This window comes from Salvelinus alpinus, chromosome 32 (assembly GCF_045679555.1).
Source record: "Salvelinus alpinus chromosome 32, SLU_Salpinus.1, whole genome shotgun sequence".
NCBI classification, from domain to species: Eukaryota; Metazoa; Chordata; class Actinopteri; order Salmoniformes; family Salmonidae; genus Salvelinus; species Salvelinus alpinus.
The window spans coordinates 25,255,353-25,372,753 of record NC_092117.1 but is presented as its reverse complement, the minus strand read 5'-3'; the positions used below and the strand labels follow the sequence as shown (position 1 = coordinate 25,372,753).

At 43.2% G+C, this 117,401-nt stretch overlaps 1 protein-coding gene and 1 pseudogene across 9 annotated transcripts; one reads left to right on the top strand and one right to left on the bottom strand.

Annotated features, from left to right (window-relative positions):
• The first annotated feature begins 16,514 nt into the window (after positions 1-16,514).
• Positions 16,515-41,969, top strand: LOC139562577 (atlastin-2-like; annotated as a pseudogene).
• Positions 41,970-45,205: 3,236 nt separating this feature from the next.
• Positions 45,206-107,564, bottom strand: slc29a1a (solute carrier family 29 member 1a). Of its 9 annotated transcripts, XM_071380364.1 has the most exons (14): positions 107,425-107,562; positions 78,041-78,086; positions 55,006-55,086; positions 54,795-54,876; positions 53,353-53,534; positions 51,944-52,083; positions 51,310-51,444; positions 51,060-51,157; positions 50,500-50,584; positions 50,195-50,310; positions 49,975-50,083; positions 49,654-49,739; positions 46,651-46,850; positions 45,206-46,383 (listed from the first exon to the last, which is right to left on the bottom strand). In XM_071380364.1, exons 3-14 carry the CDS (start codon positions 55,032-55,034, stop codon positions 46,272-46,274), a joined length of 1,374 nt encoding a protein of 457 aa, XP_071236465.1. In that variant the 5' UTR covers positions 55,035-55,086; positions 78,041-78,086; positions 107,425-107,562; the 3' UTR covers positions 45,206-46,271. The 9 variants fall into 9 exon arrangements, with proteins under 9 accessions (XP_071236465.1, XP_071236463.1, XP_071236469.1 ...); XM_071380362.1 differs by lacking the exon at positions 78,041-78,086 and having other exon boundaries at positions 107,425-107,564; XM_071380368.1 differs by lacking the exon at positions 78,041-78,086 and having other exon boundaries at positions 50,195-50,280; positions 107,425-107,564.
• Positions 107,565-117,401: the final 9,837 nt, after the last annotated feature.

Sequence of the window (117,401 nt, the reverse complement as noted above, 5' to 3'; positions counted from 1 at the left end):
GATCTATGTAAACAAGTGCCCTTGAGCCCAGAGATACCCAGAGAGATCCTTGTCTCTTCAAAGATGCGATTCCCACTAACCACTCCATTATGATTCTAGCCTCACATGCCAGGCTTGACAGCTCTCCTGTAAACTGACAGCTACCTCTGATTCTCTGTACATGAAAGCCACATATATGACATTTTATAACTGCAGAAGAACATGTCGCACACAGGGGAAAAGTCCTTCAGGAGAACCAAAATGTCACATTTAATCCTGGAATGGAAGGGGGATCTCCTGGCTCAGTAGTCCTGGCAATTGGATGTGTGTGTTTATGCATGCGTAGGCCTATGTGTGTGTTTATCACGTGTGTGTGTGTGTGTGTGTTGATCCAGTGCAACCTGCCTGGATATCCGACCGCAGTCTTTTTCTCAGGTCCAGTAAATCTCTTAAGGCTATGTGAGGGGTTATTTGAGGACAGCTGTGAATCCCACCTCGAGCCATCCGGCGGACTGTCACACCTCGCCAGTCCAGCATCGCTGACCAGTGAGCCCTGGCCATGACCTTGTCACATGGGTCTTACAGTGTGTGCATCAATAGAGACTGTGTATGAGGAGTACTCTAAAGTAATGTGTTTATACAGCTTTAAGGACACATTATATTTATTTGACAGGGCTGTGTTCAATACGAAAAAACGGTGTGAAACGTAACGGTGCTTTTCTGAACGAACAGTTGAACGACCAGTGAGGGGTTGGGTTGTGGGTTGGGGAACGCTGTCAGCATGGCCGCTAACCTTGAAATACTTTCACTCATTGCTTCAAGCCACACCCCTCCACATACACCAAACGGAGCAAATGTACCTCAAAGTCTGTTCAAGAAAGTTGAAGAACGTTTTGGGGAAACGCACCCCAGGTGTGTTGTAATCCTCTGCTACCCCACCAGGATATGATTAAAACATAATTACAGCAAGATATTTTGGTCTTTGACCGAAGGTCTCATACATCATTTATAATGTACGCATTAGTTATTTTGGGGGAGCTATAGCTAGCTATTTATTTTATGTCTGTGTAATTGCAAGCACTTCGTTAGGCATCAGTAAAAAGAATACCCCTATGAGGTAAACGTATTACCCTTTATGAAAATGAGCTCTTGAGAAATCCATTACAATACACAATATTATTATATTAACTTCCTAACACTCAGCCCAACTCTAAACAAACTCCTTTATAAACTCAGCAAAAAAAGCAACGTCCCTGTCTTTCAAAGATAGTTCGTAAAAATCCAAATAACTTCACAGATCTTCAATGTAAAGGGTTTAAAGACTGTTTCCCCATGCTTGTTCAATGAATCATAAACAATGAATGAATATGCACCTGTGGAATGGTCGTTAAGACACTAACAGGTTACAGACGGTAGGCAATTAAGGTCACAGTTATGAAAACTTAGGACACTAAAAAGGCCTTTCTATTGACTCTGAAAAACCACAAAAGAAAGATGCCCAGGGTCCCTGCTCATCTGCATGAACGTGCCTTAGGCATGCTGCAAGGAGGCATGAGGACTGCAGATGTGGCCAGGGCAATAAATTGCCATGTCCGTACTGTGAGACGCCTAAGACAGCACTACAGGGAGACAGGACGGACAGCTGATCATCCTCGCAGTGGCAGACCACGTGTAACAACACCTGCACAGGATTGGTACATCCGAACATCACACCTGCGGTACAGGTACAGGATGGCAACAACAACTGCCCGAGTTACACCAGGAACACACAATCCCTCCATCAGCGCTCAGACTGTCTGCAATAGGCTGAGAGCGGCTGGACTGATGACTTGTAAGCCTGTTGTAAGGCAGACATCACTGGCAACAACGTTGCCTATGGGCACAACCCCACCATTGCTAAACCAGACAGGACTGACAAAAAGTGCTCTTCACTGACGAGTCGCGGTTTTGCCTCACCAGAGGTGATGGTCGGATTCACGTTTATCGTCGAATGAGCGTGTACTCTGGAGCGGGATCGATTTGGAGGTGGAGGGTCCGTCATGGTCTGGGGCAGTGTCATCGGACTGAGTTTGTTGCCATTGCAGGCAATCTCAACGCTGTGCGTTACAGGGAAGACATCCCCCTCCCTCATGTGGTACCCGTCCTGCAGGCTCATCCTGACATGATCCTCTAGCATAACAATGCCACCAGCCGTACTGCTCATTCTGTGCGTGATTTCCTGCAAGACAGGAATGTCAGTGTTCTGCCATGGCCAGCGAAGAGCCCGGATCTCAATCCCATTGAGCACGTCTGGGACCTGTAGGATCGGAGGATGAGGGCTAGGGCCATTTGCAGGTGCCTTGGTGGAAGAGTGGGGTAACATCTCACAGCCAGAACTGGCAAATCTGGTGCAGTCCATGAGGAGGAGATGTACTGCAGTACTGCGATACTGACTGTTACTTTTGATTTGGACCCCCCCCTCCCCCCTTTGTTGAGGGACACATTATTCAATTTCTGTAAGTCACATGTCTGTGAAACTTGTTCAGTTGTTCATACAGATATTTACACATGTTAAGTTTGCTGGGAAAAAACGCAGTTGACAGTGACAGGACGTTTCTTTTTTTGATGAGTTTATAACTCCCATGAACCCTGGGGAAAGAGCCAAGTTCAAACCCTTCCAATTCAAACACACTAACTGAGAAATTAGGCTACGAAAGCAAGTTTGTGGAAGTCTGACTAGCTGAAATTAGTCAAATAGAGGCTTATCTTGTCCTTGTTCTTTTAATTGTGTCAGTGTTGAAGGATTACAATGCGTATGTCTCATATTTTGAAACTAGTCAGTTTGCTGCCAAAAAACATAGCTATTTATTACATTATGGACCTCCACATCTAGCACTTACTGTATGGTGACTGATCATCACATTTATCATGCTCTTCTATGTCAGCTCTCCTATTCAGAATGAATTTACTGTGGAGGTTTGTCCTTGGCCTTGTTTTATTCGAGCATGAACACAAACAGTAGCCATCGTTGATGCGATGCCGTAACTTTGTCGACTTTCAAACAACTGAAACAAAAGTTGGTGAAGACCTGAGCAATCTAGACTAGTCTGAAGCCTCCATACCTCGAGGGCCCTACTCCAGTTTTATTGTGTTTGTTCTGTTCCACAAGGAGACCATTACTTCAATCAACATCACTATACGTTTACTGCTCTTATCCAAATAGTGATAGTAGGCAGCAGATGATATCATGTCAGGTAAATAACAGAATGTTATTGCACCTCTCAACTGAAGATGTTCATTGCTTTTTAAAGTGCATCAATGATCCCTAAGTACGAACCATAACGGCTAGACAAAGATAAACCAACACAGAATCCATTCAGCTCCATGGGCAATACTGTATATACACATTTTGCAGTAGCTTGTGTGATTTCCTTAGTCACTCTATGGTGGATCTACAGATGCTGAAGGGGTCTCAAGTTCCCACCTCATCCTCTCTGACCTCCTTTTCTCCTCAAATTGTCTAGAGAGCAGTGTAGTTATGTAAATAGATCTAGCAGTTTCTCTCAAGTGCAATGTGGGTAGTGGCAAGCCTGCTCTCCTCTGAGGAATACAAAAGGGTTTTTCTCTCCCCCTCACCTCTGCTACTGCTGCTAGAATCAATAGGCCAAGTACAAAATATGGGTATAATTAGAGACAACTTCTCTGGGTTTATAACCAGCAGGAACACCATACTGCAGCCTACAGTCCTGTCATTTTATTTCCCTCTTCTGGCTTTAAAAATGCTCTGCTAAGCTTGAGGCATTATTCAACCAAACTGAGACCTCCTTTCTGTGTGGCCTATTTTGAACGACCCGGTCTCTTCTGCAACTTCTCATTTGAGAAACACCTCCACGTCTAATATTTATGAATGCGAGAAAGGCGTTTGGAAACTTGCATAACTAGTTTCTATCTTAGCCACAGAAAGCTAGAAGCTGTGTAGCGTCTACATTATTTCATTTTTTTAGGAGAATCTACTATTGACATAAACATGAATATATTAGAAATTAGGTATCTAAAATTAAAGTTAATGAAATGAAAACAAATAAAGGACTACTGTGGAAGAGGATTTCTGGCAATGGGCTAAAAGAGGCTTGGCTCCTGAGTCATATATTAAGTAATAGAATCATATAATTGATACAGACTGCACTCCCATGCAGTTCTAGACTCCCATGCAGTTCTTGCTGTTGAATTGGTGAAGGTGATAATTTTTTGTGTTTCTTGGTATTTGGTATTTGGTATTTTATTTGGAACCTCATTAGCTGTTGCAAAAGCAGCAGCTACTCTTCCTGGGGTCCGCACAAAACATGAAACATGACATAATACAGAACATTAATAGACAAGAACAGAACTACGTCAACAAATTAAACATATCAATAAATATACAAACTATGTAGGTCAAATAGGGGAGAGGAGTTATTTTTTTGATTTTATTTCAGCAGGTAGGCTAGTTGAGAACAAGTTATCTTTTACAACTGCGACCTGGCCAAGATAAAGCAAAGCAGTGCGACACAAAAACAACACAGAGTTACACATGGAATAAACAAACATACAGTCAATAATACAATAGAAAAGGTCTATATACAATGTGTGCAAATGAAGTAGGACAAGGGAGGTAAGGCAATAAATAGGCCATCGTGGCGAAATAGTTACAATATAGCAATTAAACACTGGAGTGATAGATGTGCAGAAGATGAGTGTGCAAGTAGAAATACTGGGGTGCAAAGGAGCAAAATAAATAAAATAAACAACAGTATGGGGATGAGGTAGTTGGATGGGCTATTTAAAGATAAGCTATGTACATGTGCAGTGATCTGTGAGCTGCTCTGACAGCTGGTGCTTAAAGTTAGTGAGGGAGATATGAGTCTCCAGCTTTAGTGATTTTTGCAGTTAGTTCCAGTCATTGGCAGCAGAGAACTGGAAGGAAAGGCGGCCAAAGGAAGAATTGGCTTTGGGGGTGACCAGTGAAATATACCTGCTGGAGCGCGTGCTACGGGTGGGTACTGCTATGGTGACCAGGCGGTGCTTTACCTAGCAAAGACTTATAGATGATGTGGAGCCAGTGGGATTGGCGACGAATATGAAGCGAGGGCCAGACAACAAGAGCATACAGGTCGCAGTGGTGGGTAGTATATGGGGCTTTGGTAACAAAACGGATGGCACTGTGATAGACTGCATCCAATTTGCTAAGTACAGTGTTGGAGGCTATTTTGTAAATGACATTGCCGAAGTCAAGCATCGGTAGGATGGTCAGTTTTACGAGGGTATGTTTGGCAGCATGAGTGAAGGAGGCTTTGTTGCGAAATAGGAAGCCGATTCTAGATTTAATTTTGGATTGGAGATGCTTAATGTGAGTCTGGAAGGAGAGTTTACAGTCTAACCAGACACCTAGGTATTTGTAGTTGTACACATATTCTAAGTCAGAACCGTCCAGAGCAGTGATGCTGGACAGGCGGGCAGGTGTGGGCAGCGATCGGTTGAAGAGCATGCATTTAGTTTTACTTGCATTTAAGAGCAGTTGGAGGCCACGGAAGGAGAGTTGTATGGCATTAAAGCTCGTCTGGAGGTTAGTTAACAGAGTTTCCAAAGAAGGTCCAGAAGTATACAGAATGGTGTCGTCTGCGTAGAGGTGGATCAGAGAATCACCAGCAGCAAGAGCGACATCATTGATGTATACAGAGAAAAGAGTCGGCCCGAGGATTGAACTATGTGGCACCCCCATAGAGACTGCCAGAGGTCCGGTGATCTGTTTGTTAACTTGGCTTTCGAAGACCTTAGAAAGGCAGGGTAGGATAGATATAGGTCTGTAGCAGTCTGGGTCTAGAGTGTCTCCCCCTTAGAAGAGGGGGATGACCGCGGCAGATTTCCAGTCTTTGGGGAATGCCGTGAGGTGATGCTTTATCTGTTTTTTGAAACCAGGTTTCCTGTTCATTTGAGCAATATGAGATGGAATGGTGTTCCATGCAATAATGGCTCTATATAATACTGTACGCTTTCTACAGTTTGTTCTGGATTTGGGGACTGTAAAAAGACCCCTGGTGGCATGTCTGGTGGGGTAAGTGTGTGTTACAGAGCTGTGTGTAAGTTGACTATGCAAAGAATTTGGGATTTTCAACACATTAATGTATCTCATATAAAGAAGAAGTTAAAAAAAAAGAGGTCAGTCTCCCCTCAACTCTTAGCCAAGATAGACTGGCATGCATAGTATTTATATCAGCCCTCTGATTACAATGAAGAGCAAGACGTGCCGCTCTGTTCTGGGCCAGCTGCAGCTTAACTAGGTCTTTCCTTGCAGCACTCGACCACACGCCAGGACAATAATCAAGATAAGACAAAACTAGAGCCTGCAGGACTTGCTTTTTGGAGTGTGATGTCAAAAAAGCAGAACATCTCTTTATTAAGACAGACCTCTGCCCATCTTTACAACCATTGAATCTATATGTTTTGACCATAACAGTTTACAATCAAAGGTAACACCAAATAATTTGTGCCAAATACAATACATTTCAAAAAAGACTGCAACTCTTTGTTAAGGGTTTCAGTGACTTCAATTAGCTGTGGTTGCTGATGCGTATATGGTTAAATCATCAGCATACACGGACACACGGGCTTTGTTTAATGCCTGAGGCAGGTCATTGGAAAAATTAGAAAAGAGTAAGGGCCTAGAGAGCTGTGCTGCGGTACACCACACTTTACATGTTTGACCTTAGAGAAGCTTCCACTAAATAAAATCCTTTGAGTTCTATTAGATAGATAGCTCTGAATCCACGATATGGCGGAGGTTGAAAGCCATAACAGATACAGTACCAGTCAAAAGTTTGGACACCTACTCATTACAGGGTTTTCTTTAATTTTACTATTTTCTACATTGTAGAATAATAGTGAAGACATCAAAACCATGAAATAACACATATGGAATCATGTCGTAACCAAAAAAGTTAATGCGTTTGAGGCAATCATTTAGGGGTGGTATACAGAAGATATCCCTATTTGGTAAAAGACCACGTCAATATTATGGCAAGAGCAGCTAAAATAAGCAAAGAGAAATGACAGTCCTTCATTAATTTAAGACATGAAGGTCAGTCAAAACAGAAAATGTCAAGAACTTTGAAAGTTTCTTGAAGTGCAGTCGCAAAAACCATCAAACGCTATGATGAAACTGGCTCTCATGAGGACCGCCACAGGAAAGGAAGACCCAGAGTTACCTCAGCTGCAGAGGATACGTTCATTAAAGTTACCAGCCTCAGAATTTGCAACCCAAATAAATGCTTCACAGAGTTCAAGAAACAGACATCTCAACATCAACTGCTCAGAGGAGAATCAGACCTTCATGGTCGAATTGCTGCAAATAAACCACTAGTAAAGGACACCAATAATAATAAGAGACTTGCATGGGCCAAGACAAATGAGCAATGGACATTAGACCTCTGTAAATCTGTCCTTTGGTCTGATGAGTCCAAATTAGAGATTTTTGGTTCCAACCACCGTGTCTTTGTGAGACGCAGAATAGGTGAACAGATGATCTCTGCATGTGTGGTTCCCACCGTGATGCATTGGAAGAGGAGGTGCGATGGTGTGGGGGTGCTTTGCTGGTGACACTGTCATTGATATATTTAAAATTCAAGGCACACTTAACCAGCATGGCTACAACAGCATTCTGCAGCGATACGCAATTACATCTGGTTTACGTTTAGTGGGACTATCATTTGTTTTTCAAAAGGACAATGACCCAACACACCTCCAGGCTGTGTAGGGGGTATTTGACCAAGAATGAGTGATGGAGTGGTGTATCAGATGATCTGGCCTCCACAATCACCCGACCTCAACCTAATTCAGATGGTTTGAGATGAGTTGGGCCGCAGAGTGAAGGAAAAGCAGCCAACAAGAGCTCAGCATATGTGGGAATTCCTTCAAAACGGTTGGAAAAGCATTCCAGGTGAAGCTGGTTGAGAGAATGCCAAGAGTGTGCAAAGCTGTCATCAAGGCAAAGGATGGCTACTTTGAAGAATCTAAAATATATTTTGATACATTTAACACTTTTTTGGTTACTACATGATTCCATATGTGTTATTTCATAGTTTTGATGTCTTCACTATTATTCTACAATGTAGACACCAGTCCGGTGCCACCTGTGCCGGATCCACGCATCAGGCCTACAGTGCGTCTCCCCAGTCCGGTACGTCCTGTGCCCGCTCCCCGTACTCTCCCCGAAGTGCATGTCACCAGTCCGGTACCACCTCCACACACTAGGCCTCCAGTGCGCCTCCCCAGTCCGTTACGTCCTGTGCCTGCTCCTCGCACTTGCCCTGAAGTGCGTGTAACCAGTCCGGTGCCACCTGTACCGGCTCCACGTACTAGGCCTCCAGTGCGCATTCACAGTCCAGAGCTTCCGGCGACGGTTCACAGTCCAGAGCTTCCGGCGACGGTTCCCAGTCCAGAGCTTCCGGCGACGGTTCCCAGTCCAGAGCTTCCAGAAACGTTTCACAGTCCGGAACCTCCTGCGACGGTCCACGGTTCAGAACCTCCCGCAACGGTCCACAGTCCGGAACCTCCCACGACGGTCCACGGTCCGGAACCTCCAGCGACGGTCAGCGGTCCGGAGCTTCCAGGCACGGCGTCCAGTCCTACTCTATGTCCGGAGCCTTCTTCGGCGCCGGTGCCCAGTCCAGGCACAGGGTCCAGTCCCGCTCCAAGGCCGGAGCCTTCCTCTGCGCCGGTGCCCAGTCCAGGCACGGCGTCCAGTCCCGCTCCAAGGCCAGATCCTTCCTCTGCGTTGGGGCCCAGTCCGGGCATGGCGTCCAGTCCAGCTCCAAGGCCGGAGCCTTCCTCTGCGCCGATGCCCAGTCCAGGCACGGCGGCCAACTCAGCTCCATGGCCAGAGCCTTCCTCGGCGCCAGTGCCCAGTCCGGGTGCGGCGGCCAACTCAGCTCCATGGCCGGAGCCTTCCTCGGCGCTAGTGCCCAGTCCAGGCGCGGCGTCCAACCCGGCTCCATGGCCGGATCCGTGGTCTGGGTGAGGGAAAAACTTGCACCGGAGCCGCCACCGACACTAGTCACCCACCCTCCCCATTTGGTTTCAGGTTTTGCGGCCGGAGTTCGCACCTTTGGGGGGGGGGGGGGGGGTGTACTGTCACGCCCTGACCATAGAGAGCCCTCGGTTCTCTATGGTGTTTAGGTCAGAGCGTGACTGGGGGGGTTATCTAGTTTATAGATTTCTAGGTTGGTGGTTTGTGTGGTTCCCAATTAGAGGCAGCTGGTAATCATTGCCTCTAATTGGGGATCATATTTAGGTAGGCTTTTTCCCCACCTGCATTTGTGGGATATTGTTTTGTGTTTGTGCACCACGTAGTCACGTTTAGCTGTTCGTTTATTGATATATTTTCTTTTGTTTAAGTTTCTCTTTGAATTAAATATGTGGAACTCAACATCCGCTGCGCCTTGGTCCCGTTCTTACGACAGCCGTGACAGGCCCTGAAGCCAGGATATTCATATAATTGGTACCATTGGAAAGAAAACACTTTGAAGTTTGTGGAAATGTTAAAATAATGTAGGAGAATATAACACAATAGATATGGTAGGAGAAAATCCAAAGAATAACCAACCTGATTTATTTTTGAGAGACCATCCTCTTAGAATGGCAAGTATAAAGTCATACTGAGAATTAGCTCCCTGGATGCAATTCCTATGGCTTCGGGGTGTCAGCAGTCTATGTTCAAGGTTTCAGGCTTGTAACTTCGAAAACGAATAAGAAATATCAGTTTTAGTACAGGGACACAATCTTGGAAATTCGTGTTTGCGTGCGCCATGAAGACAGGACGCACCTGCTAAAATCAGTTTCCTATTGAACATACTTCTTTCTGTAAGACATATTATAGTTTGATTACATTTTAGGGTATCTGAGGAGTAAATAGAAACGTATTTTGACTTGTTGAATCAAAGTTTAGGGGTAGATTTTCGGATTCCTTTCTCTGCATGTTGAACGAGTGGATTACTCAAATCGATGACGCCAACAAAACAGACTTTTTGGGATAAAAAAACGATTTTATCTAACAAAACGACACTACATGTTATAGCTGGGACCCTTTGGATGACAAATCAGAGGAACATTTTCAAAAAGTAAGTGAATATTTAATCACCATTTGTGAATTTATGAAACCTGTGCAGATGGAAAAATATTTTGATGTGGGGCGCCGTCCTCAAACAATCGCATGGCATGTTTTTGCAGTAATAGCTACTGTAAATCGGACAGTGCAGTTAGATTAACAATAATTTAAGCTTTCAACCGATATAAGACACTTTTATATGTACCTAAATGTTTAATATCCACCATTTTTATGATTATTTATTTGAATTGCGCACCCTCCAGTTTCACCAGAAGTTGTCCTGCTAGCGGGACGCCTAGGCTTAAGTTAAAGATATGACAGATAGGAGTCAGCTACTATCCTCAGTAGCTTTCAATCTAAGTTGTCAATGCCAGGAGGTTTGTCATTATTGATCGATAACAGTCATTTTTCCACCTCTCCCATACTAACTTCAAAAAATTCTAACTTGTAATGCTTTTCTTTCATTCTTTGTTTTTTTATGGATTAATATGATGGTTCACTGTTCATTGTTGGCATTTCCTGCCTAAGTTTGCCCACTTTGCCAATGAAGTCATTATAAAAAGTAATTGGCAACATCAAATGATTTTGTGATGAATAAGCCATCTGATTCGATGAAAGATGGAGTTGAATTTGTCTTTCTGGCCATAATTTAATTTAAAATACTCAAGTTTTTTTCCATCATTCTTTATATCATCAATCTTGGCTTTATAATACAGTTTCTTCTTCCTTTTGTTAAGTTTAGTGTTGTGTCTGTGGTATCCTTAATGTGATGACATGCTATTTTATCAAATCGATTACCTAACGTTTAATTGATTACGTGATTGAATTAAATCATGCAACAATTAACTCATTAATAACCTGGGGCACCACGGAGAAGTTTATTTAAGGAGTTCCATCTTCCGAATTAACTCTTAGAGATCTAAAGATCTCTTACATTTCAGTCATCAATCAGTCATTAATTATTCTTTACCTTCTATCAGTCTCATCTGAATGTCGTAAAATTCTTGGTCATCTGCACGAACCCTAGTTTCCATAATGAATCAGCAATATACAAATTGGCTTAATTATTTATTTACTAACTAACTAATCACAGAAATACATTGGTTACTAACACAATGCATTGATAAGTCCCTAGTGGGCTAAGCCGATATGACGACTTGGTAGACAAAAGGAAAGGGGGTGGGGACTGAGAAAGAGCGGGAAAAACTAAATGGATTCACTACACACAGTCTATAGTTATATTCATTGAAATGCTAATCCTTTGTACATGAACGGCCGCTCATTTGAGAATAATTGCAATTTATATAATTACGCCCAATTGTCGTTGTTGTCTTCTCTGTTGGAATCCTCGATCGTCCTGTAGAGTTCATCAGAGTCTCTGGTTAACTTTACCAGAAGTCACAATGTCTTTCGTGGTTGTAAGTGGTTAGAAGGATACTTCAGAGTACCATTCAGATATGTTGTCATAGATAGATGCTTCGGCGGTTGGCGGTATTCTCGTTCTAGATTTACGTCATTTCTAGCTACAGACTAGTAATTATAAATCTAAGATTTGCTCTTCTGTAGTGATCGATAGTCTCAGATTTTAATAATTTGCAACCTTAGCTCGAGACGTCCGGCTTACCGTGGGTCTCTTTGGCATGAAATGTACATTTCGTCACGGCTGGTTTTATACATTTCAGTAGAAAAGGGCGGTCCATGACGCCAACGTAATGTCTATGCTCTCGTGGGCGTGGTTACTGACTTGGTTAACTTTATATGAAAATCCATACTCTCATTAAGAAGGATAATATCACATATCTTTTCACAAATAGTTTCATGTTTAATCACATATGTTTCACAATATTTAGATGTAAACCTGACAGCTGGAAAATGTACACTTTAAGAGATACCGTTATGTATGTTTCCTGTCCTTCATGAGATCACCAAATGAAACACACTCATCGTAACTGTCCCTTAAGTGTCCACGGACCATTCCCACATTCTCAAAAGTGGAAATATTGTTTAATTCTCCCATGTTGGGGATTTAGGAGTTTGGCCAAGTCTAGTTCTTTGTTCTCTCTCTCTCAATACTGCATGCCCAAAGGGGGAGAGTGTTCCTTCCAGGAATTTACGACCTGTCGTTAAGTCATAAAACTGTGGAGAGTGAGAGGGGGGGGGGGCGCCTATGATACCCCCAGGGCACGTCATGACATTAGTCACATAATTGCTCAATATGCAGTAGATCAGCCAGTCAGATGTGTAGCCAGACGTATTAGCCACTCATTTTGCCCCATCTCTTTCAACCATACAGTTGTTCAATTCCGCATCAATCCATGGAGCCTTAATAGTTCTAACAGTCAGTTTCTTAACAGGTGCATGTTTATCAATAATTGGAAGAAGCAATTTCATAAATTCATCAAGTGCATTATCTGGATGCTCCTTATTAATCACATCACACCATCAAATATTGTAACATCATCCACATAAGAGTCACAGCAAAATATACACTATTTTAGACCCAGTTTTTGGAACTGTGGCTTTCCTGGATATAGCCACTATATTGTGATCACTTCATCCAATGGGTACGGATACAGATTTAGAACAAAGTTCTACAGTATTAGTAAAAATGTGATGAATACATGTGGATGATCTTGTTCCTGTAGTGTTTGTAAACACCCTGGTAGGTTGATTAATAACCTGAACCAGATTACAGGCACTGGTTACAGTGAGAAGCTTTCTCTTGAGTGGACAGCTTGATGAAAACCAGTCAATATTCAGGTTCCCAAGAAAGTAGACCTCTCTGTTTACTTCACATACACTATCAATCATTTCACACATATTATTTAGATTCTGACTGCTTGCACTTGGTGGCCTATAGCAACACCCCAAAGAAAAGGCTTTCGATGTGCCAAGTGAATCTGCAACCACAACACTTCAATAACACTTGACATAAGATCTTCTCTAAGCATTACAGGGATATGGCTCTGAATATATATAGCAACACCTCCCCCTTAAGCATTTCTGTCTCTTCTATAGATGTTATCATTGTACTGATACTGCTGTATCATCAAATTAATTATCTGAGTCTCAGAAATGGCAAATATATGAACGTTATCTGATGTTAGCAAGTTATTGATTTCATGAACCTTATTTCTAAGGCTACATATATTAACATGGGCCATTTTCAGCCCCTTCCTGGGTAGCTTATCAGAGATAGACATGATATGGAAAAGAGCAAACAAAGCAAGAGAAAAAAATATACATTCAGCAGTCCATTAATCAATTTGTGTGTGTGTGTGCTGCAGGGTTGAAGCTTTGAACCCATTGGCTTGGCTCTTTCATCCCTTCCAGGCTTCTGGGAGAGAGGGTGGACAATGAGCCTGTCATAGCGGATGTAAGCAATGTCCCCACGCGCTCTGGCAGCTTTCATGGCTGGGATAAGATCTTTCCTCTTCCGGCACACAGTTTCAGGATAGTCCTTGTTGAGGAAGATATACGTTCCTCTCAAGTTCTTGGCTCATTCCAGAACAGCTACCTTGTCCTTCAACCTCAAGAACGTGACCACTATCGGCCTGGGCCTGTCACCTGGGCTTATCATTGGTTTTCCAGTCCTGTGGGCATGCTCCACCTCAATCTTCCTGTGATCCATCTTCAATTTCTCCGAGATCATTTCACTCACTTTGTACTCAGATTCCATCCAGGTCTCATGTGGAGATTCTGCAATTGCATCCACAACCATGTTGTTCCGCCTTGATTGTCCCTCGAGTCTGATTTCTCCGTCATTGTTATCATGGATTCACACACAGATCTGATGTCCTCTCTCAATGACTTACAGATTGCTGTAATCTTGCCATTCTCCTGTTTGAACTCATCGAGCTGACCCGGGAGAACTGCAAACTGTTCTTCAGGTCCTGGACCTCTCTGGTCAGGTCGTCCATTCTTTTATTAGTTGAATTGAGCAGTATTCGGACAAAACACGAAGCTACTGTATATTCTTGTTGTTGTAACAACTGATTGTAGAACTATTTTTGTTTGTTTAAAAGATCCTTCATCTGTGATAGTGAGACACCACTGTCCTCAATGGTGCTACCGCCGGCTTTGGTCTTTGTTATGGGCAGGGCAGGTCACAGGGAAGATTGAGAAAACCCTGCTAGCTTGATAGGCAGCTAGCTAGCAGCTAGGCTAGCTCCTACACCAAATAGTTCCTCAGACCCGGCCTTGGTCGGCGGGATCACTGGACCGAGAGTAGCAGGGGGAAGATTCCCGGTGTCTGTGAAGCCCGTCATTTGGTGCAACGCAGACCCAGTAGCGAGCGTTTCCACTACAAAGTAATGTTAGGATATATCAGTTATCCTATAAGAGCTTTTGTGCAGAACACACTACTGTGTTTCAGGTACCAAGCTTATGATCATGTTGCAGCAGTATGTAGGAGGGAGATTCCTAGATGTGAGAAGTGTGCAGAAGGGCATTGGACAAAGAAATGTGTAGTGTCGGTGAAAGAAGTAGTATGTGTTAACTATAAGGGTGCCCTTGTTGCTGGGGATCAGAAGTGTCCGGTGCGAGAGAGGCAGGTTGAGGTTAACAGCGTCAGAGTTGTACAGAAGATGTCGTATACTGAGGCAGTGAAGAAAGTAGAGGAAGATGGGTCGAGGGTGAGGTATCCTAAGTGGCTCCCGGTGAGTAGTAGACCTTTGCCAGTACGAATGAAATGCGATTCAGTAAAGTTGGCTTTTTAGAGTACATTGCCATGGTTATAAACTGTACTGCAGAAATTAAACATTCATCACAAAAATAGATGTTATGGTGGCAGCTGCAGAGAAGTACTTGGGTTTACAAGATTTTACTGCAGAGGAGTTACAGGGTGTGTTGAATGGTAGTGTCCCGTCCTCCCTGGCTGTCGGTCAAAGTAGTGTAACGGGGTGGTGTTTTTTTAATGAATGTAGAGTAGGCAGGGTCATTTTCATCATTTTCCCCCTTTTCCCTTTTTTGCATCACAGTGTAATGGATTTACACTCCAGTCCAATTGGTGGCGGTAATGCATATTTTTGGTAGAAGAAGAAGGAGGAGGAGGAGGCTCGTGGGAAAATGGCAGAAGTGGATGCTGAGTTCGAATCAAGCAGCGGGTCAAGCAAATTTGGTGAAGATGAATGTTCTGAATGGACAGTAGTATTGAAAACTGGAACAAAAAGGAAATTGTCTAAAATTGGAGTGGAGTGTGTGACTGATATTTTGATTCGTTATATTTCTGAAGAACAGAGGAAGATTGTAGTGGGCCTCAAAAGAATCCGCACAACAGAAGTTTTATGTTTTGAACTTCGGAGTAGGGCAACCGTCAAAGGAGTCATCTCAGGGGTGACGACGGATGTTCAGGTTGAATACATGAAGAGAATTCCTGCCATGGTTGGTGCCCAGTTTCTGACCTGCTGGGTGAATGAAGAAAAAGAAGAAAGTCTGTCGGTCTTGTTGTTTTTTGATGAAGAGCAAATACCTACGCATGTGAAGCTTGGTTATGTAAGATACGTCATAAGAGTTTTCGTCCCCAAACCACTGCAGTGTAAGAATTGTAAAAGGATTTCGCCATGTTTCAAGTGTGTGCAGACGAACAGAGTATACTGAAGAACGATGTGTAGAATGACAACAGTGTAGCAATTCTGGTGGGGATCATGATTCTGAGCTCCTGGAGTGCCCTGTAAGGGTGAAGGAGATTAAAGTGGCAAAGTTAGAGCGGTCTAGCAAATCTCCTATGCGGAGGCGAATAAAATAATTGAGAAAACAAGTGATGGTAGTGGATACACCACAGCCTGTAGTAAATGTTTGCTTCCAGACAAAAGATACCCTGTGTGGATTTTGTTGTGTTCATTGCCACAGTGATAAACTGTACAGCACAAGTCTCAAAGAAGTCTAAGAAACTGGACATTATTGTGGCTGCGGCAGAAAAGTTTTTGTGGACTTAAGGATTTTACATCTGAAGACTTGCAAGAGGTATTGGCGCCGGAAGACCCACCCTCCCAGGTTCCCCTTGTGCCTGTGTAGGAATCAGATCGGTTGTATTTTTTACTGGAAAAGTTGTTAGAATTATTTATGTATTTCTTTGGTAATTTGTTGGGTAGTTTGTTCAGTTTTGCTGGGAATCCTGTTTCCATCCCGCCTAGTAGGTATGGAAACAGGAGGCACATTAAATTATGTGATCGACAATATACCATAGAAGAAGAAGAAGAAAAATAAGAGTTATTTAGGCCTCTTGAGTAGGATTTTAAAGGGTAAATAGTGGAATGGGGTGGTATTTTTTTATATATATTTTTAATATTCTTAGATAGGGCAAATTTTTCCTTTCCCCCAATTTTATAGTACCTTATCACAAAAATGTAATGTAGGCAGGCCGTGAACGGCCAAACACTCCAGTCAGTACAGTAGGTGGCGGTGTATTGGATGCGATCCAACAACACAATCCCAAAGAAGAAGAAGTGTTCTTTGACGCAACTACGTGGGATTATTTTAAACAGGACAAGATGGCGGGGGTTAGCGGGCTGAGGAAACGGAATCATTTCGAACAAAACCGCAAAAGACACGTCTTTGACGAAGGTAATTTTTAATTAAAGGAGAATATGTGGAACTGGATAGTAATATTGAGACTGACTCTGACATGTACCTCGTTCGGCGTTGTTTCTACTGAGTGCCGTAACCTACAGTAGCCAAGATAGTAACGTATGTTTTTACTTTTACAGGGACCCAGCCAGTGAAGGATTTAACGTTTTTGTGTAGTTAATTTAGCTGGCTAATATGCGCCCGCCAGCCCTTATTCTCACCTGGCCGGGTCTGTCATTTTCGGACCGCGAGTGTTGCCGGCTGTTGAGTTGCGTCTATCCCATGGTCCGTTCAATTCTGAATGCTGATTGGTTAAAACCGCATTCCAGCCGGTGTCTCTTCCACAAGTTACCATCGGCTAAATCTATGACATTAAAATGCCTATACTCTGTTCCATCTGACTAAACAATCCACTGTCTCATAAACCCAGCCAGGCAATTTATAAACTTGATCTCTACTATAAAAACCATCTAGACATTATCTCGCATTTCTTTTAGACTAACATTTGGTTTTCAACAGATTGCTTTCGGTCTCCAACATTTGCAACATTGTTTCAATATTCAAATTGGAGTTCCAGCTGTCCCATAGTAATGAACGAGTTGGGATGAGAGACAGGTCGGCAGTTTTTCTCAGCTAGTCGAAATCATGAATCAGCATAATTTTTATGGACATATACAAATAACTATCAATAGAAAACAACAGGTAAAACGAACCGAAGTGCAGCTAGTTTGAAGTCTTTCCAGCTTCAGTTTGAATTGATTGTGTTAGCTGTGTTGTTTGGCTAGCTCCTCTGAACAAGTGTCCTGACGAGAGAGCACATTTTCTATGCCAGGTGAAATCGCGCATCATTAGCTCATTGTTATGGATGTGTGCAAATAAATGTCACTAGAAAACAGTTTCTGCAAATGCGGCTACTTCAATGTTATTCTGGCACAGTTTGACGTGACTGTACGTTAGCCATAGTTGGCTAGGTAGCAAGCAAGGGATAAGAACGTTGCCAGTCAGTATGGTATTCATACTATTTCATCCTAAAGAGCGCGTCCTCGCGCTAGCTTGTGACTACGTTTTACAGGAACGCGCTCACCGGTCAAGCACACACCAATGTAATGAAACAGCATGGAGCAGGTCTCGAACCCTCGACCTTCTAGCCCGAGGTCCGGCGCGCTATCGACTGTGCAGCAAAAGCATGCTCCAGCTGCAGAGTCGATTTCTGCGCTTATAAACCCAGGGTCGTTACAATATAGTCCCGATACAAATCTGGGGTTGCTACCCAAGCCGGCTGGTTGTTCGGTTGCCATATACGCGATCCAGTTTTTGTTCTGCATCTATGGACGTGAACTAGTCGTAAATAACGTTTTCAATTAAAATATGAAAATCATTATTTAAATATGTTGGTGACCCAGTTGTATAAAAGTGATAATGCCCTGGAAGCTGGTGCTTTGAGGATATATTGGCACAGTTTCCGTTGTGCCTAAGAACAACCCTTAGCCGTGGTATATTGGCCATATACCAGACCCCCTCGTACCTTATTGCTTAAATAACACAGTATATTGGCACTGTAGAATTCAATAGCTTTAGTTCATTCTTACATGCTTTGTTTGAGTTGCTTTTTAAAGCAAAGGTCGAATTGAACATTTGGGGAAGAGGTCAAGGTGTAGGGTAGTTCTGTGTGATTGGGACAGGTGCCTCAATAGACTGAGTGATTGTGGAGCGGATGTCGTCAACCTTCTTTTCAAAGTGGTTTACAAAGTTGTCCGCAGGGGAGGATTAAGGACGGAGGAGAAGGTGGAAACAGTTTCCTAGGGTTAGAGGAAGAAGCTTGACATTTATTGATAGAATTGGCTTTAGGAGAAGAGAAGGTAGAGAGGAGGGCGTGAAAGGATGATGGGTCCTCTGGAAGTTTAGTCACTCAGCCATGGCGCAGAAGGGCAGGGCCAAGCCGGCCAGGAGGAAAGGGGACAGGAGGAGTCATAGGATGCGGAAAGGGAGGAGAGTCTGGTCGAGGCAGAATCAGGAGACAGGAAGGAGAAGGATTTAGCAGACTTAGCGGCGGTGCATGTTTGAACTCTCATTTTTGGATTTAGACAACCAGGAACTCCTTATTATTTTAACGTTAGCTAGGAACTACAACTTTCTGGCTTTTCCTTGAAACCAATATTCCACTCTTGGAATAGCGTTTTTGTCTTCTTGCAGATTAACTGAAACCCTCCAAACCCAGTTAGACAACTAGGCCTAATGTTATCTGGCGACCAAAGTAGGCTTAATATATCGAGAGAGAAAACGCTTTGCTCCTGTGGTTTTGCATGCCCATTCTGTATCCTTGCATCAGACTCATGCAAGGAACGAACAACACCAGATGCTTTTTCTCTCCCTCTGTCAGGTCATGTGCAACAGCCATCATCAACTCTATTGTAATGTGATATAGGCTAGCTATGTGTAGCCTTCCATTTCCTCAACTGGCCTAGTCTTAGTTTCACATGGGGAAATTCCCTTGCACCTCTACCCAACACCCCTAGCTAACATCTCTCTTACTGAACAACAGTTGCAATCTGGTACAATTATTTGTGTAACAATGTTGTTTTTGGAATGTTAATGTATACAGAAATCAGTCAACAGGAAAATGGAAGGTGTTATTTTTGACATCACTTTAGTAATGGGGGTCTTTCAAATCCTTTAGCCTTGTGACATGACTCTTGTATCAGTGCAAAATAAAGCTGGGTTTGTTTGTGTGGCAATAGTTAACACTGAGTGGTGCTGCACTTTGTCCTTGGTGTGCAGATCCCTTGTTGCAGTTTAACATTTGCCCTGCTTGACTCCGGTCCAGAGAGGGAGTTGTCTCTTGGAGTTGGCACCAGTCCGCAGTGTCACGACGAAGGAGAGGAGGGACAGAGTAAAGTGAGCTGTTTCAGATGTAGATCTAGACTGGCTCCATACACGGCCTGCCAGAGACCCAGATCAGGGCTGTTTCAGATGCAACAGGAGAGAACTGTGGCAAGATAAGGAATGATAAATAAGCCTGCCAATTTTAGATCTGTCTCTGTTTTCTCCAAAGATGAGGGGATTGAACTTCGCAGCCCAGTCCCTGCAGAATAGTGTCTCGGTCTCTCTCCTATGGCAGCACTTCCACTTAATTTTTCTGACTACTGCTTCGTATTCCCTGCTTTGCTGGACACTTGTATAGAGGGGCCTATGTGTGGGTTATGGTCCATTTTACACTGGACTGATGTTTGACGTTTAGTACAGTTGTCTATGTGAGGAAAGTTGGGAGCAGTCTGGCCACGAGTTACAGTAGATTACCTTTTTACCCGATGAACACAGGGACTCTTCCATTTCCTGTTCTGACCTGCGATCATGCTAATATGCGCGTGTTGCAGCTAATCATTATTTGGACTGGTGTAAACTTCACGTCTGCCCATGTGGGGGAGATTCTGAGGTGTCAGGAGCTGGGGGTATTTAAATTCAGCTTTAGTGTCACTGCGGCTAAAAAGGAACTCTAGCATTGATGTCTGTGACATGGATGTCCGTCTAGCTGTAGAATAAATTCATAACCTGTCTTGTTGTGATTTTGTTTACTTTTTTAACTTATTTTTTGGTAGTGTTTATCTAGCAGTCTCAAACCCACAGTGAATTATGTCTGTTGGCAGACCAGACAGTCATTATACCAGAATCAGCAGGATGCCTCTCCAGTGTAAGCTCTGCTCCGGAGAATGCTGTCCTGTTCTCTCATACCTTCTGTTCGGCAACCCCTCTCCTGGCATCAGCCATAGAGCCCAGTCAGCCCACTGCTGTTTGCCATCGGCAGAGAACAGCCTTGCGGCAAGCCCTCAAACCTGCCTTAGACCAAATCCTCACTCTTGAGTTTTGGTACGAAGTGTTTGTTCTTTGATATGTTAAAGTCACATGTCTTGTAGGACTGTCAGCTCAGGAGGAAAATGTCATTATGGGGAGAAAAGGTTTTTCCTTGGAATCTTGCTTGGTATTGTGAACCATACCTCTCCAAGGGTCTCCTTGACACAACTGTTTTTGGTTGGTAGCAGTTGTAAAATGTTTGTTTGCATGAGCACTAGCAGTCCCAAATACTTGTCATTTATACATTTATACATTTATACAAATACTTGTCATTGTTCCCAGGGTGTGTCTAGTGTGATGGGGAGGGACATCTGATGTAGAGGACATTTCCCACACCTGGAGGGGAACGCCTACCTTTAGACATCCTTTCATGGAAAGATTAAAAGGCCAAACAAAGCTTTTTGAAATGCTTTCACTTTTGCTTATTTTGATGTTGAGCTCCTTGATGTCATAGCCCAATAAATCATTGTATTTGTCACATGCTTGGTAAACAACAGGTGTGGACTAACAGTGAAATACTTACAGGCTTGGACATAGAAAATAGGCTACTGCACAGTGTAGATGCTATAGACATTGACCCACATGACCCATTTGTAGGCCTAGTACTTTATCTCATAATACCACGTGCTCATTCCCCCTTTCTCAGATATGTTTCCTAATACCCAAGTGTGTGCACTGTAGGCCTGTGGCAATGTACTGGTGTCATGCTAGAGGTTGACACAGGAGTGAAATTTCGTAACTGTCCTGTACCATTTTTTTCACGTACAGTTATATAACCCCGGAACTTTCCGGTCCCATCCCGATAAATATCACTCCCGTCCCATGTTCATTTTTAATGCTCAGAAATCAGAAATAACTTCCTCCATTAACTACTGGCCTGTCTGTCCCGGCTCTGTGGCCGCATAGCGTTAGCAGACACCAATATTGTTCTCAGGGCAAGCCTGGTTGTAGCTGGATTCACCTAGTCAGTCTGTCATGGAAAGAGCAGGTGTTCCTAATGTTTTGTACACTCAGTGTATAGTTGGCTCTTTTATATATATACAGTGGGGAGAACAAGTATTTGATACACTGCCGATTTTGCAGGTTTTCCTACTTACAAAGCATGTAGAGGTCTGTAATTTTTATCATAGGTACACTTCAACTGTGAGAGACGGAATCTAAAACAAAAATCTAGAAAATCACATTGTATGATTTTTAAGTAATTAATTTGCATTTTATTGCAAGACATAAGTATTTGATCACCTTCCAACCAGTAAGAATTCCGGCTCTCACAGACCTGTTAGTTTTTTTTTAATAAGCCCTCCTGTTCTCCACTCATTACCTGTATTAACTGCACCTGTTTGAACTCGTTACCTGTATAAAAGACACCTGTCCACACACTCAATCAAACAGACTCCAACCTCTCCACAATGGCCAAGACCAGAGAGCTGTGTAAGGACATCAGGGATAAAATTGTAGACCTGCACAAGGCTGGGATGGGCTACAGGACAATAAGCAAGCAGCTTGGTGAGAAGGCAACAACTGTTGGCGCAATTATTAGAAAATGGAAGAAGTTCAAGATGACGGTCAATCATCCTCGGTCTGGGGCTCCATGCAAGATCTCACCTCGTGGGGCATCAATGATCATGAGGAAGGTGAGGGATCAGCCCAGAACTACACGGCAGGACCTGGTCAATGACCTGAAGAGAGCTGGGACCACAGTCTCAAAGAAAACCATTAGTAACACACTATGCCGTCATGGATTAAAATACTGCAGCGCACGCAAGGTCCCCCTGCTCAAGCCAGGGCATGTCCAGGCCCGTCTGAAGTTTGCCAATGACCATCTGAATGATCCAGAGGAAGAATGGGAGAAGGTCATGTGGTCTGATGAGACAAAAATTGAGCTTTTTGGTCTAAACTCCACTCGACGTGTTTGGAGGAAGAAGAAGGATGAGTACAACCCCAAGAACACCATCCCAACCGTGAAGCATGGAGGTGGAAACATCATTCTTTGGGGATGCTTTTCTGCAAAGGGGACAGGACGACTGCACCGTATTGAGGGGAGGATGGATGGGGCCATGTATCGCGAGATCTTGGCCAACAACCTCCTTCCCTCAGTAAGAGCATTGAAGATGGGTCGTGGCTGGGTCTTCCAGCATGACAACGACCCGAAACACACAGCCAGGGAAACTAAGGAGTGGCTCCGTAAGAAGCATCTCAAGGTCCTGGAGTGGCCTAGCCAGTCTCCAGACCTGAACCCAATAGAAAATCTTTGGAGTGCGCTGAAAGTCCGTATTGCCCAGCGACAGCCCCGAAACCTGAAGGATCTGGAGAAGGTCTGTATGGAGGAGTGGGACAAAATCCCTGCTGCAGTGTGTGCAAACCTGGTAAAGAACTCCAGGAAACGTATGATCTCTGTAATTGCAAACAAAGGTTTCTGTACCAAATATTAAGTTCTGCTTTTCTGATGTATCAAATACTTATGTCATGCAATAAAATGCAAATTAAATACTTAAAAATCATACAATGTGATTTTCTGGATTTTCGTTTTAGATTCCGTCTCTCACAGTTGAAGTGTACCTATGATAAATATTACAGACCTCTACATGCTTTGTAAGTAGGAAAACCTGCAAAATCGGCAGTGTATCAAATACTTGTTCTCCCCACTGTATATATATATTATTAAATGCGCCACACAATACATACTATTCCTCTCCTGTCCCAAACTTGACTAAGAACTTCACACCTATTCCTGCTGGAATCCTGAAGGACTTGCAAGACCCACTGGAGTCCTGTTCCCTTGTCAACCTCTGCAGCAGGCAACAAAAACCATGGCCAGGAACTGTCATGGAATGGCCTATAATATGTACAATGCCTGATGGAAGTTGATGCTGGAATCCTCCAAGATTATGAGAATATTGGCAACATTTTTTGAAGAGGACCCTGACTACACTTCTCTGTATTGTCCTTGTGATGTGTAAAGTTTGAATTGCACCATGTGCACTCTCTCCCTGCTCTTAACGGTATGGCACCGTGTGTCCTATTCTCTCCCCCAGGTGCGGGTGGTGTGGAAGATGTTCCTCTGTCCCTGCCAGATCGGAAGCCTCCTCCCAGGATGGCGCCTCGGGCAGAGGCGGATAGCGAGACAGACGAGGAGTGGGAACAGGCCCAAGAGCTGACTGCTGCCGATCAGAGTCCTGTCAAGGAGCAGCCTGTAGAAGAGGTGGTGGTGGAGGAGAAGGCTCGGCCCATCCAGATTGTCCTGGCTCACGAAGACGACCACAAATTTGAGCTGGACACGGCGGCTCTGGAGAAGCTCTTACTGCAGGAGGATGTCAGAGACCTTAATGTGGTGGTGGTGTCAGTGGCTGGGGCCTTCCGTAAGGGCAAGTCCTTCCTGCTGGATTTCATGCTCCGATACATGCTCAACCAGGTGAGAACAGGTGCACACTCACATATACAGTGCCTTCAGAAAGTATTCAAACCGCTTGACTTTTTCAACATTTTGTTGTTACAGCCTGAATTTAAAATGTGTTAAATAGAAGAAAAAAACATTTTACAAATGTGTAAAAAAAAAAAAATGAAGCTGTATTGTCTTCAGTCAATAAGTATTCAACCCCTTTATGGCCAGCCTAAATAAGTTCAGGAGTAAACAATGTGCTAAATAAGTTGCATGCAATAATAGTGTTTAATCTGACTCTGTACCCCACACACACAATTATCTCTAAGGTCCCTCAATCGAGCAGTGAATTTCAAAAACGGATTCAAGCACAAAGACAAGGGAGGTTTTCCAATGCCTTGCAAAGAAGGGCACCTATTGGTAGATGGGTTAAAAAAAGCCCTTTGAGCATGGTGAAGTTATTAATTACACTTTAGATGGTGTATCAATACACCCAGTCATTACAAAGATACAGGCGTTGTTTCTAACTCAGTTGCCGGAAAGGAAGAAAGCTCAGGGATTTCACCATGAGGCCAATGGTGACTTTAAAACAGCTACAGAGTTTAATACCTGTGATGGGGCAAATCCAACACATCACTGAGTACCACTGTTCATATTTTCAATAATGGTGGTGGCTGCATCATGTTATGGGTATGCTTGTCATCGGCAAGGACTAGGGAGTTTAAAAAATAAATAAAAATACAAATAATAAACTACAGGCAATTGTAGAGGAAAACCTGGTTGTCTACTTTCCAACATACAATGGGAGACAAATTCACCTTTCAGCAGGGCAATAACCTAAAACGCAAGGACAAATCTACACTGTTGTTGCATACCAAGATGACATTGAATGTTCCAGAGTGGCCTAGTTACAGTTTAGACTGATGATCTATGGCAAGACTTGAAAATTGCTGTCTAACAATGATTAACAACCAAACAACAACCATGATTAACAACCCAGAGACTCCCAGCTGTAATCGCTGCCAAAGGTGATTAACATGTATTGACTCGGGGTTGAATGCTTATCTAATCAAGATATGCGTTTTATTTTTCATAAGTGTATGACATTTTACTTTACTTTGACAGAATATTTTGTGTAGATCATTCCAAAAAATTTTTTTAAAAGAATTTAATCAATTGTAATCCTTTCTGGAGGCACTGAACCTACAGTACAGACAATTCACTACAAAATACTGATACTTCTCTGAATCATTCATTGGGCAGATCAGGTTGAATGAAGGTTTTGCTGCGCTAAAATGAAGAACCAATTGAACTGTCTGTTAGCTGGAGAAACTGTGTGGTTAAAAGCACTTTCTGGCAGCATCAACAATCTATCATGTTATTAACACACCCCTGGGTGTAGGGTTAATTATAAGGTGTTGAGTAACGCTGCTAACCTTTTCAGGGTAAATCTCTGGGTTGTCGGTTTAATACCAACCTTTGTAAAGCAGTTTGGAGATCCTGAATAAACCCCGTATTAGTCTTTTTTCCCAGATTAATTAGCCACCTACTGACCTGATTGCGTTACCTGGCTGATTTTACATAAAGTCCTCCATCTAGGGGTTGATAAAACGTCTCGAAACGGGAAGTCTGCTAATGGCTCTAAATGGATGTTAGTAGTAGTTCTTTCCTTTGGGATTAATTTAGTAGTGTGAAATTCCTTCAGGACATTTTATTTTTAGCCAAATGCATTTTCCATTCTTAGTCTGCTAGATAATTAGCGTTGTCTTCAGGTCATTTCACATACTGTAGTTCAAAAGCAATTTGTCTCATTAGCATTCCTTTTGCTGAAATATGAATTTCTCTGCCAGTTTCTGGGACAAGAGCTTCCCAAGGGAAGGGCATACATTACCAAGGCCGCATCACTGCATTCCAGTGCAACTTTCTAATCAGCTTCCAGGGGTTATGTTAATGTGTCCACTGTCAAGGATTTGGCTTGAACCATGTGTCGAAAGAGCAAGATTGTTTTTTTGTTTTTACTTTGAGAAATATTTATGTAGCTGTAGACCTAGATTTGGAAATGTCTGGTGTTTTCTCGGCACTGAATAAACATGGATGCATAATCAATATTTCTATTGATGACTTGAATCTGAGTGAGAGAGTGAGGAAGAGGACAGTCAGTCATGCCTTCCATCAGGACAGCCAAGTAGCAGCCAGCAATTGCAGGGCCAGTATCACTTTACAGACCACAAAGTGTTATTATAGGTCTGGAAGCTTGGGAAAGCTTTATCTTAAATAGTTATAGCTGCCTCAAACTCATTCTCACTGTGTAGTCTGCTGCTAGTTTCCCTGCCTGCCTGGGTCTGTTGTTCCTCTCAAGGTCTGTCACTAGTGCTGAGCAATGAACTGAAACTTCTGTTTTTTTTAAGCAACCAATTGACCAATGTCTGTTCAATTATTTGAATTCCATTGTGTTTTCCTGTGAGCTCAATGCGCACATCACACAGTTTCTCTAAAGATAAATCTGATCCAGCCTGAACTGTGCGATGTAGTAAGGAGTTGTAGTTTCCAACAGGCCAATATTCTACATAGTTTAGCACACAAAACGTGGTAATTAACTACAATGACCATAATCCATTGCACATATCCTTGTCCGGTCTTTTACTTGGTATCTCTACCTGAGAATGCATGATCGAAGTGATTTTATAGTTGGTATTCTTTGAAGAACTACAAAATAGTGATTTTTGTTAGACAAAATAGGCAGCAGCACTATAGAGCTGAGATGATGACTTGGAATTAAGTAATAAAGTCATCAAATAAAACATGTAATACACACACCTGAAATATTTTATTAAAGTTGTGAAATAAATGATGGTTAATAAGTAGAGGTCGACCGATTTATGATTTTTCGACACCGATTATTGGAGGACCAAAAAAAGCCGATACCGATTAATCGGCCGATTTATATATATATATATATATATATATATATATATATATATATATATATATATATATATATATATATATATATATATATATATATATATATATATATATATATATATATTTTTTTTTTTAAATTTTATTTGTAATAATTACAACTACTGAATGAACGCTTATTTTAACTTAATATAATACATCAATAGAATTTCTCTCTATACCATTTGTATTTCATATACCTTTGACTATTGCATGTTTTTATAGGCACTTTAGTATTGCCAGTGTAACAGTATAGCTTCCGTCCCTCTCCTCGCCCCTACCTGGGCTCGAACCAGGAACACATCGACAACAGCCACCCTCGAAGCATCGTTACCCATCGCTCCACAAAATCCGAGGCCCTTGCAGAGCAAGGGGAACAACTACTCCAAGTCTCAGAGCGAGTGACGTTTGAAACGCTATTAGCGCGCACCCTGCTAACTAGCTAGCCATTTCACATCGGTTACACCAGCCTAATCACGGGAGTTGATAGGCTTGAAGTCATAAACAGCTCAATGCTTGAAGCACAGCGAAAAACTGCTGGCAAAACGCACGAAAGTGCTGTTTGAATGAATGCTTACGAGCCTGCTGCTGCCTACCATCGCTCAGTCAGACTGCTCTATCAAATATCAAATCATAGACTTAATTATAACATAATAACAGACAGAAATACGAGCCTTTGGTCATTAATATGGTCGAATCCGGAAACTAATTTCGAAAACAAAACGTTTATTATGTCAGTGAAATACGGAACCGTTCCGTATTTTATCTAACGGATGGCATCCCTAAGTCTAAATATTGCTGTTACATTGTACAACCTTCAATGTTATCTGCCAGAATTTTACGTAATTATGACATTAGTTCGCAACGAGCCAGGCGGCCAAAACTGTTGCATATACCCTGACTCTGCGTGCAATGAACGCAAGAGAAGTGACACAATTTCACCTGGTTAATATTGCCTGCTAACCTGGATTTCTTTTAGCTGAATATGCAGGTTTTAAAATATATACTTCTGTGTATTGATTTTAAGAAAGGCATTGATGTTTATGGTTAGGCATTTTTTGCAAATGCGCTTTTGTTAAATCATCCCCCGTTTGGTGAAGTTGGCTGTCTTTGTTAGGAAGAAATAGTCTTCACACAGTTTGCAACGAGCCAGGCGGCCAAAACTGCTGCATATACCCTGACTCTGTTGCAAGAGAAGTGACACAATTTCCCTAGTTAAAATAAATTAATGTTAGCAGGCAATATTAACTAAATATGCAGGTTTCAAAACATATACTTGTGTATTGATTTTAAGAAAGGCATTGATGTTTATGTTTAGGTACACGTTGGAGCAACGACAGTCCTTTTTCGCGAATGCGCACCGCATCGATTATATGCAACGCAGGACACGCTAGATAAACTAGTAATATCATCATCCGTGTAGTTAACTAGTGATTATGATTGATTGATTGTTTTTTATAATGTAAGTTTAATGCTAGCTAGCAACTTACCATGGCTTCTTACTGCATTTGCGTAACAGGCAGGCTCCTCGTGGAGTGCAATGAGAGGCAGGTGGTTAGAGCATTGGACTAGTTAACTGTAAGGTTGCAAGATTGAATCCCCGAGCTGACAAGGTAAAAATCTGTCGTTCTGCCCCTGAATAAGGCAGTTAACCCACCATTCCTAGGCCGTCATTGAAAATAAGATTGTTTTCTTAACTGACTTGCCTAGTTAAATAAAGGTGTAAAAAAAAAATGGCACACTGAATGATCTGAGGACAGATGCATAGGAGAAGTAAAAACTTGAGGTCACAGTGGGGTCAGAGGAGCAGTGATTGCCAGTGTTGTTCTGAGACAACAATGCACTCCATCGCATCTAGGGTCAGGTATTCACGATTGCTCCGATTGTGTTGCCTACGTTTTTTTCACAGCAACAACTCCAGTCCCGAAAAAACAGAAGGAACTGCAGAGATTGTTGAGTATCCCCCCCCCCATGTTAGTCTCCAGCGGGTTATACCCTTTAGATATCTTTGTATTCACGTCCCAGGCAGGTGCTATTTTGGGGTCTTGGTCTGGCCAACCTAATTTTCTTCCTGGTGTCTGCACTGTACATCTATGATCACTCTTTTACGGCCTAGAATTTGAACATTCCATTCCAGTCACATTTCCTGCTGGATAGAGAAGTCTGCTCTTCTGTGTGTGTGTGGCAGTTTGACTGACTGGACTGTTTGTTTAATGTCCTCAGAGGGAGGAGACAGAACTAAAGCTTGTTATCTGAAGTCTGCCTTGTTTAATAGCGCTGTTGTATCCTTGTTTAATAGCGCCGTAGTATCCTTGGTAACCTAGTGGTTAGAGCGTTGGGCCAGTACCCGAAAGGTTGCTAGATCAAATCCCCGAGCTGACATGGTAAAAATCTGTCATTCTGCCCCTGAACAAGGCAGTTAACCCACTGTTCTTAGGCCGTCATTGTAAATAAGAATTTGTTCTTAACTGGCTTGCCTAGTTAAATATAAAATAAATTGTTTAATAGCGCCGTGGAATCCTTGTTTAATAGCACTTGAGTATTATCCCTGTATTAACACTGCTGCAGGATGTGTATTTTAATAGCTGTGTGATATCTATCACCACCAGGCATGGTTAGGTTAAACTACTCTTCACCTTCTGCTTCGGAAATGCTGCCAGTAGACAGAGCCAGGTTCACTTGTTAAGTAATACCTTTTAGGCATGAAATATAGCATACCATTTTGTTTAATTAGTTACTTTGGGAGTCTAATCTCATTGGCTTACTCCTTCAGCAACCTTGCATTTATTCTCAGTTCATGAATAAGGAAGTAATTAAGACCAGCCCCGTAGGCCACGCTCTCCCTGTAATTAAGACCAGCCCCGTAGGCCACGCTCTTCCTGTAATTAAGACCAGCCCCGTAGGCCACGCTCTTCCTGTAATTAAGACCAGCCCCGTAGGCCACGCTCTCCCTGCAATTAAGACCAGCCCCGTAGGCCAAGCTCTTCCTGTAATTAAGACCAGCCCCGTAGGCCACGCTCTCCCTGTAATTAAGACCAGCCCCGTAGGCCACGCTCTCCCTGTAATTAAGACCAGCCCCGTAGGCCACGCTCTCCCTGTAATTAAGACCAGCCCCGTAGGCCAAGCTCTTCCTGTAATTAAGACCAGCCCTGTAATGAAGTAGTAGAGTAACGCACGCACACTTCTAACGTACTTGTTTTCACAACAGCAGCTCATATCCTATTAACGGTGTTTTTCAGACTTAAGTTTTTTTGTCTTTTTTACTGCCTACACTGAACTGAGTCTGACATGATGTTGCGTTTGGCATAGACTGTGTAAAATGACCCTGATCTCAGGACACCAGTGGTTTGAATGTGATACCACAGTGACCTCCAGTGGTAGTAAGTTGCAAATGCATGTAAGAAATAGCAGTATGCCTATTTCTTCCTTTGATTACTGTTGGGCTTTTTCCACATTGCCCATATGAAACATACACTTGCCTACAGGAATCAATAACTTGTTTCCTATACTGACCGCTCACTCCCTCTCTGTCTTGGTACCCCCCTCTCCTGTCACAGCAGGAGGAGCAGTCAGACTCGTGGGTTGGGGCTGATGATGAGCCGCTGACAGGGTTCAGCTGGAGAGGAGGCTGTGAGAGGGAGACCACAGGGATGCAGGTCTGGAGTCAGGTGTTTGTGGTCAACAAGCCGGATGGGAGCAAGGTGAGCCCTACTCTGTGACACACACTGTTATTAACATTGAGAGGAACGCCACTGGCACAGTCATGTTTTGTGTATGATCTTATGTCCATCCCTGCCGCTCATACTGGCTGTACTGTCTTCAAGTGGATTTCCATCATGTTAATGACCTAAAGGTGACCTGTAATATCCTAACCCTTGACAGGTTGCTGTTCTGCTAGTGGATACACAAGGAGCCTTCGACAGCCAGTCTACCATAAAGGACTGTGCAACGGTTTTTGCCTTGAGCACCATGACCAGCTCTGTACAGGTGAGTCTATGATGGACCTGACTGAGTTCTCACTGTTTGATTACATACCCATAAAGGTGCACACATTGTGCCAGTTGAGTTAATGGTGTGTTGTGGATGGAAAGGGCTGGTTGATGTCAAGAACTGGCCTACGTACAAAGGATATTTCATTGTCTAATTCTTTTCAGGTGTATAACTTGTCCCAGAATATTCAGGAGGATGATCTTCAGCATCTCCAGGTATACACACCATTCCTCCCCATTTTAATGAATACGTTAGACATTTGTTGGTGTGTTTGAAAACAATATTAAGGCTAACATCGTCTTTTCTCCATCTGTTTAGCTCTTCACAGAATACGGACGGCTTGCTTTGGAGGAAGTCTATCTAAAACCCTTCCAGGTGTGTTACTGTTTCTTCAATATATTCAACATGCAAAGTTTGGATGTGCACATTTGTCCTCCCTGAGCACATTCTCTCAGTAACCCTGTCTGTGTTGTGTTCCAGTCTCTCATGTTCCTCATCAGAGACTGGAGCTATCCATATGAGCACAACTATGGACTGGAGGGAGGTAAACGCTTTCTAGAAAAGAGACTGCAGGTAGGTCTGGAGAAGAGAATGGGGACCATGATGGATCATTTAGATCGGGCTCCTCCACATTAGTATCTAGTCCAGTGTGGCTTTTTCGGAGAGGAATTTCCACTACAGTTTTGAACTAAATTATCTCAGCAGAATTGTAATATGAATTTTGTTCAGTGTCTCTGTGAACGGAAGGACGCTCGCATTAGTGGAGGCTGCTGAGAGGAAGGCGGCTTATAATAATGGCTGTAACGGAGCGAATAGAATGGAATCAAACCATGTGTTTGACGTATTTGATACCATTCCACCTATTCCTCTCCAACTGTTACCAAGAGCCCGTCCTCCCCAATTAAGGTGCCACCAACCTCCTGTGGCGTGCAGTATCACTTTTAGTGGACAATCTGTAAGGCTACTTTCTAAATGTGATACATTAGTTACTGTCAAATTGTAATCAGAAACGTAACTTTTGGATTTAACAAATCTGATTACGGTTACTTTTGGATTATATTCCCTTTTTAAAGGACAAAACCACTGATTTGTATAATTTACAGTGTTACACAACACTAACATGTGAGAACAATTTTTTGGGGTGAACAAATGTTTCATTTTGTCGTTTTAACAAGGTTGGTGGCAACGTGAAAATCGTTGTGGAAATCTGTTGCAGCTCAAGTCGACTACAAAACCCGCAATGCTCTCTATGGGCTAGCTAGATAGCAAACGTAGCTACACACAAGCTAATATCCGTATGTGAAGTAGCTAGTTAGTGCAGTTTGTTTAGGTGATTTTACAGCTATCAGTTAAGGAGTCTCCAATCTCACCATGTTCAACCTGCAGATCAATGCTTTCTGCCTTACAGAGTGGAGTCTGCCATTTGCAACAGCACCATGCAATGCACCCTGGACTGAAGAGGCAGACAAATAGGATACATGTGTCCTCTGTTAAATTACACATTTCTTGTGGTAGGAATATCGCAAAAATATGATCAGTGGCTAATTCGAGAGAAGACAACCTCCCGTGTTATATCATCGGCCAGTATTGAAATCTCACATATGATGATTGACGTTTTTGCGATCTAAAAGTCGTATTCCTTTCAACTTCCAGTGTAGTGAGAGCGGCTTTATCACAATGCTACGTCATACCGGCCGAATAACTCAGATACACATTAAATGACCCAGGGAATTGATAGAACATCGCTCAGATGTACAAAAGTAATATAACAATCAAAATGGGTGAATTTACTTTGAGGCATTAGAAGAAGACAAGAAGGGTCCATCAAACGCATTTGATTCTCTGACGTTTTCAAGTAGGATCCCTGATTATGGATGGTCATTTTCAGCAATCTATATAACCTGTCTGTAGTTTTCTGATCATATTGGGACTCCCTGATATATGTTGGTCTGGTTGTCTTTATCTAATTACATGAAATATTTTAAATGGTTGCTCAAAATATTTTTTTGTTCAAGGCTCCAACTCCCATGATTCCATTTGGCAAAACCACTTCCACCATCTGAAGTTGCTGCCATTGCGCCCTTTCCAAATAGCCTATGTTTTCGTGGTGAATTACTTGTAAACCTCAAATGTTTTATTAGTTCCAGTAGGCCTACAGTGTTGTTGGATAGTTGCTAAGGCTGTATTTGGCTGTTATTTTTTTAAACATTTTATTTCAGATGCAGCAGGGTTAGCTACTTGGTTAGCTAGCATTGCTAATGTAAAGCAGGCTTCAATCATGAGACTAGGATTCCTTAGTGATTTGCCTGTAAATCTTATGTTTTTTGGACTGATTTAAGAGTTGCTAAGATTAAACTTGGCTCTAATAGCATGCTAGCTAACCAGCATCAGACACATTAACTAAATTTCATTTTTTTTTTGTAATGCAGTTGATTGTCACCAATGACATGAACATACACTACATGGCCAAGAGTATGTGGACACCTGCTCGTCGAACATCTCATTCCAAAATCAAATCAAAGTTTATTTGTCACGTGCGCCGAATACAACAGAATACAACCTTACAGTGAAATGCTTACTTACAGGCTCTAACCAATAGTGCAAAAAAGGTGTTATGTGAACAATGGGTAAGTAAAGAAATAAAACAACAGTGAGAAGACATGCTATATACAGTAACAAGGCTATAAAAGTATCGAGGCTACATACAGGCACAAGTTAGTCAGGCTGAGGTAGTATGTAGATATGGTTAAAGTGACTATGCATATATGAACAGAGAGTAGCAGCAGTGTAAAAAGAGGGGTTGGGGGGGGGCACACAATGCAAATAGTCCGGGTAGCCATTTGATTACCTGTTCAGGAGTCTTATGGCTTGTGGGTAAAAACTGTTGAGAAGCCTTTTTGTCATAGACTTGGCACTCCGGTACCGCTTGTCATGCAGTTGTAGAGGGAACAGTCTATGGCTGGGGTCTTTGACATTTTTTAGGGCATTCGTCTGACACCGCCTGGTGTAGAGGTCCTGGATGGCAGGCAGCTTAGCACCAGTGATGTACGGCCCAGTACGCACTACCCTCTGTAGTGCCTTGCGGTCAGAGGCCGAGCAATTGCCGTACCAGGCAGTGATGCAACCAGTCAGGATGCTCTCGATGTTGCAGCTGTCAAACCTTTTGAGGATCTCAGGACCCATGCCAAATCTTTTTAGTTTCCTGAGGGGGAATAGGCTTTGTCATGCCCTCTTCGACTGTCTTGGTGTGTTTGGACCAGTCTAGTTTGTTGTTGATACCGAGGAACTTGAAGCTCTCAACCTGCTCCACTACAGCCCGTCTATGAGAATGGGGGCGTGCTCGGTCCTCCTTTTCCTGTAGTCCACAATCATCTCCTTAGTCACGTTGAGGGATAGGTTATTCTGGCACCATACGGCCAGGTCTCTGACCTCCTCCCTATAGGCTATCTCGTCGTTGTCGGTGATCAGGTCTACCACTGTTGTGTCGTCTGCAAACTTAATGAGGGTGTTGGAGTCATGCCTGGCCATGCAGTCGTGGGTGAACGGGGGAGGGGACTGAGCACGCACCCCTGTGGAGCTCCAGTGTTGAGGATCAGCGTGGCAGATGTGTTGCTACCTACCCTCACCACCTGGGGGTGGCCCGTCAGGAAGTCCAGGATCCAGTTGCAGAGGGAGGTGTTTAGTCCCAGGATCCTTAGCTTAGTGATGCGCTTTGAGGGTACTGTGGTGTTAAACGCTGAGCTGTAGTCAATGAATAGCATTCTCACATAGGTGTTCCTTTTGTCCAGGTGGGAAAGGGCAGTGTGGAGTGCAATAGAGATTGCATCATCTGTGGATCTGTTTGGGCGGTATGCAAATTGGAGTGGGTCTAGGGTTTCTGGGATAATGGTGTTGATGTGAGCCATTACCAACCTTTCAAAGCACTTCATGGCTACGGACGTGAGTGCTACGGGTCTGTAGTCATTTAGGCAGGTTGCCTTTGTGTTCTTGGGCACAGGGACTATGGTGGTATGCTTGAAACATGTTGGTATTACAGACTCAATCAGGGACATGTTGAAAATATCAGTGAAGACACCTGCCAGTTGATCAGCACATGCCCAGAGCACACGTCCTGGTAATCCGTCTGGCCCCGCAACCTTGTGTATGTTGACCTGTTTAAAGGTCTTACTCACGTCGACTACGGAGAGCGTGATCACACAGTCATCCGGAAAAGCTGATGCTCTCATGCATGCCTCAGTGTTGCTTGCCTCGACGCGAGCATAGAAGTGATTTAGCTCGTCTGGTAGGCTCGTGTCACTGGGCAGCTCGCGGCTGTGCTTCCCTTTGTAGTCTGTAATAGTTTGCAAGCCCTGCCACATAAGACGAGCGTCGGAGCCAGTGTAGTATGATTCAATCTTAGCCCTGTATTGACGTTTTGCCTGTTTGATGGTTCGTCGCAGGGCATAGCAGGATTTCTTGTAAGCTTCCGAGCTAGAGTCCCGCACATTGAAAGCGGCAGCTCTACCCTTTAGCTCAGTGTGGATGTTGCCTGTAATCCATGGCTTCTGGTTGGGGTATGTATGTACAGTCACTGTGGGGACGACGTCCTCTATGCACTTATTGATAAAGCCAGTGACTGATGTGGTGTACACCTCAATGCCATCAGAAGAATCCCGCAACATGTTCCAGTCTGTGATAGCAAAACAGTCCTGTAGTTTAGCATCTGCTTCATTTGACCACTTTTTTATAGACCGAGTCACTGGTGCTTCCTGCTTCAATTTTTGCTTGTAAGCAGGAATCAGGAGGATAGAGTTGTGGTCGGAATTACCAAATGAAGGAGCTTTGTACGCGTCTCTGTGTGTGGAGTACAGGTGATCTAGAATTTCTTTCCCCCTCTGGTTGCACATTTAACATGTTGATAGAAATTTGGTAGAACTGATCTAAGTTTCCCTGCATTAAAGACTCCGGCCCCCAGGAGCACCGCCTCTGGGTGAGTGGTTTCCTGTTTGCTTATTTCCTTATATAGCTGACTGAGTGCGGTCTTAGTGCCAGCATCTGTCTGTGTTGGTAAATAAACAGCCATGAAAAGTATAGCTGAAAACTCTCTAGGCAAGTAGTGTGGTCTGCAATTTATCACAATATACTCTACTTCAGCCGAGCAAAATCTAGATACTTCCTTAGATTTCTTGCACCAGCTGTTGTTTACAAATATGCACAGACCGCCCCCCCCTCGTCTTACCGGAGTGTGCTGTTCTATCTTGCCGGTGCAGCGTATATCCCGCTAGCTGAATATCCATGTCATCATTCAGCCATGATTCCATGAAACATAGGATATTACGGTTTTTGATGTCCCGTTGGTAGGATATTCGTGATCGTACCTCGTCTAATTTATTGTCCAATTATTGCACGTTGGCGAGTAGTATTTACGTTAACGGCAGCTTTCCCAGTCGCTTTCTCCGGGTCCTGACCAGGCATCCGGCTCTTTGTCTTCTGTACCTGCGTCGCTTCCTCTTGCAAATAACGGGGATGTCGGCCCTGTGGGGTGTTTGGATAATGTCTTGTACGTCGTCCTTGTAGAAAAAAATCTTTGTCTAATCCGAGGTGAGTGATCGCTGTCCTGATATCCAGAAGCTCTTTTTTGCCGTAAGATACTGTGGCAGAAACATTATGTACAAAATAAGTTACAAATAACGTGAAAAAAACTACATAATAGCACAATTTGTTGGTCGCCCGTTTAACTGCTGCCATTTCTTTCGGTGCCATTTTAATCATGGGCATTAATATAGAGTTGGTCCCCCCCTGCTGCTATAACAGCCTCCACTCTTCTAGGAAGGTGTTCCGCTAGATGTTGGAACATTGCTGTGAGGACTTGCTTTCCATTCAGCCACAAGAGTATTAGTGAGGTCGGGCACTGATTTTGGACCATTAGGCCTGGCTCACAGTCGGCGTTCCAATTAATCCCAAACATGTTCGATGGAGTTGAGGTCAGGGCTCTGTGCAGGTCAGTCAAGTTTTTCCACACCGATCTCGACAAACCATTTCTGCATTGGGGCAGGTAGTGTTCGTCTAGCATCCGCCAAACCCAGATTAGTCCGTCCGACTGCCAGATGGTGAATGAAGCGTGATTCATCACTCCAGAGAATGCATTTCCACTGCTCCAGAGTCCAATGGCGGCGAGCTTTACACCACTCCAGCTGATGCTTTGCATTGCTCTTGGTGATCTTAGGCTTGTGTGCTCGGCCATGGAAACCCATGTTCATGAAGCTCCAGACGAACAGTTCTTGTGCTGACGTTGCTTCCAGAGGCAGTTTGGAACTCGGAAGTGAGGGTTGCAACCGAGGACGGATGATTTGTACGCACTTCAGCGGTCCTGTTCTGTCAGCTTGTGTGGCATACTACTTCACAGCTGAGCTGATGTTGCTCTTAGAAGTTTCCACTTCAAAATAACAGCACTTAGACTTGACCTGGGCAGCTCTAGCAGGGCAGAAATTTTACGAACTGACTTGTTGGAAAGGTGGCATCCTATGACGGTGCTGAGCTCTTCATTAAGGCCATTCTACTGTCAATGTTTGTCTATGGAGATTGCATGGCTGTGTGGCTCAAATAGCCAAATCCATGAATTTGAAGGGGTGTCCACATACTTTTAATAATATTCATGCAAGCATTATAATATGATTACAACCCAAAGTAATGTGGAATGCACTCATGACTTATGACACAAGCTTTGTCTTGGCTTGCTAGACAGCTAAACTAACTGCAGGTTAACTAGGCGGAGCATTGCATCATGGAGATGAAATGCACCCTGGGAATTGTAGTAGAAGAGGACAATGCAGAAAATATAAAAATGACCGAAACGAGGATTGTGCAGTATGACTAACAAATGATAACATCAAATTGTGTTTAAATCTTACAGTAGTGCATATATACAAACAGCATAACTGATTATAAAGTGGCGGAATTGTCCTTTAAACTTGTGCCTTAGACAACAGACCAGTGTCTTGGATATTATGTAACAGCTGTGTGTGTTTTCTACAGGTGAAACAGAACCAGCATGAGGAACTGCAGACCGTGAGGAAACACATCCACTCCTGCTTCTCCAACATCGGTTGCTTCCTCTTGCCCCACCCCGGCCTCAAAGTGGCCACCAACCCCATGTTTGACGGCAGATTAAAAGGTGAGGCCTCCCACTGCAGAGAATAATCCCTTCCACCCTCACCCTCCATACTATATACTAACCCCCTTCCACCCCCCTCCATACTCAACTAAACCCCCTCCATCCCCCCTCCATACTCTACTAACCCCTTCCACCAACCCGCTCCATACTCAACTAACCCCCTCCATACTCAACTGACCCCTTCCACCCCCCTCCTCCAATACTTCACTAACCCCTTCCATCCGACGTTATCCCATCCTCAGTGACTCCCAGACCCTTTTCTTAATACTGAGGTGGAGAGGCAGTTTAATTAAGAAAATAGTTAACCCCTGGAGGAGACGTTCTTGGGCTTTACTATGCTTCTGGCTGTGTTCTTTGTGTAGACATTGATGGTGACTTTAAGGAGGCGCTGGGCAATCTGGTGCCCTTACTGCTGGCTCCTGAGAACCTGGTGGAGAAGGAGATTGGAGGGGCTAAAGTGACCTGCAGAGATCTAGTGGAGTACTTTAAGGTGAGCACCATGTTCTCCCATGGCCTATAAACTACTTTAAATGCCTGAAAATGTTCTGAAACTTCCTAATATCTCATCACAACTGAAGTTATAGAAAACACATTTTCTCCACGTCTTCTTCCCAGGCCTATATAAAGATCTATCAAGGGGAGGAGCTTCCTCATCCTAAGTCAATGTTACAGGTCTGTACTGGTTTGATCCACATTGATACGTTTTGAGCAAGCTTGTGGGGGTTCTCTTATCTTGCTCAAACCCTCTTTGCATTTGACTGTGCTCTGTTACCTAGGCAACGGCTGAAGCCAACAACCTTACAGCAGTTGCTGGCGCAAAAGACACTTACAGCAAAAGCATGGAAATGGTAGGTTTGTTCACCCCTGGCTTGTTACACGAACAATGTACAGTGCATTCGGAAAGTGTTCAGACCCCTTCCATTTTGCTACGTTACAGCCTTATTCTCAAATGGATTAAATAAAAACATTTCCTCATCTACACAAAATACCCCATAATGACAAATGGAAAACAGGTTTTTAGATTTCTTTGCAAATGTATTAAAATACAAAAACTGATACCTTACATAAGTATTCAGACCCTCGAAATTGAGCTCAGGTGCATCCTGTTTCCATTGATCATCCTTGAGATGTTTCTACAACTTGATTGGAGTCCACCTGTGGTAAATTCCATTTATTGGACATGATTTGGAAAGGCACACACCTGTCTATATAAAGTCCCACAGTTGACAGTGCATGTCAGAGCAAAAACCAAGCCATAAGGTCGAAGAAATTGTCCGTAGAGCTCCGGGACGGGATTGTATCGAGGCACAGATCTGGAGAGAGGTACCAACAAATTTCTGCAGAATTTAAGGTCACCAAGAACAGTGGCCGTCTCCATTCTTAAATGGAAGAAGTTTGGGACCACCAAGACTCTTCATAGAGCTGGCCACCCGGTCAAAGTGAGCAATCGGAGGATAAGGACCTTGGTCAGGGAGGTGACCAAGAACCCGATGGTCACTGTGACAGAGCTCCAGAGTTCCTCTGTGGAGATGGGAGAACCTTCCAGAAGATCAACCATCTCTGTAGCACTCTAATCAGGCCTTTATGGTAGTGGCCAGACGGAAGCCACTCTTCAGTAAAATACACATGACAGACCTCTTTGAGTTTACCAAAAGGCACCTAAAGACTCTCAGGCCATGAGAAACAAGATTCTCTGGTCTGATTTAAACCAAGATTTAACTCTTTGGCCTGAATTCCAAGCGTCATGTCTGGAGGAAACCTGGCACCATCCCTACGGTGGTGTCAGCATCATGCTGTGGGGGATGTTTTTCAGCGACAGGGACTGGGAGACTAGTCAGGATCGAGGGAAAGATGAACGGAGCAAAGTACAGAGAGATCCTTGATGAAAACCTGCTCCAGAGTGCTCAGGACCTCAGACTGGGGCAAAGGTTCACCTTCCAACAGGACAATGACCCTAAGCACACAGCCAAGACAATGCAGGAGTGGCTTCAGGACAAGTCTCTGAATGTCCTTGAGTGGCCCAGCCAGAGCCCGGACTTGAACCCGGTCGAACATCTCTGGAGAGACCTGAAAATAGCTGTGCAGCCACGCTCCCCATCCAACCTGACAGATCTTGTGAGGATCTGCAGATAAGAATGGGAGAAACTTCCCAAATACAGGTGTGCCAAGCTTGTAGCCTCATACCCAGACTCGGCTGTAATCGCTTCCAAAGGTGCTTCAACAAAGTACTTAGTAAAGGGTCTGAATACTGTAACTGTGATTAGTTTTATTTTTAATACATTTGCAAAAATGGCTCAACCTGTTTTTGCTTTGTCATTATGGGGTATTGTTTGTAGACTGGGGGGGGGGGGGCAATTTAATCAATTTTAGCATAAGGGTGGAATGTAACAATATTTGGGAAAAGTGAATGGGTCTGAATACTTTCCAAATGCACTGTATCTACACACATTCCAAGCAGATTGATTTACTATTGCTGTTGTACACACGCACACCACATGTTAATGTTTTTAAATGTATGTGAACTGTAAAGTCTTGTCTAATGTATTTTTAGTTATGTGTCGGGCCCCAGTAAGACTAGCTGTTGCTATTGGGGATCCTAATAAAATACAAATTTTCATTATACAAATGTAACCAATGAGGTCATTCGTAGAGGTAATATTTTTGCCACTAGTCTTTGTTAGTCAGTGTAGTAATCTGTTTGGTTTCTGAAATGTGGTGTTTCCCTGCTAGGTGTGTGGAGGGGACAAGCCCTACATCGCCCCTGCAGACTTGGAACGCTGCCACGAGGAGTTCAAGGAGTGCTCGGTGCGTCAGTTCCGCTCTGTGAAGAAGATGGGAGGGGAGGACTTCTGCAAGAAATACCAGGAGCAGCTGGAGGGCGAGCTGGATGAGGCCTACTCCAACTTCCACAAGCACAACGAGGGCAAGAACATCTTCTACGCTGCACGCACGCCCGCCACGCTCTTCGTTGTCATGTTCACCACCTACATCGTCTCAGGGCTGACCGGCTTCATTGGAATGAACACTATTGCCGTGCTGGCCAACCTGGTCATGGGCGTGGCTCTCATGACTCTCTGCATGTGGGCCTACGTCAAATACTCAGGGGAGTTCAGAGATGTGGGCACCATCATAGACCTGTTGGCAGAGACACTCTGGGAACAGGTGGGTGCTGATATGTCTGTGGATAAAGGTGTTTTGTGTTTTCATAGATTTTTCTATTAAGGATAGAAGTATGGATACAGGAAGTATGTTTATTTAGCACGTGTGACTCAAAGCCATGTGAAGCTGAGAATTCCTCATGTTCTCCACTGTCGTCTGTGATGTTGATTCCTTCCCCTCAGAGTCCAGATTTCTAGTGGCCCTCTAGTTCCCCATCAGCCCTGAACTCAATCGCATTATCCTTCACCAGCCCTATCCAATGAGCTACCAGCCTTTCCTTTACCATCCAATCAGCCTTCAGCCTGCCCAATCAGCTGGTGATCTGTTTTTCTTCTTTTAATCTGATCTTACTCTCCTCTCCGCCTCAGATGACTGCCAGAAAGGTGAGGTGGAGGTTTCTCTTCCTGCCTGTGTTCCTGGTTCAGTGCACTTTTCTGTCTTTGTTTGGTGGTTTCCCTGCTTTTGCTGCTCTTCTCTGCTAATTCCTCACCTCCCATGTCTCCAGGTGCTTTCCAAACTCTTTGTTGGCCAGGAGTTGAAATCACGTGGCACTCTTTCCTACCATCAGCAGCAACGCAGAGAAAGAGACTCCCCTCAAACAACAATGACAAGACTCACTAACTTTTCTGGCTAGCTGCTTGGCTCTTTATTTCCAAATGCATCTACATTCCACTCTTGTCATTCCTTGTGACATATGGGGCTGGTCTTAATTACAGGGTGGTTGTCATTCTAAATGTAGAATATGCAGGTTGGCACTACCTAATCTTCTGATTGTAATCACAGCAGGCCCACTGACCAGTCTTAAATAATCTCAATTTTTTTTATTTTATCCATTTGTTCAATTGTCATTCCTTGTGGCCTATGGGTTCTGTTTGTCATTACAGGGAGGATGTGGCCGGTCTTAATTACAGGGAGGTTGTGTCTGTGTAGTTCACTCTGTTACATGTAGAATGCAGGTTGGCACTCTCCCTACTCTTCTAATTGTAATCACAGCAGGCCCACAGGAATTTGCCTACTGACTAGTCTTAAATCATCTACAATTTTCATAGATTTTTTTTGTTTTAGCCATTTGTTCAATTGCCATGATTGGAGTTTAGTTTTTGCGATGTTTCTATTCGTTTTAAATAATCATGCATGTTTTCAGTCTGCATGTTGGACAGAATCTCTTCTCCCTCCATTTGTCCTCATGTTTTAATTTCTATTGATTTGATTTAGTCTCATGTCATGTCCCTTTGTGCTCTCCTCTTCCCTCCTCTCCAGGTGTTGAAGCCTCTGAGTGAGCAATATATGGAGGATAACGTTAGACAGACTGTGGTTAACTCCATCAGAGCCAGTCTGACGGAACAGGCCACACAGCACGCAAAGTTAAAGTCACACTGACCCCTCCTCCTGCTACTACTCTCCCATCCACTCACCCCACCCCTTCACTCAGTGTACTAAATCATAGGACTGTGGCACTGTGCAAACCAAAGTTTACCCTGCACAGGCCCAGCCAGCCTCCCTGTCTGCTGTAGTGGCCTGTCTTACTGCTGGAAACTCTACTCTTGGATCCCCCTTGTTGGAAGGTGGACAATTAGCGAGTTAAGAAGTAGTTGCCGGTCTGCTCTCACCTTTACCACAATTTGACCCCCCCCAGGATTTTAAATTATGAAGAGTTGTTAGGTTTGCTGACCCGGTTTTAGTGTTGTCATATTAAGCAGATTGCACTTGCTTGGGTTTCAAGGTTAATTCAGGGAGTCGCAGCTCTTTGATGGTGTGCCATTGGATGCAAGATGAACTGTCTGCATAGTCATGCATACTATATCCAAGCCAGTGTTCCTACCCTCTCTCCTGATACTGTTTGGTTAACTGGGGTGGATTTTGAAATCCTTTGAGCCTCTTCAGTTGTTTTAAGATACTGATGTTTAATCTTGCTTTAGTGTCTACCTACCAGTTATCTACTGCATGGTATTAGACAAACACAGCATAGCACTATAATAGGCCCTATCTATTGTGCTTAGCAGGGGAATGTAATTCAGACAGTTTCATTAATTTGCCTTTCTTGAAAACCCACAGGACAGTGGGAGTGATCAATGGTATTGCACATCTAGAGTTGTTTTTCTTGTCAATACAGCACTAATGATATCAGTTAGGTCAACGCTTTTGTACCAATTCCATCCACAACTGTCTCGCCTAGGAACGCGGCAGTTGTTACGGCTCATTTTATAGGAATGTTTTACAAATAGGGAATGATGTATGACACATTTTACACTTTGTATATATTCTATAGTGTTGGCGGGGTGTTTTTTGTTGTTGATTGGCCTAGTGTGGTTTAAGGAATGTTTTGTGATTGGTCTTACAGTTGCATCTTTTTCTGTGATCTATACCGGTACATAAACAAACTCTAGGCTAGAGCATTTAGATTCCACCTCGGACAAAGCTTTCTGGAATTTGATGAGTGGGTCGAGATTGTCTTTTAATCACTTCCTGTAATTTATTTTTCAATAAACAAGTACATTGACCTTATTGATTAAAATCGGTAATCTACTGTTCAGACTCCTTTATTGGAACAAGGGCAAAATCATCAGGGCTTGCTCCCGCAGTATTCAACACAAAGCGTGAGGAAATAACGAGCTTGCATTCAATTTGATATTGTGTGACTTAAGTTATCAAAGTCAGATTTGTTGTAATGATAACCACCATAACTGTTTGTCTTCCCAGCTTACTGGACACATGGCATCATAAACCAGTTAGGGTTTGTCTGTGGAGATAGACCCCTCCCCCAATACATTAATTGCCGGTGTCCGTTTCAGTGCATGGTTCTTTAACTACCACGATCTTGTATGAAACGGGTGTGTGTATGCAGTAAGAGTAGCCAGAGAGTGTTATCCCAAGACCCTGAAAAGGGATGTCCTTGTCCAGGCTGACGGTAGGATTGTCACACATCCTCTAACGGAGCGGAGATGATTAAGATTGCCCTTTGCAGCAGCAGCAACTGACTAAGTCAGCTCTTATCAGACCACAACTATTCTGCCATTTAAAATGTATTAATTTTTATTTAACTAGGCAAGTCGGTTAAGAATAAATTTACAATGACGGTCAATTGTGCGCCGCCCTATGGGACTCCCAATCACAGCCGGTTGTGTTACAGCCTGGAATCGAACCACGGTCTGTAGTGACACCTAACACTGAGGTGCTGTGCCACTCGGCTGCCCCAAAATACAACAACTGCTCTACAAGGTTATTTTGTATACAAATTCAGAAGACTGGACAGTTTTATATAACAAAGCTTAAAAAGAAGTCAAAATTGTTGCAATTTCATTCCAAATCAGGATGAGAAGACACATTGTGCTGTTGGGATGCAAATGGCTGTTAATAGGATGCATATTGGAGAATGGGTAATAAAAAATAAGTCAATTGCAACTTTAAAAAGGCACATTCAGGGCTCACAAATAACATTCATCAGTAGCACTGGTGCTCCCAACTTAAAGTTAGGCGCACCAGAACATTTCTATATATAATTTGAGATCTAGCCAATATGAATTCTTGCCAAGTCTGAAGCACATTGACCTTTAATTTAGCAGAAGCTCTTATCCAGAGTGACTTAAGCAAGGCACTTAACCATAATTGCTCCTTTAAGGGCACAGACAGATTTCACTTATAGTCTCAGGGACTCGAACTAGCAACCTTTTGGTTTTGGCCGAACGATCTAAACAGCTAGGCTACCTAGTGCCCAGTATGTAACCCTATAAATACATCTGTTCATTGAAATGTAAAAGTCATTTGTGGAAAGAGGCTTCTACAGTATGTAAAAGCACCATTTTCCTATTGAGATGAATTACATTAAATTGTACACAGTCTCTTTAGAAACGTCAAGTTTGTGATGAGGTGTAAGAGATCGGCCATTCATTCTTTGCTATGATCATTGAACTCCTGAAAAAGCTATCCTTTCGATGCCCCCAAATGTTTGGCTATACTGGTGAAGTTACCAGGTTGTTGGCTGGCTAGCTGGCTAATGAGGTAACAACCATAACTGAACAAAATGTAAAACAAATGGTACACGGCCCACAAAGAGTTTTAGAGCAGTTTATGAATGTAAAATGCAGCCCCCCAATCCTTTACAGGAAGATAAAACTTTCCACCAGTAATATGGGTCAAAGATCTTTCGAACTGTTTGGGCTAGAAACTAGCAGTTTTCGCTGTAGTAATGGTGCAAGCATGACGTTAACGATTATGCGCTTGGGAAACAACGGTACAGCAAAGCCTTATTACAATTATGAACACACACACAGATGTTTGTTGCCATGGTGCTCCCTAATTAAAAAGCTCGCACAGCAAAATATTTAGTCGTACTTTAAAGCCCTCGGCACGTTGCATTTTATTTTATTTTTTCATAAAAACAACCTGATTGATACGAACCAGGCGAACTTAACTTGTGCCAATCCGGTTTTAAAATATGGCACTCAAAACTAGATCTGGTACAAAATGTTTTGATGATAAAACTCCCAAAAATGGCACAAACTGGCAGAACAAATGAGGTGAGTTTACAAACTCCTACCCTCACCGTTCGTTGGCACAACACATGTAATTAATAGCTACATGTCACTGTGGTAAAGATATTCAAATACCTTTACATGTCATGGCTATACCACAATGAGCATTTACACACTGACGTAGGCTGGTAAAATTGAGATTTAAAACATTCTAAAACTAGAATGCCCATACAATTCAATGATAACACACACCAAGACATAAGTCGGGTAGTTTCACAATCCATATAAATGGCTCATACAATTTATGACTCATAGCTGCATTTTGATCAATAAACTGAAATAATCCCTTGAGTGGAGAGCTCCTGTTTTCCACCATGGTTCTTGGAGGATGAGAGAGACATTATAGATATTGGCAACTAGAACAAGATATGAGAGCAGTAACATAGGCAGCTGAACTAGATTAACTTTGCATTCTTTCATAATGAAAGCGTATCATCAGTCAGTGGCAGGAGGGGAAGCACAGACTGAGGCTGGCTGCTTCCGAGTGTTCTAGCGTTGCTCCCGTGTGAGAATAACAAAACAATTAACAGAGAAAAGTTCATCACCTCCTCCAAGGCAGGTTGGTTAGAAGGGGGTGTTTCGGGTCTAGATAATGATTCTGAAGACGAAGGACAGGGCTGCTCCCAGAGCCAAACCCAGAGACAGGAAGAAGGCCATGATGGCGCCGGCTGTCTCCGCTTCGTGTTGTGCCACTTTCCTGTATGGAAACACAGGAGGGACAAAACAACATGACTAGGAGGAGAAAATAGGACTGTACACACCTTGATGAAACAGTGCAATGTCTTTGTCGTGAGTAGCCTGTGGTAGTACAGTGTTTCTCAACATGTGTTTGCAGGAACCGGCAAGCTATGGTTCCCTTCTATGGCGTACCGCTTGAGAACTGACTACAATTACTGTCAGCTTTCAATTTGAGGAACCAGGGGGTTGAGAACTATGCCGTATTTGCCGCTGGCGATGGCCTTACTTTGGTCCGAAGCACATGCAGAGGCTGGCCAGGTAGCCATTGCTGAAGGAGAAGAAGATCATGAAGAGGATGTACCAGGCGTCGTGGGCGAACGGCACGGGCAGGTAGTTCCTGGGCTGGACGTTACACAGCATGAAGAGAGGCACGAAGACCACACGGAGACCCACCATGACTGGCAGGATGATGCTGTCCTTACCGGGCTGAAGGGACAAAAGAGGACTTCTCAGTACACGTCAACATTATAATACAGATCCACTCCACCATTATATATCATATATTAACCCACACAGATTCCAATAAAGAGCTTAGACAAGGAGCCAGTGAACTCACAAAATTCTGCAATGACTTTCAAATGAAACCATGAGTAACATAATTCAGAGAAAACAAGAGAAATTATCTGATCTTCTCAACTAGCAAATAAAATCAGTTACATAATATAGGGCCTACTATACGCTTCACCACGGAGCTAAGCTAATAAAATGCAGTGCTGTATAATGAGATACCTAAACATTTTCTCAGTGAAATAATTAAACTATACCACCCCTGGCCAAGCTTAATGGCATTGGATTTGATTATTTCAATTGGTAAGGCCCTAGGAAATCAATTAAAACATTGTTGTTGTTTAGTTTTCCACCCCAAAATTCAATTTTGTTTTTCCAAGTTTCTTGCTCTCAAAATCACACTTCTTTAATAAAAAAAATCCAGGTCCACAACCATATCAGGAGACAAATTTTGAGGTCTGGAAGAAATGTAAGAAAGTCATTTTGGGGTTTAGTTACCCTTTAACTCAACCCTGCCCCAGCAAGAGACTGTTTGGTTAGCAATGTTTCTGTAGCGCTCATGTGATTGCAGAGTTTGCAAAACAAAGCCACTTACTTGATTGACGTAAATAATCATGATACTCTGCCAGGCAGGCATAGGCTACTGTGTAGTTAACATTTAATTCAGGTTTTTGGGAAAGCCTTTCCATCTCTACCAGAATAAAGGTTATCATTAGCACCATCACTAACGGCTCGACAAAGTGTAGACATAAGCCCGCACCGCGCACACACAGACGGGTATTCCTGTGCCGGTTCAGAAAGTTGCAGGAAAATACGAATTACTGATGCATTTTGTTAATATCTTATTATTAACTTGGGCAAATTAATACATTTTCAAATAAGTTCAATACATTTATTTGATTTCCTACTGAGTTCAATAAAATAAAAAAAGTTTTTGTTCATTTTAATGTCGGGATTCTGTGATTCCGTCCACGTTTTCTGCGGACTTTATGAGGGTAGCCAACTTGTAGTGAATTAAAGCAATTTCCTTTAATAGAAATGGATCGCAATGCAAATGTACACTTAATCAGAATTTAAGGAATGAACCTCTATCCAACTGAATGTACTGTAAGGTAACAGTGCTCTGTGTACTCAGCCCATCATTATATTATACAGTAATCATAGGGTTGAGGTGGAAGGGGGGGAGCTGAGGTAGAATTAAATAGAAACCCACAGAATGAAATATAACACCATCTACGGGTAAGTGCCAAAATAAAGGAAACACTTGAGTAAATGAGGGATACAAAGTATGCTGAACAAAAATATAAAACACAACAATTTCAAAGATTTTACTGAGTTACAGTTCATGAGAGGAAATTCATTAGGCCCTAATCTATGGATTTCACATGACTGGGATACAGATCTGTTGATCACAGACCCCCCCCCCCAAAAATAAGGTTCTCGTCAGGGTATTTCAGTACATTCAAATTGCCATCGATAAAATGCAATTGTGTTCGTTGTCCGTAGCATGACTGTCCATAAAATAACATGAACAATTTTGGGGATCTTTTATTTCAGCTCATGAAACGTGGGACCAACACTATACATGTTGCATTTATATTTTTGTTTAATGTATATTGAAAGCAGGTGCTTCCACACAGGTATGGTTCCTGAGTTAATTAAGCAATTAACATTATGTATAAAAATGCCCAGTTCCCCATTATTTTGGCTACCATGGCTAGAAGAGATCTCGGTGATGTCAAAAGAGGGGTCTCAAAGAAGCATAGGGCATTTAAAGTGTGTGTGTGTGTGTCACTCACCAGATCGCAATCCAATTGGACACTTATGAGAAAATCTGGAGCGGCCCCTGAGACAGCGTTTTCCACCACCATCAACCACCACCAAATTATGAAATTTATTGTGGAAGAGAGTTCCAGACACTTGTAGAACCTATAACAAGGCGCATTGAAGCTGTTCTGGCTCGTGGTGGCCCAACGCCCTATTAAGACACTATGTCAGTGTTTCCTTTATTTTGACAGTTACTTGTATATCTCTATGGCAACTTCTCAGCCAGTGAATCGCACACTCCAGAACTGGGAGCTGTTACAGCCCCAGTCATGTGATCTATTTACAACAGGAAACTAGTCCAAATCAATAGGGGGTCTTCAGTGTCACCATGAGCCACTCCTCACCTACCCCTCCAAACACACTTCTTTCAGCAGTCACACAACCTCTTCGTCCTAAAAACACAAGGGCTTTTTTCCAATACAAACCACTGGCCTACACATCAAAGTGTTCTGCTCCAGATTTTCCAGAGAATTCAGAACGATTGATGTCTCGGCAATATGTTTTCAACTGTGGAGAGGGTTACAACCCCATGACATTATGACATCATCAGGCAGTAATCCAGATCAGATTTGGGCTAAATATTTAGATTTAACACATTTGAGATGGTATTTTTAAACAAAAGCCAGAAATTAATTTGTTGTGTCATCATGTATGATACTGTTGTCATGGGAGTCGTCAGTCTAATTGTCTCCCCTTTCAGAGTGATGAGACGCCAAGACATTCTGATCAACTCCACATCCAGTGAAACGGCAAAGAAGTCGGCCAAGGGGAACAATTGCTCAGGCCAGGGGAAACCATTTCAGGGGAGCACAGATGTTAGGTGGGAATCTACACCAACAAACCTTTGTCGGTTTGAGCCAGTGTTAGTGCAAAGTGCTCAGGGCTTCAGACTCACCCACATACACACGGCCGTCAGACTTCTGCCTGCCCAGTCCATCACGTTGAAGAGCAGGAAACACGACACAGGGATGAAGTATTTATCTGTGGAGACAAAGGAACAGCAGCAGCCGCATGGCGAATAAGACTATAGTTCTCACAGGCTCTTAAATCAATACTGGAACCCATTACAGCAAAATCGCAAAGGCAGATGTTCGGCATTGTTCTTGCCAGTTTTGAGAGGATTATTGCTATGAGCCAGTATGCTAGTCTCTGGCTTTTCACAAGCCATTAATACAGCAAAACACAGTCAATAAAGACTTTCCCTTAAGACACTCACCCCAGGCTCCCCCATCGGCCACAGTGGACCTGACGTCAACTGTGACTGCAGGGAATGTTCCGATGGTGATGGTGAACACGAAGCACACAGAAAGGGCCATTACCCAGATCTACAGGAGACCACAACATCAGGACATCGGTAGGGGGTTTTAGGCCCCACCACCAATTCCCTCACTTGGGAGGACTACTTTGTTTATATCATCTTTGTGCCGCTACCTTACCCGTTTAAAGATGGCAAACACAGATATGGTGGACCTGGTTTCCTCCTCTGTCAGACTGACCACCGGCCTCTTCTGTGCTGGGCTGTCTGTCACACAACATCCCCTTTTGCTGTTAGCTTTACACAGATAGAGATGCAAGAGAAATGCACAACTTGGAAGAAAAGCACTGAGAATTAGATCAAAGAGCATAGATAAACAAGCAAATGATGTATTGTAGTATAAACCCAGTGAGCCCTGGGCAGAGTCAGAGTACACTACTAGACAGCAAATGAGAAACATTTCTCAACGTTACATTCCATCTGCACCTTTTTTCAAAAGGTCCATCTTGTTCTCTTCATCTCCGCCGGCTGGCCTGGATCCATTACTTTCCAGGTAGTACTGGAAAAACTCCTGCGAGGTTGGGAGAGAAATTAACAAAAATCAGCACCTTTGCCAACCTACATGTTTTACTTACCCTTACTTTACCAGCTAAGTTGACTGAGAACTATTCGCTTTTACAGCCACGACCTGGGGATGAGTTACAGGGGGGAGGAGAGGGGATGAATGAAGCCAAGTGGAAGCTGGGGATCAGGTGTCCATGACGGTATGAGGGCCAGATTGGGAATTTAGCCAGGACATGGGGGTTAACACCCCAACATACTATTATCAGGTTACTGCATCTCTCTATATAGCTGCATGTAAGGACACATTATGGATACAGACCAGGGAGGCTATACAATGCTACACACTACTAAATGCTTCCCTCAGATAACATTGTTGAGCCAATGACAACTTGTCTGACAGAGTGAACTAGCATTTTGAGGTCAGAGCATTCCATTAGGCAGAACACACTAGTAGGGGTCAATAGTGTTAGTTGAGGTCTCACCATTCTGGGCAGAGCGAAGTAGGACAGGATGGCCAGGAAGACGACCACGCACGCTGTGATGAAGTAGCCAAAGGCACTGTCCTGTAGGGCCGAGCCACCTAAACACACACAGAGAGAATACAGGGTTATGACCTGGAAGTGCTTACTATTCTCATCCTGGGATATGAGTTATGGACCTGGTGGGAGTGGGAGTGGTATGGAAAGTGTTGAGAGCAGTGATGTGTGTGTTTTGAGTGTGTGTCAGACGTACTGGCCAGGGCACAGATCATAGAGAAGGCAGCGAAGGTCCCGGCGAGGCCCTGTCCACTCATGATAGGTGCAGTGTAGGAGGCCGGCAGCATCCCAGCCAGGCCAAACAAACTGCCCTGCAGCACTGCCCCAAACGCTGGGGAGAGAAAAAATGTAATTAAGTCAAAGTAGAGAGGGAATGAGTCATTGCAGATGTTGGATATAGGAGGGAGTAATACATGTAAAAGCAAAGGAGAGGGCAAGAGGTTTATATCAGCAACACAAGAAAAATAAAGCAAAACCAATGAGATCACCACAGGGGTTGTTTCACATAATAAACATGATTTAATTCACCAGTCTTCCTAGTATAGACAGACAGGAAGTCTTTACAGGGAGAGTGTGGATGTCAACATCAAAGTGTTCCAACTGGGTCACCCTCTCCTCCCCTCTAGTGGAACCTGGACCGTCAGAGAAGCTGGTCCTCATCAGGCATCAGGGGGCCAGGATCAAACCAACAGGAGAGCGTATCCCTGCTGTTTAACATCCCACTTTAAACAAGACAACTCCATAGCAGATGGTGTGAAGGTGAGTGAGTTGAACTGTGTGAGCTTGGTATGTTAGGTAGGAGTCTAGTAGTTTGGGTGGGGTCCACTTACAATTGATGCAGATAATTTTGATCATGGTGAGACAGAAGAAGGGGAGAGGGCTCATGTCCACTTTGACCAGCACCGCCGTCAACAGGAACACCAACAGGATCACAGACAGGGAGCCGGCGATACGGCAATTCTGAGGGATCCTGGGGGACAGGTGAGGGGAAAAGGGGAGAAAAACAGAAGGAGATATTCATAGGACTGTTTAGACAGGAGTGGGGGTCATTGATAGACGAGCCCTTGCTGGATCTCTCTATATCCAACTATAATTAAAGTCCACATACCAATGTCCTATGGAAACAACTGATGGGGTTCACAGAGTGAGGTTTAGGTAGGCAGAGATAACTTAGGTTTACATGAAAGGTACCATTCAGGGTAGCTTAGGGGAAACTGAGGAACATGTATGGAGCGAGGTTAGGGGGGCATGTGAACAGGCAATGTTTGAGGATAAGAGTGAGGTATCAATTCAAGGTGCTTTTAAGAGGAATGAGGTGTGGTTTGGAGTTTGAGTCCAGGGTCTCCTCGAGGTCACAGTAAAGGGATCGACATTCAAGTCTGAAAAGTGCTTCACCATCAGACAAGTCAGGAATATTTTTTGTCTTCCCAAAGATGATCATCACCTTCCCCAAAATGCTAATTGGTTATGCTAATCAGCTATTTACATGCAGAAGTGTATGGCCTGCCTTTCACCTACACATAGGGGAGGAACCAGGAAGATCACTACTGGAATTCTTTGTATTTTGGTTGTTATCAGTAAAATACATTCTCAGAGCAGGCTCAACTTGCCCGCCCGCCAATAAATTGTCCATCTTCCACTTAAACCACCTTGAAGAACAATCTGGCTTTAAATGGCCATGTACTCTTATAATCTCCACCCGGCACAGCCAGAGGAGGACTGGCCACCCCTCAGAGCCTGGTTCCTCTCTAGGTTTCTTCCTAGGTTCCTGTCTCTATATAGGAAGTTTCTCCTAGCCACCGTGCTTCTACATCTGTATTGCTTGCTGTTTGGGGGTTTAGGCTGGGTCTCTGCATAGCACTATGTGACATCTGCTGATGTAAAAAGGGCTTTATAAATAAATTTGATTTAACAATTGGGAGTAACGGTGCAACCTCAGAGCAGGCTCAACTTGTGCAACTGGCGGCAGGGTAGCCTAGTGGTTGGAGCATTGGACTAGTAACCAAAAGGTTGCAAGTTCGAATCCCTGAGCTGACGAGGTCTGTCGTTCTGCCCCTGAACAAGGCAGTTAACCCACTGTTCCTAGGCCGTCATTGAAAATAAGAATTTGTTCTTAACTGACTTGCCTAGTTAAATAAAAGGTAAAATAAAAAACTGCTCAGTTCAATTGCCCCAGGGAATAGGGCAACCTTAATACCAATTCCTGCAGTAGAAAAGTTACCATTAGTTCTAACTATACCTCTGGTGGATGAAGGAGTTAAGGCAGGTGAAGATGAGCAGGGGCACCATGGCACACAGGGTCATCACATTGTTGAACTTGGACTCCAGGATGTTCCTCGTGTCTGCCTCCACTACCGTGGCGTTGGCCGTCAGATTCACTGAGCCTTCGACGGCCGCGTCCTTCAGTCGGCTGGTGAAGTACTAAAGGGAAGCAGCAGGGTGGAGGAGCGAAAGACTTGGGGTTCATGACCAAAGCTTACGAGAGTCAATGATTTCTCGGGATGTGCATCTTTCCCTTTCAAGACAATTCAATATGTATCTAGATACGAAACTTGAAACTATATGGGCTCTGATGCAATACAGGAACGATATGATTTAGTGTGAAACGAGTCAGTGAAATACTATGGAGAGAGTGTCTCGGAAAGTAGAAAGAAAGTAATATGAGCAAAAATAATTAGTGATTTGGCGATTCGTAACATTTGAGTTGACTTTCTGACCGATGCATGCTGCATTTGTTTCAGTTTGGGGTGCGTATTTGGATGTGTATCAGTGAATCGTTACATCTCTAATGTTTTCATAATGCTAGCCTGCTGCCGAGGGCGGGGATATATTGGCATGGCAACACACCTGGCCAAAAGTTTGATAAACCAGGTGGCTTCTAACTGTTGACAAAAGTGGTCTCAATGAAACATCCTCCCTCGAGGCAGCTCCAGAAGCATTAAAATTACCCTTTTGTTAGAGTCGTCGCATTTTCAAAGACCAGTTGTACTACCACTTAGAGACATAGGAAATGAGTGTGTGCCCATATTATTGTTCTACTACTTCAGCTCTTATAGGCTGACCACACTGCTGCAACTGTTGCAAAAATAAATGTATGAATCTATGTTATTCAATTATTTCACGTGCGTCAACGAGCGTCTGCGTTGCCAAGGGCTAAAATAGAAGTCATTCCTATTTCTGACGCAGATCGCGCTGCAAGTCCTGCCTCTCCCATCTCCTCATTGGTTTATAGAAGCAGGTACCCACGTGCCATCTTGGTTATACCCACGTGGGTGATTGAAATACGAATTGTGTTGCCGGTTGTTGTGGTAATACTATGAAAGTTTAGATGCCAATCACCATATAAGTTCAAAGATGAAAAAGCCTGGAAGGAGGACAGATGACTAGAAAGGATTCGGTTGACCGTTTTATGAGTGGATTAATTGTCGGAATGGAGGACCTTGTGCATTTCAGGTAAAATAACAACCTAATGTTTATATCCCAGGACAAATTAGTACAAATTAGCTAGCAAGTGCAAGCTAACTAGCTAACTAACCTGCGTGTTGTGATCGCGTTTGTTGTAGCGGGACAAAATAAATGTATGCATGATGTCGCATGCGCGCAGCCGGTTTGGGTTCCGTGTAAGTCTGATTTCTCATGGTTATTATAATCAAGCAGTTGTGAAGAATGCAGAACAGTTACCATGGTTGCAGTCATGAAGAAGTTCCATGGCAGGAGGGTTCCCAAGCCAAGGATGAAGAAAATTATCCACACCGCATTATACCTGACAAATACACATTCACACACCAGAAATGTTAATATGTAGCCTTTACCAATTGTATCCATCAAATATATCCATATAGCATTAAATGATTGCAGGCAGAAGCAGAAAATGCAAAGTCACTGCACTCACTTGTCCTGTGGAGCATTGATGGCCGTCATTGTCCTGAAGTACTGCAGGAACCAGCTCTTAAGTCAAAATGTGTCACGGGTTCTGAAAACAGACATTTTCATAAATAAATCAGGCTAGTCTTCATAAAGTAACAATATACAAGAGAAAGTTCAGGAGAATGAATTCGACATGCAGTTTTTTGCCAATTATCCCAAAAAGATTAACAAAACGCCACATTGTGATATTATCCAACATTGTACATTACATCTCCAACTGAAATTCAGTCCACAAGTTCACCATCCTGCCAGTAACAAAACAATGTCCTGTCTAGCTAGCTTACCTGTCTAAGGTAGGGTTGTAGAATAATAGTGAAGACATCACAACTATGAAATAACACATATGGAATTATGTAGTAACCAAAAAAGTGTTAAATCAAAATATATTTTATATTTGAGATTCTTCAAAGGGAGCCACCCTTTGTCTTGATGACAGCTTTGCACACTCTTGGCATCCCCTCAACCAGCTTCATGAGGTAGTCACCTGGAATGCATTTCAATTAACAGGTGTGCCTTGTTAAGTTCATTTGTGGAATTTCTTTCCTTCTTAATGCGTTTGAGCCAATCAGTTGTGTTGTGACAAGGAAGGGGTAGTATACAGAAGATGTTTTTTTACCAAATAGGGCTAAGTCCATATTATGGCAAGAACAGCTCAAATAAGCAAAGAGAAACGACAGTCCATCATTACTTTAAGACATGAATGTCAGTCAATCCAGAAAATGTCAAGAACTTTTAATGTTTCTTCAAGTGCAGTCGCAAAACCCATCAAGCGCTATGATAAAACTGGCTCTCATGAGGACCGCCACAGGAAAGGAAGAGAGAGTTACCTATGCTGCAGAGGATAAGTTCATTACAGTTACCAGCCTCATAAATTGCAGCCCAAATGAATGCTTCACATAGTTTATGTAACAGTTGTGGCTGCTTTGCGTGATGTATTGTTGGCTCTATCTTCTTGCCCTTTGTGCTGTTGTCTGTGACCAATAATGTTTGTACCATGTTTTGTGCTGCTGCCATGTTGTGTTGCTACCATGCTGTGCTGTCGTGTGTTGCTGCCTTGCTATGTTGTTGTCTTGCTATGTTGTTGTCTTAGGTCTCTCTTTATGTCGTGATGTGCGTTTTATCACATACACACATTTGTTCTTAACTGACTTGCCTAGTTAAATAAAGGTTAAATAAAAATAAATTCAAAAACAGACACATCAACATCAACTGTTCAGAGGAGACTGCGGGAATCAGGCCTTCATGGTCGAATTGCTGCAAAGAAACCACTACTAAAGGACAGCAACAAGAAGAGACTTGCTTGGGCCAAAAAAAACAAGCAATGGACATTAGACCGGTGGAAATGTGCGATTTCTGGTTCCAACCTCCGTGTCTTTATGAGACGCAGAGTAGGTGAACGGATGATCTCAGCATTCTGCAGCGATACGCAATCTGATCTGGTTTGCGCATAGTGGGACTATCATTTCTTTTTCAACAGGACAATGACCCAACACACCTCCAGGCAGTGTAAGGGCTATTTGACCAAGGAGAGTGATGAGTACTGCATCAGATGACCTGGTCTCCACAATCACCCGACCTCAACCCAATTGAGATGGTTTGGGATGAGTTGGACCGCAGAGTGAAGGAAAAGCAGCCAACAAGTGCTCAGCATATGTGGGAACTCCTTCAAGACTGTTGGAGAAGCATTCCAGGTGAAGCTGGTTGAGAGAATGTCAAGAGTGTGCAAAGATGTCATCAAGACAAAGGGAGGCTACTTTGAAGAATCTCAAATATATTTTGTTTAACATTTATTTGATTACTACATGATTCCATATGTGTTATTTCATAGTTTTGATGTCTTCACTATTATTCTACAATGTAGAAAATAGTAAAAATAAAGAAAAACCCTTGAATGAGTAGCTGTGTCCAAACTTTTGACTGGTACTGTATATCTCACAATATTTTACATACAGCAGGTTTTGAAAGGACCGAAGAGTTTGGGCCGCTTCGTGTTTACATTTTTTTGCTGTGGGAAAAAAATATTGCGATACTGGTAACGTCACAGCCCTAATTAGGCTACTTTCTTATTCTGACCAAATATACAGATGAGCATGTAACCAACATTACATTTCAGACATACAACAATTCCTACCTACTACATTTGTAACCGAAAGATACAAACCAAGTTCTTGTTTACCAGGAAAATAGTTTGTTAAATTTAAAAAAAGATGCAGCATGTGTAAGCAACAATAGGAATACGAGCGGTTATAACTCCTACCATTAAACCAAACCAAAGTCTAGCCTATCCAGTTTCAGCATTCCATAGTAACAAATAAAGCCACAAGACAACCTTCAAAATGTTATTAAGCACGATAATGTGTCCTCTCAACAAATCAAAACATTCTAGCCAAATATGCACAAGTCAAAATGTATCATCCAAACCAGACACAGAGTCTACTATATCAGCACTATTTTCTTCAGCTTTTTTTTATTTATTTACACTTACTTAGAGTAGCGCAGGAGTAGCCTAAATCCAAGAGTTGATTTACTGAAAGGATAGACTGGCAGCTGAACATTTCATTTTATACATGGGAGGAAGCCTTGGTTAAGAAATGGTCTAAAAAGAACATACAAAAGTCTGCCATTAGTCCTTCCTATCACAATATGCTCACTGGCCCCACACATCCCATAGCAACTATTCTACCACTCTGATGGAAGACATCTACACACAGACAGATACTTCTGTGACGCCTTTCTGAAACACAGCAGGCTTTCTGAGACCCTCTAAAACAAATAGCCAGAGTTCACTGTACACACAGATGTCTGTGCAGAACTCCAAGCATCCCAGCAGCCCAAACAACAGGTTTATCTCACAATGTGTCTCATAAGCATAGGCATGATGTGTAGTGGATGCCATAAAGGAATAGACTACGTAAGCCTTTTTAGATGGAAATGTGCGTGTCCAATTTAGATAGTGGAGTCATCATCATGGTCATGGGAATGCACAGTGCCATGGGTTAGGAGTATTGAATGCAGCTCATTGTTCCACGCTGAATCGATACAGTTACATATCGCAATATAATTTCTGGACGATATATCAATACTTGACTCCAAGTATGGATTTGTAATATATATATATATATATATATATATATATATATATACACACACACACACACACACACACACACACACACACACACACACACACACACACACACACACACACACACACACACACACACACACACACACACACACACACACACACACACACACACACACACACACACTACCGGTCAAAAGTTTGGGGTCACTTAGAAATGTCCTTGTTTTTGAAAGAAAAGCAACTTTTTTGTCCATTAAAATAACATCAAATTGATCAGAAATACAGTGTAGACATCGTTAATGTTGTAAATGACTATTGTAGCTGGAAACGGCAGATTTTTTATGGAATATCTACATAGGCACATTATCAGCAACCATCACTAGCCTTTTAAAATTAAAAACCTTGGATTAGCTAACACAACGTGCCATTGGAACACAGGAGTGATGGTTGCTGATAATGGGCCTCTGTACGCCTATGTAGATATTCCATTTTTTTTAAAGTTAAAAAGCCGTTTCCAGCTACAGTAGTCATTTACAACATTAATGTTGATCAATTTGATGTTATTTTAAATTGACAATTTTTTTTAAAATTTTCTTTCAAAAACAAGGACATCCGTTTTTTGTTTGTCCAGAGGAAACCAGCATAGAAATAAGAATTCATAGAAAGTGCGTCTCCATAGAGTACCACAGTATGAGTCATAATACCCATAAAACCTAGAGGTCAAACAGGGAAACGGTTCCAATCCTTTTTCCACCATTCATTTTTCCCATAGGGGATTTTAGAAACACTTAAAATAAGGGCTGTGTTTCGTGTAGGCTTACCCTGGTGTGACGTTTTGATAACCATGTAAATCTCTTTGGGACAAGGTGACTTATCAATATATTCGCCTATACCGCCCAACCCTACAAACTGGATTTGACGAGCTAATTATCTCTCAATAGTGTGTTTCATTGGAAAACTTGATCAGCGGAAGGACTGACTGAATAATCTGACACGCAAGGAACAAGTTAGTAGCGGAAGGCATGGCGACTTTGATTGGGTTAGGTTATCTGAAGCTCTGATTAGGAGCCCAGCAGCACATTAAAAGCTGTCATTATTAAGTTCCCCCATAGTATTTATAGCTGTAGCTACTATGCCATTACATTTTTAAAGGCAATGGTAAGTAAAAATAGAGCATAAACTTACAGTTCTGCAATTGTTGCATTGGACTCTAACATAAATATTGTCCCCTTTGTCTCTGGAATTGAATGGCATTTGAGGACAGGTCGGTCCAAGTGAAAGGTCTACATGTGGATAGGATTTCAATCTCTTGGCCCCTGTGACAGGCTAATCGTTGAAATCCAGCACAAACTAATAAGAACAACACAGCCAATGGAATTACTGAGACTGTGTGTCACATGGTTGAAGAAGGAATCCAATTGGAGGTACCAAGCTCCAGTTCATTCTGCCTCACTCCGTTGAACGTGTCATCAAACAGTGCCAGCTGGCTGGCGTGCCCCTCTGGACCGAAGTCTGTCCCCCTGTCTGACCAACTCAGAGCCACAACACAAAATCCCACATTGTCCTGAGCCAATGACACTCAAAATAAAAAACTGACTCTAAGTACCACTATTGCAGTGGAAGTTGAAAAAAAACACTTTTCCTTAAACAAGCTCTAAATCGTGTTTAATGCACTCTGTTAGTGAATTTTTTTGCAGTACTGCTTAAACTAGAGGATAGGAACCAATTTCAGCGAGTTTCAAGCATGAAATTGAAAAAAAACACTTTTCCTTAAACAAGCTCTAAATCGTGTTTAATGCACTCTGTTAGTGAATTTTTTTGCAGTACTGCTTAAACTAGAGGATAGGAACCAATTTCAGCGAGTTTCAAGCATGAAATTGAAAAAAAACACTTTTCCTTAAACAAGCTCTAAATCGTGTTTAATGCACTCTGTTAGTGAATTTTTTTGCAGTACTGCTTAAACTAGAGGATAGGAACCAATTTCAGCGAGTTTCAAGCATGAAATTGAAAAAAAACACTCGATCCCTCCGATGTCAACAACTACAGACCAGTATCCCTTCTTTCTTTTCTCTCCAAAACTCTTGAACGTGCCGTCCTTGGCCAGCTCTCCTGCTATCTCTCTCAGAATGACCTTCTTGATCCAAATCAGTCAGGTTTCAAGACTAGTCATTCAACTGAGACTGCTCTTCTCTGTGTCACGGAGGCGCTCCGCACTGCTAAAGCTAACTCTCTCTCCTCTGCTCTCATCCTTCTAGACCTATCGGCTGCCTTTGATACTGTGAACCATCAGATCCTCCTCTCCACCCTCTCCGAGCTGGGCATCTCCGGCGCGGCCCACGCTTGGATTGCGTCCTACCTGACAGGTCGCTCCTACCAGGTGGCGTGGCGAGAATCTGTCTCCGCACCACGTGCTCTCACCACTGGTGTCCCCCAGGGCTCTGTTCTAGGCCCTCTCCTATTCTCGCTATACACCAAGTCACTTGGCTCTGTCATATCCTCACATGGTCTCTCCTATCATTGCTATGCAGACGACACACAATTAATCTTCTCCTTTCCCCCCTCTGATAACCAGGTGGTGAATCGCATCTCTGCATGTCTGGCAGACATATCAGTGTGGATGACGGATCACCACCTCAAGCTGAACCTCGGCAAGACGGAGCTGCTCTTCCTCCCGGGGAAGGACTGCCCGTTCCATGATCTCGCCATCACGGTTGACAACTCCATTGTGTCCTCCTCCCAGAGTGCTAAGAACCTTGGCGTGATCCTGGACAACACCCTGTCGTTCTCAACCAACATCAAGGCGGTGACCCGTTCCTGTAGGTTCATGCTCTACAACATTCGCAGAGTACGACCCTGCCTCACGCAGGAAGCGGCGCAGGTCCTAATCCAGGCACTTGTCATCTCCCGTCTGGATTACTGCAACTCGCTGTTGGCTGGGCTCCCTGCCTGTGCCATTAAACCCCTACAACTCATCCAGAACGCCGCAGCCCGTCTGGTGTTCAACTTTCCCAAGTTCTCTCACGTCACCCCGCTCCTCCGCTCTCTCCACTGGCTTCCAGTTGAAGCTCGCATCCGCTACAAGACCATGGTGCTTGCCTACGGAGCTGTGAGGGGAACGGCACCTCCGTACCTTCAGGCTCTGATCAGGCCCTACACCCAAACAAGGGCACTGCGTTCATCCACCTCTGGCCTGCTCGCCTCCCTACCTCTGAGGAAGTACAGTTCCCGCTCAGCCCAGTCAAAACTGTTCGCTGCTCTGGCACCCCAATGGTGGAACAAACTCCCTCACGACGCCAGGTCAGCGGAGTCAATCACCACCTTCCGGAGACACCTGAAACCCCACCTCTTTAAGGAATACCTAGGATAGGATAAAGTAATCCTTCTAACCCCCCCCCCCCTTAAAAGAGTTAGATGCACTATTGTAAAGTGGTTGTTCCACTGGATATCATAAGGTGAATGCACCAATTTGTAAGTCGCTCTGGATAAGAGCGTCTGCTAAATGACTTAAATGTAAATGTAAGTTGGCTGCAATGTAATACTCTTACATCAAGTTGTAAAACTCTCATAAGCCAATCACAACTAAGCCTTCATTCCCAGACAGTGTATGGGTCACATGACAAGGTGAAAAGAACCGCTCGCTTCACCATTTCCCAGGAGTTTATATAGCACTAGTCCTTATCACTGTTCGACTGTTGGATAACTTCAATGGAGATTAAGGGAGAAATCAATAGTACTCGCAAGAGAAGTTGTCCCATTCAAAATTAGCTAAACGTTCCAGAATATCACTAGAAGAGCAAAGTAGCAGCAGATAAATAAATCAAATCAAGTTTATTTTATATAGCCCTTCGTACATCAGCTAATATCTCGAAGTGCTGTACAGAAACCCAGCCTAAAACCCCAAACAGCAAGCAATGCAGGTGTAGAAGCAAATAACTTGACACAAAGAATAGTAAGCAGTCCCCCCATGCATTGGATAAAAACAGACTTGCAACTTGTTATCGGGTAGTCAACAGTATAGATGTATCAACAGTATCACAATGTTTTTTTTACATGTTGTAATTCATCCCTCTGGTTTAATGTGGGCAGTTTGCAAGCACTTAGCAGGAGCTAAATCTGGTGGAAATATCAGAGCTCCCCTTGCCTTCACCCCATTGCCCAACCTCGAGGACAGGAGAGCGCACTACCTGCTGACCAACACACACACACACACACGTACTTCAATCCTTTATGATCATGTTTAACGACCAAGGGCTCCCTCTCAGATTCATCATCCAAAAGCTATTTCCTCCACAATTTCCAGGGATCTGGTTCTTGAATCAGACACGGGTGGATTATCATGTCAAAAACAATGCTGTGGGCTCCATGAATAGCCTGTGGGCTGGGGTTGATTTATAACAGCCACTGCTGGGCCTGTAATAGGAGGATGGTGCGTCTGTGGGTTGCTCAGGCAACCAACACAAATCCAGTCTACCTGTCTACACAGCAGCACCACACATCCCACCATAGCGCCCATTTATGATGACAGTTGGCTAGGACTCCTAGGTGTGAACAAAAAAATCCTATTAATGCAGAGTTCTCTGTAAGCTCCCCATTGCTAGTTTCTCTCCTACTTCGAATGGGGTACTTGGAAATTAAAGCCTGGGCCAAATTCATATTCAGTCCATCAGTTCCACATGGCTAGAATAGCATTAGCTCAGCACAGGAGGCCTAGGTAACACAGTTGGTTGTGTTAGAGGCTTTGACAGACAAAGGCATGGAGATGAACCCAAGTCTTTGGCCATTGGCTGAGAGAACAAAGAAAATCATAGGAATCTTATGAGAAAGAGTTAGAAAGAGGGAATACATAAAAGTTGGTGTGTACAATGCATTCGAAAAGTATTCAGACCCCTTAACTTTTTAAAAATTTTGTTACGTTACAGCCTTATTCTAAAATCGATGAAATAAATATCCTCAATCTACACACAATACTCCATAATGACAAAGAGAAAATAGGTTTTTAGAAATGTTCGCAAAAAAATTAAAATAAACATCAATACCTTATTTACATAAGTATTCAGACCCTTTGCTATGCGACTCAAAATTTAGTTCAGGTCATCCTGTTTCCATAGATCATCCTTGAGATGTTTCCACAACTTGGAGTCCACCTGTGGTAAATTAAATTGATCGGACAGTGCATGTCAGAGCAAAAACCAAGCCATGAGGTTGAAGTAATTGTCTTTAGAGGTCTGAGACAGGATTGTATCGAGGCACAGATCTGGGTAAGGGTACCAAAACATTTCTGCAGCATTGAAGGGCCCCAAGAACACAGTGGCCTCCATCATTCTTAAAATGATGGAGCCACCAAGACTCTTCCTAGAGCTGGCCGCCCGGCCAAACTGAGCAATCGGGGGAGAAGGGCCTTGGTCAGGGAGATGACAAAGAACCCGATGGTCACTTTGACAGAGCTCCAGAGTTTCTCTGTGGAGATGGGAGAACCTTCCAGAAGGACAACTATCTCGGCAGCACTACACCATTCAGGCCTTTATGGTAGAGTGGCCAGACGGAAGCCACTCAGTAAAAAGGCATCTAAACGACTCTGACCATGAGAAACCAGATTCTCTGATCTGATATAACCAAGATTGAACTCTTTGGCCTGAATGACAAGCGTCACATCTGGAGAAAACCAGGCACCATCCCCAAGGTGAAGCATGGTGGTGGCAGCATCATGCTGTGGGATGTTTTTCAGCGGCAGGGACTGGGAGACTAGTCAGGATCGAGGGAAAGATGAACGGAGCAAAGTAGAGAGAGATACTGAATGAAAACCTGCTCTAGAGCGCTCAAGGCCTTAGACTGGGGTGAAGGTTCACATTCCAACAGGACAACGACCCTAAGCACACAGCCAAGACAACGCAGGAGTGGCTAAAGGACAAGTCTCTGAAGGTCCTTGAGTGGCCCAGCCAGAGCTTGGACATGAACTCGATCGAACATCTCTGGAGAGCTGAAAATAGCTGTGCAGCCACGCTTCCCATCCAACCTGAGACCTTGAGAGGATCTGTAGAGAAGAATGGGAGAAACTCTCCAAATACAGGCGTGCCAAGCTTGTAGCGTCATACTCAAGACTGTAATCGCTGCCAAAAGGTGCTTCAACCTAACATAACATCAGCCAGCCTCAGCCCGGTCAATTCCTGCCAGTCTGCACAGCGCGATATCAACCCAGAGCATATCGGACTGCTTTTTCTCTACCACATCTCCGGATTCCTACCGCAAGCTCTGAACCTTTACGCAGGATCATCGCAGCTAGCTAGCTGCTATTCGAGTGGCTAGTCCTGGCTAACGTCTCTGTCCCGAAGCAAGCACCAGTTAGCCTGGAGCTAGCCTCGAGCTAGGCCCATCTCCCGGCTAGCCAAAGAATTCATTCAGCCAATTCTTGGGCTACAATACATATTTTGCCAATTGGCCTGGATCCTTTTACTGCCGACACGGAGCCCCGCCAATCCATCACGACTGGTCTGCCGACGTAATCGTCCGAGGGGGTTTCGACTAGAGGTCGACCGATTATGATTTTTCAACGCCGATACCGATGATTGGAGTACAAAAAAAGCCGATACAGATTAATCGGCCGATTTATAAAAATAAAAAATAAACAGTTTTATATATATATATATATACACTGCTCAAAAAATAAAGGGAACACTAAAATAACACATCCTAGATCTGAATGAATGAAATATTCTTATTAAATACTTTTTTCTTTACATAGTTGAATGTGCTGACAACAAAATCACACAAAAATTTGATTTCCATTGATAATTTATCAACCCATGGAGGTCTGGATTTGGAGTCACACTCAAAATTAAAGCGGAAAACCACACTACAGGCTGATCCAACTTTTATGTAATGTCCTTAAAACAAGTCAAAATGGGGCTCAGTAGTGTGTGTGGTCTCCACGTGCCTGTATGACCTCCCTACAACGCCTGGGCATGCTCCTGATGAGGTGGCGGATGGTCTCCTGAGGGATCTCCTCCCAGACCTGGACTAAAGCATCCGCCAACTCCTGGACAGTCTGTGGTGCAACGTGGCGTTGGTGGATGGAGCGAGACATGATGTCCCAGATGTGCTCAATTGGATTCAGGTCTGGGGAACGGGCGGGCCAGTCCATAGCATCAATGCCTTCCTCTTGCAGAAACTGCTGACACACTCCAGCCACATGAGGTCTAGCATTGTCTTGCATTAGGAGGAACCCAGGGCCAACCGCACCAGCATATGGTCTCACAAGGGGTCTGAGGATCTCATCTCGGTACCTAATGGCAGTCAGGCTACCTCTGGCGAGCACATGGAGGGCTGTGCGGCCCCACAAAGAAATGCCACCCCACACCATGACTGACCCACCGCCAAACCGGTCATGCTGGAGGATGTTGCAGGCAGCAGAACGTTCTCCACGGCGTCTCCAGACTCTGTCACGTCTGTCACATGTGCTCATGTGCTCAGTGTGAACCTGCTTTCATCTGTGAAGAGCACAGGGCGCCAGTGGCGAATTTGCCAATCTTGGTGTTCTCTGGCAAATGCCAAACGTCCTGCACGGTGTTGGGCTGTAAGCACAACCCCCACCTGTGGACGTCGGGCCCTCATACCACCCTCATGGAGTCTGTTTCTGACCGTTTGAGCAGACACATGCACATTTGTGGCCTGCTGGAGGTCATTTTGCAGGGCTCTGGCAGTGCTCCTCCTTGCACAAAGGCGTAGGTAGCGGTCCTGCTGCTGGGTTGTTGCCCTCCTACGGCCTCCTCCACGTTTCGTGATGTACTGGCCTGTCTCCTGGTAGCGCCTCCATGCTCTGGACACTACGCTGACAGACACAGCAAACCTTCTTGCCACAGCTCGCATTGATGTGCCATCCTGGATGAGCTGCACTACCTGAACCACTTGTGTGGGTTGTAGACTCCGTCTCATGCTACCACTAGAGTGAAAGCACCGCCAGCATTCAAAAGTGACCAAAACATCAGCCAGGAAGCATAGGAACTGAGAAGTGGTCTGTGGTCACCACCTGCAGAACCACTCCTTTATTGGGGGTGTCTTGCTAATTGCCTATAATTTCCACCTTTTGTCTATTCCATTTGCACAACAGCATGTGAAATTTATTGTCAATCAGTGTTGCTTCCTAAGTGGACAGTCTGGTTGGAGTTACATTGTGTTGTTTAAGTGTTCCCTTTATTTTTTTGAGCAGTGTATATACAGTTGAAGTCAGAAGTTTACATACACCTTAGCCAAATACATTTAAACTCAGTTTTTCACAATTCCTGACATTTAATCCTAGTAAAAATGTAAGGTCAGTTAGGATCACCACTTTATTTTAAGAATAAAGAATAAAGAAATGTCAGAATAGTAGAGAGAGTGATTTATTTCAGCTTTTATTTCTTTCATCACATTTCCAATGGGTCAGAAGGTTACATACACTCAATTAGTAGTTGGTAGCATTGCCTTTAAAATGTTTAACTGGGTCAAACGTTTCGGGTAGCCTTCCACAAGCTTCCCACAATACGTTGGGTGAATTTTGGCCCATTCCTCCTGACAGAGCTGGTGCAACCGATTCAGGTTTGTAGGCCTCCTTGCTCGCACACACTTTTTCAGTTCTGCCCACAAATTCTCTATAGGATTGAGGTCAGGGCTTTGTGATGGCCACTCCAATACCTTGACTTTGTTGTCCTTAAGCCATTTTGACACAACTTTGGAAGTATACTTGGGGTCATTGTCCATTTGGAAGACGCATTTGCGACAAAGCTTTAACTTCCTGACTGATGTCTTGAGATGTTGCTTCAATATATCCATATAATTTTCCTCCCTCAAGATGCCATCTATTTTGTGAAGTGCACCAGTCCCTCCTGCAGCAAAGCACCCCACAACATGATGCTGCCACCCCCATGCTTCACGGTTGGGATGGTGTTCTTCGGCTTGCAAGCCTCCCCCTTTTTCCTCCAAACATAACGATGGTCATTATGGCCAAACAGTTCTATTTTTTGTTTAATCAGACCAGAGGACATTTCTCCATAAAGTACAATCTTTGTCTCCATGTGCAGTTGCAAACCGTAGTCTGGCTTTTTTAATGGCGGTTTTGGAGCAGTGGCTTCTTCCTTGCTGAGCGGCCTTTCAGGTTATGTCGATATAGGACTCGTTTTACTGTGGATATTGATACTTTTGTACCCGTTTCTTCCAGCATCTTCACAAGGTCCTTTGCTGTTGTTCTGGGATTGATTTGCACTTTTCACACCAAAGTACGTTAATCTCTAGGAGACAGAACGCGTCTCCTTCCTGAGCGTTATGACGGCTGCGTGGTCCCATGGTGTTAATACTTGTGTACTATTGTTTGTACAGATGAGCGTGGTACCTTCAGGCATTTGGAAATTGCTCCCAAGGATGAACCAGACCAAGAGGTCTTGGCTGATTTCTTTTGATTTTCCCTTGATGTCAAGCAAAGAGGCACTAAGTTTGAAGGTAGTCCTTGAAATAGGTACACCTCCAATTTACCAAAATAATGTCAATTCACCTATCAGAAGCTTCTAAAGCCATGACATCATTTTTGGGAATTTTCCAAGCTGTGTAAAGGCATAGTCAACTTAGTGTATGTAAACTTCTGACCCACTGGAATTGTGATACAGTGAATTATAAGTGAAATAATCTGTCTGTAAACAATTGTTGGAAAAATGACTTGTGTCATCCACAAAGTAATGTCCTAACCGACTTGCCAAAACGATAGTTTGTTAACAAGAAATTTGTGGAGTGGTTGAAAAACAAGTTTTAATGACTCCAACCTAAGTGTATGTAAACTTCCGACTTCAACTGTACATTAATTATTAGTTTTGGTTGCCTATCCTGACGTATAGTTTGTTCTATAGAAAGTATTTGACTTTGATGTGTGCCACAAAGTATTTGACTCTAGCCACAAAATTAAGGAAATTAGAAGGGGGGTGGGTTCTGGCAGGGGTGAGATTTTCACCACCAGTAATACAATTTTTGCCCAACCCTACTTTGTATATTACCTAAACTACCAACATATTAAACATATTAGTTTACTATACACTTCAAGGGTTTGTGACAGTTGCCTCTGAACAGTGGGAGGCACGGACCAGCAGATGAGCAGTGAGTGCACTGTGTCGCCAAATCAAAGCAGATGTCCTCCTATCTGACCAAAGGAAAGAACTGAAAACAAAAGCTGCTGCCAAAAAGAGACTAGCTGGTCCACAAAGGCATTGTTCTCAATGACCCTCCCTTTTTGCCACCAACTATTTCACGCCACAAAAAAAGACCAATTTAACAATGCTACTCAAACTCTCTGAAGATGGACATTAGCAACTAGAAACAGTAAATGTTTAAATACAATGTAACTGCGTGGCATGCCCCTCATTCCACACAGGAGTGAACACGGTTGCTGTATGTGTTCTAGCTAGTAGTAACCACTAATGTATGGTAGTAACTAGCTCAGTTAGCTGCAGTTCATCAGCTGTTCATGTTAGACAAAGAAGCCATTCTCGTGACATACGAGGATGACCAAAAATAGCACTGACACATGTGAGCGACAGCACGCACCAAGACGAGCGAGGTAACGCTGGGATAACCATTCTAACCACCCTATAGTCCCCTTGCCTTGTTTTAGCCGCACTACTTTGCGCGCTTCAAAGTTGGCGCTAAATGTATTCACAAATTAGGACAACAGAGTTTTCTAGAACAAACCATCGGTGTTTGTCAGCACCAAGGCGGGGAACATGTTATGAAAAATCAAACAAAATGACAGTGTAGTTATGAGAATAACCTTTAGCTAACAATTGCGACATCTCAAAGAAATTAGCTAACGTTACTCATTCGTAAACAAAATGCGCAACCATAAATTGTAGCTACTCGGCGAACGATACAAGTTACTGCAATAATTTACTCATTTGTAAAATATTCTACAATTGATCTATGAATGTACAAGTAGTTTTCAACAAAAAGTTATAAAATATAATTTAAGGCAACTGTACCTTAGCGTGAGAAGAGTAGTCTGTCCTCAACGCTGTCCAGTATAGATTCCGAATTTACGAAATAGTGAGGAGTTGCATGTATATCCCCCAGCTCCATAGGCGGAAATCCCAGGGGGGACGGGGGGGGGACACGACCCCCCCATCTTGGGAAAAATATGATTTGTCCCCCCCAATATATCACTGTAAACATAACTATGTAATTTCAATAATATTAATAATACGCAATGAAAGCACTTGTGCTGATTATAGACACTTAATAGCGCGTTTTTAAGTTTCAAAAGATTGCGACCTCCCCCGCCCTTTGCCTCACAGTATCTACTGTCCGAAAGGCACATGTACTTAATTGACGTGAGGTTAATCCAGTCAATCCATAGCAGGTCCATAGCAATGTTATTTATTTATTTATTTTTATGTTGGCAGGGTTCACACACTAGCTGAATTTGCAGAGCTAGCGCGCAAACTAAAGCAAACATTAACTATCAAGCTAGCTAGTACCTATTCCATTTATGTGGCGTCGTCAAAGATGGAATCTTTGCTATTGTCAATTTATTCCAAGATCAGCATGCAGCTGTAGTGCCTCAAAGTCCCTATGATAAGGTTAGCGATAAACTGAAGTCCAAACTGAACAGAACTACACTCTCTTATACCATTGTCCTAAATATATATAATGGTCTCGTTGCAAAAGCTAAATTGTCGCTAGTGGATTTATTATTATTTTTTCACCTTTATTTAACCAGGTAGCAAAGATTATAGCAAACACCACAGAAACGGAATTGGTGCTCGCTAGCTTTACAAATTCAGCTATTGTTGGAAGCCAGCCAATATGAAACAAACTATATTAAAATTACAAAAGGTTGCAGCATATGTTGTGTAAATGTGTGTGTGTGCAGCTAGACCGGCCAGCCAGCCAGCCAGGTAGAAAAATGGCAGAAAAAAGTAAAAAGACGGACATCAGAGCAGAGTATTTTTCAGTACACCAAAACGCATAGTAAGAACTCTAGTAGCCTAATATCTCAAAGACTAGTTGATAAAATGTTCATAAGAAAGAAGTGAAATTATAATCCATCAATAAAAGGAGTGTTCTGTTTTCACTGTAGCCAAGGGATTTCAAGCCAGCAATCTTTTGGCCAAAGAGCAGATGCTGCCTTCATTAGTGCAGGATTTAGGAACTGGAGAAAAGCCATTGAAAAATTCACAGCACATCAAAACTGCCAAACCCACCGCCACTTTGTAACTGTAACAGCACACCAGCTAAATCCAATCAGTGTCCAGTTATCCAGCGCGTGGGGTAAACAGCAGGAGGATGCAAGGCATTGCTTGATGAAAATTGTTAGTTCGGTGCGGCATGTAGTAAGACAGGGACAAGCCTTTAGAGGCCACACGGATGACAGTGGGGATTTATACCAGCTTTTGAAACTTAGGGCAGAAGAGGATGATCCCATTTTACTGAAGTGGTTAACAGAGCGTACCACAATGTACACAGGCCCCAAAGCACAGAATGAAATTCTGAACATCATGGCCAATACAGTCATTCGAGGCATTGCAGCTGAGATTAGGTCTCTTCCGATTGTACAATTTTCATTAATTGTTGATGGTACTCAAGATGTCTCTGGTGCTGAACAGGAGAGTGTCTGTCTGCGTTATGTTGACCATGACCTTGTCCCTCACGAGGAGTTTATTGGGCTATACAGGGTGTCGGAGACAACAGGCGAGGGCATTGCGAAAGTGGCAACTGATGTGTTGTTGAGGCTCAATTTGCCCATGTCTGGCTTACGTGGGCAGAGTTACGATGGTGCCTCAAACATGGCAGGAAAATACACAGGTGCACAGGCAATTGTGAGGAGGCAGCAGCCATTAGCCCTCTATGTCCATTGTGGAGCACACTGTGTAAATCTGATTACACAGGCTGGCTGCTCAGCCTCCCCACTGATCCGGAATTCCCTTTCCTGGGTCCATCGGTTAGGTGTCCTCTATGGCCAGTCAGGAAAGTTTAAGAGCATGTTTGAATCAATTGCCACGTCCAAAGATACAAATCTGACCACCCTGGTCAGGGTGGACTGTGTGGAATACTGCTATTAGAGCTGTGCTAGGGCAGTATGAGCGGGTACTAAGCAGCCTAGAGGAGATGGCAAAAACTGCATCCAAGACAGCTTCAACTGCCAGTGGCTTATTCGATCACTTCAGCAAAGGCAAGACTGTGTTGGGCCTCACACTTGCCTCTGCTGTTCTTGGAGAGCTTGAATGTCTAAACATTTCACTACAGAAGAAAACTCAGACTGTCTCTGGTATGCAGGCTGCAGTCGAGTGTGTGCGGTCATCTCTTAGGGGCACGAGAAATTACGAAAGCTACCTTGCACTGTATGAGAAAGCAACAACATTGCTTGACTCTATTGAATCCATTGAGACGCACTCAAGACGATTTGCTGGCAAAGCAGTGGATCACTATAGGGCAGAAATTTTTTAAGTGTTGGATGGTGTGGCGGTTCAGTTTGGCGACCGTTTTGACCAGGACAGTCTAAACGTCCTGCAAAAGTTGGAAAGAGCGCTTCTCACGGGGGAGTTGGATGAGTCTCTAGATCAGTACCCAGAACTGAACATAGATTGTCTTTCAGTGCAGATTCCTCTCTTTCACAACAAATACCCCTGTAGCAGCAGTGGAGAGGCAGCAGAGGTCCTCAGGAGGCTTCCAGTGGAGGTGCGGGGGTTGTTTGACCAAGTTGAGGTGCTGATCAGAATTTTGTTTGTGGTGCCAGTGTCTTCATGTGAGGCTGAGAGGAGTTTCAGTGCACTCCGCAGGTTGAAGACTTGGTTACGGGCTAGCATGGGCCAAGAGAGACTGAATGGCGTAGTTGTCTGTAATGTACATAAAGACAGGCTGGACAGTCTCAAGAGGGAAAATATCTGCCAGCAATTTGTTGGATCCATTGAAACCCACAAACATATGTTTGGTTCTTTTGTTCAGTAGTGTGTATAGCAGTGGTTTTCAACCTTTTTTGGGTACTGGAACCCCTGCATATTTTGAGGCAAGGCAGGCAAGGTTTTGAGCGGTCCTCAGGGACCTCCACTCTATATTATATGTAAACTTACTGGAAACCTTGTGGTACTGACTACATTCATTACACTTTTTTATTTCACGGACGCCTTGCAATTAGTCCATGGACCCCTGTTTGAGAACCCCTGGTGTAATTGATATTTACCATGGCCTTTTATATTTTTATTTATTTATACATATATTTGTTTGCCTTCACCTCCCTTATCTCACCTCACTTGCTCACATTGTATATAGACTTATTTATTTATTTATTTTTTATTTTATTTTTTTTTATTTATTTTTTTTTATCACTGTATTATTGACTATATGTTTGTTTTACTCCATGTGTAACTATGTGTTGTTGTATGTGTCGAACTGCTTTGCTTTATCTTGGCCAGGTCGCAATTGTAAATGAGAACGTGTTCTCAATTTGCCTACCTGGTTAAATAAAGGTTAAATAAATAAATAAATAAAATAAAAAAATTTGTTCTTTTGTTTAGTAGTTTTCAGTACACTTACAAATGATTTATTTCATGTTATTTTATTTAAAATTGCATACTTTGTGCGACATACTTGTCCATAGCTGCTGTTTGAAGAGTTGAGACACTGACTGAAGGATATTTTGTTTGATTTATTTGGGTTTTTCATTGAAGTAGTTATTTTGCTTTTAGAACTGTACTTATTTTAAGCTTTTTGTTCTTGTAAAGATATTGTAGTAGACTCAGGCCAGGTGCACATATTTAATGACTATATAAATGTATCAGAAAAAGTCAAATTAAAAGGTCAATTCAATACGGAGACCAACTTTGTGATGGTTCTCAATGGAGATTCTTTTAGATGTGATCACACCATGTTCATTGTATTTATGAAAACTACACCCATACAGTGTACAGTACCATTGTCACCTACTGACCTTTCTTGATATTGCTGGTTGTAAGTACGAATACCTGCATACATACTGGACTGGTAAGGAGCACTGCTATAACTATTATTAGTAGTAGAATTATAATGATTTAAACATTTGAACAAGTTGGGAAAACCCTTCAGTTAACTACTGTACCTATCAATTATCCAGTTGTAGGAATTATGGTTCCTCAATATACATTTAACATATTACAACGTAGGATATGTGTTACAGCACTACTTTTGGTGTCCCCCTCAGGAATTGCTCTTGAGAAAATTTAATGTAATTGTCCCCTCCAAGGTTGACATCAGATTTTCGCCCCTGCCCAGCTCGTGGGTAACGCTGGGCTAACCATTCTTCTATGACTTGGATATAGCAGGCTATAGTATAGCCAACCAAGTCTTCTGGGAAACATTGAAAGTAATATTTGGTCATGCGAGTACACAACTATATCAAAGACATGACACGTTTCGGCATTGTTAACTGACAGCGCGAGCTAGCCAACTCATACGAGCGAACGTGCTTACTCAGAAAGAAGAAAAAACATGAATGCAACATTCACACATTGCTAACTAGGTCGTCCGATCACAAGAATTGGACAGCGACCTAACGTTAACAAACAGATGGGTGTTTAGCCAGACACGCAACCCTATAGTCCCCTTGCCTTGTTTTTGCCGCACTACTTTGCGCGCTTCAAAGTTGGCGCTAAATGTATTCACAAATTAGGACAACAGAGTTTTCTAGAACAAACCATCGGTGTTTGTCAGCACCAAGGCGGGGAACATGTTATGAAAAATCAAACAAAATGACAGTGTAGTTATGAGAATAACCTTTAGCTAACAATTGCGACATCTCAAAGAAATTAGCTAACGTTACTCATTCGTAAACAAAATGCGCAACCATAAATTGTCGATACAAGTTACTGCAATAATTTACTCATTTGTAAACTATTCTACAATTGATCTATGAATGTACAAGTAGTTTTCAACAAAAAGTTAAATTATATTTTCTAAGGCAACTGTACCTTAGCGTGAGAAGAGTAGTCTGTCCTCAACGCTGTCCAGAATAGATTCCGAATTTACGAAATAGTGAGGAGTCGCATGTATATCCCCCAGCTCGTGGAGTGACTGAAAGCAGGGGTGTATTCATTACATCTTGTAACGGAAACCGTTGACCGTTTCTGTTGCACCACGTTTTTCAACAGACGAAACGTTTTGCAACATACTTGGCGTAATGAATGAACCCCAGCAGGGCCACGTTCAGATGCCATACGTTGTTGAACTTTGCAGATATAAATACCACGAATAGAGACGACATGATTCCTTGTTCTACGTGTCTCTATATTTACATAACACGTTTATATCTGAACTTTCCAAAGCGTCGTGTTCTGCTGAACGCGCCCCATCACGGATTTATAGGACTCTCCCCTTGACCAATATGACTGAGAAATATCACTAACTTTTTGGTGATCATAACCTAAAGATACTATCTATCACCAAAGCATTGATTTAGCTAATTAATTACTTTTCAAATAACATTCACTGAATACAACATATATTCTACAACAGGTATTTATTTCACTTTACCGTAAAATGCTTACTTATGAGCCCTTCCCAACAATGCAGAGTTAAAAAGTAAGAAAAAAGCAAAAAATTATATATGAAATAGTAACACAATAAAATAAGGGAGTGAACGTTATTTATAATAAGGGTTACATGGAGAAAATCTGACTGAAATGAAAACGGATGGCCCTCCCTTCAGCTAAATATATTTGACCTAAACCCTGCCTGAATGCTTGAAAAAAATAAACGTGACTCTCACCTATAGCTGCAGGAAGTATGGGTGCTGATGGTGCTGCAGCACCCCCTGAAAAATCACCCCCACCCCCAAACATCTTCCCGTAGCTATGTCCTCTTCTATACCCACAATTATAATTAAAACAAAGTGGATAGCAGAGAACATGTCTACCGTTTATCCTCACTTCTTGGACAGACCAGAGCCTTAGATATGCCAAATCAGTGTGTCTTGTTTGTGTCCAAATCAGTGTGTCAAAACTGTCCCTGTTTGCAAATATTTAAATCTCAGACGTCATTAGGAATCTGAGCATGGTACAGTACTTTCAAAAGTTAGGCCTACTTTTCCACCCCAGACAGAGTAGGCCTACCAATGCAGAAAAATGTAAGCCTTAACTGCTTGCTACTCTACTTCCTTGGCTTAACCCAACGAGAGAAGGTCAGAAGTTTCCCTAAAATCTGTCTGGGTTTATACAGCTTCTATTGTACAGAAAGTTAATCATTTAATCAATTGATAGTGTCAGAATTTGATCACTTCCCAAGAAAAGTCACTTTTTTGTCTCCTCGACTATAGAAGTTTATAGATCAGCCTCTGAATGTCAAAGAAACGAAACAATAATATCCCCATATGCATCAGAGTCACATCTTTCCCGGGTATTTTACAGCTTGTTTCTAGCATTAGGTACTGTTATTTTTCTTATAAATCTTAAACTAACAAGGGGTAGGCCTGTGCTTTAGGATATGTAAATAGTGCACAGTGGGTGGAGGAATTGACTGACACATCTATGGATATAGCAGCCTATAGCCTAATTTCTTACCTAGGAAGAAATAGGCTCCAACGCAAAGCCCTCTTGTTGTTAATGAAGTCTCATTTAGATGAAGACGTTGAAATGGATTATGCCTACTCAAATATGCCTACCTGCAGCACAATGAGCTTTCCATTTCCGATTGACTGTGCTGCGGCTGCTGCTTCAAGTTTCGGCACCACAATATAAATTACTTGAATCTGGCTTATTGTGAGGTCAATAATTGATAAATATATCATGGGCAAGAAACATATTGTTTTTAATAAAAATCTATTATTGTTGTAGCAGGCTATCAAAGTTGACCTCCGGTCCTCCTCATATTCGCGCTCTCCTTCTCAAAATGGTAACCAGTCAGGAATAGGTGAAGCGAGAGGTTTTACTCTCGCCAAAATAAGACCAATGTGTTTCTACGGGCATATTTTGGACCTAAGCCTTTGCCTGCCTTTCCACCTTTGGGGCAACGACTCCTATTGTTAGGACGAAGACATGAGCATTTCGTCATTATATACAGATCTCTGTGGTAACATGATAGTTATACTTTATTCTACGGAGGGCCTTAGGGGTCATTGTGTCGAAAGAAAAACAGGCCAGGCTTATCAATTCTCAGTTTTTTCATCCTTTCCCTCAATTTTTAAATTAAGTCCCTCAATATAAAAATACATACCCTCAGATCTCTCCTGCAGATTCGAACACACCCTTATCATGGATTGATCAGAGTTAATCGAGTTCTACTTCAATCTTGGTTGGAAATATAAAGATTTCCTTCATTATTTGAATATGTTATTGAGATAACCTCATTAATTTACAGATTTGACTTCCTTTTCAGAACCATGGCTGATATGGATGACTTGATAAACGATGGTTCAAATGATAAGCTACTCCTGACTCCTTGTGGATTTGTGTAGCCTCTCTCTAGGCCAATTCATTTTAAAATGATTTGAGGCAATGCATTTTTTATTAAAGGAATTTATTTTTGTATTAAGGGAACGAAGAAAAAAAATGGAGGAAACGGATGAAGAATCTGACTACATCAAAATTACTACCAACTGTAATTACAGGCAATAAAAAGTGCATGTAAACATTTGAGGCCGGTTTAAAATACTCACTTGGTCTCAAAATGCAGCATGATTGAAGGTTCAAAACTTACTTCACAATCGTATACCCCTTAGTACCCTACTGTGAAAGTATTCACCACCATCGCTCCTCAATTACCACTCACGCACAGCAAGTCACAAGGCTGACTTGTGATTTACAATTCAAACCATACAGTAGTTCAAATCAAGTTAGAGAGAGATAACGCCAGAGCACATCCAATAGGAGTTAGGCTCTTACGAGGAAGGTATAGTCTGAAGACATACACCTGACTGGTATTATGTGAACATTCAGCTTGCCCTGCTTGGTCATGGGTCAGCAGCAGTCATCACTCCCAACACTTGTTGTCAAAACACAATCTTGAGTTGATTTGAGAAATGTTCTCGATCCACTGCCGACAACCGAATTGAAAGACTTGGTGAAAGAAAAAACATAATTCCATAATTTTGGGGGAGATTTACCATAAGAACAAATACTCTCTGAAAGTGTGTGGGAACTTTTCCAATTCCATGTCTGTTTTGTAATCTCAAAACTCAACAATCTACTTTGTTAATAGTAACAAAGTGTCCTGGGTGAGGTTGGATATTGAAGGTGCTAAAACTGACTTTACAACGTGGAGCTGAATTTCAGAATCAAGCTAATAGCATTTCCATAGCACATCAGGTATTACATTCAAGAGAAATGTGCTGAAGACAAACAAGGGAAATATGCATGTATCAGGTATGAAGGTAAGACCCAGATGCAGACAACGTCGAATTAACAATGGTTTAATAATCCAAAGGTGAGGCAAAGGTACAGGTCGGCAGGCAGGCTCAGGGGCAGGTAGAGTGGTCAGGCAGGCGGGCTCAGTCAGGACAGGCAAGGGTCAAAACCAGGAAGGTGAGAAAAGAGAGACTGGGAAAAGCAGGAACTGAGAACAAAAACACAGGTTGACTTGGCAAACAAGACGAATTGGCAACAGACAAACAGAATACAGGTATAAATACACAGGGGATAATGGGGAAGGTGGGCGACACCTGGAGGGGGGTGGAGACCATCACAAAGACAGGTGAAACAGATCAGGGTGTGACAGAGGTCCCCCCCCCTGCCCCTGCCCCCCCAGGGGCACCACCTGGTGTCCTACTTGGGTGCTTACCTGGTTGACCGGGGTGCTGGCGGGGGAAGTCGGCGATGAGGGCTGGGTCCAGGATGTCTCTAGCGGGGACCCAGCACCTCTCCTCCGGGCCATAACCCTCCCAGTCAACCAGTTACTGAAATCCCCTGCCACATGGTCGAACACTCCGGAGGCGTCTCACCGTGTACACCGGAAGGCCATCGATGACACGGGGAGGAGGGGTGGGCCTAGAAACAGAAGACAAAGGGCTGTGAGACACAGGCCTAATCCTAGACACATGGAAAGTAGGATGAATACGGAGGGTATGGGGTAACAAAAGATGAACAGCAGTGGGGCTAATGACTCTTGAGATGGGGAACGGGCCAATGAAACGGGGGTAAAGTTTACGGGATTCTACCCGGACGGGCAGGTCCTGGGTGGAGAGCCATACCCTCTGCCCGAGCCGATAGCGTGGAGCAGGGGTCCGGTGGTGATCCACTTGTCGCCTATACCTGGAAGTGGTCTTCAACAGAGCGATCCGGGCTCTCTTCCAGGTACGGCGACAGCGGAGGATGAATATCTGGGAAGAGGGATATCTGACTTCCTCCTCTTGCTCGGGGAAGAGCGGAGGCTGATATCCCAAGGAACACTCGAATGGCGAGAGACCCGTGGCAGAGCAAGGAAGGGTGTTGCAGGCGTACTCAACCCATACCAGTTGCTGACTCCAGGTGGTAGGGCTGGTGGAGACTAGGCAGCGAAGTGTCGTCTCTAAGTCCTGGTTGGCTTGCTCCAACTGCCCATTGGACTGGGGGTGGAATCCGGAGGACAGGCTGGCCGACGACCCAATGAGTGCACAGAACGCCTTCCAGAACTGGGACGAGAACTGCGAAGCCCGGTCGGACACCATGTCCACCGGGAGTCTGTGGAACCAGAAGACGTGCTGCACCATAAGCTCGTCCGTCTCCTTGGCCGAGTGTAGTTTGGGGAGAAGAATGAAGTGGGTCGACCACAGTCATGATGGCAGTGTTGTCCTCAGACGGGTGGAGAACCGTGACAAAATCCAGGGATATATGGGACCAGGGACGGTGAGGGACAGGCAGTGGTTGGAGAAGACCAGCCGGAGCTTGCCGAGGAGTCTTGTTCTGTGCGCAGACAGCGACAAACACGGCAACATCCGGAACCATAGTAGGCCACCAAAAGCGTTGTCGCACTAAGGCCAGGGTCCGACGAGAGCCTGGGTGACAGGCAAGCCTGGAGGAATGGGCCCACTCCAGGACCGCAGAGTGGACAGCGTCAGACAAACATCTGGTTATCTGGGCCCCCCCAGGGTTCGGCTGGGACCGTTACGCCTCCCGTACCTGTTTCCCTATACCCCAGTTGAGTGCCGTCGCCAGGCACGAGGTGGGAAGGATGGTCTCGGGCTCCGAGGTGATAACCGCGGGGTTATAGTGGTGAGACAGAGCATCCGGCTTGACGTTCTTGGAACCCAGCCGGTAGGAGAGGGAAAAGTTGAACCGGGTAAACAGCAGGGCCCATCTCGCTTGCCTGGAGTTGAGGCGCTTGGAGGTGTGGAGATACTCCAGGTTTTTGTGGTCGGTCCACACAATGAACGGATGTTCCGCCCCTTCCAGCCAATGCCTCCATTCCTCCAACGCCATCTTCACCGCGAGAAGCTCCCGATTCCCCACATCATAGTTCCTCTCCGTGGCTTTGAGGCGGTGAGGGAAGAAGGTGCAGGGATGCAGCTTAAGATCCAGGGCAGAACGTTGGGACAGGACAGCCCCCACTCCGACATCCGAAGCGTCGGCCTCCACCACGAACTGACGGGATGGGTCAGGATGAACCAGGGTAGCAGCAGTGGTGAAGCGGTGTTTAAGGTCCCGGAACGCCCGGTCAGCAGCAGAGAACCACGTGAACGTAACCTTGGTAGAAGTGAGTGCAGACAGGGGGGAGGCCAGGGTGCTGTAACCCCGGATAATGCTGCAATAAAAGTTGGCGAACCCCAGGAAGCGTTGCAGCTGCACCCTGGACGTAGGCTGAGGCCAATCCACCACCGCTTTCACCTTCTTGGGATCGATCTGGACACTCCCAGCAGAGATGATGTAGCCCAGAAAGGGAATGGTGGAGCGATGGAACTCACACTTTTCCACCTTAAAAAACAACTGGTTCTCCAGAAGGCGCTGGAGAACATGTCAGACGTGGAGCACGTGCTCTTGGGGGGAGCGGGGGAAGACGAGGATGTCATCCATGTAGACAAAGACGAACCGGTTCAACATGTCGTGGACAACATCCTTCACCAAAGCCTGGAACACGGCAGGGGCGTTGGCGAGGCCAAAGGGCATGACCAGATATTCGTAGTGGCCGCCTTGAAGGTCTTCCACTCATCCCCCTCTCGTATTCGCACCAGGTGGTAGGCGTTTCGTAGATCCAGCTTGGAGAAAACTGTGGCCCCCTGGAGCGGCTCGAACGCCAAGGAAATTAGTAGTAGCGGATAACGGTTCTTCACAGTAATGCCATTGAGGCACCCGTAGACCAGTTGATGAGGGGATTGATTCCCTGACACACGTAGGTTGATGGGAGTGGTGTTATGGATGACCCTTCCTATAGAGCGCCCAGAGTCAATGAGGACACGGAGAGATTTGGACTGGTTTCCCCACAGCAGAATGACATGAAAAGGGGTGCGAGTAAGGGAATCAGAAAAGTTCTCCATATGGCCCACCAGAGTACTCGCTCCGACCGGTGAGCCTGGTCTTTTACCAGGCAAGAGGACATAAAATGACCAACAGTCCCGCAATACAGACAGCTCCTTGTGTTGATCCTGTGTTGCCATTCCGCTGGTGATAGCTCAGCCCTGCCTAGTTGCATAGGCTCGGGAAACAGTGCCTCGGACGTCTTTGGTGACTCTCAAGGAAGGTCGGGATACCTCGGGTGCTCTCGGCAACGGGACCGTTGGGGACTTCCGGGATGATGCGGAGGCGAGGTGGAATCCCTGGACATGCGAGCAAAATCAAATCCTCTCCATCCGTTGTTCCCGCAATCTCCGAGACCCCATGCAGGAACATGTCGAACAGTGCTTCCTGGTTCCACGCACACTCCGCTGCCAACGTGCAGAAATCCACCGCATAGTCGGCCACTCTGTGGGCGTTCTGCCGGAGCTGGATTAGCTTTCGGGAAGCTTTTCTCCTGGAGAACGGGGCATTAAAAACCTTCCTCACCTCTCCCACGAACCCCTCCAGACTCACACACATGGCCGGTAGTTGTTCTCATACGGCGGTAGCCCAGGTGAGAGCCCGCCCAGACATCAGCGTGATGAGGTAGGCCATCTTGGCGCGATCTGAGGGGAAGGAGGGAGGGCACACTGAGCTAAAAACGCAGACAGGTGCTCGGCTCTCCATTAAAGTGTTCCAGGGGATGTAAAACAGGGCTCCCGGGAAGGTGGAGCGACGCTGCTAACTGCCGAGTTACTGAGGGGCGGTGGGGTTACCACCTTGGCAGGCTGCCCCCCAGACAACCCACGGAATTGCTCTAGCAGCATGTCCAACGCCCGGTCATGGCGCTCAGCCAACGTTTCTGTAACGGCTTTCGTCGGTGGAAGGAGAGGACCAAAGCGCAGTGTGGTTAGTGTTCATCTTAATTTAATAATAATCAAAAAACAGAACACTTCAAATACAAAACAACAAAAGTGAAAACCGAAACAGTTCTAACTGGTGCAGACACACAAAGACTGAAAACAACCACCCACAAAACACAATAGAACACAGGCTACCTAAAGATGGTTCCCAATCAGAGACAATGACTAACACCTGCCTTTGATTGAGAACCATATCAGGCCAAACGAGAAACCCCACATAGAAACAGAAAACATAGATAATACCCACCCAACTCACGCCCTGACCAACCTAAAACAAAAGACAAAACAAAGGAACTAAGGTCAGAATGTGACAGTTTCGACCCCCTCCATAAGACCACGAAGCAATTCCTCGTGCCTACCAATGGAGGCTCCTTGGGAGGAGATGGCTTGCGCAGCTGGCCCGGGTCTGCTGAGTCAGTCATGGCCAGTTCGTACTATCAGGTATGAAGGTAAGACCCAGATGCAGACAACGTCGAATTAACAATGGTTTAATAGTCCAGAGGTGGGGCAAAGGTACAGGTCGGCAGGCAGGCTCAGGGTCAGGCAGAGTAGTCAGGCAGGCGGGCTCAGAGTCAGGACAGGCAAGCGTCAAAACCAGGAGGGCGAGAAAAGAGAGACTGGGAAAAGCAGGAGCTGAGAAGAAAAACACTGGTTGACTTGACAAACAAGACGAACTGGCAACAGACAAACAGAGAACACAGGTATAAATACACAGGGGGTAATGGGGAAGATGGGCAACACCTGGAGGGGGGTGGAGACAGTCACAAAGACAGGTGAAACAGATCAGGGTGTCAGCATGATTGCAGAGCCTGACAGTTGAAATGAAACAAGAATGGACATGAACTCATTTGGCCAAGCACTCTATGTGGCAGCTACTTCATCTGAGTGTGTGTAAAATGAGTAATCTGTAAAATAAGTAAACAGCCTCCACAGTGGGGGAGATGCAGAGATCAGTGAAACACTCGTGAGGGCCAAACCCCTGCAGATGTATTTACTATGTCCACATCTACAGTCAGAAAGTATTTACACCTGTCAGGTTTTGGCCAGGACTGTTTAGGTTTTGTTCACTAGATGTCCCCCTTGCACCTTTTTTGTACCTTTTGTTTTTCTTGCTCCAATTATTGTTTGCACCTGTAAGTCATTCCCTTGTTAGTATTTAAACCCTGTGTGTTCCTTAGTTCCTTGCTCAGTGTTTGTAAGTTAGCACCCAGCCCCAGCCCAAGCCTTGTTTTATATAGACTTTTCTCTTGTTGGATTTTCCAGAGGTTCTCTGGTTTTGTTCTTGTTTATTATTTGAGTAGTCTTTTGAGGTTTGTTTTTCCCTGCTGTTTTTTACCACTTTGTGGATTTTTCGTTGTATTTTGGAGGATATCCATTTTTCATTAAACCACCATCTCTAGTACTGCTGTGTCTGCCTCATCTTCTGGGTTCTGCCAATTATTAAGTGACTGTTTCTCGCATCGGGTCCTGACAGAAACACTGAGCCATTAATATGAACCCAGAGGCAGCCAGTACCCAGGACTTTTTTCCCATGCTGTCCCACCACGAGGGGACTGTCCAACGTCACGAAGCTGCTCTGGTTCAGCAAGAGGCCTTACTGGCTGGACATTCTCAACTTCTGTCGGAGATGATGACTTCCATAAAGCAGATTTCTGATCAACTTTCTCCTGCAACCGCTTCTGCTCCAGTTCATCAGATTCAAGTGCCCACTTCTGTCAGGACCCGATGCGAGAAACAGTCACTTAATAATTGGCAGAACCCAGAAGATGAGGCAGACACAGCAGTACTAGAGATGGTGGTTTAATGAAAAATGGATATCCTCCAAAATACAACGAAAAATCCACAAAGTGGTAAAAAACAGCAGGGAAAAACAAACCTCAAAAGACTACTCAAATAATAAACAAGAACAAAACCAGAGAACCTCTGGAAAATCCAACAAGAGAAAAGTCTATATAAAACAAGGCTGGGGCTGGGTGCTAACTTACAAACACTGAGCAAGGAACTAAGGAACACACAGGGTTTAAATACTAACAAGGGAATGACTTACAGGTGCAAACAATAATTGGAGCAAGAAAAACAAAAGGTACAAAAAAGGTGCAAGGGGGACATCTAGTGAACAAAACCTAAACAGTCCTGGCCAAAACCTGACAACACCCCTTGATTCATTCCACATTTTGTTGTGTTACAGCCTGAATTCAATGCATTCAGTAGATTTTTTCTCACCCACACACAATACCCCATAATGACAAAGTGAAAACATATTTTTAGAAATGTTGCATATTTCTTTAAAATTAAATACAGAAATATCATATTTACTACATAAGTATTCACACCCCTGAGTCAATACTTTGTGGAAGCACCTTTGGTAGTGATTACAGCTGTGAATCCTTCTGGGTGTGTCTCTAAAAGCTTTGCACACCTGGATTGTACAGTATTCTTTTTTAAATTCTTCAAGTTCTGACAAGTTGGTTGTTGATCATTGTTAAACAGAAATGTTCAAGTCTTCCCATAGATTTTTAAGCCGATTTAAGTCAAAACTGTAACTAGGCCATTCACTGTCTGTTTAGTAAGCAACTCTAGCGTATATTTGGCCTTGTCTTTTAGGTTATTGTCCTGCTGAAAGGTGAATTAATCTCCCAGTGTCTGGTCAGACTGATCCAGGTTTTCCTCTAGGATTTTACCTGTGCTTAGCTCTATTCTTATCGTGAAAAAATCCCTAGTCCTTGCCGATTACAAGCATACCCATAACATGATGCAGTCACCACTATGCTTGAAAATATGAAGAGTGGTACTCAATAATGTGTCGTATTGGATTTACTTTATTGCCTTATTGCAAACAGGACGCATGTTTTGGAATATTTGAATTATGTATAGACTTCCTTCTTTTTACTCTGTCATTTAGGTTAGTATTGTGGAGTAACTACAATGTTGTTGATTCATCCTCAGTTTTCTCCTATCACAGCCATTAAACTCTGTAACTGTTTTAAAGTCCCCATTGGCCTCATGGTGAAATCCCTGAGCGGTTTCCTTCCACTCCGGCAACTGAATTAGGAAGGATGCCTGTATCTTTGTAGTGACTGGGTATATTGATACACCATCCAAAGTGTGATTCATAACTTGCTCAAATGGGAAATATTCAATGTTAGTTCTTTTGTTTTTTTTACCCATCTACCAATATGGGACCTTCTTTGCGAGGCATTGGAAAACCTCCCTGGTCTTTGTAGTTGAATCTGTGTTTGAAATTCACTGCTTGACTGAGGGACCTTACAGATAATTGTATGTTTGGGGTACAGAGATGGGATAGGCCTAGTCATTCAAAAATCATGTTAAACACTTATTGCACACAAAGTGAGTTCATGCAACTTATTATGTGACTTGTTAAGCACATTTTTACTCCTGAACTTATTTAGTCATGCCGTACCAAAGGGGTTGAAAGCATATTGACTCAAGACAGTTCAGCTTTTCATTTTTAATTAATTTGTAAACATTTTGAAAAACATATTTCCACGTTGCCATTACGGGGTATTGTGTGTAGGCCAGTGACACAAAATCTCAATTGAATCTATTTTAAATTCAGGCTGTAACACAACAAAATGTAGAATAAGTCAAGTGGTGTGAATACTTTCTGAAGGCACTGTAGCTTTGTGTCTAAATGTAGCGCTCTGAGAGCCCTTTTCTTCGGACAACACCATAAAGCATTGCTCTGAGTGTGGTTTTCCAAATGCTCTTTAGATTGTCTGCTGTGGCTGTTGAATGGAATTAGTATGTTTGAATGGAATTGTCTGAAGCGTTGTTTATGTTCGGCTTTGACAGTATTCTACTGGATATGCCGAGTGTGAGACTGTTGTTGACTCTTATGGTACAAATGCTTTCACCCACACCCTGTCTAGTCTAAAATAAGGCTGCTGTGGTTTGGACAGAGACCATCGCAGGAGTTGTAATCTGGCAGCTTCCCCTCAAAACACCCCAGATCCCTAGCCCACAAAAAAACTGGGCTAGCTGCTGAGGGAAGGTCCAAAACCTGTCCTCTAATGCAGTGTTTTCCAACTCCAGTCCTCTAGTACCGCCAAATGTACATATTTTTGTTGTGGCCCGGACAGGCACACCTGATTCAACTTGTCAACTAATCATCAAGCCCTTGACAAGTTGAATCAGGGGTTTTTGTCTGGGGCTACAACAACAATGTGTGCTGTTCGGGGTACTGGAGGACCGGAGTTGGGAAACACTAGATGTCCTGACGCCATATAATACTTTAAAGAAGTAGACCTGATTATATTTCTGAAACAAGCTCAAAACAAAGATGCGTATATCGTCATAATTGGCTCTAGATCTCCAACCTCGGCCACATTGTTTTATTTGGCTTTCTCCAGGATGGAAAACTCACTCAGCACACAGAACAGGACAGCACTGACTGTGTTTTTCCAGGGCCGGAGTACGGGGGGAAATGGGCAGGGTGAGACCTGTGGTGGTTGTCTATATTTGTATAGCTTGTCCTTCTTACTTCATTTCTCCCACTACTAGACCAGTCAACCAACTTTATTCCGGTTAGTAACACGATCTTAATATCAGATGTGCAATTAGTTTAACATTTTCCATGTGTTACAGTATCATGACATGATAAGATGTCTACTTGCTCAAATTGGTTTGAATTCTGTCTACCCAGACAGAATAGTAACGACAGGCAATACAGTCAATGCCTATTCTAGAACTTCCTGTTGAGTTTGTGGCACAACAACCAAAGAAAGAAAAAACACATTCACAAAAGGAGTGAAAGTGGTGTCTCTGACAACATACTGAGATTTAAGACTGAGAGGACAGAAACAAAGTCCTTGGGAAAGCCTTTTTAACTCTTAAAGGAGTTGATAGAGCCCTGAACCCCATGCAGGATTAGAGTTTTTGCAGGGAATAAAACACTGTAACTCTGTGGATTTACCTCTGAACTGCTACGGTGTAAAGTGTAAAGGAAGAAAACAGAGGTCTCAGTTGGGCAAATCCGACTGATGTTTTTCATAGCATTCTTCTAAAATCCACAGCTATGTGGGATGTGGCAGTGGCTGCTACACATTAAGACTATATTTCATTTATTTAATCAAGGCTCGAAGGAAATTATTGAAAGTCTGACAGAACATCCAATCTGAAACAGATTCATTCACAGACCTGAATAATTTGACCAAGATGTGTTCCTTATGTTTTGTTTTGCAAATTTGAAAGTACATCTACAACAGCTGTATCAAAATCCCAGAAGAGCTGTGTTGTGTAACTGCACATTCTGTTTAGCTTTTGGGGAATCAGTGGGGGGAGTTGATTTGTGCCTGAAGGCATGTTGGTATCTGTGTGTGCCCTGTACGTGACATACCTGGCAGAGGAATGGAGCTTCGGAAAGAACTCAATTCATTATGACATGGACACTGCTGAAATCACTTCACCATATGCTGGGGAAGGAAATCTGAACACCCGCCATCTCAATTTAGGTCCTTAATGATATATTTACCTATCCAGCTCTGTATGTATGGGATCTAGATGCAGGAGATTTCTTTCTTACTGTAGATCCTTCTTCCCCCTTTGAACCCTATTATTCGAGCACAAGACAAAAGGTCAACATTCTCAACCCTCGAAGGGCTGTACATCCTGTTACCTTGTCCAGAAGTCATTACACAATTGTTCTCTTCCCATCATCACCTAAACCGATACCAAAGAAAACAAGAGTGAGTTGCCAAGCACAGTCCTACCAACCCATTAGCCCTGATTGTTAGTGACCTTTTTCTAATTGTTTGCATGGGTCCTGGAAGGCACCTGCTGAAGCCATCAAGACGGCAGACAGCAGACACACACCGGTGGTGCAGTAGACTGAATAAAAGGCTTATCGGTCCACTCCGCTTCACGTCCATATGTCATGGAGAGGGTTCAGGGTCCTTTAGGTTCACTCCTAAAATGATATACTATTACCTATCATCGACTGGACCCCCGCAGGAATCACATAACATTGCTCCATAGCCATACCCATACATTTAATCATACAGGGTGAAACAATCCCCATATCCTCTTCCTGTAGCTGTTGAATGGAATCTAGAAGACTGGCTCTGTGTTCTGATTACGTTTCCGTATCTGGGTGAGCAAACAAATACATGAACCGAGAGGAATCTGTGGCCTGAGGTAACCTAAAGTGTAAGTTAAAATAACTAAATAGACCAATAGCAGTTTAAAACATGTTGTCCAGCCTGTGTGATCCACAAGGCTCACACTGCATTTTTAGCTGATAAAGCGGATATCATGACAGGATGTTTTCAATCTATTAGTCTGAAGGTCAACTCACTCATCTCTTACAGGGATCCTGTCATTCTGAAAGGCACGGTTAAAGCCATCTGACAGCCTGTCATATAAACTCTCTCCATATGTCAACATAGAATGTATGCCCCAATAATTTAGTGTAAAACATTTGTCATGGTATTTCACATGCCTTGACACCACTCAGGGAAAAGGCCATAGAGTCAGTGAACCTTGAGTGTGCAAATCAATGTGAGATGAAACAGGTTCAGGTTCCACTTGGCTCTGAACATGTCAGTGGCATCACTAGTTGTCATTTATGGGCAAAGGAACCATGCTGCAGTCATGTCTGTCTGAATTTCCCTCATGCACTATATTTCCAGAAGTTCAGTGGGGATGTTGTGAGAGTGGACGCAGGTTTGAGTAACACTCAGCCACAGAAATTCCAAAACAACATACATTTTAGCAATTTAGCAGACACTCTTATCCAGAGTGACTTACAGATAGCTTGGTAGGACAACCACATACCACAGTCGTAGTAACTTAAATAAATTTTTCCTTATACAACATACACCAGAAGAGGGGTGGGCGTCAGACTGATCCAAACCATCCTCCTCTTTTCTGCCAAAACAGCAGGGCTGCGCCATGATGGTGTCCACAATGACCATTAGATTGGATGTTCCACAAAATGGGTGCCTTTTGCGTCCCTTTGATATATTAAGTCGAAATTGTGCCCCAATGTTACATTTTAAAAGCCTGTTATATTAAATGAAGTTCCTCTTTAATATAGACCACATGGAGAATTCAATAAATCAGATGTTTTCATATGAATAAAGGCTTGCTAAAGTGCAAAAATTCTGCAAATATTATGGATCCCGCTGTCAACCCTGAAGATTTCAACCCACTTAATCCGAACATTTAAAAGGAATAGTTTCACCATATTAAAACAATCGTTCAGTTCACGTAAATTATTTGTTTAAGATTAAATCGTCAACCCTGTTACATCAACTCTTACTTTATTTGTCACTTAATCAATCAATAAAATGTATTTATAAAGCCCCTTGTCACGACTCCGACCGAAGGTGGCTCCTCTTCCTGTTCGGGCGGCGCTTGGCGGTCGTCGTCACCGGTCTACTAGCTGCCACCGATCCCTTTTTCCCTTTTCTGTTGTTTTTGTCTTATTGGTTACACCTGTTTCTTGTTTAGGTTTTAGTTGGGCTATTTAAGCCGGTATGCCGGCCTGCTCTTTGTGCGGGCATATTTTTCCTCTGTTCATGTTTGTGGTTGTGCGATTTCCTTTGTTTTTTCCTCCGGACTGGTTGGGTCCTGGTTTTGGGCCGGTCTTGTTATTTGCGCCTGGTGTTTTGGCGTAACCATTTTCCCCTGCGCCGGAATAAAACATTGTTCTTTACCCTCTGCTTCCTGCACTTGACTCCGCACCCACTACGCATAGATTGCATGACACCCCTTTTACATTAAGCCGATGTCACAAAGTGCTAAACAGAAACACAGCCTAAAACCCCAAACAGCAAGCAATGCAGATGTATAAGCATGGTGGCTATACTATAGTCATTTTTCTAATTTAACCTCTTGAGATGGAAAACATGTTTTTTATGAATTTGAATATGTGCTCTTTATGACAGAAAGTTCAAATTTTGTGAATTATTATTTTTCTTTTTACCAAGTTAGACTTCTCAAAAGACACCACATTGGTGGAACGACCCAGACAATAACGACCCATTTTGTAACCTAATATGTCACTTCATCAATACAGCTTGAAAGCCTTCACTGTGTGTATGACCATGCCAAGAATTTATTGCACAAACTCAGAACATCTACATTCACTTGTTTTCCTGAAACTGGCTAAAACGACAAAGGGGAGGTCCAAATTAGGGTTGAATATTTTCCCTGTATTTTACAATTGTTCCACCCCGAGACTAAATCCCTCTTCTCCCCAGTAACCCGGTATATCCTGCCAAAACCGGAAGTGTCATTCTAAAGCATATAAATATCTGGATTTGATTAGATCTTTGATCGGCAAGAAAATTCGATCCTGATGCTACCTGAGCCTGATGAGCCATACATTAAAGACTTTTTATGAGCCCTACATTAAAGACTTTTTATGATCCCAAGCCCAAAACAGCCCAAATGATCTTCACGAAGATCGAATGGTTATGGGTGGGATTAAAAAACGACTATGGTCAACCGCCATCGCACGTTCTCTCTTCTTTCAAACTCCCTGTGAGTTCTATTGGCTGCTGTATGTAACAGTCAGCAAACAAGAGATTGCATCACTCGTCCAACAGTCTATTAGTATAAGAAACAATATAAAAAAACAATTCCAGCAAGCTAATCTAGTCTAGCTTTTCCTGGGACTCCAAGAGCTAAGGAGCGTTTTTTAAGGAGAGAGGCCAGCAGAGCGCAGGTGTGTAATACGCAAGAGACAGAGGCTATAAGTTAGAAGCTTATGCATAACCCATCATTCATGAACTAAATTTAAGGCTAGTAGGCCTACTGCATACAATGTATTACCTGAAAGAGGTAGGCTAGGATATACAGTTGAAGTCAGAAGTGTACATACACCTTAGCCAAATACATTTAAACTCAGTTTATCACAATTCCTGACATTTAATCCTAGTAAAAATTCCATGTCTTAGGTCAGTTAGGATCACCACTTTATTTTTAGAATGTGAAATGTCAGAATAATAGTAGCGAGATTGATTTATTTCAGCTTTTATTTTTTTTAATCACATTCCCAGTGGGTCAGAAGTTTACATACACTCAATTAGTATTTGGTAGCATTTCCTTTAAATTGTTTAACTGGGTCAAACGTTTCGGGTAGCATTCCACAAGCTTCCCACAATAAGTTGGGTGAATTTTGGCCCATTCCTACTGACAGAGCTGATGTAACCGAGTCAGGTTTGTAGGCCTCCTTGCTCGCACACGCTTTTTCAGTTCTGCCCACACATTCTCTATAGGATTGAGGTCAGGGCTTTGCGATGGCCACTCCAATACCTTGGCTTTGTTGACCTTAAGCCATTTTGCCACAACTTTGGAAGTATGCTTGGGGTAATTGTCCATTTGGAAGACCAAGCTTTAACTTCCTGAATGATCTCTTGAGATGTTGCTTCAATATATCCATATAATTTTCCTGCCTCATGATGCCATCTATTTTGTGAAGAGCACCAGTCCCTCCTGAAGCAAAGCACTCCCACAACATGATGCTGCCACCCCCGTGCTTCACGGTTGGGATGATGTTCATTGGCTTGCAAGCCTCCCCCTTTTTCCTCCAAACATAGCGATGGTCATTATGGCCAAACAATTATATTTTTGTTTCATCAGATCAGAGGACATTTCTCCAAAAAGTACGATCTTTGTCCCCATGTGCAGTTGCAAACCGTAGTCTGGCTTTTTTATGGCAGTTTTGGAGCAGTGGCTTCTTCCTTGCTGAGCGGCCTTTCAGGTTATGTCGATATAGGACTCGTTTTACTGTAGAAATAGATACTTTTTGTACCTGTTTCTTCCAGCATCTTCACAAGGTCCTTTGATGTTGTTCTGGGATTGATTTGCACTTTTTGCACCAAAGTACGTTCATCTCTAGGAGACAGAACACGTCTCCTTCCTGAGCGGTATGAAGGCTGCGTGGTCCCATGGTGTTTATACTTGCGTACTATTGTTTGAATTCCCATGATGTCAAGCAAAGAGACACTGAGTTTGAAGGTAGGCCTTGAAATACATCCACAGGTACACCTCCAATTGACTCAAATGATGTCAATTAGCCTATCAGAAGCTTCTAAAGCCATGACATCATTTTCTGTAATTTTCCAAGCTGTTTAAAGGCACAGTCAACTTAGTGTATGTAAACTTCTGACCCACTGGAATTGTGATACAGTGAAATAATCTGTCTGTAAACAATTGTTGGAAAAATTACTTGTGTCATGCACAAAGTAGATGTCCATACCGACTTCCCAAAACTATAGTTTGTTCACAAGAAATGTGTGGAGTGGTTGAAAAATGAGTTTTAATGACTTCAACTGTATATAAACAGTATATATACACTGAGTGTACTGAGTGTTCCTAATACTGAGTTGCACCCACTTTTGCCCTCAGAACAGCCTCAATTCGTGGGGGCATGGACTCAACAAGATGTCGAAAGCATTCCACTGGGATGCTGGCCCATGTTGACGCTTCCCACAGTTGTATCAAGTTGGCTAAATGTCCTTTGGGTGGTGGACCATTCTTGATACCAGTGGCGGTCGGTGACGTTTAAGGTGCCGATTATATATTTTTTGTATGGCATTATTTCTATTACAGCATATTGGATGACTGTCATTCATATTGCATTCACCCAGTTCAATGTAACATTGATATGTTTAGGCTACTATATGATACTCAAATTTTCCCTGTACCCATCATGAGGTTGCTACAACCTAGCCAATGAATGAAAGTTTACAACGTAGGTGCACAGGTCGAGCGAAAAAATGTTGTAATCAAGGTGGCAGACAGTGACACATTCAATACTGCCTTGCACACTCTTGCCTGCATCCAGTTAATCTAGGGCGTAATTATTAGTCCAACAGTTGCAAACGAGAGTTTCTATTGGACAAATTCAGGTATGTTTATCCCCGTAACGTTCCATTTACTTCCGTTTCAGAAATGTTTTTCAACAGAATCGTCAGAATAAATACAACACTGATCACACGCAAACCCAGTTCACTTTCATAGGAGCCACATACAAACAGCATGATCATTTTGCTCAATGTATAATCCCTTCTCGCACCTACGCGCTCTCCTTCACTAGTGGACTTCAGTGCACAACACATCAGCTGTATGTGACAAGGCGAAAAAAATCTTTCCAAGCCAAACCTTCATATCATAACTGTTAACCGCTACACACAGCCTACATCATCATCACCATTAGCTAATGTCATAGTCAACATAGTTACTAGAATTAACACGTCAATAAACCCACTACAATCATGAAGTACAGTGTACAGTCAGCAAGCAGTTTAGCAGTTACACTGGCGGGACCCGGTGGCAATAAATCAATAAAACCAAAAGCTTACCTTGACTTGGAAGTGTTCCAGTGTTGGATAACCATAGACAGCTAGCTAATATAGCATGCATCTCTGTTTGAGCCGGGTGTTTGAGTAGGCTAAACTAGCTAAGTACATTCGCTAGCTAAGTGAAATAAAAAATGTAAATAAAGAAATATAGCTATATCTCTCTCTCTTCTTCATTTTTAAAGAAATTAGTATGTTCAAAACTGTTCAACTATTGTCTTTTTCTCTCTTTTAGTCAACTACTCAACACATTGTATGCACTGCAGTGCTAGCTAGCTGTACTAGATTCATTCTCTGATCCTTTTATTGGGTGGACAACATGTCAGTTCATGCTGCAAGAGCTCTGATAAGTTGGAGGACGTCCTTCAGAAGTTGTCATAATTACTGTGTAAGTCTATGGAAGAGGGTGAGAACCATGAGCCTCTTAGTTTTTTTTATTGAAGTCAATGTACCCAGAGGAGGACGGAAACTAGCTGTCTTCTAGTTACACAATGGTGCTACCCTACAGAATGCTGTTGAAGCTACTGTAAACCTTCATTGTAAAACAGTGTGTTTTAATCAATTATTTGGTGATGTGAATATATAAAGTTTTTAAATGTTGAACTATTTTTATGAAATTCACTGAAGAGGATGGTCTTCCTCCTCTGAGGAGCCTCCACTGCTTGAGCCACATGGGAAACTGTTGAGCGTGCAGTTCTTGACACACTCAAACCCGTGCACCTGGCACGTCCTACCATACCCCGTTCAAAGGCACTTAAATCTTCTGTCTTGCCCATTTACCCTCTGAATGGCACACACACACAATGTCTCAACTATCTCAAGGCTTAAAAATCCCTCCTTAACCTGTCTCCTTCCCTTCATCTACACTGATAGAAGTAGATTTAACAAGTGACATCAATAAAGGATCATAACTTCATGTGGATTATCCTGCTCAGTCTATGTTAAAGAGTTCCTGTGAACTCAAATTGCATCCAAAATAGATAATCCTGTTCAATATTGATATATATATAGTACCAGTCAAAAGTTTGGACACACCTACTCATTCCAAGGTTTTTCTTTATTTTTTACTATTTTCTACATTGTAGAATAATAGTGAAGACATCAAACTATGAAATAACACATACGGATTCATGTAGTAACCAAACAAGTGTTAAACAAATCAAAACATATTTTATATTTGAGGTTCTTCAAAGTAGCCACCCTTTACCTTAATGACAGCTTTGCACACTCTTGGCATTCTCTCAACCAGCTTCATGAGGTAGTCACCTGGAATGCATTTCAATTAACAGGTGTGCATTGTTAAAAGTTAATTTGTGGAATTTCTTTCCGTCTTAATGTGTTTGAGCCAATCAATTGTGTTGTGATAAGGTAGGAGTGGTATACAGAAGATAACACTATTTGGTAAAATACCAAGTCCATATTATGGCAAGAACATCTCAAATAAGCAAAGAGAAACAACAGTCCATCATTAATTTAAGACATTAATACATGAATGGCATAAATCAGCACTGCAGACCTCTCCCTGTCCTATACCGTGCCTTGATTGTATTACTGTTGATAATATCTGGAAATGTGCATGTACACCCTGGCCCACCTACTGTTGCTAGCCCCAGTTCTGACTTGTGCTCTGATATCTGCTTCACTGATTTCTGCTCTCGTAAAAGCCTGAGTTTTCTGCACATTAACACTATAAGCTTATTACCTACAATGGATCAATTGAAAGTGAGGGTTCACAGCCCCAATCCAGATGTGTTGGTCACTACTGAGACATGGTTAAGGAAGAGTTCTTTGAATACTGATGTTATCCTTTCTGGTTATAAAATTTGTCCCCAAGACAAATCTTCCAAAAGTGGGGGAGTGGCAATCTTTACCAAGGATAACAGTGCTCGGTTGTCTCCACCAAGTCTGTCCCCAAACAATTTGATTTGCTGGTTTTAAGCATTAAACTTTCACATAGCTCTTTGTTGACTGTTGCTGGGTGCTATCGTCCTCTATCATCACCAGCTCTCTCCTGGCCTGCTAGTTGACCTAAACTGGGACATGCTTAAACCACCTGACCAAGTCCTAAAGCAATGGGACTCCCTAAATCTTTCTCAGATTATTACCAATCCTACAAGGTATGACTCCAAACATCCAGAAAAGGCTACTCTCCTCGATGTTATCCTCACAAATAATCCTGATAGGTATCAGTTTGGTGTTTTCTGTAATGACCTTAGTGATCACTGTTTTACAGCCTGTGTTCGTAATGGCTGCTCAGTGAAATTACCTGTTCTGATTTGTCATAGACGCTTTCTAAAAAACTTTAATGAGCAAGCCTTCCTTCCTGAACTGGCCTCTGTAAAATGGTATAGAATCAGCTTGATCCCCTCTGTCGAAGACGCTTGGACCTTCTTTTTTGATATTTTCAGTGGTATTGTTAACATACAAGTCCCTATAAAGGGTTCAGCCCCAGGTTCAGCCCCTGGTTCGACCGTGATCTTGCAGAGTTACTCCACCTCAAGAATTGCATTTGCATTTGCATATTCAGGCTGACTGGCTCTCGTTCAGGCAAATGAGAAATAAGTGCACTCAGGCTATCCGGAAGGCCAAAGTTAGTTACTTTAAGGAGCAGTTCTTTCTCTGTGTGTCTAACCCCAATAAGTTCTGGAAAACGGTTAAAGAACTGGAGAATAAACCCTCCCCCTCACAGCTGCCCATGTCCATTAATGTTGATGATGTGGTTGTTATTGACAAGAAGCACATGGCTGAGCTCTTTAATCACTACTTCATTAAGTCACGATTCCTATTTGACTCAGCCATGCCTCCTTGCCCGACCAACATTTCCTCATCTCCCACCCCTTCTAATGCGACTATCCCCGATGCTTCTCCCTCTTTTTCCCCTGCCCCACTACAAAGTTTCTCCCTGCAGGCAATAACTGAGTCTGAGGTGCTAAAGGAGCTCCTGAAACTTGACCCCAAAAAAACATCTGGATCAGATGGTTTAGACCCTTTCTTCTTTATTTCTTTCCCCCCCCTTTTTTGTCCCCAATTTCGTGGTATCCAATTGGTATTAGTTACAGTCTTGTCTCATCGCTGGAACTCCCGTACGGACTTGGGAGAGGCGAAGGTCGAAAGCCATGCGTCCTCTGAAACACAACCCAACTTAGCCGCACTGCTTCTTGACACAACGCACATACAACCCGGAAGCCAGCCGCACTATTGTGTCGGAGGGAACACCGTATACCTGGCGACCTGGTCAGCGTGCACTGCACCCGGCCCGCTACAGGAGTCGCTAGTGCGCGTTGAGACAAGGATATCCCTGTCGGCCAAACCTTCCCTAACCCGGATGACGCTGGGCCAATTGTGCGTCGCCCCATGGACCTCCCGGTCGCGGCCGGCTGCGACAGAGCCTGGGCTCGAACCCAGAATCTCTGTTGGCACAGCTAGTGTTTCTTCTTTAAGTTTGCTGCCCCTATCATCGCCAAGCCTATCTCCAAACTTTTTAACCTGTCTCTCCTTTCTGGGGAGGTTCCCATTGCTTGGAAGACAGCCACGGTTTGTCCTTTATTTAAAAGGGGAAATCAAGCGGATCTAACTGCTATAGGCCTATTTCTATTTTGCCCTGTTTATCAAAAGTGTTGGAAAAACGTGTCATTAATCAACTGACTAAGCATCAACCTTTCTTGATGTCTATAGTATTCACAGAATATTGGGTTCAGGTCTGGAGACTGGCTAGGCCACTCCAGGACCTTGAGATGCTTCTTACGGAGCCACTCCTTAGTTGCCCTGGCTGTGTGTTTCGGGTCATTGTCATGCTGGAAGACCCAGCCACGACCCATCTTCAATGCTCTTACTGAGGGAAGGAGGTTGTTGGCCAAGATCTCGCGATACATGGCCCCATCCATCCTCCCCTCAATACGGTGCAGTCGTCCTGTCCCCTTTGCAGAAAAGCATCCCCAAAGAATGATGTTTCCACCTCCATGCTTCACGGTTGGGATGGTGTTCTTGGGGTTGTACTCATCCTTCTTCTTCCTCCAAACACGGCGAGTGGAGTTTAGACCAAAAAGCTCTATTTTTGTCTCATCAGACCACATGACCTTCTCCCATTCCTCCTCTTGATCATCCAGATGGTCATTGGCAAACTTCAGACGGGCCTGGACATGCGCTGGCTTGAGCAGGGAGACCTTGCGTGCGCTGCAGGATTTTAATCCATGACGGCGTAGTGTGTTACTAATGGTTTTCTTTGAGACTGTGGTCCCAGCTCTCTTCAGGTCATTGACCAGGTCCTGCCGTGTAGTTGTGGGCTGATCCCTCACCTTCCTCATGATCATTGATGCCCCACGAGGTGAGATCTTGCATGGAGCCCCAGACCGAGGGTGATTGACCGTCATCTTGAACTTCTTCCATTTTCTAATAATTGCGCCAACAGTTGTTGCCTTCTCACCAAGCTGCTTACCTATTGTCCTGTAGCCCATCCCAGCCTTGTGCAGGTCTACAATTTTATCCCTGATGTCCTTACACAGCTCTCTGGTCTTGGCCATTGTGGAGAGGTTGGAGTCTGTTTGATTGAGTGTGTGGACAGGTGTCTTTTATACAGGTAATGAGTTCAAACAGGTGCAGTTAATACAGGTAATGAGTGGAGAACAGGAGGGCTTCTTAAAGAAAAACTAACAGGTCTGTGAGAGCCGGAATTCTTACTGGTTGGTAGGTGATCAAATACTTATGTCATGCAATAAAATGCTAATTAATTACTTAAAAATCATACAGTGTGATTTTCTGGATTTTCTGTGATTTTTTCTGGATCCGTCTCTCACAATTGAAGTGTACCTATGATAAAAATTACAGACCTCTACATGCTTTGTAAGTAGGAAAACCTGCAAAATCGTCAGTGTATCAAATACTTGTTCTCCCCACTGTATGTCTATGGTGGCCTGAATTGGTTCCCAATCAGAAGCAGCTGTTTATCGTTGTCTCTGATTGGGGATCATATTTAGGTTGCCATTTTCCCTTTGGTTTTGTGGGTTCTTGTCTATGTGTAGTTGCCTGTTCAGCACTCATTTGTATAGCTTCACGGTTCGTTTTGTTATTTTGTTTAGTTTGTTCAGTGTTCATTCGTTTAAATACATAGAATGTACGCATACCATGCTGCGCCTTGGTCTCCTCCTCCACGACGGCCGTGACACAAGCCTAAATGAGTTCAGGAGTAAAAATGTGCTTAACAAGTCATATAAGTTGCATGGACTCACTCTGTGTGCAATAATAGAGTCTATTGTCTCACCGGTCAATCTAATAACATAATAAAAAAAGCTCTATCAAAATCTGTCAGTTTAAGCTAGAGATATCTGTTTTTTGCACGGGCTGCATCTCAATCCACCGCATTCGTCTATGTCGCCCTTCCACATCTGCGGTGGAAAGTAGCAGAGCTACAACGCTGTTTGTCAGACCAGGAGACATCCCAAAAATCGTTTTTCTCATGAAAATGTCTGTAGCATCCGAACTGTTTGGCCTAATAACTAATATTACCACTCTATAGAAAAGGGAGACTCTCACAAACACAATGATGTTCCCGGGACTCGTCTGAAGGTAATCCATAAAAATGAATGGAAGTATGGATTTAAGTTTTGTGCCAACAAAAATAAGAGGTTAAACGTGTAAAAATATATATACTGTGCCTTCGGGATGTATTCAGACCCCTTGACTTTCACCACATTTTATTACATTGCAGCCTTATTCTAAAATGGATTAAAAAAAAAAATCTTCAGCAATCTACACACAATACCCCATAATGACAAAGTGAAAACAGTTTTTTTTTTTTTTAGCAAATGTATTCAGACCCTTTTCTTTGAGACTCGAAATTGAGCTCAGGTGCATCCTGTTTCCATTGATCATCCTTGAGATGTTTCTAAAACTTGATTGGAGTCCACCTGTGGTAAATTCAATTGATTGGACATGATTTGGAAAGGCACACACCTGTCTCTATAAGGTCCCACAGTTGACAGTGCATGTCAGAGCAAAACCCAAGCCATGAGGTCGAAGGAATTGTCCGTAGACTGGATTGTGTTGAGGCACAAATCTGGGGAAGGGCACCAAAAAAACTCTGCAGCACTGAAGGTCCCCAACTACACAGTGGCCTCCATCATTTTTAACTGGAAGGATTTTGGAACCACCAAGACTCTTCCTACAGCAGCTGGCCACTCGGCCAAACTGAGCAATCGGGGGAGAAGGGCCTTGGCCAGGGTGGTGACCAAGAATCCTATGGCCACTCTGACAGAGCTCCAGAGTTCCTCTGTGGAGATGGGAGAAACTTTCAGAAGGACAAGTATCTCTACAGAACTCCACCAATCAGGCCTTTATGGTAGATTGGCCAGATGGAAGCCACTCCTCAGTAAAAGGCACATGACAGCCTGCTTGGAGTTTATGTAAAAATAAGTATTTCATTTTCAATACATTTGCAAAACAAATCTAAAAAACATGTTTTCACTTTGTCATTATGGGGTATTGTGTGTAGATGTGTGAGATATTTTTTTTGGTTAAATCCATTTTGAATTCAGGCTGTAACACAACAAAATGTGGAATAAGTCAAGGGGTATGAATACTTTCTGAAGGCACTGACTGCGCATCTAATTTTCACATCTCCATCTGGCTTTCGGGGGGTCACCTTATTTTTTTATTGTATAGATTATTTATTTTTAAATTACAGTTGCAGAGTTTTAAAACAGCCTGTCACTCCAATATCGTTGCTTTAAATCAGTGCGCACACAAACACTCTCTCACAGTCTTTCTCTCTCTCCATCAATTAAATTAAAATTGCATCCAAAATAGATAATCCTGTTCAAGATTGATACATTAAATACACTGAACAACAATATAGACGCAACATCCAACAATGTGAAAGATTTTACTGAGTTACAATTCATATAAGGAAATCAGTCTAATGAAATAAATTCATTAAGCCCTAATCTATGGATTTCACATGACTGGGAATATAGATATGCATCTGTTGGGTAGGGCTGTGGATCAGAAAACCAGTCAGTATTTTGTGTGACCACCACTACAGTTGAAGTGTACCTATGATAAAAATGACAGACCTCTACATGCTTTGTAAAACCTGCAAAATCGGCAGTGTATCAAATACTTCTTCTCCCCACTGTACATATGCCTAGACTTACAAACACCCCTAGACATACAAAAACCCTAGACAATACAAAACAAGCATACCCATCCTCGTCACACCATGACCTAACCAAAATAATAAAGAAAACATAGATAACTAAGGTCAGGGTGTGACAGCTTGCCATAACAAAGGGGTTGAATACTTATTGACTCAAGACATTTCAGCTTTTCATTTTTTTTTAATTTCTAAAGAAATGTATATCAAAAAAACATTATTCCACTTTGACATTATGGGTTATTGTGTGTAGGCCAGTGACACAAAATCTCAATTTAATCAATTTTAAATTCAGGCTGTAAAACAACAAAATGTGGAAAAGGTCAAGGGGTGTGAATACTTTCTGAAAGCACTGTATATTACTGTAGCATAGGCTATGCTGCAGCAAATATGGGCCTACCTGTCACAAGAAAAAAAGTTACCATGATGAGATAATACATGCATTGTGAACTGTGCTCCATACTGAGATGCGGAATCTCGGTAAACCGGTTCACGCTATTCAACCCTAGTCCGAATTAAGCAAGCAAAGCATTGTGCGCAGCAGAGGAAAATTACTACACCACCCAAATTGAACCCAATATTCAAGCAGAAGTGAAGTTTTCATCTGTCCTCATGCATGGTACATTACACCCATTTGGTTTAATTGAGGTGGTAAATGAGTTCATTAATTCACCACCCTAAGACACCTGAGGATTCGATTGGAGCTAATTTCCTGACTTTGCTCCCCATCTACAATCTGAGTAAGAGGGCCTGCAGTGCCAGGTGAAGGCAGGAGGGAAACATTTTAATGTAATTTGGAATAATTATATTGTCTCTCAACCTTGAATATCTTGGCTGTCCACCACACCATACATAAAAGGATAGTACGTTTTAACCAGCCCTAGGAAAACACCTCAGCAAACCCTCCCTGGCAGTGTGGCTGTGATAAAGAGATGATTTTGTGAAACTGTCAGCAGTTGGCAGCTTGCTCAGCAGGGTAGTGCCTTAGCAGATCACTACACAGCTAATCCATGGAATGTGCCCTGCCCTCCATAACAAGCTGATATCAAAGGCCCCCAGCCAGAGAGAGGTCAAGACTGTGATTCAAACATGAAAATATCAGACTTAATTCAAACCTGTGTAACCCCTGCCCTCACCTGAGTGCTTATTGAACCAATAGTTTCCCCCTGAGAACAAAAAAATATGCCATTTATTTTGTTCAGTCAAGTTGAGCTCTTTTCGTTTTCAAGGAATATGACAAATAACTGCAATTGGTTAGAATACTGCAGTTTACCATATTATTATTATACCTTTATTTCAACAAGGAACACAGATTGAGACCATGGTCTCTTTTACAGCTGGGCCCTCCGTATACATGTTTACACATACAGTTTAGGTACAATGATTAAGAAACTACACAAGACAAATAAAACGATCACAGATAACACAAAAAAATACAGCAGCAGATTATTACATTTACACATAGGTCATTCCCCTAACAGCACAAGAACTTGCATTACCCGAAACAGTTACAAGCAATACAAAAATAAAAATCCTCCAATAAATATTTAAAATGGGTAAGGGGGACAAGAGTCTCAAGTTTAAGTTTAGTCTGCAGGCTATTCCATATGCAAGGAGCGTAACAGGAAAAGGCAGCCATACCCAACTCTGTGGAAATCGCATGGGCCTCAAGTGTAATCCATGCTTGAGACCTGGTATGTAAATCTCACAAGCTCTAGCCTTCAAAGACAATCAATAGCAGATGGTATTAATCCCCAGACCTTAAAACCAGGCTCAACCTGTGCAGTCTGTGTATTTTGCTATCTTGAAGTCTCACCAGCTTTATTAAGACCTGAAAACAACCCTAAGCTTATTTTCTTAATGGGAAGCTAATGAGTACATTCCATGCCTTAAATCAATATACTTTCATGGATTTAATCTTGTTTTCAGACCAAATGTCTTGACTGCATAGAGGATTTCTGTGGAGCTTTACATTCTTGCAGATGATTATTTTCTCATATCCTTGGTCTTCCCTGACAGCTCTCAGGTAGTTCTGCTGCGCTGTGTTTGTGTAACCGTGTCCTGGCTAATCTAAATTATTCAGGTATTCTGGTAAACTGTGGGACAACTTTCTTTTGTCCTTTTCAGATTGCCTACAGCAGGTACTCCCAAACTAGCCGTCGGGGTACGCCAAGTAAAAATGTGATTCACATTTCATCTTTTTTTTTTTCTTCACATTTCCAAACAATCCTTTTATATTTCCCAACGGGACTATACATTTGGATGAGTTTTTCCTCGCCTGAGTAGCCCCGTTTCACTGCCAAAAATAAAATGAAGCCATCTAGTGTTCAGCGAATAACAACACAATGTCAAATACAGGTAGTCTAGTCAAATAATTAACATCCAATCACATTAACCGTCACTCTCTTGCGGGAATTCAACTAACGGTCCGTATGTGGCCAAACATACAATTGAAGTCGGAAGTTTACATACACTTAGGTTGGAGTCATTAAAACTCATTTATCAACCACTCCATACATTTCTTGTTAACAAACTATAGTTTTGGCAAGTCGGTTAGGACATCTACTTTGTGCATGACACAATACATTTTGCAACAATTGTTTACAGACAGATTATTTAACTTATATTTCATTGGATCACAATTCCAGTGGGTCAGAAGTTTACATACACTAAGTTGACTGTGCCTTTAAACAGCAGGAAAATTCCAGAAAATTATGTCATGGCTTTAGAAGCTTCTGATAGGCTAATTGACATCATTTGAGTCAATTGAAGGTGTACCTGTGGATGTATTTCAAGGCCTACCTTCAAACTCAGTGCCTCTTTGCTTGACATCATGGGAAAATCAAAAGAAATCAGCCAAGACCTCAGAAAACAAATTCTAGACCTCCACAAGTCTGGTTCATCCTTGGAAGCAATTTCCAAATGCCTGAAGGTACCACGTTCACCTGTACAAACAATAGTATGCAAGTATAAACACCATGGGACCACGCAGCCGTCATACCGCTCAGGAAGGAGACACGTTCTGTCTCCTAGAGATGAACATACTTTGGTGCGAGAAGTGCAAATCAATCCCAGAACAACAGCAAAGGACCTTGTGAAGATGCTGGAGGAAACAGGTACAAAAGTATCTATATCCACAGTAAAATAAGTCCTACATAACCTGAAAGGCCGCTTAGCAAGGAAGAAGCCACTGCTCCAAAACAGCCATAAGAAAGCCAGTTTACGGTTTGCAACTGCACATGGGGACAAAGATCGTACTTTTTTGAGAAATGTCCTCTGGTCTGATGAAACAAAAATAGAACTGTTTGTCCATAATGACCATCGTTATGTTTGGAGGGAAAAGGGTGAGGCTTGTAAGCCGAGGAACACTATCCCAACCGTGAAGCACGGGGGTGGCAGAATCATGTTGTGGGGGTGCTTTGCTACAGGAAGGACTGGTGCACTTCACAAAATAGATGGCATCTTATTTTCCCACTTACTGTGGGAAGCTTGTGGAAGGCTACCCGAAACGTTTGATCCAAGTTAAACAATTTAAAGGCAATACAACCAAATACTAATTGAGTGTATGTAAACTTCTGACCCACTGGGAATGTGATGAAAGAAATAAAAGCTGAACTAAATCATTCTCTCTACTATTATTCTGATATTTCACATTCTTAAAATAAGTGGTGATCCTAACTGACCTTAGACAGGGAATTTTTACTAGGATTAAATGTCAAGAATTGTGAAAAACTGAGTTTAAATGTATTTGGCTAAGGTGTATGTAAACTTCCGACTTCAACTGTATATCCTAGCCTACCTCTTTCAGGTAATACATTGTATGCAGTAGGCCTACTAGCCTTATATTTAGTTCATGAATGATGGGTAATGCATAAGCTTCTAACTTATAGCCTCTGTCTCTTGCGTATTACACACCTGCGCTCTGCTGGCCTCTCTCCTTAAACACTCCTTAGCTCTTGGAGTCCCAAGAAAAGCTAGACTAGATTAGCTTGCTGGAATTGTTTTTTATATTGTTTCTTATACTAATAGACTGTTGGACGAGTGATGCAATCTCTTGTTTGCTGACTGTTACATACAGCAGCCAATAGAACTCACAGGGAGTTTGAAAGAAGAGAGAACGTGCGATGGCGGGTGACCATAGTCGTTTTTTAATCCCACCCATAACCATTCGATCTTCGTGAAGATCATTTGGACTGTTTTGGGCTTGGGATCATAAAAAGTCTTTAATGTAGGGCTCATAAATGTCTTTAATGTAAGGCTCATAAAAAGTCTAATGTATGGCTCATCAGGCTCAGGTAGCATCAGGTTTGAATTGTCATGCCGATCATAGCTCTAATCAAATCCAGGCATTTATATGCTTTAGAATGACACTTCTGGTTTGGGCAGGAACTACTGGGTTACTGGGGAGAAAAGTGATTTATTCTCGGGATGGAACATTTGTAAAATACAGGGAAAATATTCAACCCTAATTTGGACCTCCCCTTTGTCGTTTTAGCCAGTTTCAGGAAAACAAGTGAATGTAGATGTTCTGAGTTTGTGCAATAAATTCTTGGCAGGGTCATACACACAGTGAAGGCTTTCAAGCTGTATTGATGAAGTGACATATTAGGTTACAAAATGGGTCGTTATGGTCTGGGTCGTTATTGTCTCATGAATTGTGAAAAACGTAGTTTTAATGTAATTGGCTAAGGTGTATGTAAACTTCTGACTTCAACTGTAGCTGCTGCTCATGTTGGTATCTGTACTGATGGCGCAAAAGCCATGAGGGGGAGGCATAGTGGAGTTTTAACGTGCGTGCAAGCAGTTTCTCTCGACGCCACTTGGGTACACAGCAGCATCCACCGAGAGGCTCTTGCTGCCAAGGGAATGCCTGACAGCTTGAAAGACGTTTTGGACACTTCAGTGAAAATGGTTAACTTTCTTAAAGCAAGGCCCCTGAACTCTCGTGTATTTTCTGCACTATGCAATGATATGGGCAGCGACCATGTAACGCTTTTACAACATACAGAAGTGCGCTGGTTATCAAGGGTCAAATTATTGACACGTTTTTTTAAATTGAGAGACAAGCTTTTTTATTTACTGACCATCATTTTCACTTGTCTGACCGCTTGCATGATGACGAGTTTCTCACACGACTGGCCTATCTGGGTGATGTTTTTTCTCGCCTGAATGATCTGAATCTAGGATTACAGAGCACTGATTCTTATGTTCAATAAATGTATCGTATAGTGTGTGTGGGGCAGGCTTACAATGATGGCAAAAAACAACATTTGAGAGTGTGCCAACCCTGGTGCTAGAGGGGGTACGCAGCTGGAGGTTGAACGTGTGAAGGGGTACAGGACTATAAAAAGTTTGGGAACAACTGGCCTACAGTATATGATACACTTCCTTCTCAATTTCCATCTCTTGAGGTATGACTTTTCTTTCGATCAGATTGGACCTGAGAGACCAAAATCAGCACATATCAGTGGTAAATATGAGATTACGTACTTTGGAACCATTTGATACAGCTTTGATCTTACAGACGTCCTCCATCCATCAAAATGTGTCTTCTGATTCATGGAGCTGTCCGAAAAAGCTCCACACAGCAATGAGACAACATTATTGTACTGGCTGCCAAACCGCAGCTTGACATTACTGTGCAAGTTACATCTCGTCGGCGCTCCTGCTTTAAAGTCACACCCTTTAAATATTGGCTCACAGCAGCCGGATCAGAGCTGGTGGAGTATTGTTTGTTTGGGAGCTGTGGAGGCTTGGGATGGAATCTGGGGGTGAGAGGGGGCACAGAGTTGACTGTTAACAGCCTTGCTAATACTCTGCTGCTGTGCTGTGCTGCACATGGAAAGGGTTAGTTAGTTAGTAGGACTCTAGCTTACTGCACCCTGATGTTAATGTGCCATGAGTTCCAGGGATGCCTGTTGGGCTTCTTTGGAACTCCTTATACCTGCAGAGTTTCAAACTCAAAGCGTGATCTTTTGCACCAATAAGTATTCTGTCTCTGGCAGGGATCAGATCAAATCAAATCAAATTGTATTTGTCACACGCGCCGAATACAACCGGTGTAGACCTTACAGTGAAATGCTTACTTACAAGCCCTTAAACAACAATGCAGTTTTAAGAAAATACCTTAAAAAAGTAAGAAATAAAAGTAACAGATAATTAAAGAGCAGCAGGAAAATAACAATAGCGAGGCTATATACAGGGGGTACAGGTACAGACTCAATGTGAGGGGGCACCGGTTAGTCGAGGTAATATGTACATGTAGGTAGAGTTATTAAAGGATTGTGTCAGTGCGGCTCAGAAATGATCGAACCTGTAATAACTCCTTGGCCACAATGATTTAATTGAGTAAAAACCACCTGAGGTTGCAAAACTATATGGTTAAATGGTTAAATGTAATGTGTGTTATGACACTGTATAATGTAATATCAAATGGTAATGCTATGATTTTGGAATTACGATTTGTGAGTTATGATTATGTAACAACAAAGTTATTAATGACATGTCTGAAAAATGACCTTCCCATTGGCACAGAGCAAGTAACATTAAAGGCAGGGATGTCCTTTATGTTATTAAGGATGTTGAAGGTGAACATTTCTAAATGAGCAGCTTAAAAGATCGTTTAGACCCATACAGTCCTGAAAGTGGCAGGACCCTTTTCCTCAGAACTGCTGCCACCACACAGCTGAGAATGCAATCTCACTCCAGATGACTATAAGCAAATGCTTATCTGAGCACAGAAGAACATTGTAAGAGAGAGAGAGTGCGTTTACAGTTGTGCTGCTATGTTATGATATGTCTATTCTATAGGGGCTATTTTGAGAAGTATCTCATGCCCCCCCCCGCAGAGAGACCCCCTACACGCAGGATGAGGTTGTGTAGCCTACTGGGACTGTGCATAGTTTATATGAACACATCCTACAGCTAACCAAACATTATACTCTCTTTCTTTCTTTCTTTCTTTCTTTCTCTCTCTCTCTCTCTCTCTCTCTCTCTCTCACACACAAAATGTGAAATCATAAAATATAGGCTTACTAATGTTGCAAGGTCATATAGCAGTTACACACATATCAAAGAACATGTTGGACCTGCTCGCATGTAACATAGGCTAATCGAACACCTCGCATCATGCACACGTATGGCATGACATATTTCAAATACAACAGTGCACCTGTCATTTCGAGGTAGCGCAGTGCGATGTTGTGACCATTCGACCTTCAGCTATAACCGAGTTGGTATTTGTGATCTACTCTGTGCAGTATGCATGCACGGTGTTTGGTAAACGCGTTTGTTAAAACAATTTAATCCCAAAACCTGTGCATCAACATTATTAGAAATTTCGCTGACGAACGCTTGGCTACATCATGACGATTCGACTCATATCGTCTCCCCAATAAAAGCTTTTGCCATGTGCAGACTGCTGTCGCATGCAAATAATGGTATTTCCATAGTTAGCTATAGGAGTAAAACGATGTACTTACATGATCAGAAGTGATGTGATGCTATCACATTCAAACGCGCTCCATTTTCGCCACATAAAGTTGGTGGGGTGTTCTCCTGTCTTCCCAACAGATTCGTTACAGTTGCCTACTCATTTGACGACAAAACTTGTAAACTGGGCTGCATTCATTCCCGAAAGCAGTGCTGATGGTGGTGACACATGCAAATTAGCATTAGGGGACCCGGCTGCTCCAAATTCCTTGAAGCAGGGCACCTCTTACTTTGAATTCTTACAAATCCAGGATTTAAATATTTTACTATAAGAATTTGGGTCATAACATGTAGTGGACTTTGATTAGTTTGTAATGGAAAGTTTATATTGGACGTTTTATTATAGCCCCTATATTACACTGATGTGGCATTTATTCATGAGCACTATGAACACTATTAATTATAATGATAAACATCCTAATATTTTCTGTCGGCCCCAGCCGCGAACTCAGGCTCTGGGTGTAGTTAATGCGACACCGCTCTGCGTAGTCATCGCCATTTTACCTGCTGTCTTGTGTTAGCTGATTAGCTGCTGTTGTCTCACCTGTTGTCTTAGCTAGCTCTCCCAATCAATATCTGCGATTACTTTATGCCTCGCTGTATGTCTCTCTCAATTGTCAATATGCCTTGTATACTGTTGTTCAGGTTAGTTATCATTGTTTTAGTTTACAATGGAGCCCCTAGTTCCACTCTTCATACCTCTGACACCTCCTTTGTCCCACCTCCCATACATGCGGTGACCTCACCCATTATAGCCAGCATGTTTTGCTCACTGCTTTAGCACACTCTGCCAACCCTGATGTCCTTGCCGTGTCTGAATCCTGGCTCAGGAAGGCCACCAAAAATTCTGAGATTTCCATACCCAACTATAACATTTTCCGTCAAGATAGAATTGCCAAAGGGGGAGGAGTTGAAATCTACTGCAGAGATAGCCTGCAAAGTAATGTCATACTTTCCACGGCCAATTCCCAAGCAGTTCGAACTTCTAATTTTAAAAATGAATCTCTCCAGAAATAAGTCTCTCACTGTTGCCGCCTGCTACCGACCCCCCCTCAGCTCCCAGCTGTGCCCTGGACACCATTTGTGAATTGATCGCCCCCCATCTAGCTTCAGAGTTTGTTCTGCTAGGTGACCTAAACTGGGATATGCTTAACACCCCGGCAGTCCTACAATCTAAGCTAGATGCCCTCAATCTCACACAAATCATCAGGGAACCCACCAGGTACAACCCTAAATCCGTAAACATGGGCACCCTCATAGACATTATCCTGAGCAACTTGCCCTCCAAATACACCTCTGCTGTCTTCAATCAAGATCTCAGCGATCACTGCCTCATTGCCTGTATCCGCTACGGGTCCGCGGTCAAACGACCACCCCTCATCACTGTCAAACGCTCTCTAAAACACTTCTGCGAGCAGGCCTTTCTAATTGACCTGGCCCAGGTATCCTGGAAGGATATTGACCTCATCCCGTCAGTTGAGGATGCCTGGTCATTCTTTAAAAGTAACTTCCTCACCATCTTAGATAAGCATGCCCCGTTCAAAAAAACGCAGAACTAAGAACAGATATAGCCCTTGGTTCACTCCAGACCTGACTGCCCTCGACCAGCACAAAAACATCCTGTGGCGGACTGCAATAGCATCGAATAGTCCCCGCGATATGCAACTGTTCAGGGAAGTCAGGAACCAATACACGCAGTCAGTCAGGAAAGCAAAGGCTAGCTTTTTCAAGCAGAAATTTGCATCCTGCAGCTCTAACTCCAAAAAGTTCTGGGACACTGTAAAGTCCATGGAGAACAAGAGCACCTCCTCCCAGCTGCCCACTGCACTGAGGCTAGGTAACACGGTCACCACCGATAAATCCATGATAATCGAAAACTTCAACAAGCATTTCTCAACGGCTGGCCATGCCTTCCACCTGGCTACTCCAACCTCGGCCAACAGCTCCGCCCCCCCCGCAGCTACTCGCCCAAGCGTCCCCAGCTTCTCCTTTACCCAAATCCAGATAGCAGATGTTCTGAAAGAGCTGCAAAACCTGGACCCATACAAATCAGCTGGGCTTGACAATCTAGACCCTCTATTTCTGAAACTATCCTCCGCCATTGTCGCAACCGCTATTACCAGCCTGTTCAACCTGTCTTTCATATCGTCTGAGATCCCCAAGGATTGGAAAGCTGCCGCGTTCATCCCCCTCTTCAAAGGGGGAGACACCCTGGACCCAAACTGTTACAGACCTATATCCATCCTGCCCTGCCTATCTAAGGTCTTCAAAAGCCAAGTTAATAAACAGATCACTGACCATCTCGAATCCCACCGTACCTTCTCCGCTGTGCAATCCGGTTTCCGAGCCGGTCACGAGTGCACCTCAGCCACGCTCAAGGTACTAAACGATATCATAACCGCCATCGATAAAAGACAGTACTGTGCAGCCGTCTTCATCGACCTGGCCAAGGCTTTCGACTCTGTCAATCACCATATTCTTATCGGCAGACTCAGTAACCTCGGTTTTTCTGATGACTGCCTTGCCTGGTTCACCAACTACTCTGCAGACAGAGTTCAGTGTGTCAAATAACCCCCATAGAGGGGGTTAGAGGGGGTTACCCCCATAACCCCCATAGAGTCTGGCAGTCTCTATGGGGGTACCACAGGGTTCAATTCTCGGGCCGACTCTTTTCTCTGTATATATCAATGATGTTGCTCTTGCTGCGGGCGATTCCCTGATCCACCTCTACACAGACAACACCATTCTGTATACTTCTGGCCCTTCCTTGGACACTGTGCTATCTAACCTCCAAACGAGCTTCAATGCCATACAACACTCCTTCCGTGGCCTCCAACTGCTCTTAAACGCTAGTAAAACCAAATGCATGCTTTTCAAGCGTTCGCTGCCTGCACCCGCCCGCCCGACTAGCATCACCACCCTGGACGGTTCCGACCTAGAATATGTGGACATCTATAAATACCTAGGTGTCTGGCTAGACTGTAAACTCTCCTTCCAGACTCATATTAAACATCTCCAATCCAAAATCAAATCTAGAATCGGCTTTCAATTTCGCAACAAAGCCTCCTTCACTCACGCCGCCAAACTCACCCTAGTAAAACTGACTATCCTACCGATCCTCGACTTCGGCGATGTCATCTACAAAATAGCTTCCAATACTCTACTCAGCAAACTAGATGCAGTTTATCATAGTGCCATCCGTTTTGTTACTAAAACACCTTATACCACCCACCACTGCGACCTGTATGCTCTAGTCGGCTGGCCCTCGCTACATATTCGTCGCCAGACCCACTGGCTCCAGGTCATCTTTAAGTCCATGCTAGGTAAAGCTCCGCCTTATCTCAGTTCACTGCTCACGATAACAACACCCACCCGTAGCACGCGCTCCAGCAGGTATATCTCACTGATCATCCCAAAAGCCAACACCTCATTTGGCCGCCTTTCCTTCCAGTTCTCTGCTGCCTGTGACTGGAACGAATTGCAAAAATCGCTGAAGTTGGAGACTTTTATTTCCCTCACCAACTTTAAACATCTGCTATCTGAGCAGCTAACCGATCGCTGCAGCTGTACATAGTCCATCTGTAAACAGCCCACCCAATTTACCTACCTCATCCCCATACTGTTTTTATTTATTTACTTTTCTGCTCTTTTGCACACCTGTATCTCTACTTGCACATGATCATCTGATAATTTATCACTCCAGTGTTAATCTGCTAAATTGTAATTATTCGCTCCTATGGCCTATTTATTTCCTACCTCATGCCTTTTGCACACAATGTATATAGACTCATTTTGTTTTTTTCCTACTGTGTTATTGACTTGTTTATTGTTTACTCCATGTGTAACTCTGTGTTGTTGTCTGTTCACACTGCTATGCTTTATCTTGGCCAGGTCGCAGTTGTAAATGAGAACTTGTTCTCAACTAGCCTACCTGGTTAAATAAAGGTGAAATAAAAAAAATAATTAAAAAAAATATGGGGAAGACAAAGCTAGAACACACTAAACATTGGATGGAAATACCCCTGTGGATACAATGTAACACGTTGTGATTGCCTCCATGGAAAATATGAATTCCCTGCAGAGGGAAGTGAATGAGTCAACTGTAGAAGTCACAACCATGTTATCTATTTGATGTAGCATAATGGATTGTGACTCAATGTTTCAATTTGCCTTAATTTCAATTTCACTCTTCATTACTACCATGACTCAACACCTCCCAAACAGGAAGCCACATAACACACTAACACTGGGGGAGACACTGTGGCGTGTATACATTGAAATGTGCTCTGACTCACAAATGCCTGCTATAAATATCCACTTGAGAGGCTATTTTGGTTGGCCCTATTTATTTCCTTCTCCTATACAACTGTGCTAGTTCACCAAGAATCCCACATCGTCTGCAACAGCATCACATGTTGTCCTGTTTTTAATAGCAGTCACTCAGCCAGCTCTAACAGTAGTGATATCTAGGGTAGCAGGTGTGACTTCCTCTAATGATATACAGTGCATTCAGAAAGTATTTAGACCCCTTGACTTTTTTGACATATTGTTATGTTACAGCCTAAATAGTTTGTTTTCCATCAATCTACACACATTACCCCATAATAACAAAGCAAAAACAGGTTTTTAGAAATGTTTGCAAATGTATTAATATATATACACTACCGTTCAAAAGTTTGGGGTCACTTAGAAATATCCTTGTTTTTGAAAGAAAAGCACATTTTTTGTCCATTAAAATAACATCAAATTGATCAGAAGTACAGTGTAGACATTGTTAATGTTGTAAATGACTATTGTAGCTGGAAACGGCTGATTTTTTATGAAATATCTACATAGGCGTACAGATATATATCTGGGGGATTGGAAATGATGCAGACAATTACATTGATGGAAGCTACAATCTTTCTGCCATATTGAAACTAATCTACCCCCTAAACATACACTGCTCAAAAAAATAAAGGGAACACTAAAATAACACATCCTAGATCTGAATGAATGAAATATTCTTATTAAATACTTTTTTCTTTACATAGTTGAATGTGCTGACAACAAAATCACACAAAAATGATCAATGGAAATCAAATTTATCAACCCATGGAGGTCTGGATTTGGAGTCACACTCAAAATTAAAGTGGAAAACCACACTACAGGCTGATCCAACTTTGATGTAATGTCCTTAAAACAAGTCAAAATGAGGCTCAGTAGTGTGTGTGGCCTCCACGTGCCTGTATGACCTCCCTACAACGCCTGGGCATGCTCCTGATGAGGTGGCGTATATGGTCTCACAAGGGGTCTGAGGATCTCATCTCGGTACCTAATGGCAGTCAGGCTACCTCTGGCGAGCACATGGAGGGCTGTGCGGCCCCCCAAAGAAATGCCACCCCACACCATGACTGACCCACCGCCAAACCGGAGGATGTTGCAGGCAGCAGAACGTTCTCCACGGCGTCTCCAGACTCTGTCACGTCTGTCACATGTGCTCATGTGCTCAGTGTGAACCTACTTTCATCTGTGAAGAGCACAGGGCGCCAGTGGCGAATTTGCCAATCTTGGTGTTCTCTGGCAAATGCCAAACGTCCTGCACGGTGTTGGGCTGTAAGCACAACCCCCACCTGTGGACGTCGGGCCCTCATACCACCCTCATGGAGTCTGTTTCTGACCGTTTGAGCAGACACATGCACATTTGTGGCCTGCTGGAGGTCATTTTGCAGGGCTCTGGCAGTGCTCCACCTGCTCCTCCTTGCACAAAGGCGGAGGTAGCGGTCCTGCTGCTGGGTTGTTGCCCTCCTACGGCCTCCTCCACGTCTCCTGATGTACTGGCCTGTCTCCTGGTAGCGCCTCCATGCTCTGGACACTACGCTGACAGACACAGCAAACCTTCTTGCCACAGCTCGCATTGATGTGCCATCCTGGATGAGCTGCACTACCTGAGCCACTTGTGTGGGTTGTAGACTCCGTCTCATGCTACCACTAGAGTGAAAGCACCGCCAGCATTCAAAAGTGACCAAAACATCAGCCAGGAAGCATAGGAACTGAGAAGTGGTCTGTGGTCACCACCTGCAGAACCACTCCTTTATTGGGGGTGTCTTGCTAATTGCCTATAATTTCCACCTTTTGTCTATTCCATTTGCACAACAGCATGTGAAATTTATTGTCAATCAGTGTTGCTTCCTAAGTGGACAGTTTGATTTCACAGAAGTGTGATTGACTTGGAGTTACATTGTGTTATTTAAGTGTTCCGTTTATTTTTTTGAGCAGTGTATATATATATATATTTATAATAATACTGAAGTATCACATTTTACATAAGTATTCGAACCCTTTACTCAGTACTTTGTTGAAGCACCTTTGGCAGCTATTACAGCCTAGAGTCTTCTTGGGTATGATGCTACAAGTTTGGCATTTTGGGAGTTCTCCCATTCTTCTATGCAGACACTCTCAAGTTCTATCAGGTTGGATGGGGAGCATCGCTGCACAGCTATTTTCAGGTCTCTCCAGAGATGTTCGATCGGGTTGAAGTCCGGGCTCTGGCTGGGCCACTCAAGGACATTTAGAGACTTGTCTCAAATCCATTCCTGCGTTGTCTTGGCTGTGTGCTTGGGGTCGTTGTCCTGTTGGAAGGTGAACCTTTCCCCAATCTGAGGCCCTGAGCGCTCTGGAGCAGGTTTTCATCAATGATCTCTCTGTACTTTTCTCCGTTCATCTTTCCCTCGATCCTGACTAGTCTCCCAGTCCCCGCCTCTGAAAAACATCCCAACAGCATGATGCTGCCACCCCATGCTTCATTGTAGGGATGGTGCCAGGTTTCTTCCAGATGTGACGCTTGACATTCAGACCAAAGAGTTCAATCTTGGTTTCATCAGACCAGAGAATCTTGTTTCTCATGGTCTGAGAGTCCGTTAGCTGCCTTTGGCAAACTCCAAGGGGGCTGTGCCTTTTATTGAGGAGTGGCTTCCATCTGGCCACTCTACCATAAAGGCCTGATTGGTGGAGTGCTGCAGAGATGGTTGTCCTTCTGGAAGGTTCTCCCATCTCCACAGCGGAACTATAGAGCTCTGTCAGAGTGACCATCAGCTTGTTTGTCAGCTCCCTGACCAAGGACCTTCTCCATGATAGCTCAGTTTGACCGTGCAGTCAACTCTGACATGCACTGTCAACTGTGAGACCTTATATAGACAGGTGTGTGCCTTTCCAAATCATATCCAATCAATTGAATTGACCACAGATAGACTCCAAGTTGTAGAAACATCTCAAGAATGATCAATGGAAACAGGATGCACCTGAGCTCAATTTTGAGTCCCATTGCAAAGGGTCTGAATACTTATGTTATACTTACTGTTTATTATTTTTAATACATTTGCAAAAAAATTAAAAAATTAACTGTTTTCGCTTTGTCATTATGGGGTGTTGTGTGTAGATTGATGTATTTAATCAATTTTAGAATAAGGCTGTAACGTAACAAAATGTGGAAAAAGTCAAGGGGTCTGAATACTTTCCCGAATGCACTGTAATGTTCAACCAAGCACTGGGGGAACTCTGGCAGGGAAAGGTCATGCAATCTCATCCAGGAACGCCAGAGAAGAGAACGAGTGTTGTTTGATATGACTGACAGTTTTTTCTTGCTACTGAGGCGATGTGAAAATCCCTCTTCTCCTACATCAAGGCAACATTAATTGTTTTGTTTGAGTAGGCCTATGTGGAGTTTTTTAACTACCTTACCCCATACTAAACATTCTGACAAGAATGTACAAGCACTTGTGAATTCCTCTTATTTGATTTTATATTTATTGTGGATTGCAAGTAAATCCCATTTCTTTGATAACTTCTGACCAAAGTAGAATTTTTTTTTTTCCATTCACATAAAATTCTAACGAGAGAGAATTGGATGAGGAGTCGACCAAGTACGGAATACATATTAGGAACTCCCTCCATGTCAGTAAGACCTTCCTCCATCATCAGAACTTCCTCCTCAGAAGTCAGATCGTAACCCTTCCTCCTCAGAACTGATACCTCCCCTAGTCAAGTCTCAACCCTGCATTAGTCAAGCTTCACCCTTCCTCCTCAACCCTCACCCTATTGGTGAGATGTGACTGATGCATGGATGAGAGAGGTGAGGCGGAGGGGTGACACCTGAGCAATGCAGGGGTAAGCGTTGAAGGGGGGTAGTGACGTTTGACTAGTGCAGGGTGAGACATGACTAGCGGAGGGGTGAAGTCTGACGAGGAGGCATGGGGAAGTTCCTAATATGTATACCGTAATCCGGTAATTGAAATACACATTTAAAACAGTACTTGTCTTGTTTTGCAGCTGTCTGCTTCCTTTGTCTACCTCCCTCACCTCCGGCTGAAAATCCCCCAACATGGGTGTGAACATTGGTGTGATCGCCCAAACTTTATTCATTACTTCCTTAGAATATCACAAGTGTAATTGCATCCAACTCCCATGTGGATTTAAGTTGGATTGCTGAATTAGTGTGCGGTGCCAGATGTTTTTTACTCTGGTTGTGTAGGCGCCATACAGCCCCCCAAGTACTGTAATCTATGGTGACACAGCACAGTCGCTGGCCTGACCCATATGAAGAAAATTCTTCTAATCCCCTTAAATAATTAGCACGAAGCATAACTTTGCAGGAGATTAAGCTTTTTTACGAAACATATGGGGCAGCCTGCCCAAGAAGTCTGATGGAAGTCCTGCAGCCAGAAGTTATTAATCCATAGGATCACCCTAGTCTTGTATGGAGAATTTTAGCAAACTGGGGGGTAGATTGTGAAAGATGATTTAAACCAGTGTGTCTGATTGTCTGATCTTTCTTGTGATAACACTGTCTACTATTTGAAGCGACCCATTGACCCAGCACAGTGTAAACCAAGTTCATTTCCATATCTACAGGGGTGGTCATTGTGTCTTTGGGGGGATTTTTGAAGTTACTTTAGATCAAGAGATAGTGATTTCACTATATTGGCAGAGGCACCAAGGCTAAACCCTATAATTAGCACTTTGGGCTTGTATCCCTCACAGTGAATCAACCACACTGGGCACAAACTGGTTAAATCAACTTTCTTTCAACGCAATGTCAACGTATTGTGACATGGAATCTACGTGGAATATACATTGGATTTGGAAAAGTCATCAAAACTATTGTTTTGAGAGTGATATTTCAACCACAGGATTATGTCATCATGGTAACCAACATAGACAAACCTTGTATAAAATATACTGAACAAAAATAAAAGTGTTGGTCCCATGTTTCATGAGCTAAACTAAAAGATCCCAGAAATGTTCCATATGTACAAAAAGCTTATTTCTCTCACATGTTGTGCACACATTTGTTTACATGCCTGCTAGGGAGCATTTATCCTTTGCAAAAATAATCCATCCACCTGACAGGTGTGGCATATCAAGAAGCTGATTAAACAGCATGATCATTACACAGGTGCACCTTGTGCTGGGGACAATTAAAGGCCACTCTAAAATGTGCAGTTTTGTCACACAACACAATGCCACAGATATCTCAAGTTTTGAGGGAACGTGCACTTGGCATGCTGACTTCAGGAATGTCCACCATAGCTGTTGCCAGAGAATTGAATGTTCATTTCTCTACCATAATCCGCCTCCAATGTCATTTTAGAGAATTTCTTACTGGAGAATTGATCTAAAGCTATTCTTTTGGTCTCATATCCAGCATTTTAACCAAGCCCAGCTTAGATATGATACTTGTCACTCACTATTATCAATGTGCTATCGTGAGAATGATTGTTGAGAGATCTTCACTTAAAAACTAAATATAGATTCACTGCTGCTATCGAAGTCATTCCAAAGGGTAGGTTTAACAGAGCAAATTAAATGTGACTGTACTTTATCAATCATCAATGATGCTATTTAGGCCTACATAGCATTTATAAAGTCATCAACAGCTATTGTTTCAATTCAACACAAAAGTAAACTAAAAATAGACAATACATTAGCC

Coding starts and splice junctions, on each gene's coding strand:
- slc29a1a (XM_071380362.1), bottom strand. CDS start 55,034: ATGACGGCCATCAATGCTCCACAGGACAA. Junction 53,535..54,794: donor TCTTCATGACTGCAACCATG/GTAACTGTTCTG, acceptor GCTTCCCTTTAG/TACTTCACCAGCCGACTGAA. Junction 51,158..51,309: donor TATGATCTGTGCCCTGGCCA/GTACGTCTGACA, acceptor GTGTGTGTTTAG/GTGGCTCGGCCCTACAGGAC.